This window comes from Oreochromis niloticus, linkage group LG19 (assembly GCF_001858045.2).
Source record: "Oreochromis niloticus isolate F11D_XX linkage group LG19, O_niloticus_UMD_NMBU, whole genome shotgun sequence".
Taxonomy (NCBI): domain Eukaryota; kingdom Metazoa; phylum Chordata; class Actinopteri; order Cichliformes; family Cichlidae; genus Oreochromis; species Oreochromis niloticus.
In genome coordinates, this window is record NC_031983.2 from 4195053 (window position 1) to 4339231 (window position 144179).

The window sequence follows — 144179 nt, forward strand, 5'->3', positions numbered from 1 at the left end:
CTGAGAATAAAAATCAAGTGCTGTTTTAGTTCTAGTTAAGCGTAGTTAGTTTCTTTTGTGCTACAGCAACCTTACTCCTTGTCGAAGCAGTCACCTGCTATCAATAAGCAGATACAAATTGTATTAAACAATTTAAAATCACATTGTTCCAGGAAACCAATCCTTTTGTCAGAAATTTGCTGTGGATAATGTGGATCCCTACATGGTAATTTCACATTAGTACACTTGTTTGGATGTCAGCACAACATCAAAACAAGTGGGTTTAGCCTACATACAAAAAATTAATTTACATTGTGATGAAAGAACTGTACATGTAGTGTATGCACTTTATTGATCCATTTCCTTCCAATACTACCTTAAAATGTATGCAAAAATGGACATCTGCTCTGTGGCCACTTTATTATGATGCATATAATAACTAACTAAATATATTGTACCTACTACCTACTTTACTTTAGTGTTTTAAAGACTTTTTTAAGAGATCTGCAAGGAATGATTAAACATTTCAAATTTAAAATCCATCACAATATGAATGTAATTTTTCCCCCCACTTTTGGGGAAAAACAAGTTTAAGTTTCCTTTAAAATTAATCTTTGTATCTTAGTCTAAATATATGAATTTTAGTCACTTGTGTTGTTAATTTCTTAACCAGAAGAATCAGTTCTTTAGCCTCATATTTCTCCCCATGTATATGTCAAGTTGAGAGCAGTCGAAAAGGCTAGTATTAGCTCCTGTTTTAATTATATCTGTGAATGCATAAATATATTTTGCTGGATTAATTTGATGCTGCAAAAAGTAAAAATAAAATATAATTATTGTCAGTGAACTTGTTAACAGTGAAAACACCATGTTTATTGATGTTACCTTGACTTGTTCCACTGAATTTCAAAGGACCCCAGGGAATATTCCATCCAGCACTTCCCTGTAATATAAAGACCATCTGAATGGGCATGTAGTTACAGTAACTAATGGTGAAAGGGTTTTGGCTCAAGATGTGAGAGCCACTTCCACATTAAAGTTGCTTTAATTTGATTTGTTTTAATTCCAGTGAACTTAACATAAAATGTTTTCTACAGTTAGTATTTTTAGAAATGGAGAAAGTCAAATCACCTCATCAGCATGTTTACTGTTTAGACCAAAGCAGTCCAGTGAGGACGAGTGGAGGCCCAGTCTGAACCTGCCTCAGTCAGCTCCAATCAGCTGCTGCCTGATGGTTGTCAAAGCAGCTGGTTCAAAAGGTGTTTGAAGTGGGGAAACATGACAGTAAAGCTGCCCTGGCTTACTGCACTGACCAATCAGCTGCTGCTCCCACCACTGACATGTGACAGCGCTTATAGCTCCACCTGCTGCAACCAGAGGCCTATCTAAGTGTCACAAGACTGTTTAATCTGACCAAGAGGGAAAAAAACAGAGAGAGAGAAAGACTGGAAAGAAGCAGACAGCATGAGACGGGAAAAGGAATGTTTCATGTGAACAGGGCGGAGAAGAAGTAGAGGTCAGGTCTAGTCCCAGAGTTCTGTGTTTAGCTTTTCATTTTGTTTACATTTCCTTCCCCCTTCCCTTCCCAAAAATGTTCTTACCTTACAGAGGAAGCTAGTGAATCTTAATCATTCTAAATTACATGTCTCAACTCACTATTGGCAGTCTGCAGACCTCCAGACCTCCATATAAGGAAACACAATTGTCTTGAGGTGTTGTAAAAAAGTGGTGAAGCTGACTGAGAAGCCTGCATCACTAAACCACAAAAGTAGAACCAAATCCAAGAAACTGAAACAATTGCTCAAGGTGTTCAAAGAGGAAGTTTAAAAGCCTTTAGAAAACTGTTTCCTCAGGAGTGAAAATGGCTTAAAAGAAATAAATACAGCAAAAAACTGAGGCTCAGGCTGGAACAAAACTAGCTTCAAGCTCATGGTCAAGGTTCAGTTTCTGTTTGTCTGTATAGGCATCCCAGCAGACTCTTGGGGAGAAGTGGGTACACCCTGCATGAGTCACCAGTACATCACAGGCTTAACACAGAGAGACAGAAAAACCTTCAGACTCAGATAACTAAGATTCACCAACTAATGCAGCACTCATGCCTCTGGACTGTGGGAGTACCCACATGAAAACTCCACACAGAAAGACTGCAGCTGACCAAAAGGTTCAAACTCAGAGCAATAGTTTAAACCACTGCACCACCATGCTACACCTCATTTGGCACTAAATGACAAAAAAAAAAAATACTACTACTAATTCTATTACTAATATTGTGAATACTAATACTCAAATGTGGCTGGAACACTGCTATATTTAGTTTTAGACTTTTATTGGTTCTTTTGTACCAAATACAGAAAATGTGTGTGTGTGTGTGTGTGTGTTTTCTTTAAGCTTCTGGCTAACTGTTAAACTGCCAGTCAAAATATGAATAAATTAACGTAATTTGTTGTTCTGTATTGATGCTTCATCTTTACTGACAGGAGCCAGACACTAAACAGCCATTGATTTGAAGCATAAATGGCATTTAAGCTCATTTGCATTCATTTTCATGTATGATTTGTCTATGATTTGTTTATTTATATATAGATAGATACAGCCAAATAACGTAAAACGCATTGCCAACTTCATGTTTAATTATTTTCAGAATGACTGATAATCCGTAGTACCTACAAATGGTAACAAATAAATGTATACTATTGCTTCTGGGATTTAGAAAATATTGATGGCAGCAGGCTCTTGGTGTAATTACGTTCTTATTTCCACCAAACACATTCTAATTGAGTGAGAATAGGAGGCTGGTGGAGTTTTAATGACTTGTTTTTCTTCAGACACTTTTCAAAGTCTAAATTTGCTGCTGAAATTACTTTTTCTAACATAACTTTCAATTAAACTGAGAAACACTGAAACACCCTGACATCAGCTTTGATTCCAGCTCCCCCAGAGATCATTGTCTCATCAACTTGTCCCTAAAATAGAACAAAAACCTGAAAAACATCTCGACAACACATTTTCACTGAACTCAGTGCATATGCATTTAAATTATTCTCAGAGGGAAGAGATTTGGCACTTTAAACCTCTGTGTTTTTGTTTTTTTTCTGTTGCAACCGTACAACAGTGTGTTTTTCTAAATTACAACTGCAGGAACCAAACTAAATAAAAACAGATATATTGGCTACGTGTAACAATATTGACACATTATACGCCCTCATTTTGTTTGTTCTGCATCTGTTTGCTTTGTTCAGACTTTAGACTTTGTTCAGATTTTACCCTGCTGTCACATGGCTGTAAAGTTTACTGTTATTTGTAATGTGAAAACAAAAACAAAGTACCACAAGATAGCATACACAATGTGCAGTTTCCTGAGTGAAGTAGCGGCATGGAAGGCACAAGAAGCTGGTCACATTCTCTAAGAACTAAGACAATGGGCTTTAGTGTTTCCTTTTTTAGCTCCTGCAGTAGAGGATACACTAAACCATCAGCATATTTAAAATAATTTAAAAGTGGTCCATCTTATGCCATAAATTGATAAAAAAAAACCCCAACAACAACAAACAAAGAAAAACATGTTATAAACATTCATCAAATTCAAAACATTATGCCTATACTTGCCAGGAAGTTGTTGCCATGTGTAAAGCACATCGTAATGTAGTTTTAATTTTGAGGACTATGCAGTTACATTAATATCAGATCTACTCACACTTCAATGATGGAGCAGTGATGTTAATAAAATGATTATCTTCTCAGAATCATACTTTTTTTGCCAACTTTCTTCCCAGGCTTTCGATGCAACATATCTGATGCCTTTCGCCTAGTTTATGTTTTACCTTTATATTATGTGTTATATATAGATTGCATTGTATTTCTGTTGGGAAAATAATTATTTGATCCCCTGCTGAAATTCTAAGTTTGCTAAATTATAAAGAAATGATGAAATGAAATGAAAATGTTGCAAATTTTTATTGTAGTTTTAATGAAGTTGACAAAAACAATAAAAATACATTTAATTTCCATGCGTCTTTTAGGACACTCAAAGACATTTACAAGTGATTAAATACCAAAACTGCTATATGCCTAAAATTAATAACAGTTGAAAAATTGTACAATTAAAAGTTAATATATCATCAGAATCAAACAGCTTAAAAAGATGTGTTTTATGACCGGCTTTAAGGATAGGGAGAGTCCCAAAGTTGAGGGTTCAGCTCAGGTTTTAGGCTGAAAGCTCTAAAACCTATGAGGCAGAGAAGGAGGATCTCTGGGTATGGGAAGATTAAAGGCATACGGAAGTCTGAGACTATGGAGAGACTTGAATTAAGAAGTATAACAAGGAAGAAGCAGGACTTTTAAATTAATGCAGTTTTTTACTGGATGCCAAAGAAGCTGTTGAAGAACAGGAGTAACATGTTCTCTGTAAGGAGTTCTGGTAATGACACAGTCAGCTGCATTTAGTATATAGAACTAGTTGAAGTCTATGGAGAAGTTTGTGTGGTAATCCAGAAAAGACAGAGTTACAATAATCAATCCAAGATGTATCTACAGCATGTAAGAGAATAGCAGAACTATTATCTGCAAGGAAAACCATTTTGCCACAGAGGGTCAATCAAGTATCAACTAAACACACACACACACACACACACACACACACACACACACACACACACACACACACACACACACACACACACACACACACACACACATTGGATTGGAAAGCTATAAATTTATTTGCATGCTACTAAGTGAAGTGAGTATTCGATCCCCTAAAACTCAGCAATAATTCTAGCTCCCACAGATTGGCTGTATGACCATAGGGCAGATTACAATCTTAATTATAGATACTTCCGATCTCAACTCGTATTTAAAGCACACCTGTATATAGAATTAATTTCTTTCATTCCAACCTTTCCACCACCATGGGCAAGACCAAAGAGCTGTCAAAGGATGTCAGGGACAAGGCTGGAATGGGCTTCAAATCTGTAAGCAAGAAGCCCCAAAAGGTTGATTCTGTTCATCCTTTTGGGATTTACATACCTGCACAATTGAGCATGCATCAAAACATATGCAAGAAGCCTGATGAGAAGGAGAAAGTGAAAAATGTGGTCAGACAAACCAAAACAGAGTTCACCTGCATCAACTTGTATTCCTCTGCTGTGTCTGGAGGAAGAGAAATGGTGAGTATAACCCAAAGGACAGCATCTCTATAGCTGAGCACGGAGGTGGAAACATTGTGTTTTGGAGCTGTTTTTCCTAATGATACAGGAGGACTTCACTGCATTGAAGGGCCAATGGATGGGGCCAAGTATCCTAAAATCTTGGTTGAGACCTTCCTCCCCTTTGCCAGAATGCTAAAGATGGATCGTGGATGGGTCTTCTTAGATGACAATAACCCAAAACATACTGCCAAGACAACTAAGGAGTGGCTAAAGAAAAATACATTACGGTTATGGAGTGGCCAACCCAGTCTGCAGACCTAAAGCATATAAAAAATATGTGGAGTGAGATGAAGCTACTAGTTGCCAAGCAGCAGCAAGAAACGTAAAGGATTTAGAGTTTCTGTAAAGAGAAGAGGGTAAAAATCACTCCTGAGACATGTGGAAACCTGGTGACTAACTACAAAAAGCGCCTTACCGCTGTGCCTACCAAACTGGGTTTCTCCACGATGACTAAGTCATGCTTTGCTTATGGAACAAATAATTATGTCACTTTATGACATGCAAATCAATTTAAAACTTTTGTATAATTTTTTGGGTTGATATTCTCCATTAAAATGAGTTTACCATAAAAATAGAGACTGTTCATTTCTTTGTAAAGGATCAAATAATTATTTCCTCCACCGTATATATTGCTCAGTAGCTTGATCATTAATAATACAATTAATTTGCGTGGTAGCTCAAAAAACAAAAACAAACAAACGAAAAACGAGGTGTCAAATATAAGACCACATGATAAGTACCACACACTTATTTGTGGTCCCTTTTCTCATCATTGCTATATATAACATACCCAGGGCCTATAGTCTCACAGTATGTTGATGTGTGAAGGTATGTATTGAGGTAGGAGATCTTACTAACTCATCTCAGAAAAGTGACCAGAAAGTTCAGGTCTTTATCGTCCCGCAATCTCTCCATGAGTTGAGTCATTAGATGAGGATCTAAAGTGCATTCTTGAGAAACCATTTATATGAATCTCAATATTTCAATGCCACAAACACAGTGGTATTTAAATGTCAACATTTAGTGCTACGTAGGTTTATAAGATTCTTTCCCTCCACATTCCAGATAGCTATAGAAACTAGATATGAGCTGACCCTGCATGATATCTTCCTGGCAAAAAAATCACTGCTCTATATACAGCTGGGATCAAATACTCTGCAGTCATTTTCAACACACACACTATGATGTATACAAAAGAGCAGTCAAATGCGCCGTGGCTGTAGACAGATGACCTTGTTTATTCTTCTCCACTCGGTTGGCAGTTCTCTCAGATAGGGATGGGTATTGATAAGATTTTAACGATTCCAATTCCATTTTCGATTCTGTTTAACGATTCGATTCTTTATCGATTCTCTTATCGATTCTTGTTTTTAAAAAGGAGAACACTAAGGTCGATTAGCTTAGAACTGTTTTATATCTTCTCTTTCAACAAGATAGAAATTTAGGAGTAACATGGCCTTACAAACCCAACAGTGAGATCTTAAGAGATCCACAGCCTACGGCTCTTCAATGGGGTGTCACAGGGTCCCCGGGGAAAATTATAAACGTAAAATAATAAAATAAATATTCTTCTGTAGCAATAACAAAGTATAACATAAATTATTCTGTAGCAATTACACAAGAATATCCAGTAATGTCCCTGCCTACAATTAAACACATTCACTTACCATCTGCTGTGGCAAATGGCTGCAAGGTTTTGACCACAAACTAGTCACTGCTCGGTGACATTCGGGCCTGAAAAGAGACGCTACCGGTGGACTGCAGACAACTGCCAGCGAGCGCCAGCCAGACTCTGTCTGTCTGTCTCATCATGGTCACCTAAATGCACAGTAATGGCAGGTTTGTAATAAGGCAGATCGCGCTAACATAATATGCACTGTTAGTTGATTATTTACCTGCCGCATTAACGGGAGATGACGTGCAAACGTTACCGCTGCTGCTGCTGGGTTGAGATTCACGAGTCCGGAGCGGTTTTGTGAGCGAATGCTTTTGCATATTCGTAGTGTTTCCTCCCTTAATGAAATATCTACTTTGCAAGTATTGCAAGTTGCCCTGTTGTCATTCGTTCTCGTAAAGTATAAACAAACTTTTAAGCGTTTGAGCCGCAGTGTTTCCTGCCAGGTACCCCCTGACGCTCCGCAACGTGGTGACGTCATTTGGGGCGACTGGAATCGATAAGGGAATCGTTTGCAAAAATGGCAAACGATTCCAAGGAATTGAAACAGTGGGAACCGGTTCTCAACAAGAACCGGTTTTCGATACCCATCCCTACTCTCAGATCACATTCTCATCTCCATTTTCTGATTGTCTCTGCAAAGGTCACATCCAGAAGTTTCACTCTCTTCTAAATTATTATTTTTATTTTTTTACACAAGCTCCTTAAGAAGTACATGCGTGCTTTAAACAATCTCCATATTTTACTCCTTTTCTATCCAAATAATGAATACATTCCATTGATATAATGAATAAATCTATACATACAATTTTGCACAAGTGAAACAAAAATCAACACAAAGTTGATATTGTTCTATGGAAAAAGTATTGACTTTTCCTCACAAGGTCATCATCATCTTAGCTGAGATTCTTGACCACTGTTCAATGTCAATTTTCTTCAGCAGGAAGATGTTTGAAGGTTTTCTTTCAAAGCCTCTCATCACATAGTCCCTCATTTCCTAATGCATTTTTCATTTTTTATTATGTTTAGGATGATTGTCCTCTTCACAGGTTCACATTCAGTTATGATAAATTACTTCATGTCATCTTCAAGTATTTTAACATTATAGAACAGAGAGTTGATTTAATGCGTGATTTTTTCCAACATAAGTTGTTAATAGAATGACTCCAAGTTAACATATTGTAGCCAATAAAGTTGCCAATAAAGTAACATTTTAATGCCGGTGAAATCTGGTTGCAGTACAATGGCAAAAACTGGTAACATTCTTTATATGTACCTCAGTGGTCCAGTCAGTGAATGGACCTTAAAATAAAGTAAGCAAATGATACATAATTTGATTTTTCATTAGCAAATGATATAAGTTATCAGCCACATAATATATAAAACTAGCATCACCGTATGCTTTAAAAAACACACACATTCACAACAATTATTAGTTATGGTAAATGGCCTGTATTTGTACAGCGCTTTTCTAGTCCCTAAAGACCTCAAAGCGCTTTACACAACCTGTCATCCACCCATTCACACACTGGTGATGGCAAGCTACATTGTAACCACAGCCGCCCTGGGGCGCACTGACAGAGGCGAAGCTGCCAGACACTGGCGCCACCGGCCCCTCTGACCATCACCAGTAGGCTACGGGTGAAGTGTCTTGCCCAAGGACACAACGACAGAGACTGTCCAAGTCGGGGCTCGAACCGGCAACCTTCCGATTACAAGGCGAACTCCCAACGCTTGAGCCACGATCGCCCTTATTTATTAGTTATGAGTATTATCAATGATCACACTGTTGATCTGTTAACTTAGTAGAAGTCAGTATCTGCAGAGTAAGTGGTCATGAGTTTGTGTCTCTGTCACAGCAAATTTTTTATCCTTCAGTTTCATTTCTAATTGATAAGAGGATAAGAGCTGTACACAAACATTACCTTGCTAGAAAGTCCATGAAGGATACCCATCTGCCATTTAAGGTGAGCAGACAGCAACAGTAACTTTATAGACACAACACTGAAAATTATTTTTCAACCAAAGTGACAGAATACAAAGTCAGCATATACAAACCTACAATCTGTGTGAGGCAGGGATAACAGAAAGTGAAGCATTAGTACTGTTGTAGTATGTACCTGCAGGCTGACACTGTATATTTCACTCGTTTCACTCGTACATCACTCGTCGAGTGATGTAAATTGAACAGAACTGTACTTCAGGAGTTCTGAAGATAACAGAAGCCTGTCAGCCAAAGTCAGAAATAACTATTTTCTGCAGCCATAGGTACAAGTTGAAAAAAATAATCCACAAAAATTATTTAGCTAATGAAAACTAGTTGCATATGAAGGTAATTCTCGGGAGAAAAGGTTACATTAGCTTTCTAATTCACCAGCCGACATCTGATTGGTAGGGGGAGCGGAGTCACCCTGAGAGCCAGAGAGACAAAGAGTGGTTTAATTCCCTTAGTGAACGCCGGAGCTGCATGAGAAACCAATCTGAGAGCTATTATCTTCCCTTCTCTCATCAAATTGGAAGCAGGTCTGATTTGGCCTTAATCGAGCTAATCTCCCCTGCTGCTCTTTCACAAAACTGGCTGCAGCTCAAATCATTTCCCTGCCTGACGAAGAGTATTGGTCATTTTCTTTTAGCACCAGGATCCTTATTAAGAGCCATCTCTAATTTTCTTTCTGTCTCACTGAGGGGTTCATGTGAGGAGGAGGAGGAGGAGGAGGGGACCGGGCGTCGGCACGGTGATTACAGTTACCTAGACGACAGTCCACCAGTGCTCCTGGGATCATGGCAGGGCAGGGTGATAGAGAGCAGAGGGAGAACTGAAATTGCATTCCATTAGTGCTAATACAAAGACATTAAGAGTCTGTCTGAAGCATGGCCGCTTACGATTACGGTCACTAATTCATCCAATCAGCTCGTGAGCAGACGCCTCATGAAGTCATAACGACCTTGCTGCCTCTCCTTGCTGGCTATTACCATGTGATTGACAGCAGCCAATGCTTTGTTTTAAACTGAGCGAGAGAGAAGAGAAAAGGCCAAGATCGGAAACATTATTCTCCCACTGAACAAGACTTTTTCTATTTGATTTCTCCCCTATATGGACATTTCCTTAAGAATAAACAAAATTGACATTTTAATTCATAAAACACAAATTTTGCATTCTGCTTTTCCTGCTGGTCATCTCCTCAAATCAGTCTCGGATGCAGTTCCTGTTGGCTTTAATAAATGACTATTTCTGATTCAATTCAATATTTATTTATACAAGGCCAAATCACAAAAACAGTCACATCAAGGTGCTTTATATTGTAAGGTTTAAAGGAAGTTGAAAGTGTTCAGTGAACAAGTTTATGGAGTTACCTTTCAACAACACATAATAGACAGATAGAGATGTTGCTCCATTTTTTAATATATCAGCCAATTCTGCATCAAATTTGTACTTTATACACTTTATGTCAATTTTGTGATCTCTATGGAAAATTTGAGCTACTATTGTGTTAAACTCATATTTATTTGTTCAGTTCAATATGTGTTTTATCCTTTTTCATCTAAGATAATTTTGGATGACTGAAATTTGTACTTACCTTTCAAGCTATTCATTGGTTATGGGTTATGCCTAGATAAACTAAATGTGTGGGGCAAAATTTACCTGCTAGCCTTTTTAATCAGTAATTATAAATAGATTAGACAAGGTAGTGCATCTTTGATATACTGCCTGTTATTTTGGAGCTGACCCTTTCTGAGTTGTAAGTGGAAAAAAAGTAAACAGCTGACATCCATGCTAACTAGCATCGGTCTTATACACTTTATTAAAAAATGAGTGGCTATATGTCAGCTGTGTCATAAAAATAACTGGAAAACCACTTTATGCACTGAGGTGTGAATGCTAACACTGAAGAAACAAGGCAACTGCGGTTAGTGCTGCTAAGGTTAGCCAAGCATGTAAACATTACACAAAATGCTGCATATTTAAAACATTCATTTACAAGGTTAACAAGGTTTGTGAGGTACAGTTCAATATAACTCCTAAAAGTATTTGTTTGGTCTTTAAGGTGGTCATGAGTTTGTGTCTCTGTCTATCCTTTCATTTTTATCCATTGCTTGATTATATTTAGGCATCTTCATTTAACTAGTCTAATACTGATGATGCTAAACAAACAACACATTTTGTGATGAGTTCACAAATTAAGTTGTAAAAAGCAGGTGACAGTTATGTGACATTTGTTTTTTCAAGCCAAACGTGTTTGTGATAATGCAATTAAAATAGAGTTGGTCAAAATCTACTTACATTAACATTACAAGCAGTGAATCTGAGAGAGTGAAGAGTTAGTTAATGTCTGCAAATCCAATGTAGAACAATGAAAAGCTTCACTTTGAACTCAAACTATAAACAAAACATAACAATGGCAACAGTAACCCAGCTTCTTAGATAGAGTGCAACTCTGTGCAATAATTCATGTCAGTCGCTGTAATTTTTTATCCAGAAACACTTGAGGTTGTTGTGATTGAGTTGAGCCACATTCATCCTTAACCACTAACGATTTAGCTCATTTTATTACTTTATCAGGCTGTTGTTTTGCCATCATTGTTGAATTTTGCTGTCTTCCCTCTCTCTATCTCTATCACACACACATTCTTACAAACACAGATCTTTAGGTTTGCAGTTGTTGTGGCCAGCAAACACTGTAAACGGTCAGCTGGTGTGTATTCAAAACTAGCAAACTCCTTTCTAAACCTCCCCTGGGAGCATAACAGCAGCACTGACACAAAATCGATCCGGCTGACAGAACATGAAAGAGTCTGGCTGAGAGTGAGAGGCCACATGTCAGTCTGACTCAGGAATTTTTTGTAGAAAGCACAAATAATGTGCTGAGGGATAGCTTGGACTGAAGAAAAAACGTGAAGCGAAAAAGAAGTGTTCTAACATCCACTGGATCACACAGAGAGGATGTTAAGGCCACTTTAGGCTTCATTTTTAGCCACAGTCATAAACAAACAGCTGCAGTGCATACTGGTCTCGGTCTAGTGTTGCTCCTATATTTAATGCTGCGTGTAGCTAATTGTAGAGTGGGGCATTATTATTTGGTCATGAAATGCAAAAAAACCCCATAAAGATGTTTTAGGTGGTTGCTTTTTAGTTTTTGTTAGGATTTAGAAGTATATTTGAAGTATTTATTATTAACTTTATTCCAACAAGTTATTTTGTGGATCCTGTGTTTCCCTGGGGTGTGTTATTTAGAGGTTCTTGGCTCAGTCACAGAAGTATTTTTATATTTCTTTTGTGTATTTCTTCAGGGTAGTGAAATGCAGAAGTACTCTGTAATTTATACCAAAACTTTCCTCGTGCTGTTAAAAGGACTTTGTCTAATCAGGACTGGAAATCTATGCTCCTCATGCTTGGTGTTTTTTCACTGACTCCTGATTCCTGTATTCAGTGGAGGACATCTCCTTCCATAAGGTCTATCTCGGGGTATTTATTTGGAGGAAGATATTCTAGGCATGATCAGGATGCTCCTGACATTCCACTGGATTTAAATCATGGTTGTATATCCTCTAGTTTGATTAAACTGGCGTAATAGGGGTGTCTATTCTTCATTTTTTGTCTTCAGTAGGTATTTTTTGACACATTTGGTTTTTAGTGCATATGTTGTGTTTTTCTAATATCTTAATTGTTTTTTTAATTTCACATAGTTGGTGTCAAGGAGATCTGGAAACTAAGTTTGAAATCTTAGGCTTTTCTATGGGCATTTATGTAAATGCCTTGACCAACAGTTGGACGATCCTTGCTAGTGACGAGATTCATAACTAAACTATCTAGAAATAAAAAGACTGTGTAAGGTAGACTTAATTTAATTCATCTCCATTCCCCATCAATTAGACAGTTGAACTGAGAAGCTAATGGCAGTGCACTGGCCAGTCAGTGTAATCGTCTCTCCAGTCCCAGCTTGCCTTCTTGTAGAACTGTCCCAGTATGCTTAACCCCAAGGAATCTAAACCAAGGAGATTCCATAGGTTCCGCCCACAGTCCAAAGACAGACTGATTAGTTTAACTGGTGAATCTAAATTTCCCATAGGTGTGAATGTGAGTACAAATGGTTGTCTGTGTGTGTTAGCCCTGCGTCAAGATGGCGATCTGTTTAGAGTGTACCCCACGTCTCGCCCTATGGCAGCTGGGATAGGCTCCAGCTCCGCCGCGCACCTGACAAGGATAAGCGGAAGAGAATGGATGGATAGATGGATAACATGGTGGTGATGCATTGTTGCCTCATAGCAAGAAGGTCCTAAGTTTGCACCCTACACACACCTTAAGTTTCAAAGGTAGAAGAAAATGGAGGGATGAGATTCAGTATTGTGGTGCTTAATGTCTCTACATTTGAAACTGACCATATGAATTATGTTTCTATCTTCGGATTTAGTATACATCATTCTAATCATACAAATGGAAGTGATTCTTTATGGAAGATTAGCAGCCCTCAGAAGCAAAAGCCAGGAGTTTTGCCTATACATGAGAAATGTATGCAGGTTGTTGGTTACATTTCTAAAAAGCCAGTTGTAGACAAAGGTAGCCAGGAAGGAAAAAGGGAATGAGGGAAATGTTTTTCGGGGCAACGTTTTGAGTCTTTCTGTTGCCACATCTGGATCCAAGACATTTGTGAAGAAATCTTTAATATATCACATACATTAATGTTTATAAAATGGGGCACATAACCTTGATAGTCTCAGAAAAATATCATAAACTCAGGTCAAAATTGTGACATGTTGCCATTACCTTAACAGAGATATATAGTGTTGGATTTCTCATGTTTCTGTATTTTTTTTAATTGTTTGAAATTTGAATGCTGTTTAAATGTACAAAGAAAACGGCTGGATGGATAGATAGATGAAATAAATAAGAAAGATTATCATGCAGCCATCATCTCAAAATATTATCTATTGTGTACTTGTGCTGAAGATTGTCTGGAAACATTAACAGGAAATGAAAACATATATGGAAAAAAAATCAGCAGTGTCTCACTTTATTATGTGTCCATGTGTTGGGGGAAGAGTTTGCCTTTCAGCATGTCGTATCATGCCTTGTTCCTGTTTATTTTCTGTATGTGCATCAGGTAATTTTCTTTGTCACTGCGTATCAGTCAATAATGGCTCATCTCATCTTGATGAAACAATAAACATCTGAGTGGAGAAGCAGGCACTCTGAGAGGAAAAATGAGTCGATGGTGGGGTGATAATTGTGAGGCTCAGTTCATTTGTTTTTATTCTTCTGTTGTCTTTGCTTGCGCTGTGTGTAATCAACATGTGAGCGAGTATAGCGGACAGATGGATGGATGAGGGAAGGATGGAGGGATGGATAGAGTGAGGGAGGGGTTTCATGTTGTCTAGTCTCATTTTGTTTCCTAACAGACACAACTAAATCAATTTGACGTGGGAAAACTGTTGTATTTGTATGTCGTCACTGGGTGATGCTGCTGGTGCCAACAGAGAGAGGCTGAATGAAGGAGTTACTACGGCAACAAACCCATCATCCCTCTGTCTGCCAGATTGAGAGAGAGAGAGAGAGACAGAGAGAGAATAGACAAATGCAAGGAGCTGGAGAGTCAGAGAGAGAGAGAAAGAAAAGTGAAAGACGGTGATCAGATGAAGAGGAGGGAGTGAATAAAAGAGTGAAAGATGAAGACAAAGAGACAGTGGAAGAGAAAAATTGTGTGAGACAGTAGCAGAATAAAAAACAGAGAAATGAAGAGGCTGAAAGGTGCTGAAAACTGAGATAAAGAGCCAGAGAGAGAACAGTTCTCTCCTGTTTTTCTCTTCCTTTGTATTGCAAATGTTTGTTACATATTTTGCAAGGAAAAAAGAGGCAAGAAAACAATAAAAGTGCTATTGCAGCTACATTAAAAAAGTGTTTTAATTCATGGATTATTCATGCTTTACAAAACACACAGATCTATTGAAGATACTGAGATTTTATAATTCTATTTTTTTTTTTTAAATAACATGTCTTGGATCTAAGTAGCATAATTTAGTGACCTCCACATAGCTTTGAGTCAGAGTGACCAGCCAGGTAAACTCTGACAATAAACAATCAAGCCTTGAGTTTACTATTGCAGATCTAACTGAAACAAATGAAACATTCAAAGTATTTCAGTATTTAACTATGCTATATGAGGCCACCCTGAAGCATCTAAAGTATTTGGAAGCACAATTCATAACTTGAAATCTGTAAATCTAAAAAAGGGAATAATCAATAACGAATTGTAAAGGTAAATGCATTTTTCTACAGTTTGATATTTGTGGGAATTACTTTAGTAGGAGTGATTTTGTGTATATGTGTAAGTGATTGAAAAAATTATGCACCCTTTCCATTGCACAGTTTCTTTTTTGGACACGTTGCATTGTTTTTTGGGGGGATTTTTTTGACGTGAGGTGGAATTTTGCCAGTGCTCAGACAACTGGTGGAGTAAGTCTCAAGAGATGAGTGTGTGGTTTTCAAACATACACATAAATAAAAAGTATACTGTACAGGTGACCATTCTCTGTGTTTGAGATTGGTAAGTGTACACTAGGCATTGTTGAGATTTGGGAGGTGTGCACCTTTTGCTTCCCATTAGATTCAAATGTTTGTTTGTTTTTTAAACAAAAGAGAGCTATTACATAATGAAACAAGATTGTAAATTATCCACAATATGGCTAACATTTAACCACAAATAATCTGCAGTCAACAGTCACCTTGTGTTTTAAAAATGAAAATGTGGACAAATTGTCTCGTGTGTGCACTTTTTCATCACATTAGATGTGTTTACAACATCCAAGTGCTCAACTCAAGATGTTTAATAGGAGGTTGTCATTTATTTATTTATTTAAATTATTTTTTTAATTTAAAGTCACACCAAGGCATGGTTGTGTATACAGAGCCTGATATTAAACAAAGTGGGCAACTGTGTAAGACTCCCTGGGGTCCTAGAAGCTCTGGGTTCACTGCTTGTCAGTTAGTTTTGGTAATTTGATTAATTGCAAACTTACTGGGGAATTTGCATCTCCTAAGTATTATATTAACTAGGGGGGTCCTGCATTATTAGTTCACCTAGTGACCTTGCATAAGAATCAGATTTGAAGAGCTTTATTAGTTTAGTTTATATTTTTCTTGATAAATATGTGCAGTGCAAATTATCATAAAGTAATGACTGAATAGTTCTAGATTTCAGGGGACTATTTTGAGCAGCGGACCGATCCACAGTTGTTGTTTTAGTGAGGTGTATGCAGAAACAGCAGATACAGCCATGCTGACAGTCAGTCGGGTTTATATCTCTGAATAGCTGACAAGAAAAAAATAAAACCACAGCAGAATAATTAATATTCATGTATTGTTTTAGTGCATTTAAATGTACAGCAAAACTGTTTGTCTTGTTCTGTTTGTCTGCTTGTTCTATGAAGAGAGATCTAAAATAATATATAATAAAGAGGTAAGAGCATGAACGATTGAAGGGAAGGAAAAGAGAGTAATGAAGCGAGAAAACGACAGAGAGCGAGGAAGAGACATATGGTGGCTTGTGGTTTGCAGACTTTTCTGCCTGGCGGCGTTGAGCTGACAGCTCGCCTCGCCGCTCCGAATAACATGAGAACACAACATGTAAAAATAGAAAGAAAAGGTAGAGACAATAGAACGAGGCAGGAGCGCCAAACTAAAAGCAGCAGCAGCAGCAGCAAATGGAGATGAAAGAGCAGAAAGCGAATGTACGTGCAAGGCTGTGTGTGCAGAATGTAATGTCAGGTAAATGAAAAGGAAAATATAAGAAAACATACGAATTAGATTAAATTATGAATAAAGGCTAGAATAAAATTAAAATGTACAAAACACTTGGACAGAGTGCAAGGTTATTTTTACTCAGAAATGTACTCTGAAGTATAAATTTTAAATAATTTACAGGAAAAAAAGAATTTACAGAACATTTTAAATAGCTCACTGTAGAGAAAATTAAATAAATACAGTTCAGTTCAATTCAGTGGTTTACAATATTATCACTTTAAATACTTCAAGTAATAATTTATTAAATATTTATTATTATTATTATTATTATTATTATTAGCATCATTAAATAATGTGCTGCATTTCTTCCCAAATGTAAAGATTAACCTTGTAAGTAGCTTTGCAACAAAATCTTAAAATAAAGACAAAAAGAAAAGTAACCTAAAAAAAAAAAATCTGTTAAATAATAATCTAAGAAATAATTATCTATTAAAAAATGTTGATATGTTGCAAATAAATACAGATATATGTTATTTATGTATGCGATTTATTAAAAAGAAGCAAGTATTTTATTATTTTTATATATTTATATACATATATATTTTGCAAATGAATTATAAATGTGGTGTGTAACAGTCTCTACTAAATTAAATACAATATTAATAAAATAAGATTTAAGAAAACACACACACACACACACATACACAAATAAACTCTTACACAGGTCATAAAAATAATAATTATTCCTAAAATTTATTTTCTATTTCACTAATGTAAATAATTGAAGCATTTCTTTCATAATAAAACAATAATAAATAATAACCATGCATTTTTCTTTTGATTAACAAAATTTTATTCCTTGTTTAAACCTTCCTGAGTTTTTGAATTCCCTGTAATGGACTGTACATATAGAATCATCGATGACGTGCTACATGTAGGTTTCTTTCTGATTTGGTTGCCATCTCACCAGGCAAGTATTTAACACAGAGAGCAACAGCACAAAGAATAAGGAGAACGGACTGAAGGTTCTTTCTGCTGCAAGAAACAAATGACTCGGCAGACAGAAAACAGAAGCAGAAAGGACTGAATGAGCAAGAGAACGACAGAGAAATTCAGTTCAGTGTAAAGAATATTTCATTGAATTTAGTAACACTTATAATACACCGTGTGATCATACAGGTCCAGTTGATTTCCCAATGTAATTGGTCTATTAACGGGTTGGGTGTTATTATTTTTTCAACTGAGGTTTTTCATAGTTTTTCATCATTCAGTTTTTATTTATTTACTTTGAGATTTAAGAAGAACCAAGCCTACAACACTGTGTGACTAAGGTGGATAGAGATTCTGATACCTTGATTTCTTTTTTATTTAAATGAAATGAACAAACTAAACAAACTTAAAAAGTACTACAAAATCAAATTAGTCCCTAAAAAACAACATGTGAAAATAGAATGATACAAACCACTTATTTTAACATCATTATATGATTACACTTATTCTTTGACATTTTTTAGAATAGAAAACATTATCATTGTTTAACAGTTTACATATATAGAGAGATAAATTTATATAAGTTTAGTAGTTATAAATATATATAATATGAATCTTTTAAGAAAAAACACTTAATAGATATAAACCTAGAAGCAGACAACATAACAAACATAATCAGGAAAAAAAGAATTTTAAGTAAATTCACTAATGCAAGGCAGTTTGAATCATCTCAAACCAAACAATCAATAAACAAAGTTTACACACACACACACACACACACACACACACACACACACACACACACACACACACAGACACACACATTTATACATTTATATAAACAAAGTGAACTGAAGTTCAACCTGACTGACTTGTTTGACTTAGGAAATCTATGTTTATTACACAAGATGTGATTTAATATGGTTCAGTTTTGGAAATTAATACTAACTACTACTGGACTTTACTTTGAGATTTTGAGAATGAAATCCAAACACAGACACACACGCGCGCGCACACACACACACACACACACACACTGTCTGAAGACAAAGAGGATTCAGACATCAAGTAAGGAATTCAGTTCTGTTTTTCTGCAGCTGCTTTTACTCGCCTCATTGACACACATGTGACAGCTTTCAGTGTGTGTGTGTGTGTGTGTGTGTGTGTGTGTGTGTGTGTGTGTGTACACAGGGAGAGAGAGCGAGAGAGTAGAAACATGAAGCCTAGCTATCAACGGGTGTTTTGCTGTATTAAAAAAAAAAAACAAAGTCACAAAACCCCCAAAACCCAAAAACCAAGCTGAACCACCTGTGTGCTGTTTGGACTTCACTCTCAAGCTAAAATCCACAAGTCTCAAGGTTTGTTTGTTGGTCATTTTCAAGTAAACTTTCAGAGTTGGTGGATTTCAGCCTGATGACTGTCGTTTTTCTTTAATCGCTCACAGACTCTCAAAAATAATTCAGTTTTTTGTCTTAAACACGCCTCCCTCTCTCCCACTCTCTCTCTCTGTCCCTGTGTTTTTTTAATTGGCATATAGGGAGGCTTGTTTGTTTTTGTTGTCTGCTGTTTCTTAAATGTGTGTGTTCGTGTTCATGTGGCCCCCAGTGTCCCAACAAGCACCGCGGTAGGTGTTGGGAGGCGCTTTCGGCGGCAACAACAAAACAACACAGAAAACACACGCAGGAATACACACAGCAAAATACATAACAAACACACAGACGCAGACAGACACACACCACTCAGACACAAAAACCTGTTAAAACACACGAAAGCATAAAAAAAAACACACACACACACACAAATGTGCACATCCTCACAGAAACACTGAAAAACACATAAACAGTAAATGGAGACAGTGACACGCACACACACACAAAAACGCACACACTTCTGTTGCCTCTCATGGGGCGCCATCTTGTGGCGATAGAAGAATCAACAGACACTTGTAGAAAGGCTTTTTGAGAAAATGCAAATGTGCCACTTTGAAAACACAAAAAGGAGAAGAAATTCAAACTTTAATCGTTAGAAGGATTCGGATGCATTTTGTAACACATAAAGATTATTAAATACAACACACTATTGGACAAACCTTTATATATGAGAATAATTTTTATTTTTGTTTGAAAAAGATTTGACATTTAAAAAACCCCAAATTAAACACTTTATGAATATATTTGACAAAGAAAAAAAAAATTTCATATTTTTGAAGATGCAAACTAAATTAATTCATGATATCACTGCTGTCTCAGAAAAATATCTTGGTTTTATTTATTTATGACATGTGTTACTAGTTAGTTTTTTTATGTGTTTTTGCATTTATGTATTGCTTTTTTCAGAGTATTGCAGCATAGCTAAGGTAAGACAGGGAGTTGTGTGATTTGTCTGTTTGTAAGACAGTTTTAAACTGAGTAAGATTCAAGTTTCATTTGTAACAGTAAAATAACATATTTTTCACATTTTCACTGTAAAACATGAGCAAACTTTGTGTACATAAAGATAGACACACTACTTCTCATATATATACATTCAGCTGGTAGACAAAGGATTGAAAGTCATATATCCATTAATCAGTGTTTAACATGTATCTATATTCACATCTTTAAGCTGCTCCTTCTGTGAGATAAGGCTTTATGTTTGTGGGTTGTTCATTGTCCCATTCCTCTGAAGACAGTAACTCAGTAGCACCATAAGCAAATTTTCTCCAAATAGCAAAAATGCTCCCTTGGACTTGTGGATAAACAAATCAGAATTTGGTGTTCACAAGGGACAGTAATTTCATTGCAGATAACTCAATAATTCATATATAAATTGTGGCAAAAATCCATGGAAATGTGTAATAGGATTAAATTATAATGACCTATTATTTCCCAAAGTTCAAAGATCACACAGTTTGTATCATAAAGAGCACGCACTTCACATTTTATATCATGTTCACATTTATGCAAATATCCTTCTTATATGCTCAGATACTGAATATGTTCCCACTATGAAACTATTGTGTGCTTCTGTGCTGCTGGATTGAAGTTGTGTCTAAGCATCTTTAAAACACGTTTAAGCTTATTTACTTGGTTCTTTGCAGCAACATACATGCATTTGAGTCACTCAAATTGTTATATCAAAATCAGCTTTAATTGTAAAGCGTGTGAATCCATCTAAGGAATGTGTTTATTTCTTGTGTATCTGTCTGAGAATTTACACAAAGACATAGAGCATCAGAAGAAAAAAGGCTTCACAAAGTCAGGTCCGACCACAAATCAAACGGGTGCTTCACAGTCTGGGCACCAAATGCGACCTTCTGCCCCTTGACCTTCACATCAGATGATTGTCTTACTGCATTCAGCAATAGCATCCACAAAAATAAGAAATACTGTGTTTTAATTTAATAAATTACTGGCATTTGAAGAAGTACATATAGTACTAATACTAGCATTTAGAGTATTTTATTACACCGGGAATTGCAATGGCAGTGCCTGTTACTACTAATAGATGTTGCAGTAAGGGTGTCAACAGCATGTACAGTACAGTGTATTTACACCATGGTAGTTACAATAGCTGTAATGGGACAATATTAACAGGACCCTTTTGAAATCACTTTTAAAGTACAGTAACTTTAGAAATGTAATAGGTACTGGGTTACCTTGTTATATTATTATTTGTCTCTGCCATATTAGCAATAGCATCATTTGACTGGTTTGGCACCATCAGCAGTCGAAATAAAACAGTTCCTAACAGCAGCAGTGGCAGCAGCAGGACTACTCTTGCTGCTGCTCTATTCTACATTTCCACCGTGTTTCTACTTCAGGCAGGATAAAATAGACTTAATGTTTTTTATTCCTATTTGAAAATGTACATCACAAAGTAAAATGGATTTTCAATCCTGTCAGTACTCCTGACTTCTGGTTTCTCCTCTCTGTGTCAGATGGAGGGATTACTTGGTGTCAGTGTTGTTGACCCTATCAACTTGTCTCTCTAAAAAGCCGTTTCCTCCTCGTACCCCTTATGCCTCCCTGAGGCCTCATTTCTGCCACCGGCCATTACCATCAAACTCAGAAAACAGGGAAAAAACTGGGAGGCTGCAAAGCGTCTGCTGATAGGGCACTCTAGTTCGGCAGCCTCTTATGCTTCGTCCAGCATAAGAGTGTGGAAAAGGCAAAATAAGGAAAATCTGAGCACTGTCTAATCATAATCAAAAATAAAAACAATGTTGTGAAATGTTATATAAAGAGTAATTAGTACTTAGCATCTATATGCTTAGCAGGACAGCTGGAAGTAGGAGGAAGCTCCTAGCTTTGGAAATTATTTCTGCAACTCTACAAGTTTATTGCTACACAACTATGACTGATTAACCATTTATTTTCCAGTCAGTCTAATCCCATACTGCATCTCTGTTACCTAGAAAATCATATTTAGATTTTTATCAATGTGTTTTATCAAATACTTTCAGAGGAGCCACAGTATCCAGGAGGATGTAATATTTTTAACAACTCTCTGTGTGAGTAGAGTTTAAGTAGCTGCCCTCCACTGTGATTAAACAGTCGATGAATCACTTCCTTAAACCTAGCAGCAGCGGTCTATACAACATGCCACATTCACACAAGCATTAACTTCTATGCTTTTAACTGCTTACCATTTATACTCTGATGGATGCATCAGAGTATGAATGATCCATCTGCATCTGCAGCAGCAGTAGATGACCTGCTCTACCTCCTGAGCTATGTAAGTCTTCTGGGAACATCACATCTCCCAAAACTGTGGTTTTCTGCTTGATGACAACCACTATGTCTGGTTGGTTGGTAAATCCCTCAGGGCCATAGCCCTGTTGTTCTCAGCCATATTTGGCTGTATCTCCCATCAAGAACTGGGGACTTCTAACTCATATGTGGCAAAGATGTTCTCATACAGTATCCTAACCACTTGGTTGTAACTCTCAGTTTATGCTTTTACAGCTTGGAACTGAGATCCTGCTACCATGTGCCGGACCTTGGGTTCATTGGACAATGTAGTAGAAACCACTAATGATGATGAAATATAAGATTTAGATAATCCTAGAAACTGATTGCAACCTAATATACACATAAAATCCAATTGTCTTTGTATTTTACCTTAAATTTTCATTTGTACAAACTCATAGATTATGGCATTTACCATCCTTATGTACTGGTCATAAAAATCTCATCCAGTGATTGACTTGTAGAAATGTTAGTTGGCTATCTGAAGCAGAATATATTTGGATTTGAGTGAAAAAAAAAAAAAACTCAACACACTATCAAGAAGATTTTAAAATATCTTTATTTGAACATGGTCCGAAAAAATACATCTTTAAAGTTTCTGTAGATAGCAAATGCTTTGTGAGCACTTCAGGCAGGCTGTTCAGAGCGCAGACAGCAAAGGGATGAAGCCATACAGCATCAGGAAACAGCTGAACGTTCTGCACATTGACAGACACTTCAACAGCTCAAAGCGAAACACATTCAGAGAAAACGTTTAGACCTCATTCTTCTTCTACTAATACATTTCATGTTTTCTGACCAACAGGCCAGGCAATAGTTCTTCATTATATTTTAAAATAACTACATTTCATCCAATATCCACTGCTGGTGAATATCAAAACCTTCAGTGATTGTTCATAAAATAGAAATAAGCTAGTTAAGTAGATTGTACTAAAAGTAGACAGTTTATGTAAAGTCAGGTAAAGTATATACTTGTGTTTGTTCTCACTGAGTTAGATAATGATGGCTAGGGATCTTATTTCTGTCTGTAATACAAAGCTGAAGGATGGCAATGACTAACTTAGCTTAGCAGAACTCAGGAGCAAACAGTTAGCATATCTTTGTGGAATGGTTGAAAAAAACAAAACAATGAATTCTCACATCATATACATTTTTTAAAATCCCCAAAAAATAGTACAGTGTAAAAACATGAATTTGTGTTATTTTTTTCAAGCCATATATGTGGTAATATTTCTTCATTCATTCAAATTCATTTTAACTACAGATATATCAGTCTGTCCAATTAGGAAGCATAAACTGGTTTCACCTGATTTGGTGCAAATGAAAGTGTTAACAGGTGCTCTGGAGAGCCAACAACAAGACGACCCCCAAAAGGGGAATTGTATTGCAGATGGCGGCCGCACACCATTCGCATCATCTTATCCCTCCTGACTGATTTGTCTCCTGTTTTGCTTTTTTCTAGTGTCCTTGTCACTGCTGGTACCATGAGACCGTACCTGCAGCACATACAAGTATTTCTGTGTCTCCCAGCATAGTCTTAAGTGTGTGAAATGGCACATCTACTACAACACTATTAAGCCATATTACAAGGCAAGTTGGATCAGTTGGATTTTTGGTGTTATTTTATATCCAGCCCTAAATGCGTTGATGATTTTGGTTTCCTATGACAACTGTTACTTTGTTCTCAACAAATTACAGTGTATATCTGTAAGAATTACTTACTGATAGTAATCAGTAATTAAGATCCATGTGATCACTGATTTAAGTTTTCTTTAATTTGTTCAAGCACTGTAAAACACTAGCAATAAAAGACTTTTGGATTCTGTAACATGAAAACTAACAGTTTTATTTTTTTAACTAAGTTAAACTTCTGAAATTCCCAGAGACACAAGTACAAATCTATCTAATTTCTGAGAAAGGCTTAATACCTGTAAGAAAATTATCAGGTTTAACAGTCTTTGCTTTCTGTATCAAACTTTCGCTTAGTTAAAAGGTGTACATAATCTAGAGTTCTACTTCTGTTTGCAGTCATCTACAGATTCTTCACAATAAAACATGTACAATGGTTTAAGCACGTTATAAAAAAAATACTTAATTGAATGCTTTATAACTCAAACCTTTACAGAGAAACGTACAAGACACTCAACATTTCAATTCCAGTTGAAGCTGGAATGCCAATTTTGGAGTGTACAGAAGTTTGATCTGTGACAAAGAGGCACAAAGAAGATGATGCCATGAAGTCTTGAGAGAAACAGCCCTTATGTTTAAGATCAATGGCAGTATCATGATATAAAAAAACCCCCAGTGCATACTGTTCTCCTTTGTTTCTGTATGGGACAGGTTAAAATAACCGGTGTTCAACTTTGCCTTGCTTATCAGTAGACAAGTGTCTTGCAGAGCCTGGTAGGAGCCATCTCCTAAACTATTATTTATTGTCTGGGCAGAACTCAGGCCAATAAACTATAACCTTCTAAAATCAACATGCAGTAATTGCTGGCCACCATTTTTTTCTGCTGAGGAGAAAAACAAAAAAAACATCAAAACAAAACAAAGCAAAACAACACCAAGCTTAAAAAAAGGAATTGTCAAAATTAATTATCAATTATGGAAAAAATTGCCAAGGGTGTATGTGTGGACCTGAGAGCTGTGCTTAACTCCTACAACCTCTCTATCATATGCTCTGCAAACAGTCTTCTGACTGCAGTGATGCATGTCCTGCAGAAGGTTAGCTGGTATCCACCATAACCCAGTTAAAAAAAAGGTTCAAGTTAGCCACAGCAGCTAATTTTACCATGGGCAACAACAGCAACACATGTTAGCAGGATCACACCTTTTATTTGACTTTGACCACATGTTCAACCGCCTTACAGAACTGCAGGGTCAACAAACACTCTGTCTGTCTCCCCCAAACACACATATACTTGGAAATAAATTCTCATTAATACATATCCTGGTGTAATTAATGTTGTATAGGAGGAAATATTGCCAGCAGTTGGTATACACAATTTTCAAATCCCTGATTGTTACTGACTATTCAGATATAACTTTAAATGTTATTTTAAATTTAATTATTAACCAGTTTCAAATCAGTCATTTAGTGTATTTCGTGAGTCCGATAAATTAATAACTTTTCTTGATTTGATTATTTTACTCATTCATTAAAGTCCCAAAATTAATTGCTAATCAATTGAGAAGAGGTAGTTATTTTATCAATGTATGTTCATTTGAAGGTAGTGTCTCAGAAAAGTAAATACTTATTCAAGGGACATATTCTGAGATACAGCGATAACGATGGTTGCTACTAACCTCTACACTACAATAACAATAGATACTGCTACCAGTTATTTCAGTAAAGTGGCACAAACCATTAACCTTGTACACAAAGGGCTTGTTCTGTAAACAGGTGGTAGTAACGATAGTACCCATGTACCACAGTTGCTCTCTCCTGAAGGCTGAAAGCTGAAAGATGTCCAACATGTAACACGATCAGTGAGAAGAAATCCTTCCAGACTGAGCTTATCACAAGCGACTGGTCCCTCATCGAATATGTGAGTACGGAAATACCTTTTCGAAGTGACTGAATGGCAAGATTGAGTATTTAAACCCAGGAAGAGTGGTCGATGTAAAAACAACAAGTTAAGGTAATTTTCTTTACTTGCTGGTGTGAATATTAATAAGCTGGATAAATGCAAACTTGTCCTAATTTTAATCAGTATTTATTTAGTACGGGATCAAGAGAACAGCAGTATTGTCACCTAACAAATATCCAGATGTTTTGGCTGGATGACATTCTGCTGTTTCAACTAAATAAGTTATTGCCAGATGACCCAGAGCGACATGCACTGATGAAGATGATAAGGATCATAATGGATCTGAAGAAATGCTTCAAAAAGTAGAAGGAAACATTTATGCTAGTGCACAAAGGTTGCTTTTTGATTTCTTTGGCTTGGCTTTCTACTAGGAAGAACTGAAATGGGAATTGGAGGTGGCTAGGAGAGGAGATACGAGGATTGAGGTCAAGCTGGGTGCCCGAGTTAAGGAAACTGGTTACAAAACTGCTATAATGACTGTGGAGGGTCCGTTGACAGACATTTTGAATGATAAGTACAACACACTGGTACTTCAAAAAGGTCGTTGTATGAACAGGATCTCTGACACACTGTCAACAAAATCTTGTCCTGTGGTGGAAAACCTTGGCCTCTGGAAGATACACAATATCTTAGGCACCTGATCCAAAGTATGTTCCCCACATGTCTTATCCTCTGCTAGTAATTTAGAACAGAGATGGAATCTTAACACGGGGATTGGCTTGTGTTTTGTCCAAAAGATGGTATAAGCCTTTAATCCTCAGGCTTGAAAACAGTTCTACATACAAGCATTTTTGTATAAATTGGTATTCACTAAGTATTAACATACAGCATATTACCAGGGATGCATCAGCTCCAGTCTCTCAACTGTATAGAAAGAAGACATGAAACCTGCTGATTAAAGCTTCATTCAAATTCCAAAATTTTAAAGATTATTTTATTTTCATATGTTTAATAGTAAGCAAGGCAGAGGTGCACAGTCAAGACCATAAACAGGGAGATGAAAACTAGCTTGTGTGTTATGTTACATGAATGTTTCAAAAACATTCAGAAGGTTAACTAAATGTTGAGCTAAAGATGGAGCATTTCCTGAAAAGCCTATGGTGAAAACATGGCCTTGATGTTGTCCCATACAAAATCAAAAGAGCATGTATTTGGGTCCTAGATTGTGCTGAGACACTAACATTTATACTGGTTACAGAAGGTAAAACATAGCATTCAACTGAACTTCCTGTCAAACTAAACCAGACACATCATCCTGTATCTCATCTTATAGGAAAAGAAAGAAAACCACAGCAATGCAAATGTATCAAAGTAATCATATATTCCCATTTGAATTAGATATTTGTGGCTTAACTGTTAAAAAAAAAAGAGGAACAAAGATACTGACACATTAAAACATTTATCTTGTTGTTTTTTGGTATGTCACTGGCAGTGTGTTTTTAGCAACTGAGGATTTTCATTCCAAAATGCTACATATCCATTTTCAGAAAACATGGGGAAAGTAAAAACGTCTAAAATCATAGTAAATTACTTTTCACTGAGCGGTCACTTTATCTGTAAATGACTTAATGACAGTACCTTGGATATCTCTTTTTGGAATGAAACCCGAACTCGTGACTTTTCATTGCTACGAAGGAAAATTCGGAATTATGTTTCAGTTGTGAAGATCAACTGTCCTTCTACTTTGTTTTTATCAAACAGAAGACACGCGTTACCTTAAATAATTTTACGTAACGAGCAAAAGAAAAGACTTTTGTCAAGGTTGAAGAAAAATGCTGTTTCCATTTTTTTAAATCAAGTTTAGAACTTTTTTTTAATAATGAATAATGTATATACATTTTTAAACAATTCTAAGTATTTAATCTACACAAGATCCAAAGTGAATACTGCTTTACTTTAATCTGACGATATGAGTGTAAACACTTAGTAAGTTTTGATAGTGAATGAGCTCTGTGTTTTGCTTTGGATTTGTTTTGAAGGAAGCCATGGCTTATTTCCACATCTGCAAAATCTTGTACAAGCTGCAGGAAACTCGTGAATATGTGACAAGCCCTAAATAGCAAGTTTCATGTTTTTACAGTGTAAATTAAAAATTAGTTTATCATCGCCACTTTTTCTGATGTGTCATTTTCAGTGATTTACGGTGTAAAAAATGTAGTGATTCTTAACAATTCAGATTCACCTTTTTATTTTATAAGTATACCTCTGAATTTCTCATATACACTATTGTGCAAATTTCCTGAGCCACCCCTCATTTCTTTATATATTGCTTCCAAGGACCCAAACTTGAGTGTAATTGGTCTTTTGTATTTCTCCAGGATTTCTGAAGGCCTTTCAAAGTTTTTCTTTGGACAATGGCTGCTTGTTCACTCATTTTCAGTCCAGTCCAGATCATTTTCAGAAGAATATTCTTTTGTTTGATGAGCCATTTAACAATGACCCACGAATCATAGAAAAGGCTCAGACCGTAACAGATGAACCGGTGTTGTAGCTACACATTAAACACAACTTAGCATAGAACCAATTTTACACTTTATCCTTAGCACTTTGTTGTCATTTTCCCCATTTCATTAGTTTGTTCTATGAAAATGGCAAAGATCGCACAGGTTTGCAGGCATAAAACAGTACTTTTGCACCAACGAGGCAATTCGGAAAGAAAAATTGACAGAAAACTTGGCAAATCTTGGCATAGTGTACAGTGTTCCCTTAAGAAGTCGGAGGAAACAGGACATTTGGAGTACAAAAGAAGAAGTGGCAGACCTAAAAACTATCTACAGCAGATGAACAGTATATGAAAGTAATGTCATTAAGAAATAGGAAAAGATCAGTCATTCAGATGACCCCCTATGAGAAAGCACTTGGCAACAGTGGGAAGCAAAATCCCAATTTGAATGTTTTGGTTCAAATCGTAGTCAAGAGAGAGGTCATCTGTAAAACAAGCTGATTTTGGGCTGTTGTGCATCCTGTGGCTTTCGGGATCTTACCAAAATTTATGGAAATATGGTTGCATCAGATTTTGACACATCATGCATTACATTTGCCAGTGGCCTCATCATTCAGGATGAAAATGATCCTAAACACATTGTCAGTATACTAAAGCATACTTTGGTAGAAAGGGCACCACCTGCCATGAATTGGCCTAGCCACAACCCAGACCTCAACATTACTGAAGCAGTGTGGGTATAGGTGTTTTTGCCTTATATTCTGTTCCCATTCTGTTTATAATGGGAACAGAATTCTGCTCTATAAATCCCTGTACCGATCTGCCATTTTCCAAGCAAAACATAAAGAAATGAGAGATGTCCCAAGATTTTTGTCCAGTACTGTAATTTGTAGCTCTTCATGGAGAAATGACATTCTTGTTTCATAGTTACAAAGTAAGGATGGAATGATTATGTTGTTTTAAATTTATTTTACTACATTTAATAAGGATAAAGATAACTAAGGGAAAAGTTTTCGCATTAAATAGTGATCCAGTAATTACAACAATGGATCATATATGACCCTACTGTATATTTCGTAATTATACTATCTTGTATGACGTTAACTTTTTTAAAGTCAAAATTAAGAAGTCATTTGAAAAATTAACATCTCTTAATCAAAAATCAATATTGCCTTAACATAGGATTCTTGTTTTGGTATTCTGGGATAGGGTGAGTTTATCAAGGCAGTTATTTATCTAAGAGATTTAAAATAAGCAAATGTTGCATTTGTAAATTGTGAGAATAATTCTTTGAAATTAGGAAACATAAAACTCTGGTAATTACATAAAAATAATTACAAGATCCTTACATCCAACAATAATCTCAAATATATTTGAAAGTTCTGTACCTTGTAAAGGTAATAAATTGTTTGAGCTTTACAACCCTATTGAAAACTATGGGATAAATAACACAAGGACCTTCTAATTAAATACAAAATTGTTAACTCCTAATTATGCAGTGACTCTTGCATTACAGATGTAACCAGTTCTAAGAGTCTTATCTTGCAAATACGAAACAAGTACTTGTTAATTAGATCAATTAGAATAAGATTCGTTATGATTTACGGAGTAAAATAAGGATTTCATTTTTTGTAAGTTTTCATTTTGTGCTTTTTTTTTGTGATAGTCATTGTTTCTTATGTTGTTTGGAAAATAAGTCTTCTTACTGCCTCATAGTTCACTCACCCTCTCACTGAGGGTCTCCAGTTCTTCCTCCTTTTCCTTGTAACGCTCCATCCCCTGTCCAACTTCACCACAGGGGCTGTTGGTTAGGTGCATGGGGTAGTCTAGGCCGCTGAGCTGGGCGTGATGATGCCATCGCAGGTCATCGCTCTCATGGGTGATATAGCGCTCGTTTATCCGAGACTCAAGGTTTCTTAGATCCAGCCACATCTGGTAGTCCTGGTGGAGAAAATGAACACACACAAAGCCTTATTAATTTAATAACACCATTATCTTGTCTTTTGTAGAGCTAGTACATTCACACCAGTGTTTGTTTTAGATTTCAATGAAGAACTGTTCTGAATTCTTACAAAAAATGTAAATAGCAAATATTTTTGAAATCAGATAACGGGTGGCTGGTGATATTTTCTCATGGTCTGCTTTTGTCTGAAAACTTGTTGAAGGTTGTGGTGAAAAGACATAATATATAGATAATTGTGTTCCATTTACTTCTGGTTGGTGTCATTCAAAACACTATCATTTATAAGTGTACAAAGCAAGCGTACTTTCTGTTGGGACAGTGGTTTGTGCTGTTGCCTTACAGCACGAAGGGCTTTGGTTCAAACCCACCCTCTAATCAGGGACTTTCTCTATAGAGCTTCTATGTTCTCCTAATGGTTGCCCAAATTTTCTCCAGGTACTTCAGCTTCCTCCAACAGTCCATAAGCAGTTAGTAAGGTTAGGTTAACTGGTTGTTCTAAAATACCTGTAGTGTATTTGGATTTGCATGTGAAAAGTTGTCTGTTTCTCTGTGTTAGCCCTGCAACAGCCTGGCAACCTGTTCAGGGTCCTGTGATCCTGAATTGGATAATTGGAAGAGAATGAATGGATGTTATCTAGTGACCTCCTCAATTCCCTACTGAAATCCTTAATGAGTTTATAAATCTCTTTGCATGCCACTAGATTTCTTAATACTGCAAAATTGTTTCATTAGGTTCATTATGGTTAATGGTTCAACTCATAATGTTGGACACATCCTGAATCTTGTTTTTGCTCTTGTCTTACCCTTAAACTCGCTCTGCATGTCAGATTTACCGTCTGACCACAACTGTATATTTTTTTGACAAAGTTCTAGTGTTATATTCATCATCACAGAACAGACTGCAGAACGAAAATGAAATACAACCTTCCATGTGCACTACCAGCAAATAAAGGACCTACTAACCACATTCACTCAACTTGTAAAAGATGCAAGAACATCATACTTCTTTGGTTTGACTAACACTAGTAAGCGCAATGCAAGCTTCCTCTTTAGCACTATCAACAGACTTTTTACGCCTGGTCTGTGCAGTTTTCCTGCCACGTCATCTGATGATTGTGGAAAATTTCTTAATTGTTTTCCTGGCAAAATCAGTGGAATCAGATCACAGTTCAAGCCTGGAACCTGTCACTCTGTGCAAGTGTGTCAGCCTATCCCATTTTCTAATGTTTCTTCAATTTCAATGACGGATCTGCTGGATATATTTTCTCATATGCACACTTAATGGATTTTATTCCTCACAATTGTCTTAATGATGTTTTACCTCTCATCTTGTTATTACTTGGCTTCTATCATCTGGGTGCATGGCTGATGGTAATAATATATTTAATATCAATATATTTGATAAATTCTAATATTTTTTTCAACAAAATCACTGCACTGAAACAGCATTACTAAAAATTAATAGTGATATTCGGTTTGTCGTGGTGAAGAGAGAGCTGAGTGTAAAAGCGAAGCTCTCAATTTACCGGTCGATCTACATCCCTACATCCTCGCCTCTGTCAGTGCACCCCAGGGCAGCTGTGGCTACAATGTAGCTTGCCATCACTGGTGTGTGAATGGGTGGATGACTGAATGTAGTGTAAAGCGCTTTGGGGTCCATGGGGACTAAGTAAAGCGCTATACAAATACAGGCCATTTACCATTTACCCTCATCTATAGTCACAAGCTGTCAGTGTTGGGAAGGTTACTTTTAAAATGTATTCCACTACAGATTACAGAATACATGCCCCAAAATGTATTTTGCAACGTATTCCATTACGTTACTCAATGAGTAAAGTAATCCAAAGTATTATTCTGAATACTTTGGATTACTTAATATATTATCAAGCTTTTTACAACTACATGAATGTGCTATGGCTGTAGGCGGTAGGGTAAAGTGTCTTACCCAAGGACACAACGACCAGGACAGGGAGAGCAGGGGGATCAAACGGCAACCTTCCGGTTACAGATGAGCTTCCCAATCCCCTGAGCCACGGTGGACATTAGGTAAGGCTGCACTTTTTGCAGCGATCTCATATAGCAAACTATTCCGCAAGTATATAAAACAGGTCCGCGGCTCCGAACCATAGTAAAGGGATCTCTGGCTAATACGTCGGGTTTCGTGTTGGGCTCATAGCCGAAAACTAGCTTTACTTTGTTGTCTGGGTCAACTTTGCTAGCGAGAGACAGAGAGAGGCATTGAAAGGCTGCTCCAACGGAACTTATTGTTTCGGAGGAAAACACGAACACACTGTACAGTCGAGTCTTAATAGCTTACTTCCAACTGGGCTACACTGCCCACGAGGCTACATTCTTTAGGGCTATGGCTGTAACACTCAGCCTATTGCCATCATATTAAATAATTTAAAAAAATATTTCTTCACGTCATTATGCGGGCCGCAAGTAGAGGTGACATGGGCCGCGAGATTGAGTCACAGGCATTAGAGCCTCTTAATGCGTGTTTTGTTTGGGTTTCCACCGGCGTGGAATTACCAAAAATAGGGAGGGCATAACCTAACATATGAAACAGGAAAAGACCGCCGTGTAATCCCTTTATTTCAACAAAGTAACTGTATTCTGAATACTGTGGAGGTAAACACAGACGACACGAGAGCTCTCGATTAACACTCCTCGTTTATTCCTCATCACCACACAACTGAACACTTTTCCCTCCAAAACATAGCAACAACACTTCCTGAGAACTGGGTGTGAGTGGAGCCCTCCAGTGGTCCACCACACATGCCCCCCCCGAACACCCAGTAGGGTCATCCCCTAGTCCAGAACCCTTGCTTTAATCAAACGTCTAGAACGGCTGAACCGGGGAGGTGGAGAGCTGGCTGAGGGGAAACGAGCCTGAGGACCAGGCTGGCATGGGCGGCCAGGAGAAGCTGGAGATAGCTCGGGCCCCGCCAGGTGGGGGGTGCTCCCAGAGGAAGAAGCAGGGTTGTCCAGTCCAGTGGACGGCGGGGGGCCTGAGCCGGCACCAACTGATCATCCTGCAGCACATGGCTTAAGTCTGTCAATAGAAACAGTCTCCTGACGACCCCCAAAGTCCAAAAGGAAATGCTTCCGGCCCGGTTGAATAACCCTAAAGGGGCCGTAATATAGTGGACGCAGTGGAGGCCTATGAGCGCCAAAGTCCATGCCAACATAAACGGGAGAAACCAGCGCGCGGGATAGACAGTCAGCCACGCAGTTGGACTTACCAGCCACGTGCTGAATGTCAGTTGTGAACTCGGAAATGGCTGCCAGCTGGCACTGCTGGCGCCTGCTCCACGGGTCAGAGACCTTGGACATCGCGAATGTCAAGGGTTTATGATCGACGTACGCGGTGAAACTCCGACCCTCCAGAAAAAAACGAAAATGCCGGGTCGCGAGGTGCAGGGCCAGCAACTCCCTGTCAAAAACGCTATATTTGCGCTCACTGTCCCTAAGGGTGCGACTGAAAAAGGCAAGCGGTTGCCAGACACCGGAGACCCGCTGCTCCAACACTGCGCCCACCGCCACGTCCGACGCGTCGGTGGTCAACGCAATCTCCGCCGACGGAAACGGGTGGGCCAGCAGGGCGGCGTTTGCCAGCGCGGCCTTGGCCTCAGAAAATGCCTGGACGCGTTCAGGGAGCCAATCAATCGGGTCCTTAGCAGTTTTACCCTTCAAAGCAGCATAGAGAGGCTGCAGCAGGTGCGCAGCTCTGGGGAGAAAGCGGTTGTAGAAATTGACCATCCCCAAGAACTCCTGCAGCGCTTTAACGGACGCGGGACGCGGAAAAGCCAAAACGGCCCGGACCTTGTCCGGCAACGGAACCACACCGTCAGCGGAAATGCGGTGGCCCAAGAAATCCAGAACCAGCAAGCCGAACTGGCACTTGGAGGGGTTGACGATCAGGCCGTGTGCCGCCAAGCGCTGTAAAACCTGACGCAAATGTGACGCGTGCTGACTCTCAGAACAGCTGGCCACCAATATATCGTCAAGGTACACGAAGACGAAAGGCAGCCCGCGCAAGACAGAGTCCATCAACCGCTGAAAAGTCTGGGCGGCGCCTTTCAGGCCGAATGGCATGCGCAAAAATTCAAACAGGCAGAAAGGGGTAATAACGGCAGTTTTTGGGACGTCTTCGGCGCGCACGGGAACCTGGTGATACCCCCGCACCAAGTCAATTTTAGAAAAAATCGAGGTGCCGGCGAGGTGGGCGGAAAAATCCTGTATGTGGGGAATGGGGTAACGGTCGTTCTCCGTGACATTATTCAAACGGCGAAAATCCCCACACGGCCGCCACCGACCGTCGGACTTGGGCACCATGTGTAGCGGAGAGGCCCAGGCACTATTCGAGCGCTGCACAATGCCGAGGCGCTCCATAGCGGCAAACTCTTCCCGAGCGACGGAGAGTTTCGCGGGGTCGAGGCGGCGCGCGCATGCGAACACCGGGGGACCGACTGTCGGAATATAATGTTCAACCCCGTGCTTCGTTGCCGTGTTTGAGAAATTAGGAACAGTCAGTGAAGGGAACTCAGAGAGCAAACGCTGAAAAACATTCCCAGAAGTCACCAAATTAGTCCGATTCAGGGGCTCGATGGTGCGAGTGAAACAGGGTACTGAAGAAAAAGACTGGGCGTCGATTAAGCGTCTGTTAGCGACATCGACCAGCAGTCCGTGGGCACGAGGAAAATCAGCGCCCAAAATAGGTACAGAGCTAGCGGCAACAACAAAGGTCCATTGGAAATCCCGACCATGAAAACAAACAGTCACGAACCTTTCCCCGAACGTTGCGATGGGAGAGCCATTAGCCGCAATAAGCTGCGGTCCGCAGCCCGCTGCTAAACTGTCGGCGCCGGACGGGGAAAGGACGCTCTTCTGGGAGCCGGAGTCGACCAGGAAACGTCTCCCGGAGCTCGAGTCTTCTATGAAGAGCAGTTTCTCTTTGTCGCCAGCGGTCGCGGCCGCTACAGCGCGGTGTCGGGGCCCGTGTCCCAGGGTCGGAAAAGCACAAGGCAGCAAGCAGCGGCGCGCTCTGGGGCCAAAACGCTGATGGTAGAAACAGAGGTCCCGTCCGCGGTGTCGCTGTGCCGCGACCTTTGCCGCCAGCGAAGGAGCGGACACGTCGGGGCAGGTCAGCGGGGAAGTAGAAGGCGCCGCCGGCGAGGCTGGAACTAGGTCGTGATCGTGGAAAGCGCGGGTAGCCAAGAGAATACGATCCGCGTCCTCAGCCAGGGAGCGATAATCCTTCGTGCCCAGAAGCGGAGAGTTGGCGAGGCCGGCTCTCACGGCCACCGGCAGCTGTCGGAGGAAGATGTGGGCGAACAGGAATCCCCCGTCGTCCGGACCGAGAAAGGACAGCATGCGCTCCATCAGTTCGAGAGCCGTACCGCCACCCAGGCCTGAGAGGGAGAGGAGCTTCTCGGCTCGCTCTGCGTCGGAGAGGGCATAGCGCCGAAGAAGCAGCTCCTTAAGGGCGGCGTACTTCCCTCGGGCGGGTGGGTCCCGGAGGAGAGTCAACGCACGACGGGTGGCTAGCGGGTCGAGAGAGGCCACCACCTGGTGATATTTCGTGTCGTCAGCCGAGATGCCACGAAGGGCGAACTGAGCCTCCACGTGCACGAACCACGACGGGGGATCGTGAAGCCAAAAGTCCGGCAGCTCGAGCGGCACAGCAAACGCAGCCGCAGCCGGAGGCAGAGGGCTGGCGGCTGCTGATGCATCCAGAGCGGAGTCGGTGCCACCATCGGACTGCAGCATGTTCGAGTCAGGGGTCACCAATGTGGAGGTAAACACAGACGACACAAGAGCTCTCGATTAACACTCCTCGTTTATTCCTCATCACCACACAACTGAACACTTTTCCCTCCAAAACATAGCAACAACACTTCCTGAGAACTGGGTGTGAGTGGAGCCCTCCAGTGGTCCACCACAATACCACCTTTTTGAACAGTAACTGTAACGGAATACTCATATTTTGTATTTTAAATATGTATTTTAAGTACATGTATTCCATTACTCCCCAACACTGCGAGCTGTATGTGGGTATTGATCGAAAGAACAAGATCGCGGATACAAGCAGCGCAAATGAGCTTCCTCTGAAGGGTGGCTGGCCTCTTCCTTTGAGATAGGGTGAGGAGTTTGGCCATTTGGGAGGGGCTCAGAGTAGGCCTGCTGATCCTCCACATCCTCCATCCTCCACTAGGTGGCTGGGGGGAGGCGTGTCTGGGCTTCTCTGCTTAGGCTGCTGCCTCCACGACTCAACCCCGGAAAAGAGGAAGAAGATGGATGAATGGATGGATTCTTATGTGCTTAGATGAAGTGCATAAGAATATTATTAGATGTTTTTGAATTTAGTACTACTTGACTTAAATGCGGTCTTCAACACCACTAATCATACCATTTTCACTGACGGATTATGGAAATAGGTTGGTATCTCTGGCACTCATTTAAAATAGTTTTTATCAGACTTATCAGATAGACATTTCAGTAGTAATATTAGTAATTGCATATCCTCATCAGCACCCCCGATACAATATATGGAATCCCTCAGGGCTCGATTCTTGGAACAGTTCTCTTTTGTTAAATAAATATTACTCCTGGGTCATTTATTAATCTGTTTCAAAGACATTTCCTATCATTGCTGTGCATACGATACAAGCATTTGCTATGGCAAAGAACCTCAACAGCCTCCCAGATCTTGATAAATACTTCACTGACATTAATAAGTATATGTTTTCAAATTTTCTCCTTCTTACGCTTGGTATAACTAAAGTTCTTGTATATGGCCCTAAGAGCCTCGCCCAGGAGGTCTGTCATTATCAGAACACTCGCCAGCAATATCACATCATCTGCTTAGAACCTTGGTGTTATTTTTTTTTTACCAAATATTTAGTTTTGAATCTCACAAACAAAAGCTCATCCAGACTTTTTTCCTTCATTTAGGAAAAATTGCAAAAAATCCGACCTTTATTGAAACCCAATAATGTGGAACTTCTAGTCTCCAGTTTTAATAGTTCTTTTAACATGCATGCCTCAGTCCTCCTTAGCCTATTTTTTTTAATGTTCAGAACACAGCAGTTTGTTTGCCAACAAGAACTAGCTGGTGTGCACACATCACGCCCGCTCTTGTTTCCCTTCACTGGCTTCCAGTGAAAATTAGAGTTTATTTTATGTTTTTATAACTAATATATAAAGCTCTACATGTACAGGCTCCTGCATAGATTGCAGAGCTACAGAGACCTTATTAATGCAGCAAGCCTCTGCAATCATCAGATCAGGATCTCCTAACTGTTCCACACTCTAAACCAGAGGTGACCACGCTTCTGAGGTTGTAGCACCTAAACTTTCGAACAGTTTAGGCACTACAACTTCACGCCTTAGCTGGTCCATAGCTACATGAACAGATTTTCTGGCTCAGTGGGGGGGGGGGGGGGGGGGGGGGGGGGGGAGATATAAGATATAAATCGAATAGATAGCCAATAAAATGCAACATTAGCATTATTGTGGAATTGTGCCTCTGGTTTTTACCCCATACCAAAGTGAAATGCATTGCTATTCAACAATTAGATGCTCAATTCTTATTCACTACATATCATTCAAAGAATGTGAGATTACATGTTCCCGACTCATTTAGTTCATTCAGTTTGGAACTTCCTGTGTGTCAGAAGTCCAATCGGGTTGCTATACCAGAATGAAATCCTTTTCAGTTCCACCTGTTAGCAGTGTTACATGTAATAGCTGCTAAACTGCATTTCCTGATCACTGCAGAAGCTGTGCCCTTATTCTTAGCCCCACTTACTTTGCCCGCAGACAATAAAGTTTATTTAAACAAGCTGGCTGAACTTGCTAATGTAAAAAAAAACAAAAAGAAAAAAATTCCCAAAACTCCAAAATGGTTTAAATGCTACACATATGGGTTAATGAAAGCTCTAAATGTTAACTGAAACAGTAAAGTAATGTGAGATTAATGGAAAGAAGCTAAGTGAGGTGTTTAAGTGAACCCTTTATATGATTTGGATCCATTATTGACTGATTCTTGATTGTTATGTTACAGATTTGTATTAAACTTGAAAAATGCTCCCAAACTGATTTTAATGGAGTTATTCAAATGACTGATTTCCTACCTGCAACCAGGGATGGCTTAGTGTCTTGTCAACACTGTATCTCTTCCTCATCTTCACTTGCAGCAAGTTGTTGATCAGGTCAATCGCTGCATGGAGGAATACAAGAATGTAAGAAAGGAAGAACATAGGGAACACAGGGGGAGAATGGAAGGGCAGAGTATTAGTAGGAGGAGAATTTGGGGTTGAGGCCCACCCATGGTCAGGGGCCAGTCAGGGCTAATGAGCAGAGCTAACATGATGTTAACCTCTCTTTAGGGGTCAGTGGTCTGAACAGCTCTGGGACCCCAAGGCCCCTCAGGTCTACAGAGGCCTCCATCACTTGGTATTATGCACATGAATGGACTACCGTATGAACCCACCCCCCCTACAAACCTAAGATCCTCATTCCACAAACTGACAGGACTCTCCTAGTTCTTCAAGTTTCTTTACCACATACATTCACGTCTCCTTAACTGCTCAGCAGCACTGGCTCGCTCCTGTTTCCCAGATCTGTCTCATGACCTCATAATCCAAACCAAAGGCCAAAGAATGACAATGTTAGTTTACAGTCATTCTAAACAGTTTTTGAACTGCAGTGTTTAGTCATGCATTGTTTTTTCTCACAAGAAACCTGATTAAAGACATACACACAACTGTGAAGAAATAATGAGAAATAGTTTATTGCTATTACTTGACCAGATCGACATCCCAGGGGTATAAAAGTAAAATTTTGTACCCTTTATACCCTATTTATACCCTATTTTGGAAAGTAGTTGTTTCCTGACTTTTAAGCCAAATCCACCTAAAGTATAGATTTCAGAAAATTCTGCCGTGTAGATACAGAATATTTGATTCCTGTGTGGACAAGGGGTTCAGAGAAGAGTGGAGAGGGCAGTGGGGAAGAGAAGGGCATGGATGTGTGAATATCTTGGTGACATTTGGAAAAACATCTATAAAGTTCTCAGTCATCCAGGTCATGGTTATATCTAAGGAGGTTGGAAAGAAAGCAACTGGACTTCTTTCACAAAATTTAAAGAAGTCAGAAGGGCATTATTAGCTGGAAAACACCCCCAAAACAAACAAACAAAAACAAGTCATATTAAAGAGATGGAAATTTTTGAAACTAAGATGAACCAGAATGATATAAAGAGAAAAGTATGGAGAAGAAAAGAAACTTCTCATGCCATCAAGCATACCAGATCATCTGTCAAACATGGTGGAGCCAACGCTATGTCATGGTCATGTATGACTGCCTGTGGAACTAGGTCACTAGTATTTGTTAATCCTATTACTGCTGATAAAAGTAGCAGAATGAATTCTGAAGTGTTAAGGGCAATACTATGCTCAGATTCAGCCAAAAAAAACCCTGACAGACCTGGTAGAGCATTTCAAGAGAGGAGAAGCAACAACATTTGTTGATATCTATGGGTTCTAGACTTCAATCAGTCACTGACTGCAAAGGCTTTTTATCAAAGTATTAAAAACAATTCTCATGTTTAAAGCTAGTTCGTCATTTTGAGCCCTATAAAATAGCTAAAATAAAAATAACTATAATTCCTGAAATAATATCTGCAATATTTTGTTAAATGCCTTAACTTAAATATTTAAACGCTGCACTCTATGGTGGTGTACAGAGAATAACAAAATCTGTGTCAAATATTTATGGTCCTAAATAAACTTAAATATGAAGTAGTGCAATCCCAGTGACAGAGAGGATATGGACTGTATATAACTGTAAATTATAAATTATACAACATGTATCTCTCATGTAGTGTGATATGTATATGTAGGAATTAAACCGTTTTTAAAACAAATTAATGAATTGTAAAATACAAACAATTTAAATAATATTTTTCAACTTTAATTAATATTTTGGGTTTTCTTTTTTTTTTCCTGTTGTTGCCTCTCCAATGAGTCCATTATCACTTTTATTTGGATCAAAGGAAGTGAACTGGGTTCACAATAGATTATGCCTTCTAACTGGGTAGATGGATATATCTGAAGTTTACCAGACTTTGTGCTATATTGTAATTCTCAAGTGTTCCCTTAACTTTTTTTGAGCAGTGTACAAAATATCCTTACACCAGTGTGTGAACAGAGTCCTCTGTCTTTGGTCTTTCTTTTCTGTTTATCACAAATAGGCCTGCTACTAGAAAGCTTGGTCTTTTCGTTTTGCAATTTACCATTTAGAAAGTAGGATTGCATCGTCATTAAAAGCTACAGATATTAAAAAGGTAATTAGTGTATACCTCTGTTAATTTTGGCTGCTTCTTTGTCAGAATGCAGTGTAAAATTTTTATATCAATTATATTTTATAAATGCACTAGTATAATATCATCTGAAGCCCCCGCATGCTTTAAAAACAACTTGTATTATTTGGGATGTGCAAGAAGTCTTTGTCAGGTTGGCTAATGCAATCTTATTGAGTCTCAGGTCATGGCAGCTAAAGAGTAGCACCTTCATCAATGAATGGGTACCCTGTGTCCCCTTTATTAAGGTGCAGAATTGTAGTTAGAGTTTCATGACTGCTCCACCAGCTACGAAAAAGAAGGATACAAAGTTTTTTGCCCCGTAAAGGGCTCAATGGCAATACCTTAGAGGATACCACTACAGTGATGTGCCATTATACCTTTAAAGGTAAAACTAAATACTTTTTTTCCTGGGGGAGGAAGACTGCCTCTGCGTGATCATAAATGCGGTAGACTTTCAAAACTTTATTTCATCTCCATTTAAAAACTTGAATTGTGTTTGCTTGTGGGCAAAAGGGTCTTATTTAAAACTGATCTTTGCAAACGCACATTTCTTGGCGCACTTAGAGTTTATTCTCTGACATTTAATCCTCCTGTGGCCAACAGAAATGGCTTGTATTTATTTTGAAGCACAGCTCAAGTCATTCTGGCAGCATGAGGAGGTGGAGGGAAGGTTAAGAGCACTTCGGGGATCCGGTTTAGGAGTGAGTGAGTCAGGCGAATTTAAATCTGTCTCATAGTCAACAGGACAATTCCAGCCAACACACACGGCAGACACATTTAGAGACAATGACGGCAACAACATGAGTCATACAGCAGCAGAGAATGGCTTGAACTGATTTCAAGGAAATGTTGGAGTTATTATACTGCAACATAAAACATAATTACCTGTGCTTGTGTGCTGTCATACATGGTGTCATACAGAAAGATGAAACAAGCAATTTATCTTTAATCACACATTCAACATTTCAGTCAGTCTCGCAGACATGAATCTGCCTGTTCAGTCTATTCTAATTTAAAAATCCAGACATAGAAATAAACAGGTATTGGTCTCTAAATTTTGAAGCTTCGGTATTAATGCTTTGGCTGCTGTTTTGTTAGTTTTAGTTACAGAAGTGACTGTATTTGGATAAGACTCCAGAGTGCCAAGTCGTAAGCTAAGGCTAGCAAGCTCTGTTAGCAACTAGTGTCCATAACATACAAGCTAATGACAGGCTAATAAAATACCAAAACTAGACCACTGATTTCTTTGACAGTCTGAACCTTGCAATTATTTTTCTCAGACAATTCCAGTAAAAATGCTTTAGAAGAAACTGACACCATCAATGTCCAGCTCATCTTTGAAACCAGGGGAGCTATCCTCTGCTGGCTAAAAGAATGTAGGTTGAAGGCTTTACTTTTTTATTATGTATTATGCATGTATTAACCTAGCTTGTTACGCCCCTCTGCAGCCCCTATTCTCTTTGCAGTGGCAGTGAAGGAGTGTTGAGCTGTTGCTAATTCACCACACCTTGTCAGGCATACCTGAAGCAGGCTTTCATGGAGGCACAGTAGTCTCTGTCTTAGTAGTACCAGCTATTTTAGCTAATGTGTTATATAAATAATAAAAGGTGCTACATATAATAATAAAACCTCTTCTCATTTAAATTCTGGTGTTAGTCTCCATATTTGTCTGCGGCAACAGACATTTGGAATTATAGAAGAATGAGGACCCAAATGCAGACACGGATGCAGGAGGATGTTTTGAACGGACAGCGAGCCTTTGGCTGAACAATACTGCAAACCGGTGGAACAGAGAAAACTAACAAAACCTAAACTGGGGAAAACTAAGCATAACACTTCCCTCAGGTGTGGACCTCAGGTGTGGACCAGAACCGAGGGATGAGGAACCGGGAAACACAGGGAAAGCTGACAGAGATAACGCATAGGGAAGACACGCAGAGGTAACACAGACACACCAGTAACAAGCAGAAGAAAACACAAGGCTTGAGCCAGGTCGTAAAACATAAATGGGGGCTCGTCCAGGATAGTTTGGACATTTTTGTGGAGAGATATATTTACCAATTAATATATGTCACAAATAGATGTTACTCATCATGTCAGATCTTTTTTGAATGAAGCAGGTTTTCTGTGGGTTAGCTTTAAGTCTCGTAGACTTCTGGTTGAGAGGCTCAGCAACATACCATACCTTCTTGGGAGATTTTTTTCCAGGGGTGAGGAGGGTACATGAAGGCTGCATTCTGGATCTGATCATTGATATCTTCATCTTCATTGAAAGGGAACGTCCCACTGAGACTGCAAAAACATGAATACTTTTAGTTTTTGCACATTCATCAGTAATCATTTCATAATAATAGAAATTCACTAAAGTACAGATAGTATCCTATAGATCACGGCTATTCAACTAAAAAGTTAGTTGGGCCAGATTTTCAAACCGAGGAATTTATCTGGGCCAGATATTTTTTTGCAGGCAGTAAGCAGCAGCTCATGATAAATTTCAAACCCACACAAGCGTATTGAAAAACAAGTCATGTTTATTCTTTTTTTCCCTGTAAATCTGGGGACCTCTCACAAATGCACACCAAAAGGTCCATTAAAAAAAGGGAGCTATGACTAAACTTTTTTTTTTTGCACATTTCTAAGATTGTAGGTTTGGCATTTGGATTTGGCGGTAAAATGAATAAGTACTTGTCAGTCCAGGCAGGGTTAAACTGACGGTTTTCATTGTCAATTTTGGACTGAGAAAGACATGCTGTTGTTGCATCATACATTACGATGATAGTTTAATATGTTTACATCACGGTGCATTGTGGGTTAAATATTGGTAGGCTACTAGGAGTTTTGCATTCACAGTCTACGCTACGCTGTAGGAATTTCAATTTTTAATTTTTTTAAATTAATTAATCTATTTATTTTTTGCGTTTTCTCTGCGTTTCCGCCAGGACCAAAGGCAGGGCCACTCGCAGGTTGCTTCTGGGCCGCATGTGGCCCCTGGGCCGCCATTTGAATAGGCTTGCTATAGATGTTACAACTAAAAAAGGAGAAGGATGAGATAAAGGAAAAAACTCGGACAGAGACAGGCAGAAAGAAGAATAAGATTTTAAACCAAAATCTACTCAGACTATTATGTTTATCAGTAAAGGTCTCATCCTACCTGACATAGATGATGACTCCAACTGACCACATGTCCAGTGAGCGGTTGTAGCCTTTATTTCTCAAGACTTCAGGAGCAAGATATGCTGGTGTTCCGACCACTGAACGCCTGAATGACTTCTCACCAATGATTCGAGCAAACCCAAAATCACACAGCTTCACCTGCAGCAGAAGTAATATAAATTACTAAAGCTGTTAGTAGTGGATGTAAAAGTAAAAGAATGCAAAAGTTGAAGTGATGTGGCTGGTCATTTCACAGCATTATATCTATGGTCTTAACTTACACAATTGTCAGACTGAAAATACTAGAGTATAGCAGTGATATGTAACAAAAACATGGGGTTTGTGACAAACAGTCAATTTTTCTGTGTAGTGTGACACATTCGACATTCATTTTTCTTTATAATGTGAGGCTTATCAGTGTCTTGGACAGGGATTTATTACTCTTTAACCACCTGATCTAACATAGTAACCATCTAGCCAGACAGAAATAGCATGTGGCCAGAACCTGGTGTTAGTATTTAAATGGACGTGTGGATTGATTCTAAGTGTAATGAAGCTACTAAAAGTAAAAAACTGAAAAGAGCCAACATATCCATAATAACTTCTATCTTCCTCCTGAGTGTGAGTGAATCATCCAGCAAAGCTAGCAGCCAACAAAGTTGCGATGAATCATTTCTCTTATGCAGACCTAAACATGCAATCTCACATCGTTGTCTAAATGTATTTCAAATTGTTTCATGGGCAGTCTCTCCATTCTGATACTCAAATATAGAGACTTCGTTTTGGAGTCTTAATGTAGGAAAAATCAATAACCCTTTATTGAGCAATGAACCATACAAGGTGATCTCAATTGATATCAAAATTGTCTCTCTGTAAGGTTGTAAACCACGTGGATTTATCAGGTTACGTGACATTGTTGCATCTCATGAATCAGCATCTGGGCAGAGCATTTTCAAACTTTCGTGTTCTTCCAGAATTCAGGAAATTCAGTTTTTCACCCTAACCTATTCCCACACCTGTGGTCATAACTAAAAATGGTAGGCTGATGAAACTTGCACATTATATGGGTGAATAGTTATACTAAATGTTGACATATGCATTGCTTGGTTTTGATTTCTAAAAATGAAATTTGATGCCTGAAAATTTGAGGTGCCCTATTCACCTGAAACTATTTCAAGTGATGCAGTCAGATGCATATATCAGATGCATCAACTAAGTCATACTTTTGTTTTTAATTTATTTTTATTGAATATAACACATTATAAATTAACTTATAACTTTTAGCATAGTAGAGCTCAGTAGTCACAGTGCCACAGTGATCTAGCAGATCTTCTAGTAGTAATAAGAATGATGCATTACATAAAACTGCCTTATATTGTTAGCTATATTGTGTACATTAGTTATATAGACTAAATAGAACTGTAACTGACCGTTTTGTTCAGCTATGCCTACAATATCTCTCTTGCTCCCAGGCGTGTTAAACTAGTTTAACATACTTTCTCTTTACTGACACAGACATAAATCTGATGCCAATTACCTCAACTGATTCTGAGAAAGATAAAAAAGAGGATTTTGATAAATGTCATATTATTTTTTAACATGTATTCATTTGTTTATGGCAACCGGCTGACACGCAAACGTTAATGCATCTCTTCCAAAGGGAGCTAGATATTTGCATTTTGTTTGTTCCCTGATATTTCAGAGGAGCAGGCTGTGCAGTTGATACACAGTAAGTATCATGTGAGGAATTATGAGCCAAACAGCTAAATGATGCATCACTAGAGTTAACAGTTAGTCTGTCTGACACTAACAGCTATTTCTAAAGACCGAACACTGAAGGAAGCTGCTAATAGTTACACTGACAGCTAATGGAGTGTCTATGTCCAACTTTCTTTGCTCGCATCCACAAATACTAATACGTGTGCGTGTTTTGTATTTTCTGTTTCTATCACTGCATAACTTCACTCTTTCTGCAGCTCGGAACTCAACACACATCATTTTTTTACTACTGTTGTTTGCCAGTGTTGTCAAGACATGCAAAAGTTTTCTGTAGATAATTCAGATAAAATTAGAAATCAGAAGAATTCTGACAGAACATTTAAACAGCTGTACGAAAAGTTGCAAGATATTAATAACTGAGACTTTGAAGCCTTTAACAGATTATTTGCATAAGACTGAATAAAGGTAGTCAATATTATCTAAACAGTGGAGGACCTGGGTGGAAACACAACATCTATTTACAGTTTTTTCTGATGGCTTGAGCACATTTTTTGTAACTATTGGCTAGTTTTGCAAAACTCTACACACAAATAAGAAAACTCTTCACCCAATCAGCAAAACATTGTAGTTTTCTTGTAAAAGCGAATAACCTTTGCTTAACTCACCACACCTTTGTAAAAATGGTATTTTTGTATCAGACAGTAAACATAAGCCATCAAATTAATAAGCACACAATGCACCAACTACACACTGATGGTATGAATAAAAAACACATCTGGCTTTTGCTTTCTCTGTGCACAAGGTAGGCTATGTCAGATTGAGGTCTGTCATAGGTCCATAAACATAGACGGATCCAAACTTCAAGTACTGGTGTTTATTCACACACATCAAAACAAACACAAGTGTTTATTTCCAAGTATAGGATTATTTGCAATCACCATATTGACTATATGGGTTTCTTGGTCTGCAGTGAACATGCTTCCTCTGCCCCCAGCATCTGGTCGTCTAGCAATTCTGTAAAGTAACAATTTCAGTATTTTTACATCTATGGTATTGTTGTTTGTCATTAGCATAGGGCAGTGCTACAAATCTTAGTGCAAAGTGACTGTACTAACCGATTCTCATTTCAAAATGTCCTTATGATGCTTGCTACAGTGTAGCGGCTCGAGTTAGGCTGAACCCGTTGGCCAGCTTCCCTCAGGGTCACTCCATGGTTGATTACATGGTCCACTATTGTAGCTCTGATGTCATCAGCAATTCTATTTCTTACTCTTCTTACCCTTCCTCTCCCCCCTCCTCGTACTCCTCTCCCCCCTCCTCGTCCTCCTCTTGCTCCTCCTCGTCCTCCTCTTGCTCCTCCTCGTCCTCCTCTTGCTCCTCCTTGTCCTTGTCGTCCTCTTCATCCTACTTCTTCACCTCCACATCCTCTTCCTCGACCTCCTCTACTTCTCACTCTTCCTGCTCCCTCCATTGTACTCCACACACAGAGCTTACCTGTATTATAGTGCATAGGCTGATTGCAAAGTGAACTAATTATCTAAGGAAGTTTTCACATGTGACAGTGTGCCAGACAGTTGGCAAAATAGTGTAAATAATGGCCGTAAATGTGTATAGTTTTGCTAGGAGTGCGTTGATCATTTGGAAATTGAGTGTCAAGCAGTGAGTTGTGTTTACAGTTCTGCAAAAAGAGTGCTGTGCAGTGGATTGTAGCTACAGGTTTGCAAAGTGTGTGTTACAAAATGGCAAACTGAGTGCAAAGCAGTGTTTGTGCTTTTAGTTTTGCAAACTCGGTGAGTGGTTTTGCTATAAGTATTAATAGTTTTAGAATTTGTGCTATAAGAATCACAGTTAGGGTTTAAGCATTCAGAAAAAACTATAACAGTCTCACAAATATCCTCTTCAGCCTTAGCAAAAACATCTACTTGACAGATCAGTTCTATTACTATTACATATTGTCATGAATAATATGCAGAACCAAGGCTGAATCATGATAGAGCACCTGCAGCAACACACCAGCAGCTGAATTGAGAAAAACAGTGAGTACTGATGAGGATACAGGGTTTAATGTTTAAAACATTATCTAAGTAATACTCTCCATTTCAGTCCACCATACAATGCCCGAAAGATCAGTTTTGTGCCTTGCTTTCCCAACTGTCTTCAGCAAGATCAGGTTCAGAACATGCTTGCTCTGTTGATCTGATTGTAGGATTATAATTGACAGATAGCCCATCCAATCAACTGACTTCTTTTGCAAGTGCCTGCCTTTTTCGACTGAAAACTTTCCAGGTTCTTTGTCACAAACGCTTCAATCAACTGGCTCCTTTCAATGTGGAGGAGTAGTGAGTCTACTCTAACCCCATCACTGATTGCAGAGCTCTTTACGGGAGAGGCCGCTTGTATCCGTGATCTCGTTGTTCTGGTCATTACCCAGAGTTCGTAGATGCAGAACCACATGGATTTCGTAGATACCAGATGCACTGGTACAACACCCACATCACTGCAGCCGCAGCCCCAATCTGTCTGCTGATCTCCCACTCCCCTCACTCATGAACAAGACCCCGAGATACTTAAACTCCTCCACTTAGGGTGGAAACACATCTCCATTTGAAAAACAGGTACTGTCCAAGCGTAACAAATAAACACATAAACATACTACCTGGGGGAAAGAGTCTGCAGAAGCCAGCAGGACATTTTCAGGTTTCAGATCACAGTGGACAATGTTCTTGAAGTGGAGATGACGCAAAGCCACCAAGATCTGACAGTGAGACAGAAAAACACAGATTGCATTTGCTATAATGATATTGGATCTCTTGTCAAAAACTCAATGCTAATGGCACAAGTCAGGCAGTAAATCTATGCTAGGGGAACACTAAAATACTATGATCAGGCCATAATTCAATTCAATTCAATTCAATTCAGTTTTAATTTCAATTTTAGTCCCCAATCAAAAGTACAAACATAATTACAAAAACATAATACAACATAACACAAATGAGACTCATTTACTGTCTGAAGTTTACAACCCATTGATGTGTTTCTCCCCTTAAGAAGCTCTGCCAGGCCTTTACTGAATCCATCTTTAGTTACTGCTGGTTTGCGAGTCTCTGCCTTCAGTTTTGTTCTATTCATTGTCTTTCCCATTGTCCATGTGCACAGTGAAGTGTCTGATCAGTTTTGTATCATTTGGCTGAATGTGAGCAGAGATTATAGACCTATACAATCAGAATTTATCCAGTAATTCCTAGCAGCAGTAACATGATTATTAAACACTAGTGCTATTTGTCCTGGATGTTGTCACTGGGTTTTTCTTAACATAGGCAACATTTATGGACCCAAACCTTTGTGACTTTGTTTTTACAGTTAGGGTCAGACAGTGTGATGTTATAATTGAGGGAAAGTATCACCTGTGTCACCAGGAACTTTGTGATCCTCTCAGGAAGTCTGCCTTTCTCACTGGAGAGGATCATCTCCAACATGTCTCCGTGAAGCTTCTCCATGACCACAAACACTCGCTCTGGTGTCTCAAACATACAGTCCAGGTTGACCACCCCTGGATGGTGCAGGCTCTGAAAGGACAAGAGAGATCAGTTTAGACAGTTTAAGAACAGTTTACAATCTGTATGAAATGATTTTCATACAGATTGTAATCTGTATGAAATGACGGTTTAATTAAACTGGAGTACAGATTAAGATTAATTGTGAATAGAGTAATGCCCACACCTAAATTTAACGACACAAGCGCCTTCTTCATTTTAACCCTTGCATGCTTTTTGGGTCAAATTGGACCTGTTTTGTTTTTTGACAGCAGAAGAACTAAGTGTCATTCTTTTAGTCTGAAATTTGATGGCTTAAAACTCAAATATGATATTAATAAAACATTTTATACTGTTTTAAAGGTGGTAAAAATATTTGTACACTGAGGCTGTTTCAGTTTGACTGAACGAAAATCAACAAATTTGAGGATTCTTGAAACTCTAAAAATGTACACACCATGTCTTTGTAACATTTTTAAGGGACAGTGATAAGTTCAACAGTTACCTTGACACTGTCACAAGAACTGTCTGTGTTCTCACTGCATGTGTCTAGGTTTCAATGACAGGCACCTAAAGGTCTTTGAAGTGTAATGGGGGAGTCTCAAGACAGTGAAATAGTAAAACAGCACAGGACTGATCACATATGATGCACATGAGGAACAGAAGCCAGACCTCAGAGACTGCCATGACACAAACACAAGATGTACCAAAATAATCTAACATGTTACAGTCTTTTATCCTAATCTGAGATTAAAACAGAGATCTAATAAGGGGTTTTACATATAAGTAAATATTAGTATAAAACAAATTCATCTGAGCTGTGAATTTAAGTGTGAGGACATCATAACATCAAGATTTTCTGTTCAAGAAATGCCTCACCTAATCTTCCAAGATGAAACATGAAGAGAGCTCTGAGGCAGCAAGGGACTCTTTGCATGCAAAAGTGACACCATCTTCCCTGCGTGGGAGCTTCAGCAGCAGTGGCAATAGCAGCACAGCAATCTGAGCCTAACCCCGATCAACACGTCACACAAGAAGCCAACACAAGGAGACAGAAGGGAAAGACATGCAACTTCTGCTCTGCAAAAGACGACTGCGAAACAACGACAGCGTGCTTCAAACGTGGGAAATACATGTCGAATCTTGAATCCCACAGATGCAAGGTTTCCCACCATTGCTTTGAATGCACTGACTGGTTTGCAATAAGCCATTGATATGGAATACTAATAATCACGATGGCACTTGTGAGTATTTTTTTTTTTTTTTTTTGCTATTTTCACTTTCAATAAACTAATATTTAAATTATTATGGCTATTATGTTGTCATTTTTGGGAAACAGAGAGCATAATATTGTGTTATCATACATGTATTTGATCAAGAACAAGTGCTCCTGCTTCTCTCCCTGGGAGGTATGGTGGGAAATATATTACTTCTTTACTTGTACTTCCTGTCCTGGCTCACATTATAATTTATATTTAGCAAACCAAAGCAAAAACATGATGCTCATAAGATGAAGACGAGAGAGCAGGATGGGTATAGCGCCAGGATGTTGAACTTAAGCAGTGCCGGCATGACTTTGCTAAGTGAAAGGGATGAAACACACAGTTCTGATAGATGAGTAGTGTGTTTATATAAAGGAATGCCACAGCATATATTTTGAAAAAAACGCTGTCATACTGTAATATGTGTGGGTGGTTTATGTAGACACTGCAGTTGTATAAATGAGTGTGCTTGTTTGGTTCAATGATCCCATCCAGCCAGTCTGTGAGGAGCTCTGGTTGTTCCAAGCTCATAGACATTACTTTATGTCACTTCAGAGAGGATAAATCTGTTTTGGGTGAACATGATATGACTTTATACAATAAGCTTAAGTAAATGTGCCAGTATACACTGAGCACAGCTCTCTCTCTAAAATGAAGAATGTTAAATTGTATCCACTGTACTTTGCCTCTTATAGAAATAACGTTAATGATTAAAGATTCAAAGATCCGAAAGCATCCTCACCCACCTCCCTTAATGGCTACAACAAGCAATCAAATAAAATGCCAAAAAAGCTGATATGGACCCCAAACGTAGCAGGAAGCCATTTCCCAAACAGCTCCAGTCTGCTGAGCAGCCAAGCAGAACAGATATCAGCTGAGGTGAACTCAAGTGTGTTTTATGTGCAGGTGTGTGTAGCAGCAGCGGCGGCAGAGCAGGAATATTTTCAGATGTCACACCCCTACAGTGTTGCCACGGTAATGAAGTCGTTCACAACAGGAAATTTCACTCCCTGCCAACAGTATCCTGAGCAGCATGGATGTGTGTGTGTGTGTGTTTACCTGCAGGATGGCCACCTCATTGCGCAGCTGACTCTCCTGTTTGGTGGGGAAGCGGAGTTTGTCGATGATTTTGATGGCAACATCTCGGCCGGACTTCCTGTGCTTACCTGCGTGGAATAAAACCCCAATCTGCATCACAAACACACTCAGCTGTTCCAGAATGTAATTAAAGCAACAATTTGAAGAACCTGAATGTGAGATGGGTTTCATGAGTTTAAATACTGTAAATGTAATATTCTTCAGTATTCTCGACTTCTGGAGTGTTGGTCAGATAAACTTCGACATCTGACGAATGTTTCAAAAGTTTATCTTACCGTATATCCTCCAGGATCCTCTTTTAGTGGGAGCTTTTCTTTACCAACATAATCATTATTAATATATGTGTTCAAGCACTACTGTGAATACATAAAGTTCTACATCCTTATGGTCTTACTTTTAGTATCTTCAAAATGTAACCACATATCTGTGATATGGGTATGGTGTTGGGAAACACACCGCCAGCCAAGCCTCAGCTAAGGAGGGGTGTTGCTGGTTCCCTGAGATAAAACTGCAGTGATTTCTATTACAGAATCGTGTCTTTTTGTAATCCAGAGTTGCATGTGGACCTGGTGGTCACAATTACTCCCTGATCTTATCCTTTGCTTAAAGATATTTCTCAGGATTAGTTAACTTTTTAAACATCAGGCACCACAGATGAAATTCCAAAATTCTTTGCAGTTTTACGTCAACAAACAAAATCACTGAACTTTTTCCCTGCACTGTGTTTCACAGAGGTTACATTTCATCTTAATGAATCGGGCTCTTTGTGGCACGTTTTACCTTTAACCTTTTCCTGAATCGTGTTACCTGGCATCAGTTTCAAAATGTGCTGATATTTTTCACAGTTTCAACCACGTAAATGAATTACGCACATGGTTTTGAAATGACTGAATTTCATTTCTATTTACATTTCCTCGCTTTTGTGAAAATAGGAATGTAATTTTTTTTTGTTATTTTTGTTTGTTACTTATTAATCACAAACAACAGAAATGAATTGTGGTTAAGTTTCATGTCAGTAATTGCCCAACTGATTTTTTGTCTCACTCTCTAAATTAAAACCAAGTAACATTTCTTGTCTTTTTAGCTGTGCAGAGTCTCATAGACGAAGAATGTGTTCCACAGGAGAATAAAGTCACAGAAAAAAATACATTTACATATATTGGAAATAGAAGATTCATTTTTTTATGCTGAAAAAGAAAACATAATGCATTTGGTGCAATGTCTCAAATTCAGGTTTTACCTCCATACACAATGCCAAACTGTCCTGAGCCAAGAACCTCGTCTGGGAAGATTTGATACACTGAGTTGATGTCCTGGAAAACACAAAACACAGTCTGAGTAGCAATTCATAAATCATCAAATGGGGTCAAAGAAAAGGGTCAAATGAAAATGAAATAAATGACTGAGACCAGTGTAGCGAAGCCTAAACCCCCTGCCAAAGGATAATGGATGCAGGGAGAGGCTGAAGTTCAAGGTGTCCAAATCCATCAGCCCATGGAGATAAAAGAGCTGGTTGCAGGGGCATGCCACCCTGAGGATGGAACTTAAGTTTAATGTTTTGTTCTCAGTCTTTTTACAAATGGATGCATTAGGAAATGCTTGTTGGGCAATGGCAGAAGTTTTGAAACCAAACATAACATATGCAGATCCGAAATGAGAGGCAGGGAACTAAAAAAAATCCTTTAGTCTAGTTAGCAGGGCAAACACCGCCACTATGACGTCACCCATTGGTGCTTTTACTGAGGGCTCTGGTGTTAACATCACATGTGACTTTTGCCAATTGGAATACAGAATAGGTCCATCCTGAAGCATGACCTTCTTTGGGATTCTGTTTGACTATAACGGGGACTGAAACCTACAAAAGAATAGTAATAGAAGTCAAACGAGTTTGCAAAGAAAAGCGTCTGGACTTCTTTAAGTTGCTTGAAGACGTTTCACCTCTCATCCGAGAAGCTTCTTCAGTTCTAAGGTCAAATGGCCGAGAGTCCCAGATTTAAACCCAGTGGGAGTATCCCCCCAATGAGGGACAAAGGACCCCCTGGTGATCCTCTAATCACATGCGCCAAGGTGTGAAAGCGGGTGTGGGACCTAATCAGCCAGGGTTTCGGGTGAGCCCATTGTGAAACCTGGCCCCACCTTGTCATGTGAATTCCTGAGGTCAGATGGCCCAGGATGTGAGTGGGCGTTAAGGCGTCTGGGGAGGGAACTCAAAAGGAGTGAAAGAGGCCATCTATGTCCACTGTGAGCGACCATCTTTGAACAGAGGCGGTGGTTTACGACACCAACTGTCTGCCATCTATAATCCAGTTTTGAGTTCCCTCCCCAGACGCCTTAACGCCCACTCACATCCTGGGTCTTCTGACCTCAGGAATTCACATGACAAGGTGGGGCCAGGTTTCACAATGGGCTCACCCGAAACCCTGGCTGATTAGGTCCCACACCCGCTTTCACACCTTGGCGCATGTGATTAGAGGATCACCAGGGGGTCCTTTGTCCCTCATTGGGGGGATACTCCCACTGGGTTTAAATCTGGGACTCTCGGCCATTTGACCTTAGAACTGAAGAAGCTTCTCGGATGAGAGGTGAAACGTCTTCAAGCAACTTAAAGAAGTCCAGACGCTTTTCTTTGCAAACTCCTTTGACTACGATGACCTGGATGACTGAGAACCTTCACAGACAATAGTAATAAAAAAGATAATAAATAAGAAAAAACTTGAAACTACTGATTGAGACCATAAACTCATTGTCCTCATTGTATCCTGGGGTCATAGATCAAATTAAGTGCCAATACAACTCATTTTAAAATCGAGAAGTTTCCCCACCACCTACTGGGAAAGAAACAATGTCTCAGTCTCAATGAACTGGTCCCACCCTTCTTAACTAAACATTTACAGTCCGACCACAGCACTTAGGTCTACAAACCAACTATACTGGATGTTCACTGAGCCAGCCTTAAAATAGAAGTGACAGAGCGTCTTTGGTGTCAGCCTCTAATCTTTGGAACCACCTACCATTGCACGTAAGAGCTAACCCACTCTGTGATTTGTAAATTGTGATTAAAAACCTACTTATTCTCTCTGGCTTTCAGCGCTAGCTGAGCCGGGTATCCTAGCTTTACTTTGTAAACCCTGTTTGTTGTTTTGATTATGTCATACTGAGGCTGTGTATTTTAGCAGATATTCGTTGTTAATTTGGTCATAATTTGTATAGCTTGTATAGTAGTTTGCTCTATTGAGTTTTTTGTTTTACATGTGCTACAGAAGTAAACATTAACTTGACTTACATTTTCACACACAGGAGATACTGTAGGTCCTTTTTTATATAAAGTCTATGACAACAAGTTGTAAAGCATTCTCATGCACTCGGGGCAATAAAACATACATTTCTTAGGTTTAAAATAGACTGAAACTGCAAGTTTATGCAATTAAAGTTTCAGGTCATGGTTAAGTTCCTTGAATGGAAAACTGCAATGAAGGAAGGCAAGGGAGGCTCACAGAAAGTGGGTTCAACAAAAAAAAGTGAATGCATCAATTCATCACCTGTCAGAGGAGATTTCTGGAAGAATTTTTGGTACAGAAAGCCTACTGTGCACCTCTCTCAGTGTAACTACACAACGTCAGTGATCCTCCACAGCTTTGACACCAAAGCTGCAAAATATTTTCTCCTTCATTTGTCTGTAATTACGTCTCCTTTTTCTCCCCTGTTAGCTGACAGCCTAATATCACACCTCAAGCAAAGAGAACAGAAATACAATATTATAAACTTCCTCCCCCTTCCCCGAGCTCACTGCCTAATTACCATCGTCACCATGGAAACCGTTTGGCTGAGTGAGTAATCACAGTAATCTCCATTTGAGGTGTTTGAAGACGTGCTCACCTTGGAGACGGCGAGGTGCACGTCTGCACAGAAATGGGACTTGATGTTCTCTGCAGTTGCATTTACATGCAATGCAATGAATAGAAAAATGAATAGAATTTGCAGATATTGGAGCCTCATGTAAATCTTTTTGATGTAAATGTAGTGTTTCAAGCATAGTGACACGCTCTGGGAATCTCTGCAACATGACCCAGAAGTCTTCAAATGCAAATTAAGCAGAAAGTGACAGAAAGCAGAAAAAAAGAACTGGATGGAGGTGATTTGAGTATGAACAGGATGCTGTGTTGTCTGTCAGAGGTTGAAGATGGGGACTCTGTTTATAAGTGTGGGTATACAAACAACATGTCCTGATGCTGGTTTGAGTGCAGTGTCAGTTGGAGTGCCAGGAAACAAAGTGTGAATGAAAGCATGGTCCTGATGTAACATCTAATCCAGGTTTGGGTCATCCATGTAAAATATTAACTGTCCAATATCGTCATGTCCAGGGGAACACACGTACTACCACATGACTTAACTGACTGACTATTAGTGGAAGCTCAAGTGAAACCTCGGTGCAAAAATGTCTACCTGAAAATCTCAAATGTTCAGTCAAAGAAAGTCAGTGTCTCATTTAAAATTAGACAAAAACACAATATGCACTCTCGCCTGATGAAGATTGTGACATGCTTTGTTTGCCCTGTGAACTCGTAGATCTTGAACGAAAACTGTTGCTTTCTTTAACTCTTATATACAGATCAGGAATCTGCAAGGAAGTTTATTTGCCAGTGACATTCTGCACTTCAGTGTTTGTCAGCTTTATTAATTTGATCTTAAATAAAAATTGGTTGGTTCCCTCACTTTGTGACATCACTTTTCTGACGGCTTTATAGGCTAGTTTGAGGTTAGTTAAGGAATCCTCATTGGTTAAGAAATCGACAGACAAAAGTCATTAGTCTCAAGTCTGAAAACACCAAGACAGCAAAGGTGAAAATGCTCACCACAAGGCATCATGATGTAACTTAAGGACTTTACTAACCAGCGGGTGACATAGAGATAGGCGGCCATGTCAGTAGTTTTACAGGCTCTTGGAATTCTGATGTAGTCGACGTTGTCATGGGTGCATAAATGTCTGAACCAAATTTTAAGAAATTCCACTGAACAGTTTTTATTCACGTAGAGATTTTATTTTGCCCTCAAATGCCAGAAAACACTTTACAACTGAATTAAACCTTGTAATTTGGTGCAAGAAGAAGAAGCTTCTTTAAGCTACACCCTTGTTACAAGGGGTCACCACTGCAATGGATGGCCTTACTTCCTGTGTGTGTGTGTGTGTGTGTGTGTGTGTGTGTGTGTGTGTGTGTGTGTGTGTGTGTGTGTAGGTGTGTGTGTGTCTGTGTCTGTGTGTTTGTATTTTTTCTCTTACCACATTCTCCTGGATCTGGCAGTTGGAAACTGAAATACTGATTGAAATCTCCTCTGTTAATGAGAGACACAACCAAGATTAGAATTAAAAAAACAGGATGACAATTGTCCAAAAAAGTGAATTAGCATCCTCCTGTTATTCTGGGCTCTTTACCTATCAATGTGAAGTTGACTGCTGTTTTGATTTTGCACTGCATGAGTAAAAAATCGTCTAAGAGAATATACATTCTGAAACTCATTCTTTCAGTTGTAATGAGATTTTTTTTCATCAACATCAAAAGTACATATTTCAGCAGATGCACATCTTTCTGTGAAGCAAAAACAATAAAAACAGGGCATCTGTAAAAGGATATTAACTTGTTTGCTCTAAGCCACAATATTTGTGTGTATTAGAAATAAATGTGATAAATGTGAACCAGTTAGCGATCTGCTAGTTGAGACACATTTCTTTAGTCATAAAAGGTACTACGACCACACTGAAGTGTTAGTCATGATGGTTTGACGTCAGTGAAGTGCCTGAAATATCTGTGATGGGTTTTGTGTGGGTGTTGTTGGCCCTGAATGGATCTGAGACTCTCTGGGAGAATTCAGTAGCAACATGGATACAAATACCTGAGTTGAAAGAAAACATACATTGAATTTGTGATTTATCTGTTCCAAATAGTCTCTGGCTGGAGACAAAATGAAAACTGTGCTGGAATTACTTTAATGTGGTTGAGATGCGGAATAGTAGGTGTGACCCTGTACATGTATACAGCTTTGAGACTTCAACTCATTTTTTCAATGAGTGGCTAAGATTGTCTGCTACTAGTTCATCACTTAATTTGTTGAAATCAAGTGGTTGTAACAGCTATGCAAGCAAATTTTTATTTGAACTCCCTTTAGTTTTTTTGTTAAAAAGGCACAAAGAAAAAATCTTCAAAAAATGCAAACTTAGACATGTAATATTACAACAACGTACTGTGTCCACTGCGGTGGGAACTGTGGCAAATTCCTGTAGAAACCGCTGGCATCAGAGCATGCTGGATGGCCATTTCCCACATTCGAGCCACATCCTGCCCAACACCGCTGACCTGAAATCACAATTCTGGTACTCACAATTTGATTCAGTAAAATGACTAGATGTTACAATCCCTGATAATACATTGCTTCAAATGGAGAAAATCTTGAGGGATGGGTGTTATGAGGAAAGGCAGCCCAGAAACTTTACCAGCAGCACACATCGTTGTGTGCCTCAACTTTCGGTCTTTTACCCAAGCTAATCTGCCATCTTTTCTTCCTTGGTTAGGTTTAGGGATTAGAGATCTGATCTAGATTATCATATTAAAATTTGGGACACATCGTCAGTAGTGGACCTTGGATTCATCGGGTGTTTCAGCCATTATCACTAGACACCCTCATCCAAGGAGGCCCTGCCAGGGTTGATCAGGCCCCAGAATGTGTCACTGGTTTATGTTAAATTGTTATTTCTCTTCTTCTTTCTTCTGTTTAGTTTTCTATGGTTTATTTTCTTCTATCTATTCACTGCAACAGACATTTGATAAACTGTGAATTTAAATCTTACATGTAAATGTGAGTTTTCCAAAATTTGGAAAAACTCACATTGGTGTCAGCACAAAATTTTGATCCTTACATGATGTGAATGTATGCTTTTTCAACTTGAACGTGAAGTTACCAGGCAGTTTAGTGTATGCTAAAAAGAAGTTTACTGGATGGTGGAGTAGTGTAGAGTAGCTGTGGTATTCGTGGTCACTGTTAGGTTGCATTCATGGTAGAAGAAATCAGTTTGAATTTAAGCTGATGATACTTTATACTATTGTCTAGAGTAGCACATATAAGCTAATCACACCTGCCAAATCCCACTTTAACCCCTGACTACACTCGTTCTTCTGCATCGATATGAAGGGAAAGTCACCCATCAACAATGTAGGCAATAGTGCATGTTTTCTCTTTTTTCTTCGCTTGTGCTCTACATAACAGATGTTCAACCTGAGTAAATTATATATGATTAAAATTTAAGTCGAAATAAAGTTTATATTCTTGTATGTTAATATGTCACAAGGTTCAATTTCCGTTGCATAAAAAAGATATAAATGCCTTCCTTTTTACTTTTGTACTTTGAATACTTTAAAAATAAGTACTTCAACTTTTACTAAAATGCTTTTAAATTGAAGTATCCATACTTCTGCTTAAGTGACAAATGTCTTTATTTTGCCAACTCTGACGTATCTGATTTAAGACTTTGTTGAAAAACATTTCTCCTTAATGTGTTTGTATGATATCATGCAAGCACATTAAGGATGATATCAAATCTATCAATAATATCAAATCTAATTATGAGCTTAGAGATGCTATTTTGCATCATATCATATCTGCATCTCACCAGAATGCTGCTGCCTGTCACAGATGATTCAGGTCTCTGCAGGTTCTCTCCAACATAATAAACCAGTGATGCCGTGGCGATCTCAAAGCAATGAGGATTGGCTCCATCAGGAAGCAGAGAATAATTCTGAGCAGGCTCCAGAGACAAGATTTCAGACAGAGGGATTTCCTGCAGAGAGGATGAAGTAAAGGGGTCTGGGTGGAATACAGTTTACAGTATCAGCACCAGTACACCATACATGATGTACCTCCTGAATCAGTAGTTGAGGGGTGTGCTGTGTTGCAAGTAATTTACATTCATGGCTCTGGTTGGAGAGATGCTTTCTATCTGTCGTGCAAACCAATAAGACTGTCACTTTGTTATTTTATGTCTTTTAAGATAATAAAAACTCTCAGACACTAGAGCTGGGTAGGGAAATATGAATTAACATACATCTCATACCAGTAGAGCACATTGCTTTCAGACTGCTGAATTTAGAAAGTAGAATAGGAATATCAGGCCTGTCTCAGCAGACTAAAGGCTTGAATTCAAAAAAGACTACTACTGTAAACTTAGCAGTTAGTCTTTAAAAGACAGGCACACCTGCAGTGATGAATTAGGAGCAACAAAGAAATGGCTGGAAGGTAGTGGTCTTACCTTGTAATATTTACTTCCTGTGTCGTTCTGAAACAGCGTAATGCATTTACTGTCTAGCCTCCAGTAATGTCTTTTCCTCTGAAACATTGCAAGAGAGAAGAGGAAGAAAAATAAGGGAATACCACAACGAAAAAGAGTGACATTAAAGAGCAAAACAACTGAGGAAAGAAAACAGAGCGAATAAGTATGAAGCAGACAAACAATGACAACCTGTAAATACCTCTCAACTTGTTTTAACACTCACACAGCTGAAAAATTTCAGAGCAGCAACACATCCTCAAACCACAAGTGGCAGTTTTCTCAGAAATAACTCTAATAATTTCATCTTGCTTCTATTAGGAGTGAGCTTAACATTTATTATTTCTCACTATTTGTTTCTTCAATACTTCCTACAAGTAAAACTATCTCCGTTATTTAAATAGGAAGAAGCACAAACACTTAAGACAATCTTTGCACAATTCAAAGTGTATATTTGTAGTAATGTGTCAAAGAAAGTTGGAAACAGCACTTTGATTACAAAGTAGTGAAATATCTGCAATGTGTTTTGTCCTGTTTCTGAGTCCTCTTATCCTTCACTCAAAGACTCCAGAAACAGCATCACAACTGGAATGCTTGTTCTTGAAATGTAATGAGAATAAACGGTGGTTTTCCACATGGTTCAGGTCTTTTTTTAAATAATTTATTTATGAATTAAATTATAATTCTAAAGTGTACCCTGTTTAAATAATTAGGAAAAATTTAACAATTACACGAATGCTCCCCAGGGTGCTGATTGACTAATCATTAGACTGATTATATTTTAACTGAGAAGCCACTGTTTCATGTCACAAAGACAGAGGAATCGGTGGAATTTAAGGAGTAGATGGCAAAGCTAAGACTGAGGCAAAGCCTGATAACTTCCAACCAGTGAAAAGAATGACAACAAAACAAACTAATGTGGTGAGGTAAATAGATTGTTAAACATAAAAAGAAAGATGTACCAGAGTGTCCTTGCTGGTGTAGTGGACCATCCAGCCCTCTTTCATCACATTGCTGCTCTTCCTCTTTGTGTGTTTGACAGACTGGACAACTCGCATCAAAGGAATGTTGTTGCTGGTGGAGGGGCTTTAAGGGGCACGAAAAAACACAGCCTCAGAAACATCTCAGTGCTATATATTTTTCTTTATGTGTAATTGTTATTTGCATACCTGATGGCTCGGTTGGACTCATCTAGGTCAGGGTCGTGCATGTCACAGAGATCGCTGGGTCCTGCCTCTAGTAGCAGGCCACTCTCTGAGGCCAGTGCTTCATCCATGTCATCCAAGAGGCTACCCCCTCTGTCAATATCATGATCATCAAGGCAACCCTCCACCATGAGGGCATCCGATTCTGCACCTGGGCTCAGAAGTTCTATGCAACCATAAAATAGATTAAAAAAATAAATACATACATAATGTATTATGTATGTATTATTAGAGTTTTGAAATTATATTTTCATTTATTAGAGGAAAAAAGCTACCCAAGCCTACAGTGCCCTATGTGGAAAAGTAATTAAACCTCTAAACCTAAACACTAGTGGTGTGACCCTTGGCAGCAACAACTATTTTTTGCATGAATGGCCTGTTTAAAGTCCAGAACCTTCATTTTGTGTTTCTAAACCATTCAGAGGTGGACTTGCTAATGTGTTTCAAATCCTTGTCTTGCTACATAATCCAAGTGTGCTTAGCTTCAGGACAGGAAATGATGGCCAGAAATTCTCCTTCAGGATTTTAGGTTGAGAGCAGAATTCAGGATTTCATCAATTGAAAGTCATTCAGATCCTCACTCTACTTCCACCACGTTTAACTGTTGGTCTTGCTGTTTGAGTTTCATGCCAGAAGTAATGGGACACAAACTTTCCAAAAAGTTCAGCTGTCTTGTCAGTCCACAGAATGTTTTCCCAAAAGTCCTGGGGAATTATTAAGATGTTTTTTGTGGCATATATGAGAAAAACCCAAGTTCTTCCGGAAGAAGAATGGGCTAGGAGTAATCTAGTTCAAGAGCACATGCATAGTGTTGTGGAGGTCAAGAGTGTCAGACACTATCATGAGTTTAAAACTAGATTGAAGGAGTGACGTTGACTGTTATGATTGAAATTTTAGAGTATATTCAGCGACATGTAGAGAGTGTCCCAGAGGTGAGAGATAGAAATGTATATGAGGAGTAAAGGGCTGATGAGGTGTTGGGAAGGTATGATGTAAGGAACTGCAGAAGAGCAGGTAGCAGTGGTGAACACATACTTTAAGAAGAGAAACAAAAGGTGACGTATAAGAATAGAGGAAGGTGCACAGAGGTGGACTTTTTGTAGAAGGTGTCATATACTAAACTGGCAATACAGTCTTAGAAGAATTTTGGTAGGCCAGCCACTTTTGGGAAAGTTCACGACTGTTCCAAGTTTTCATCAGATTTGACATGACTTTAAACCATTCATGCTCAAAACCTTCCAACATGGCTGATTTAGAACAATTCTACAAAGATGTATGGGCTAAAATCTTTCCACAGCAATTAATGACTCATTGCGAGTTATTGTAAATACTTGATTGCAGTTTTTTGACCAAGGGAGGCTTAGGTTGAGAGGCAATTACTTATTCATATAGGGCCATGTAGGTTTAGCTTTTTTTGTTTAATAAATGAAAAAACAATTTAAAGCATCATTTGAAAACTACATTTTGCATTTACTCATTCCCATGTTTTTTTAATTCAGTCTCAAGCCTGATTTTTTGATTGGGTTTGCGCATGTTGTAGCGGTGGCTAAAGTAACGCTCTGTGTTCATACAGTACAAAAACAAAGAAATATGTTTGTGTGTTGGTAAGTACCTCCATTTTTGGAAACTTCTCCCAGGCAGTTGTTTGGCACTTTTTGCGCACATCGTTTATGACAATTAAATTTACAGTCTGAGAGAGAAACAAGAAAGAGGAACATTAGGCTCAGGAAGAGGCTTTGACATCAGCTCCATAGTAACTGCTCAAAATCTTAATACAGATGAAGATCACATGATGCAGTTAAAACTCCAAAACGGCTAAGTTACAGTATATTGCTAAAAGCATTTCCTCATATGCCTTTATGAACTTGGGAGACATCCTATTCTTAATCCATAGGGTTTGATGTTTGATGAACCTTTGCATTCTTACACCTTGGCTCCCGATCCCCACACATTCATACCAAAGGTGTTCTATCAGAATGAGGTCAGGACTGTGTAAGCCAGCCAAGTTCCTCCACACAAAACTCACTCATCCATGTCTTTATGGTACTTGATTTGCGCACTGGTGTGCAATCATGTCGGAACAGGGAGATACAGAACTGCATCAACAGAGGTCTCGAATGAAAAAGAGGTACAACATAATTTCTATAACTGAGGCTCTAGAAACTGTCAAACAAAGCTCTGGTGACTAGGATGGTGGGCGATATCAAAGAAGCAGAAACCAAGACAACAAATCACCAGTTCTCCAAAGATCCATCCAGGGTGTACTCTAAGCTACAAGAGAAAAATGGCACAGGAGCAGACCTACCCAGAGCTGAAACTGAACAATATTGGAAGAACATCTGGGAAAAAGTTGTGTCACACAACACAAATGCTAAGCAACCTCCCAGCAAGAGCCAGTCAACATCACAAAGGCAGACATCCAACAATGAGTCTCCAGAATGAAGAGCTGGATCACAAAAGTGACTTTTGGCAGTGCCATCATCAGCAGCCATTGTTGAATATTTCTACTATTCCTCCTCTGCATATCCAAACTGTGCCAACTTTATCTACAAACCACTCAACCTGAGCTGACCCCCCCCATTTGCTAATTTCTAATCTTGTCTGTCCTGGTCAGTCCCAATGAAAATCTTAACATCTTCATTACTCTACCACCACCAGCTTGGCCTCCTGTCTGTTTGTCAGTGTCACCGTCTCTTAACCATACATAGCAAGTCTCATAAACATCTCATAAACTTCCCATTCACTATCCTTCTGTCACAAATCAGCCCTGACATTTGTCTCTAACAGCTCCTCCCACTTGCACACTCTTCTTCACCTCTCCTCAACACTGCTTTTGCTGCCTGGGATTTATCCCAGGTACTTAAACTAATCTACCTACATTATCTATACTCTATATTTTAATAGTACAATCAGTGGAGTCTTTATTTAACCAGGTAATGTTTGCACACATTCAGTATTCAGTCTATCTGCTAGTCCTTTTACAGCAATATTACATGCAGGACCATGGTGAATCATGGATCCCATTATTCTGTATTACACTGTATTACAGTATCTAATGGTTACATTAACAAGTAAACAGTAAACCTACTGGTACTTTTTACATGGTTGAGGTAAAGAAATGTCTCAATGATTCTGAAAGTACAAGGTTTCTTTAAGCATCTTAATGCAAAATGTTTTGGCCACAAGCTGTGCTACAAGCAGAGACCATTTTGAGTTTAACATCTAGAGCTTTGAAAAACATCTACAGCAGGTTTTCAGAACAACGGCTCACCTTTGCACTGCAGGCCCTGCCTGAAGAGGCCTTTGAGCAGCTTCTTGCAGTGCTGGCAGACAGTAGGCCGGGTGTAAGAGTGAATCAGGAATGTGTGGGGAACTTTGACTTTTGACAGTAAGATCTTGTCAAGCTCAATGGGACGGCCAATATATGATTGTGAACTGGATCGCCGCTCTCTACCAGGAAAGTAATCTAACTGGTTCTTCTGCTGTCAGGAGAAACAAACAAAACATTTTAAAGTTTTTCAGGATTTTCTAGTTTTTGCCTGTAGACCTATTTTCCATGATAAGTCACACTTAAAATGATTCATTATGGAAGCAGATTTAGTTAGAGTTTGGTTTCTTAGCTCTGGGGTTACCGTTGCCTGCAAGAACTATATGATAAATAGACTAACAGATGGGAGAATGAATTGCACAGTATAATTGAACTTGGCTGCCTGTTCACTATATGCAATAAGTAAAAGTGACCCTAGAGAAGTATTTCTATGTAAAAAGATGGGAGGACTTACCTCCATGCTAGGACTGACTGGAGACTGGACAATAAAAAAAAGAACAAAAAAAGTTACTTTAACATTTCTGAAAAACTGTGTTCCACAGGTCTGTGCTTTTGTACTGACCAATAAAGCATCATCACTGTAGTGGGGAGGTGAAGGCTCAGCAGAGAGCGGACGGCCGATGTTGATTATCCCGCCTGTCAATGAGACATTGGAGGGACGACGCCTCCTCACCCCGCTGCAGTTGTTGGGGATCTTAAAGGCACAGCGCTTGTGGTAATTCAGACCACAACCTGGAGAAAAGGATAGTGTCTCTTTTTAAAATTTTACCTCAGCCATAATATTCTCATGATTTCATCTTATGGGAGTAATGTTTGCACCTCATGAGTGCTATGATATTTTACCTTCACATTTAAGTCCTTGGCGTACAAGTCCCCACAGCATTTCCCCACAGTGGTCACAGAAGGCTGGTGCTCGGTACGAATGGACAAACAGGCAGTGTGGACGAATCTGGAAGTCCTCTACTGTGGCTGAAGCTGTAGAAAATTATAAGATATAAATGAATTCCAACTACAAGTTTTTGTGTTTGTCAAGTAAGCTTATATTTTTCCAAGGGGTTGATGCATGTAACAGAGTTGTAGTTGCATTTATTGAAAACTGAAAAAAGTTTAAGTGTAAGTAATAACATAGCAGTATAGAAGAGTCAGCTGAAATGTAAATCTAAAATAAAAGCAGTGGCTTGAGCTTAAATTTCAGGTAAGGTGTAAACACGACAAAAACAACAGCTGTTGCTCAGGAGGTGGCAAAAGTTTTTCACTATTAAGAAGATCGGTGGTTTTAGTCCCTGACACTTACAGTGCACACATAAAATTGTCCTCAGGCAAGTAGAACCTCAAATTGCACTTGTTGAGGGGAACACATTACACACTAATGAATGGCTGTACTTCTGCTTCAGAAATCATATTACAAAAGTTTTTCAAATATTTGCAAAACAAAAAAATTACGTGAAATGTATGCGCTTGAGAAACTGAAATGTCAGTACACACTGTACTTTCATATTTGTGTTGAACTGTTTCAGTTTAAAACAAAGGTTAAAAGGAAGAATAAATATATTCTTTCTTAAACATTGTTTACTTCTTTGTGTATTAACCAAGGAAGTAAAAGTGGCAGTTAAAAAAAGAACTGCAGATAAACCTGGAGATTGAGTAAAACATGGGTTAAGAGTTACTTGAAAACATATAACATAACATAAAATGTAAAACTTAAAGTAGACGTGGAATAGTGAAGACATATAGTCTGTGAATACACTGAAATTAATGGGGTTTAATCATAAGAAGCTGAAATGTGAGCTGGACTGTATGCTGTTACATCACCTGAAATCCATTTTCATATGTCAGCTATGAAGTTTTCAGCTGAAGAGAAAGTGTCACTTCAAATGAAGGATAGCATAATTTTTTAAAGGGGTTTTTAAGATAACGACCTGAGATGTACCTGAGTCAGTGTAAGCAGTGAGAAGAGTTGAAATGTTAAAATGGACATTATACATTATACACACAGTAAATGTGATGTTGTCTGCTGAAGTGTCATTATACATGTCAGCAGTGAAAGCAGCTGAAGTGTTGCACGAAATGAAAAAATTTACTGTTCTTTAACAAACGTGTTGCAGTATTTAGTGATGAACTCTAGCGATGAACTTACTACTATTGTACCATAACTATCAATACTCATGGTACGTAGTAAAATTATGTTCAGTGGTTTAGTGTAAGGACTGGAACCAGTTACATTTTGAAACTCCATTTCTGACATTATACATATGAGTCATTCCACATTTCAATAAACAGATGAAACCCTTTGCTCTATGGTGTCCCTGAGAGTTCAAATGCACTGCAACTTAGGAAAACACCAGCAAATAGAAAAATGCTGCGAAAGCACACAAAACACAACAAAAGTTAAATCAAAAAGTTGGATCAATAAAAGTAACTATAGGCAAAATCTCACAAAACAAAACAAAACACAAAGTGACGAAAGGATTGCACTGATACACGGTTAAGAAAAGCAGAAGCTTCATCAGTGTTGTAAGAAGCTGTTTAGTATTAGCTTGTGTATATCTGTTGTCTTTTTTTTCAGCTTCCATAGTGTTTTTTTTCTCTTATTTCCAATGATTTTGTTCAACTTCCATTTTCTTTTGTGTCCTTCTACAGCATTTCTATTTGATGGTGTTGCAGTGCATCTGAGCTCTCACCAACATTAGTTTTTCTGACTTAAGAACACTCCATACAGTTATGAGCAATTTTCCCACTTAAAGGATAGCAAAATTCAAATCAAGGAAAACTGAAAGTGAAAAATAAGAACATTCCAACATAATAGCAATCCAGAATGTTAGACGTTTAATCACTGCTGACAAACCAGTCTGCGGCATATTTTCCTCCACATTTTCCAGTGTTTCTCCACGCTTTTAATTTTATTTCAGAGATGAGCAGCTGCTGATCTGGGGTGATTGGGCTGTTGGCCACAGCAGCCATCTGAGCCCAAATATCCTCCAGCTGTTTTGACAAAAACCCAGTTGGGTGTACAGGCAGTGCCGGGAACCCCTGCTGTGAAACTCGTAATGTCAAACAAAGAATCAGTTTTTGCTGTTTTTATAATATCACAAAAAAAAAAAAGACAATGAAAACAGGGGCAAAGTGAATGGCATTTCTGGTAGAAACAGCTACTGACTCTGCAGCTTTACATTTAAAGTTTTTAAATAGAAAGTGTAAATGCTCACTTTGTACTACAGTCACTGGCACCAAACTACTGATTCAGACTTAGAACTGCCATACGTAACTCCAAAGGAGTTTGGTAGTAATTCAAAAATAGAAATTAAAAGAGAGGACAATTTAAGGAATTCAAACTTTGGTCAGTAACTGGCAACTCTGGCCAATCAGCTCAACATAAGAACTAGAAAAATATGATTGTAATATTTACAACTTGTTTTTGCCTATTTATTGGGTTAAATATGTGGGTGAAAAAACTGTCTTAGAAATAAAGAAAAAAGAAATACTGAAAAATCGATAAACCAGATAAACCCGAAACATTTACCACTCAGATTTTATTTTATTTTATTTTTGTACTTCTGTCAAACTGTTTACTGTAAGTAAGCTTCATGGGTAACTCAAAAATCTGGGATTAATAGTTACTTATAGTTTAGACTCCAGTAAATTTCTCATTTCTTTGATTTCTTTTGACAGCTGATATTTATTGATTTTGGAGCATATACAAAGTTTTACTTTTAGCGTTCTTATACATTTGAGAAAAAGAGAAGCCAAATTTCTAAAGTTTGTTTTATGCTAGACCTTATTCACATATCTTCACATCAAACCTTTTTTTAAGGACTGAGTGGGTGTGTAAAGCCTGTGCTTGATTGACATTTCCCATTACACCTGTTAGGGTGGGAAAATGTTCATCGTTATTTAGATTATTAACGCCTGTTGGCTCAAAGAGTATAGGAACTTTGTAAAGACAAGTCTAATAGGAAAATGTCAAAAAGTCAACACATATATTTGAAACTTGTTATACAAGTCAGATTCCCAACTAAGAAAACAGATGAAACATTTTCCTGTATTACTATGATAATAATAGCGTTGCATTTGCCACACTGACTGGAAAAAAATGAATACCATTTAAACCTAGAAACATTGGAGCAGTCATTTTGCCCCTGATACAAATCCATGTAAAATGCTGGGTTTAACATGCACCCCTGATAGTCTAGCAAAACATGCTATAACAGGAGCCATAAGTAAATATATAGGGGGCTGTAGTGAAAGATGATGAAATGTAGACAACTTAATTGTGTCTTCTTGCTTGGCTTTCTCAATGTTTGTACAAACCAAATTCAACAAATTCCTACTTGAAATTGATGAGATAATAGGTATTATAGTGTTACCATAGTAAACTCCAATAATCTATTTTCTCTTTTCTGTTGTCTATTAGTTGTAATATTATCAGTCTAAATTGGCAGCAAATCAGAACCAATTATGAAATTATCTTTTTTCTACATTATTAGCACATGACAACACTGCATACAAATTTTCAATACTGCCACTGCATGGGTTTGGATACATCATGTATTCTGTCAGCTGAGACTGTTTCACTCAGATGTGATTCTGTAAGAAAATTATTGTTAAAATGTGCCACATACATGTTATATGTTTTTGTTTTTCTGCCTGAATTCTTTTTAAAAATGTTGTGAATTTGAGAAACAAGTAAACACAGAGGCTGCTTGTAAAGATGAAGTGCATCAAACACACCTATTTGAGAGAAAGAAGAGAAAGAACATAGAGAAAGAAGGCACATTTTGTGGAGCATTGGATGCTTCTCCTCTATAGAGGTGTGGGTTGATGTAGCTTTGGAGGCCAGGGTGTTGGGATCCTGACTTGAATAGCTTGACTGAAGCTGATTTTGTTCGAAATTCCAAAATATGACAGGACACTTAACCACATACATCTGTCAGCACATCCTCAAAGGACTTTCAGTCTGCCAAGGTGATCCATCTCCCAGAGAAAGTGTGCAGGAACTGAACTGGCTTGTAATGGCTGGCGACAGGTGCTGATTATACAGATATAGGTGGAGTAGCATTATTTCCGATGTGACTGTTCAACCTGTTTGTGCTGCAAGAAAGTCAGATCTGTCAGACCTAAGACTACTGATGGAAGTGAACCAAATCTAAATGGAAAAGGTGACTTGTGGTTTTCACACGGTTTTCTAACACATTTTGACTTAAGCCACCTTTGCCTGCAGTCTGATCAAGAAGTGAGCGGTCAATTGACAGTTTCACCAAAGATCTGTTCTCTGATCACTTCCTTTTCCCCATGCTGTTAAATGCACATCGTTCAACATTTCAGTGTCACTACAATTGTCCAATAATCAACCTTCCTGGGTTCCCAGAGCCAGCTGGTTTCCACTCCATGCTGTTTCGAATTCATTGTGATCTGTCGTTCCTTTACACCAGCTCCTCCTCATCCATGTTGTCTAGAACATCTCATCCAAACTCTCCATGAACCATCTGCTTACTCTGCTACACTGCCACCAACGTTTAGTGTCGGGGGAGGGGGTCCACTTACTATGGTGTCTCCATAATGTTGCTTCTCATTGGCATAGCTGCCAAAAATACTTGGATGTCAGAGTTTACTCTTTTCTCCCAAATTATTTCACCTTGATGAAAATCATACCTGCTGTAATGCAAACTTGTGCTAGTAGGAGTTAGTTAAAGGAACTGTGTGGCTTACTGAGATTTTTCGGGATAACAGTGGAGCTAAAAGGAATAGTCAGTATCAGGTTCTGATACACACACACATTTGTTAGTAGATACTTGGAGAGCCACATGGGATTTGTTGGAAAAAAAGGAAAACTACAGAATAAATTCAACTAGCTGGAGATAGAGGAAGAGAGAAGAAGGGAGGGAGATAAACAGAACAACAGAGACAAAGACTAATGAATGGGTTGTTAGTGGGTATTTTGTAAATGTTTTGGAGGTAGGAGAGGCTCTTAGCGGGCACAGATGGACTGAATGTTTTTTAAGTTGGCCAGCAGGCTTGGCAAGGCAGGATGGGTAGTTTATGGGACACAGTTTTCGGTCATTTTCTTTCTTTTTCTATCTCTCTCTCTCTCTGCATGTATTTCCGATTCTCTATCGCCTTTTCGTTTTCGTTTACATGCACACACATAAACACACACACACAACCCCGCACACACACACACACACATGCACTCGGCCTGTGTCGCGGTCCTCCAGTAGAATACAGCTCTGATTAGACATTCTGCTGTAGGAAATTACCTCCATTTATTCAAATTATTGTTTATGGCTTTTGTTTGGAGGGCCAACATACGTTTGGATGTGTGAACAAGCTCCCAAACTGTTATTATATGCTTCAGAAAATGACTTATGTGCATGTGTGTGCATGTATTTGTGTGTTTGAGTGAGGTTTCCTAGGTAGCCCTTGTTTGGATATAAATGCCTGTGTTTATGGCTGTGTGGTAGAATTAGGAGCGCTCGTTGCTAACTTGTTATCCTACAACTAGAAAACAAACACTGCAGGGGAAGAAAGTGTAGACCAGCGGCGGTGGCATAAGCAGGTGTGGTGTGTTAAGCTTACTTTTATGTGTTGCTTTCATATGTCAAAAGATGCTGTATGTACAATAAAATATGTTTTTGATGACATAAAAAGAAGCTTTGTCTTTAGAAAGCTTTTAGAAAAACATTTCAGCACCCTGCAAAAAAAGCAAATAAATTTAAAAAAAGATGTGGAGACATTTCATTCAATTACTTTTGCTGGTGCTGTGTTCTACTTTTGATGCTGTTACTGCTCACATAAGAAATATGTCATGAAAATGACCCAGGAATGTTTTGCCTGCTAAGAGTCAACATGACAAGATATTAATTAGCAAGCAGCTAGAAAAACTGCTCTTATCTGTAGCAATAAGAGCTGCTTTTCACTTCTGAATAACCAGTTTCAAAACCTGAAAGGCCAGCAGGCTCCAGGTAAGACAGAAAACCGGGCTCATGTTTGTTGCAACTGTCCAAGGATTTGAGACTGAAAATGCCGGCTCCTACAGGTCAGCAGAAATGTCTGAACTGTTGTACGTGCCAGCATGTGCCAGCACAGTGAGCATTTTCATTCATTTTCTTTCCACACTTGGCTCCATGCAACTTTGTAAACATACCAAAAATTAATCAAGTGGAAAGATTACAGTTTTCACACACTGGAAAAGATCCAGCACATATTACAGAGGCGCAATTACAAGGGTACATAACAGGACTTCCATGAAGTGATCTAATAATAGCAGCTATACTGAAAATGGTCCAGATGTCCATGAGAAGCTGATCTGGAATGAAAGATGAGCCAAATTGAAATCAGAAAAAATGTAATGGCTTACAGTATTATAGATCCTTGAATGTACCCTGATTTGGCAAGTTAAGAAAAATGTGAAACATCTTTAAAACAAATGCAGCTAAATGCTGGAAGATAAGCATAAGTGTCTGGGTGCACATCTATGAAGATCTTGCTCACCAAGGTTTAGAGCTTTTGTTTACTGTAGATTAATATTATGGACAAACATAATGGTACCATTATATTAAAAGAACAGTTACTCCCTGTTCTGTGACCTGGTATGAAACACAGTTCCTTAGGCTTAAACTATGGCACGACTGGTGGCTAATTTTGAGTTAGATGTGAGGTCATTTAAGGTTTTTTGCTTAGCTTCGTGTACCACCCGAGCCTTTATTATTGTTTTAGTCCATCCTGCTGGTTATATGACAGGACATGCATTATGTTGGAGTTTGCATCTCTGTTTTGTGTTAATTTCCTGTTTGTTTCCACCACATTTTCAGCTGTTGCTGAGACTGGCACGGAGCTGTTAACAAATGTGTTTTTAACTGAGTGGCAGCATCCTGATGGAGGAGGAGAGAGAGAGACAAGTTAAAGAGGACTGAGTCAGAGAACGGGAAGGTACGAAGGATTAGTCAAACATGTAGGGTGTTGTAAACAAGATGGAAAATACCAGGCGTGAATGCAAAAAGATGCAAAAAGAAAATTATTTCACATCATTAGTGCTTACTTCAGCTGGCACCACACCAATGAGCACAACTTTCAATGCTTCCACGTCTTTAAATGATGTCATCTGTTGCTTGTATGTATTTGTTACACTTTAGGACCTTTTCCTGTTCCAATTTATTATCTTCAGCTGAACTGCATGTCACCAAGCTTTAGAGGTTTTGTTGTAACTGACACTTTTAGCACCTAAATTTCTTTCATAGCTTCTGTTTCAGCAAGCTAGTCTTTTGTGTGTCAGTCCTTTAAATCCTTTAAATAACGCAATAATTTACCATTGAAATGGACATTACACTACACTACATGGATTAAAGCTAATTTACACCATAAAGCCCTACTCTAAAAAACTGTCACAGAGTTAACACTGTCTGTGAAGCTGGATTTAAAAAGTAAATGTTTAAAGTTCCCATTTTGTAGTGGCATCTTGTGTGAGTACAAAGTGTGATTTCCCTGGTTGGTTGGCTGGTTGCTGCTAATAGACTTACTTTCTTTTATGCTAGCTAAGTAGTGACAGAACTGATAATTCAATATTGTTGCCGGGCTAGGATATTATCCTTGGAAGCATGTTTGATTTCCTTCTTGTCCATGTTCCTTTAAAGACTGACCTAAATGACACAATTGTTGCCTGCAGGTGATTTATACTGTAAGGTAAAGGCCCTACAATAATACAGAGAAAACAGTAAACAATCATATGACCCCCTATAAGCAAGCTTTGGTGACAGTAGGAAGGAAAAACTCCAGGAGGAGAACAAGAAGAAGCTCCAGCAGAACCAGGCCATTTGGGGCAATCTGCTGCCAAAAGTTGGGGATCTTGGAAGGAAGACAGAACAAAGACAGTGTGGAAGAGAGCCAGAGATGAATAATAATTAATGATTAAATGTAGAGTGGTTTAAAAACACATATTGAGTGAAAAAGATGAGAGAGAGGGATAGCTCAGTAGGTAGAGTGGTTACCCCATAATCGGAAGGTCGGCAGTTCGACTCCACTGAGCGGCTACCCTGAGGTACCCCTGAGCAAGGTACTGTCCCTATACACTCCTCCCCGGTGGCTGCCTGCTGCTTCACTAGGTGAATGGGTTAAATGCAGAGGAGTAATTTCCCTACAGGGATTAACACACTATCATTAGAGGAAACACTCTTGGGAAGCCCCCACAGCCTACAACGTAACTTAGTAATGTATCTTTATCAAAAAGGAAACTTAAAACCTAATCTTAAAATACTCAGAATACTGATCCTAACACTGATGGGGAATGCTTTTCCACAGTATAAGTACTTATACTCTTGATAATTCAAGTAAAATGTGCCAGCAGTTTTTTTTTAAATTTCCATCCATTTCTTTTTTTTCGCAGTTACCAGTCATGACAACAGCAGGCTAACCAGAGAAGCTGAGACTTCCCTCCTCCTAGCCACACCCCTCCAGGTTATCCGGGGAAATAGTGTCACATTCCCAGCCCAGCTAAGAGATGTCTCTCCAGTGTATCCTGGGACTACCTCAGGGTTTCCTTCCGGGAGGATACCTAAACCCTCAACCAGGATGTCCCCAGGAGGAATAACATGCAGACTCCCACCTAAAAACCAGCATTTTCCAACTTTGATCGATAATATATGAAAAAAACAAACAAACTATGTGACAGTTGAGAGCATATTTAATTACTTATTGCATTTTTTTTTTTTTGACAGATGTTCCTTCAAGATGAATCACAACCATGGATGAAAAACGGGAAAGGGGGCAAACACTTCCAGCAGGTAGCTGGTCGTCAATCTTTCCCTGATAACCAAAAACTATATGAACCTGCTCCCAACTGTTAACAGATGGTGGTGCCAGTCGTAGATTTGCATTCATTTTTTACAGTGTACATTTGATTTTTTTTTCATTCCTTTTCTTTCTCTGTTACTTTCTCTGTGTTTGTCTTGTTTAACTTTGGATGCCATTTTTTTTCAGTGCATACATTTCCTATATTAATTTCAACAATGTTGCTATCACCTGTTTTGCACTTCTTTGGCTTTTTGGGGTTTTTTTTATCTTCAAAAGTTTGTGCACATATAGTATGCTAAGTACAGTTTTATAGTACAGAATATATAACTTATTACTACCATTAAAATTGTATTCAAATGTTAAAGAGAAGATAAAATTGTAGACAAAGAGAAAAATGTAAACATATTAATTAAAACAAACACACACAAATGTAGACAAACGATATACAAATTTTCACACATACTTCAGTTGATGGTGAAAGAAAGGCAGGAAATTAGGGAGTAGCAGCTGTCAGGCCATTAGCATAGCATCGTGTGAACACCTGAGTCCTGAGCTGGATGACAGCCAGAAAGACAAGCCTAATAAAGAATTCTCCAAAATGAGATCATCATTACACACATCTGGACATTTTTCAATTCATTTCAGGCAACCAGATTACACTAACAGTACATGCTGTTGACCAATGAACATGGAACTTGCTTTTTTTAAATCACACATCTGTGTCTAGATTTTAGTTAGTATTTTTAATTTTTTTTTTGCTGTTGTTGTTTTTAATAAGGCAAATATGTGTGTGTGTGTTACGGCCCTAGCTGGGCCTCCTGAAACTGCCCTTGTGTGGGCGTGGTGTTTTTTTCCGCCTCCTCCTCTCTTGCCACTCCTACCCCCTCTGTCTCTCTCACTCTCCTCTCTCCCCAGGACACAGCTGCTCTTGGTTAGCCTCGTTTGCCACCTGAATCCAGTCAGCAATCACCTCTGAGGCTATTTAAGCTGGGGATGAGCTGTGAGCAGGGGTGGTGTTCTCTGGTGTCTTTGCTTGGTGTGTGGTTATCCTGCTCGAAGCGTGGAGTTGTGGAAGCAGTATAGCTGCTTTACGTGAGTAGTGTGGGCTTGTGGGCCTCGGCAGCAGTAAAGCTAGCCGCTGCTAGTGACAGGGTGAGCTTGTGGGCCCCTGGAAGTGCCTCCTCGTGGTGTGGAGTTTGTGTTTGGTTGTGTTCTTTGTTGTTGCAACCTTTTCCTTTTTCTAAGTGTTATTGGTCAAACGGCGTTGCCGGCTCTTTATGTTAAGATTATTTATAATAAAGACTATTTTATTTACTAAAAGCACCTGTCTGTTCTCCTTTCATTCTGTTCTGGACTCATTCGTTACTGGTCCCCTCACTCGCACGCCTAGACCCCTTCGGGGGGAACGTAACAGTGTGTGTGAGAGAGATTATTTTGGAGACATAGTACAGTACATATGTTTCCCTAGTACACTATGGGATGTCAGTTTCCCTGTGGGGAACACAAACATCTCCCCAAAGAGAGATTAAGTTACACAGTCTGAGTAAGAGAAGTTGGGAAAACTTTAGGTTATGGGCAGGTTAGAATAGCTTTCAGTTAAGATTACAGTTACAGTATGGTTACATTTAGGTTAGAAGAGAATGATCGATGCCAAGGCAGCTTTAATATGACATGAGTTATTGTAAATCTCTGGCTCTTTTCCACAGTGTGTCTTTTGTTCCAGCTTCCTCCCCTCACCCCCAGCAGTAGATGGCTGCCCCTCCCTGGGCCTGGTTGTGTCAGAGGTTTCTTATTGTTAAAGGGGAGTTTTTTCTTCCCACTGTCACCAAGTGCTTGCTCAGAAGGGGTCATTTGATTGTTGGAGTCTCTTCTGTAGTATATAAATAGAGGCTATGTCCACACTAATATATTTTCTTTTGAAAACGCATCTTTTCTCTCCGTTTTGACCTTCCGTCTATGCTGAGATGGCGTTTTCGGTCAAGGAAAATGCAGTGCTTTGAAAACGCTCTCCAAAGCTAATACATTTGAAAACGCCGTTTTCACGTCGCAGGATGGACAGCAAACCTGGAACCTTTTCGAAAAAGATTACGCATTTTAGTCATGTGATGCACTCATGTGACCAATTAAACTAAGATAGCGGAGGGCATTATACAGCAGTTGTTTTGTTTGCCCTCAATTTTGACAGCCCTATTAAAGATTAATATCAGTCTGTACATGCTCCAGATAGCTTTTCTTCAAATTCTTTAATTCTCACTCGCTTTTGCAAATTTGTACTTTTGTGTTACTCGCAGCAACAACTCCACCTCATTGTTAGTCCATTTAAAAAAACTCGGTGCTTTTCCTCAAAGTTTTGCCACGACTTTTCAAAGAGCCAGAAAGTAAATGAACGGCAGACAGAAATGAGGTAGGTCTAATCGTCTTGCGTTTCACGCATGCACAGTACTGGAATATAAGCGTTTTTGGCTGTTTCAATGTGGACGCACAACTCTGTGAAATTGACTGAAAACGATAGCGTGGACGCGGAGCGTTTTCAGACGAAAATGCCGTTTTCCAGGCTAGTGTAGACGTAGCCTGAATTGAACTGGATTCTCCTACTCTGGTTTGATGGTAGAAGCACTGTGTTACATAAATTCTAAAAACATTTCATTATAGCATAAAGCTGATTAGAATTTTGTTGATTTGTGGTAACCCTTCAAGGTTTGGGCCATGAGCTTCTAGTTGGATGTGCTCAGAAAACAACCAGTGATCTTGTTCCTTCCCTCATGACCTAAATATTGCCATCATATAATACAGAGTGACTGTTACATGGGACAAAATTCCCCTGGTAAACTACGGGGGTACAATAATTTATCTGTCAGTCCTAAGCTCATTGTTATCATGCCCACAAGACTCTCAAGCTCCTTCACACTCATAATTTTATAATTATAAAAAACATGGAACAATAACAGAAGACTTTAAGGCTGGAGAAAACTGAAGCTACAAAGGAAACAAGTACAGAGCACGGATTCAGTTTTTGTTTTATACATCAATGGTCTGACATGGATACCCCTCCCTGCTTTTACCTGACAGTATGGCTTCCACCAAGTCACCCTCCTGGATCTGAGAAGCAGAGCGTAGTAGCTGCAGCACGTTGTCTGATGTAGGATCATGACGGAATAGGAGGATCTTCTCATACATCCCATAGAAGCCGCACTCTGGTAACTAACAGAGACAGAAAAGCATATTATCTCAGCAAAATCTGTATTTCAAAAAAAAGTTATGTTAGTGTAACAATGTCTTTTTTATAATTGATAATATGGGGATTTGTTGATTGTATTCTTTATCACAGTCTTTATCACAGTTTTGAGTAACTTTGTAGTGATTGCATATCTGCATTTGGTCTAATATGTCCACTTTTTCTTTTTATGACAGTTTTCTGTTATTTTCCAGTCTCCTTATGGTCATTTCATGTGGGTATTTTGTGTCTCTGTAAGAGCCTTTTTATCTGTGCACAACCGGTTCCATTCTGCTGCACAAACCTGTGAATGAGGACAATGTCATCAGTTGACTGCTCTGAAAATAAAAACATTTTGCACACCATAGTTCATGTGCTTGATGGTTATTTTTTTGGTCCTCTTTTTAGTGAAACTCTATCAAAGCAGACTTTTAAAATAGCATGAGCCTGCCTTTCTACTGCGGTCACGTCAAAGTAAATTCAAATTTGAGAGAGCTGATGAAAAGAGACAAAAAAATGAAGAGTAGTGACGCAAAGAACGAGGTGAGCTTTGATCTCTATCAACAGATTAATAATAGACTGAGATTATCATCAGAAGGAGATGGACAGACTGATCTCAACAAATAAATTAACACAAATACAATGATGTTGTAAATTTGCAGAGACAGAACTCTATCAAAGATATTCATGTTCCTAATTGTGTTATGATGATATAATAACAAACAGCAGCCTGATAGTCCTCCTACTATCTGACAGTAAATTTGATTCAAATCTACTACTTTCAATTCAAACTGCTACATTTTTGACACAGTTCTATTTCAGGAATACAAAAACTGTATTAAAGTTCCATATATTATATTATATTATATTATATTATATTATATTATATTATATTATATCAACATCATCTATTACTGGACAACAATGTTACTTTTATTTTGAAAGTTTAGTTGCTGCTAACCATTGTCTCTTTTACATATCGTGTGATGTTGTGGTAGTGATGGATGGCATTTGGCTGTTTCCATTGTCAGATCAAATTCCAACTGTACTGCCTTAAAGTGCTATTCCCACTAACTGTACTGCTACCAATTCTGCTGGAAACTATGCAGGCCAACAAAAATGAAATTGAAAAAATAAAATAAAATAAATAAAAAAGTTTATGAGATGGAAACCAAATCAAAGAAATACCAAATGAACAAAATTATAAGAAAAACCAAAGCAAAGAGAGACTAGGGGCACAAAGGTATGAGTAAGAGATGCAAAGTAACCACAGAGAAACACACAACAAATGGAATAGATATGAAACCCAACTCTAGCATCTGTAGCTGTTCTGTCTATTTCAGTCTGTAGTTCCTCTCTGGTGGGTGGGGGGCAATTCACAGGTCTGTGCCCAGGGACTATCTGTCTCATAATCACTGGATACAGAAGATGATAACACTGCAGGAGAAGTTTCAGATGTTTCAGTTAAATCGCTAAAAGTGTTGGAGTTGCCAAAGTGCTAAAAGGTGTTAAATTCAGTAAGACTTCAAGCCTTGACTCTACATGGAGTTGTCACTTTAAAAACACAAACAGAAGATTAATTGCTCAAACTAGTCCCCACAAAGACAGGTGTATGTGAGCAAACGCACAAACGCAGCCGAGTGTAACCACAGGAAGTTAAAGGTGCAGTTCGCTCTTATGTTGAAGATCGATGAGGCACCACTGAAAGGAACAACACATTGACCAACTGTAGAACACCACTGAGATTGTTATCGACCACAAAAACACACAAACACTCTTCCACAGCAGAAGAAGACACACACACCATAACATACATGAAAACAAAGATTTATATCAAAGTTCTATTTTTCTTACATACGTCACGTCCATTGCTACATATATGTGGCCAGACCAAATCACATTTTTTTAAGATACCACAGCACTGAAATGTGATTGAAAGCACCCATTTTTCCAGTTATGTGGTTAGGAAGTCACTGTTGTCTTTCTCTTTTTCTTTCTTTCTCCTTATAAATTATAAAATTATGAATATGTATAAGAGTATGTATAAGAATTCCCCACAAGTGTCATGCACCTTGTAGTATTCATTCTCTTCTACTCTTGGATCTGTCTGATAGTCAGAAAACTGAATATTTGATGTACGACATGGAAGTTCTATTGGTGTGTCACTGCAGCTACAGCTATTTTTCTGCCTTTTCTTTCTGGCTCCTTCATGATCAGAAACTTTGTGTGAGCAAATATCAGGAAAGTACAGACACTGTATTTTTGTGTGTTTTTTGTGTCTGAGTAGCAGTGACAATTAGGATTTGGCAATGGTATGAACTCATTATCCATATTTACATTTTGGGTGTGAAAATAAAGTCACACAGTGGCACTATTGCCTTGGTAAGTAATGTTCGTTTTTATTTTTTCTAAATAAGCTCTATGCTTGGGACAAATACAGTTATTACTGGAAGTTTGTGTCCCCCTGATTTTACTCTGAAATTTCCACCTATGGTGGAGGCTACAGGAGTACAGAGAAGTTACTCTCATTCCCAGAAAAACGCTCTGATATGGACATGGTCATGCGCTCAAGCGATGCTGTTTACTTGAGGCTCAGTCTATAGAGTGACTCAGAGTGTGTTAAAACAATATCGGCGCACCATTACAGCAGCAGCAGCAGTCAGAATTGATAAAGGTGGGGATGGTTCCATGCATTCATATCATTTACAACAAATTATCAGGTTTGGTGAGCCACCGCCCTCAGTATCTTCTTCGTGGCCGAGTGTGTTCTTCTTCTACAGTAGTCCATCTTTAGTGTCCCTTGTACCTGAATTACTGTTAACATTCTAGTCATTATTGTTTGACTTCTGCCATCAACAAGATATTTTGCCCACATTAGCATCCCTCCTTGAAATGATGAAATGATGAATTTCAAGGACAGCTAGAGGAGAGACAAGGGTGAGGAGAGGAAACAGAGAGAAAAGAAGTTGAAAATGAGGTACATAAAACAAGAACATAATAGAACAAAAAAGTGGAGAAGCTTTATCATACTGCCCTGAACCTGCCTTTCGATCACCACGCTCGCATCATTATGTGTGTGTGGTGTCACCATAGCAGCGGTGTCGCTCTTGTTGTCATGGCAACAGGAATTCAGGGCCGATTCCTTTCCATCTCCTCTGTCTCTCTTTATCCAACTCAGCTCAGTTCAAGACTTCCTGTGCTGAACATGTTGAACTACAGCATCGTGGATACTGGAGCCTGACTGACCGTTCTCTTAACATCTTGTTGCCCAACAAATATCTCTAAAGCAAAATGAAATTTCTTAATTACACCTCATAAATCCAAGGTCCTGATGTCACTTCCTCTATAATTTTCCCCATGAGCTTATTTTATTCTCATTTTTCTAATCTCTTTACTCCAGACCATTCCCTGAATCATTGTTCCAATTTTTAGGACTACTGATGTATTGGGGTTAAAGTACCCCTCACTATCAGATTGTGAAGTAGAAGTTAGTGCTTGTATATACTGAAAAATGCTCATTTGACAGTGGATTAAACTTAGCAGAGAAACTATATTTTTATGAATGAAAACATGATTCAATATTTTGGTTTTACATGATATGGGCTCAACACCTGCAGGAGGCATCATAAGGGTTGGGTGCAGTGTTTGTTTGCAGCAATCAAGGGTCAAACCATCCCCAGCTGAGAAGGAAGGAGTCTTCGGTAGTGTGTGAGATTGAGAGTTGGATTTACCTCAACACACAGCATGGGTTTCAGAACCAGTCTCCTAGAGGAGGGGCTGAACTTTGTTCTAGTCTGAATTTTCCCTCAGTGAAAGACTGCAGACATTCTTGTTGGCGCCCATGTAGTAATCGTCAAACCAGTATCCAGACAACAGAAGTGAAGGTAGCCGTCAAGCTAAATGAGTCTTTGGTGTGGTACTCAACAAAAAGATATCCAACCAAGCAGTGTGCAGCTCTTACAGTAGCCGAATCACAAGCTCAAAAATAGTAGGGGTTCAGTGAGGCCACGGAACAAGACTTTCGGTCAATCTTGAAGCACCCATCCATCCATTCTCTTTTACTTATCAAATTCAGAGTTGTTGGGGGTCTGGAACCTATCGCAGATGCCATTGGGTGAAAAGCAGGGTACACCCTGGACAGGTCGCTAGTCTGTCACAGGGCTAACACAGAGAGACAGACAACCATTTCCACTCACATTCACACCTATGGGGTATTTAGAATCACCAATTAACCTATGCCATATGATGAAGCCAGAGTACCAAGAGGAAACAGCAAAGCCCAGCAGAATGATAAATTTAAAACCAGGGCCTTCTTTGTGTGAGGCAACAGTGCTAACCACCACAGCAGCGTGTTCCCTTGGTCTCGAAGCAATTCAGGGAAATTATCAGGTGACTCCGAAGGGGAATACAGTTCTCTAATCACACAGTATATAATGAGTGCAAGGTGCTGTTAACTTCAACTAAGGAAGGTCAAAGGGATACTTTGAGGATCTCCTCAATTCTTCTGTAGCAGAGGCAGAGTCTGGAGATGAGGTGGGTGATTTGCCCATCACTGGAGGTGAGGTCACTGAAATAGTTAACTCCTTGGTAGCAGAACCCCTTGGGTGGATAAAGCTCACCCTAAAGAGTTCATAAAGGCCCTGGATGTTTTAGGGTTTTCTTGGTTGATACCCCTCACATGGAGATCTGGGGCAGTGCCTCTGGATTGGCAGACTGGGGTCATGGTTCCCATTTTTAAGAAGAGGGACTGGAGGGTGTGCTCTGCCAAACCACACTATTCAGCCTCAAGAAGGTGTATGTCATAGTACCGGAAAGGAGAGTCCATCTCTTAGCTGAAACTTGAACTCAGGAAGAGCTATACAACTTTTATTCTGGCCATCAAATGCTGATCCAGCTTTGTGTCCTCTCAAGTGTTTGTGGGCTTTTGCCCAACCAAACCACATGTGTTTTGTGGACATGTGACTGCATCTCTCAGGGGATCCTGTGAGAGATACTTCAGGACAATCAGATGTCTCGGTTGTTGTTACAATCCATTCAGTCCCTATACAACCCCATAGCTTGGTCCATATTGACAGCACTAACCCTGAATAGCCCAACTGCATTCATAACTTTATAAACAAAGGCTGAACGTGTTTGAGGAACAAACACTGCAGTGTGCAACCTGTTCTTTTTCAGCAACTGACGTGTTTTTCACAGCCGTTGTCAGTTTACCTGTTTAAACAAAAAAGGAAAAATAAAATAAAACCCCAAAATTTTATCAATCAATAGGCCAAAATTTGTCACCAAGCGCTCAAGTGCTTGGCACTTCATTATTCTTTGTATTCTTTATATATGTTGTTCATATACCTTGATAACATTTCTTTAACTAGAGAGATCCAATCTCACCAGACCTTTCCTTGAAACATTAATTTTTAATTTGCTTTACCTTAAACACTGATCCTCTTAACATCTTACTTCATCATCTACAGTTTGTTGTGAAACAAGCACAGGTTTTAGAGTTGTCAAAGATTAATTTACAAATACTGAATTTAGTACTTTAGTAAGTTAGGTTCAGCTATGCCCCATGATAAGCTGGTTACCTATCCAGGACATACCCCACCTTTTCCCCTATGACAGCAGAAAAAGGGCCCAGGACCCTCATGACTACATTGGATAAGTGGTTAAAAAAACAATAACTCTGATCCATGGACTCATGGATAGATCTTTTTTTTTTAATGGAAACTGTGCGCATCTTGTTTAATCAATATATCAATATATGTTTACTTAAGAATAACAGTTATATATTTTAACTGAGGTCAGTTAACCCATCCATTCTCTTCAGTTTATCCTCATCAGGGTTTACCATGGAGGCCTTAGGCCTTATGGTAATCCATAAACAGGTAACCAGTCTGACCCAGGGATAACACAGACAACCACTCACACTCACAATCACACCTATGGGCAATTTAGAATCACCAATTACCTATCCACACTAACTGCATGTCTTTGGACTGTGGGAGGAAGACAGAGTATGGGAAGAACATGCACACTCCACAGAGAAAGATCCCAGTCACATGCTGGAGTCAAACTCAGGACTTACTTGCTGTGAGGCAACAATGCCAACCACTGTGCCTCTGTGCTGTAAAGATTTTACAATTAGGCAGACTTGGGCTTAAAAAGGTGTACCAGAAAGGGGTAAACCCTTTCGTCCAGCAGGACTTAATTAATTATAGAAATACGTATATATTTCTATCTCAGCACAAAAAAAGCACAACAATGATCAGTGACATTAGTACCAACTGAATTCTGTTAGATTAGCTAATTTAAAGGACCTGCTGTCACTGAGCCATCACTGATATTATTTAGTTATATTATTTGTGATGGTGCTGCTAGGGAACAAGGGGGTGTTAAAAGAGCCCATGGATGCTGGTACATTTTAACATAAACACAGCAATCCATCCTTATAACATAATGAGGACAAGAGTAGGCTGTCACTATAAAAACAGGACATGAAATAATCTTCAAATGTGCATGCACTTGTTTTATTTGTAGGAACTTGAATCCATATGTAGAACTCGACTTCAAAGTCAACCCAATGCAGAAAACTACATGTGTGGTATTTGTAAAAATTAATGTCCCTGCAGGTGAGTAAAATCTACAATCAGCTCCTTAACAAGACAACAAGACTGCTATCAAAAATGATTTAAAGTCTCGGTCCAAATGCATTACTATTTGTAAATTTTGTAAACAATTTCAAAGTGAAACTTTATAGCCATTAAGTATAAGACATCTGAATAGTCTAACGTGTAATTTGTTTCCTTATGTGCCTATAAATAATCTGATGTGCATATGCACATCATCAGGCTAAACTTTGTCCAACAGCTTTTTAAAAAATTCTAACTTGACAGTGAAAATTAAATTTCAGAAACCACAAGAAGGATCGGTTACAAATGTGAAAAAAAGACATTTTTTAAAATAATGGGAGAGAAAATGAGATGAAGAGAAGAAGGAAGAATAAAGAGGCATGAATGGATAAATAAAAAGTAAGGAGATGAAAGAGAGAGCAAGAGCGAGGACAATGATATGGACAGAAAACACACATACATCTGTTCATCTTCTGTCTCATTCAAAGTGTGTGTGTCTCATAATGGCCCTCAGAAGGACACTTCACAGCTGCAATCATCATCAGTTGCCAGGCAACAAGGAGAAACCACTACCGACAGAAACACAGCACACTCGGCTTCATTATTATTGTTACAGAGTGGCAGAGGCGTGCGTGTGTGCATGTTTGTGTGTGTGTGTGTGTGTGTGTGTGTGTGTGCGTGTGCCTGTGGCACATGGTAAGAAAACCAATCCTTCGTGAAACCCAAAGTCTTTTCTGACATCCCATATCATAATGTTCATAGAGCTGTTCATTACATTACCATTGACCACAGTGCATGGCATATTTTTGAACAAGACTGGAAAAAACGTTTATACCAACATCACTTTTAAACTGTGCAGACTGTGGAGCCATTCTGATGCTAATATAACAACTTATGTCATCAACAGACTTTCCCATTTAGGAATGTTTCATCTTAGCCGTCACAATCAGGTGTCCCATTTCATTTGGTACCTTCCAATATATTGGGATGATATCCCACATTTTTGCAGGGGACAGATTGTCTTTAAATCAGGCTTTTATCTAGTGGAAGTCAACTACTGACTAATCCATCTTTTGCTACCAGTGCTTTGGCCATTGACGAAATTTGCCAGAAAGAAAACATCACAAACTACACAGATTTTGTATAGTTGAGACTATACAGTATAGCTGATACACATAAAAGGTTCAACATTGTTACAATTGTCAAGTGTGACTCAAAATAAATGTGCAAATCTATAGCTGCATCCCTACTGAAATCTAAAGCTGATGACTGAAATACCATTTTCGAGTAGTTTGACAATTATTGTGAAAAAAGAAGAGATTATGATAATGTAATAAAGCTGAGAAGGTAAGAATGTCCCATATGACTAAAAGAAATGCCTTATACTATTATTATTATCTATTGTATTATTATTTATATATCTTAGTGAGACATTTGGGACAAATGTGTTCAGATAAAACACATTTTTCATCTACATGTTCAATGGCAGAATGATGAGCGTATATTGCGTGTTTTTACTTGTATCATGTAAAAGGAAGGGTGTTTGTATCAAGGAATGCGAAAAAAGATTAATGTAGCTCTGATCAACCTTCAGAGTCTGGAACATGTAGAATAGCATTCTTCTTACTCACTGAATAGAGCAAAATGTAGTTGCTAGTTAGTGATTTATATAATGAAACCAAGCAGCAACAACCGGGGCAGAAAATTAAAGCCGATGCAGAAGTGACAAAAAACAAATCCAGTTCTTTTTATTAATTACACACTTTTCAGCCAAGAAATAAAATGCTGGCAGCTTTGATCACTATAGCTATAACTCCAAATCCAAACCAGTTAGGATGCTGTATAAAATGTAAAATGAAAAAATGCATCCATTCTCTTCCACTTATCTTTATCAGGGTTGCGGCAGAGCTGGTGCCTATCCCACCTGTCATAGGGCGGGAATGACAGGACACCAAGGACAGGTTGCCAGTCTATCACAGGCACGCAATAATTGCAGTGATTTTCAAATTTCATAAATCAATATTTTATTCATAATAAACATAGAAAATATATATTTAAAGTGATGGCAGGAACACATCAAAAGTTGGGACAGGGTAAGTGAGTTTCATTTATCTCTGTGTAGCATCCTCTCTTCTTTAAAGAACAGCACATAGACGTCTGGGATATGACACCAGTTGCTGGACTTTTGAGAGAGGAGTGCTGCCCCACTCTTGTATGAAGCTAAGATTCTAGCTGCTCAACAGTCCTAGGTGTTTTTCTCATATTTTTCATTTCATGATAAACCAAATGTTTTCAGTTGGTGAAAGCTCTGTCTTAGTCCATTTTAAAATAGATTTTTGTGGATAGCAAAATGAACTGTGAGTGCATGCAGTGATTTCCATGACAGAATTATGCCTGTTTTTTAATGCAGTGGCCCAAAGATCACAGGCATTAAATCTTGATTTTCTTTCTTTATGGCTTGCACACAAAGATTTTTCCAGATTCTTAGAATCTTTTGATGATATTATACACTTTGCTTACAAGATTATCAAAGTCTTTGCAGTTTTACATTGAGAAACATTACAGTATTCTGTGTACATTTCTGCATATCTATTGTCCCACATTTTTGATCCCGATCCTAGTTCTAGCAACATTCTCTTTCCCTTTCTGAACTCATTTAAATAAGTGCTGACTGACAAATCAGATCTTCACTGTCAATTATTACTGAATTTTCCCTATTTAACATAGCCAGAACATATAATGTAATGAAATTATAAGGCATAAGTACATTCTAAGACACCTGGAAGGTAACATCTACTACACTCCAAAACTATGGCAAAATGCAACCTAACTTTTGTTGCACATCTTAACAAAAGTTAAAAGTTAAGTTGCTAGTTAAAACTTAAAAACATGCATTCAACAAGCTTAAAAATAGAGAAAAGCAATCGTTTGACCTGATCTGAGCCACCACAAATATTATTTACTCTAACATCAAGCTAAGACAGAAAAAGATCATTATTGTATTCCACTTTAACATTATTCCTGGTAAATATTGAATTGATAAACTGACTCTGTTGCTGAAATGATGAAATGCACCATAGAAATAAAACACAAAATTCAACTGGTTCCTCTATCACAAGTCATATTTTTATCACAAAAGAATGTCATTGTGCATGGCATATCACTCTCATATTATGGACGTGTACTACTAATGATCAGAGTGTTGGGGTCTCACTGGTGAAAGTAAGTCATTACTGTTACATTACTTCCACAGTACTCCATAAAATGACCTGCAACCCATTGTCACATGAGTAATAATGAGGACATATTTATGATCTTTCCTTTAGTTTTTTTTTTTTTATCTATGATCACAAAACTGACAACAAAATGCACAGTTAAAAATCAGCCCACAGTGATCCTACTGGCAGAAATGGAGGCTACAATGCTGCAAGCCTGACTGCTCATCACTGCCTTTATTACTCGACTTGCCTCAGGCTCTGACTGCTGTGCTGGAGCCAGCATACATTCAGGTATAACATCCCTGTAGGTTCTTCACTAGCTTTTTTGCAGATGTTTGCATTGTGTTAGGAACGCAATGCAATTGTTTTTGTTCTAGAGGCAGTTTGCACTTTACCATTGCATTCCTGTTCTTTTGTGCAATAAAAATAAAGGTACTGTCCATATCTCTACTCCCCAAAAACTGTAGCTCAGCTCATACAACCCAGTGTGCAGGATGAAAAAACTTTGTAACTTTCTGTCAAGAGTTACAATTAACTGTAATGTAATTACTTAACTTAGTGTAGTAACATGTTACATTGCTGCATTACTGAAAAATGTGATGTGATTATAATACATGACACTTTGGAATGCATTACATCCACCACTGCTAAGGTGGTGGATGTAATGGTATATATTACCCATTCCCATTTATAAAATGAAAATGAAGACAAATTAATAGACATTAATTGCAATTACATTGATACTTAAGGGCTTGATGTTTTACACTGTAGCTTTTGGAGTGGACGTTGGTTTGATTAGGTGTTGGAGAAAGAGAAAAACTCATCTACAACAACATCATTGTTATTTGTGGAAATAAGAGAATAAAAACAAGCCTGCATTCATAAAGTCCTCTGAAATTTCTCTCTGCTTGTCTATGTGAGAAATAGGACATCTATCACATTCATAAGGACATCGACACTGTCTGTGTGTGTGTCAGCGTGGTTTAATTATGAGTGCTCGGTAACAGCTTTGCAGTTCAATTCAGTTCATAAAGCAAAAGCCAGGAAAACAGAAAAACCCCTGCAGAGCGAGTGAACAAAGGCAGAATTAATCATGTTTCCAATGAGAAACAAGACTCAGAGTGAGTCACCAACTGACTAACACTCCTTTCCAGACTCACATACTGTAGGCTTTACACATAGAGCGAAAAACTGCTAAACACACTGCATGCCATCAGAGAAATGTTGTGTGTTCATGTGTTAGTCTGTTCAGCAGCAAACGCTTGCTGCTGCACCTCAAATCTCCTGCTGCATGCAACAAATAAAGAACACTGTATCGAAAGTCTAAAAATGCAGCCATGTTTGAGAGGGTGGATACATTTGAATACATTATTTGAACATCTGATACATTGTAATTACAGTTATTTTAAAACAATCAATTAATGAAACTGTTTGGCAACAATAAATCTTTTTTTAACAGCAATTAACTTAAACAAATTACCCTCGTGATATACCAAATTCTTGGTATATCACGTGCTGGTGAAAAAATCAAATGGAAAGCACCATCCTTATTATTGTTGGCATATATCATAATATAAGATTTGTCACAACTAGTCAGCATTCCTGAGGTTAAAGTGCTGGAAACAAACCTGTATAGTGTATAAAAACTGATTAGTGAGGGTGTGGAAAGGGACATGGCAACAGTATTCCCCTTTCTACTATTCTAAGCCTATGCATTAGTTCAGTATTAAACTCTGCAATCATCTGCCCACTTCCCTGGGTGTTCAGCTTCTTTACATCACTACCGCTCTCGCACACTGTCAAACTCAACACTCAACACTCAACACATCATTGTTCCAGTCCAATCATCTTCTTCCTCGACTGAGCCAATCAGACTCACTTCTGTGTGGTTTAAATCACAAATGACTTCTGTCATTCTGCCTTTCAGACATTCGTGGAATGGTGTTTATGATGTTTCTTTTGTCATGCTATCACTAACATTTTTAATCATGTGTCCCTCTGTTAGTGACATCCTTGAACCTATTCCTGATCAGTATCAGCCAGAGCCGTTTGAATCCTTGTCTGTGAGAAATTCTAGTAGAGGGAGCTCCTGTATTGTGTCCCATCAGCAGCAGTCCTCTCTGCATCTTCTTGCCTGATCTTAGTGCATGAGAAAATATGAGAGCTTGCCGCTGCATTAGACATGACTCAGTCTGGACTGCAATTCAGTCCACCTCCTCAGCAAGCCCCCATTCCTGCTGTTTCTGCTTCTTCTAAAACAATTATGTGCAAGAAAAATAGAACCAGGAAGTCTGCTGCATCACCTCCCCTTCCACAGGAAAAGCATAAAATTCCGTGAAGCTAGGGTCCTTGGCCATCTACCAGCAACACGGATGTGATGCAGTTCTGTCTTCTCTAAATGCCGTCGACTTTCACCTTCAAGTGATAGAGAACCCAAACTGCGTACACTCAACTTTGATCCCTTCCACTCAGCCAGTTTTGCTCCTTGGGCTCAGTGGCATCTTTTCAGCATAAACTGGAATTCAGAATGTTACTTTGCTGTTACTTTAATGTTCAGGCGTAAAAGACGTCATTTTCAACCTAGTCTCTGAAGCTGTCTGATGGATTGTGTTGAATAAAGTTAAGCTTCCAGCTATGTGTCACCTCTTGGATGAGTTCTTCTCGTTGATCCTCAGTTCAAGAATTCCAGCTTACCTCTATTCTCAAAGTAAAATCCTTGTTCTGTCATTTAGATGTTGCCTTTTCAATATTCAGTCTTTTGGTATTTGATTGATTCAGTCTCATTAGGTAAGGGTTGTGGCTCAGATTTAAAATTCTGGTCTATGCTGCTGAATAACTGGTACAGAGTAAGTTTTTTTATGATGACATTGTACTTTTTCTGACTCTCTCAAGCTCTTCACAGATGCACTATCATCTATAGGTTTTGAATGAATTTTCAAAGGGTAAAACTGATTTCTCAGTTTCAAAATGTTACTTTACAAAAAGTTCAAAACCATTGAGGTAAAAAACACCTGCATATGAACATTACTTTTATTTTTATTGCACAAAAGGATGAGAGCTCGACGGTAAAGTAATAACCTCATCCAGGACAGAAATAATTGCATTATGCTGCTAACATAACTTTGGCTCTTTGCAAGCATAGACAGCATGCTACTGCAACGTTAAACTAGCCAAGAGCTATGTTAAAGCTGAGTGAATGCCAACTCAGCAGCCAGACCCTGAACTTCTACAGGAAAAAAACAAAGAAGAAGAAGTGATGAGCGGTCAGCAGCCTCCATTTCTACCTGTTCTTGTTTCTAATATAGAATCACCATGGCAATTGTTTTAAAGTATCTTCGTGCTGGTTTTCATGTTTGCTTTGTGCTGCTGGCTTTGTTTTCATATCTAAATACTAAGAGAAAAATTATGTATGTGTGTCCTTGTTAGGATAGAGATTTGTGTTGATATGTGGGACTGTAGACTATATTAAATTGTAATTATGAGACAATGTGTTTTAATTCATTTCAATGTAACCAGTAGTGTAACAAGTTACTTTCTCCTGGAATTAGTTAATGTTTTGCATTACTTTTAAGACATTTCTTCTGTGTCAACACGTTTTCATCCCAACACATTACATAGAGACGCTATGTGACAAATCATGTAGGCATGAGAGCGGGTTCGAATGAATCTATAAATTTAAGGTTATGGTTAAGGTTAGGGTTAGGGCTGCAATAGAATGCTGGCAAGCGAATAAAAAGGGAAGCAAATAGAAAGCCATGAAGCAGCTTTCTATTCACTTCAATTAGGAGCGTTTCAAAAGGACACGGAGGGGTAGCTTTTGCATTACTATGACACGCCTCGGGCCGTGACAAATCGTCGGTATGTTACTCGTTGGGAATGTGAATGCTTGGTCGGTGTAATGTGTAACACATTACTTTTTTGAATAATGAGCCCAACACTGATCACAACAAAGATGAGAAATACCTCCAATATGCAAAAACATTTGACTACACAGCACACAATTAGTCTGCATGACTGCAATGCCTTTGATATGCTGCTTAGTGATGGTGGTGACTCTAAAAGCCAAATAGAACCCAATGAGAATCAATAAAAGAATTAAATCAATAAGTGATATCTATAACGGAATCGGAATTGGTAAATTCTTATTAATGCCCTTCCATACTCATCTCACTCACTTTTTAATCCTTTTTCTTGATACAGGCTCGATGGGTAAATGTTTCCCTTGTTCTACCCTTGGCCATGACTCTCTCTGCCTTCTACACTTGTTCTGAATTTCCTTATCGTCCAGGAAGGACAGCAGATTGTTACACCGCCCACAGTCTCACTCTGTGGATGTGATTGCTGACTTACCTGTATTCCCAGTGAGTTCCACTCAAGCCTCCAACCCCACTGGCCTGCCTTCCCACTCTCCACCACCACTTGTCTCTTCTTGCTGGATACTTGCCTGTAACTTATAACCTCCTCTATGATTTGTGTCCGGATAATCCACAAGTAAGGCAATTCCATTGCTTCACGTTGCTTCATAACATTCTTCAGATATTAAGATTGGCCAGAAATAATGCTCTCTTTCCTCTTACAGATTCTCCACTTGTATTCTGATAACCAGTATCCTTTTCTGAACTACTCTCCAGTTCCCAGAACTATCCAACAACTTGTTCAATAATCCTTTTAAATCTGACACATGTGAGATAAATCTCTCTTTTGAGTCTGACCTCTAGTTAATTCTGAAACCTGGCACCACTGTTCCAAGAATAGCAATGCATTTTTTTTTAAGAAAACGGATGTCTTCCCACTATTGATGGCTGACTACTCATTATTGGTCACTTCCTATTTTGGAAAGTAATTCAGTGGCTGGTTTGTACCCACTTGCAGGTCAGTTTGATTAATATATGTCTGACACCCCCGATTACAAAATAAACTAAAACAAACAATAACGTACAACATTAACCTTCACATTTTTTGTTTGTTTGTTTGTTTTTTTGTTGTTTTTTTGTTTGCTTTTTTGAAGGAAGAAAACAAAACCAGAACCTGTTTAAACATTCAAGAAAAAAATATGATCTGTAGATCACATTCGTTTCAAATACTCTAGTGCAGTGTCCACTTCCCTTTTTTTTAAACTAAAATATATACTGGGTCAGAGAGGACTGTGACATCATCTGTGAGGTCACGAAACCCCCAAATAAGAAACCCACTGAAAAATCCAAACTCCTTATTGCACTTCCTTTGGTCCTCAACAAAACACTTTGCAAGTTTTAAGTAGATCGGAGAGACGAAAGGCGTGAAATGAAAATATCTGTGTTTATGGTCTGTATTTAATGAATTTTAAACCGGTGAAAGATTTATGTCGCCAATGTAACTTCTTTACATTATGATTACTCTGTCAGGACTCAGAGAATTTTAGAACTTGATTTTAGAACTTGGTTTAAACTCTTTAGTTACCTTTTGGTCCACGATGGAGCACGCCACCTCCCGGACCTGACTGAGGCTGAACTCCGCGGCATCCAGCAGCACGGGCTCCCGGCTCAGACCGATCTGGATGTGGAAGGAGATCACACCACCACCACCACCTCCTCCTCCTCCTACACCACCACCACCCCTCCCCGGCGCCGGTGTTGGTGTTGTTTGTGCCCCCTGAGAACGGGAGAGGGCTGGGCGCACGGATCAGCGGAGGCGCACTCATATGAGCCTTTTCACCACCGGTTTCTAACTCTGCCAAGAAACAATTAGGAGTCACGACGACGTGAAATGACCGCACGGGTGAATGAATAGGGAAATTAGCGACACGTCCAGGTGGAGCAGCCAGAGGAGGGATTTAAACCGTGGAGAGGTGCGAGAGGCTCGGACGCACGGAACTCCCCAAAGCGTCAGAAAAGTGCAAGAGGATAAAAAGAGTTTCCGACAGAAAAGACGACTGATTAACTAAAATAAAACTAACTGAAAAAGGAAAGGGAGCCGCGAGAAGACAAACAGCGCGGGTGTGAACACAGAGGCAATTAGAAGAACCATAATGACTACATGACTGGACCAGAGAGCAGCGTGGAAACCGGTGATGCGGGTGACAGAGCCATGGACGTCAACAGTGGCTGGAGAGGAGGAGGAGGGGAGTAAAGGAAAGGAGAGGAGAGAGGGAAATGTCCTGGACTGAGGGATGGTGGATAAATGATGGATGGATGGAGAGGTTTAGACTTCAGAAGCTGATGAGACTGTGTGTTCTGTTCACATATGTAAATCCAGATATTTGCAGATTTTCAAAATCCTAAATTCTGTCTCTAATCTGTCTATCCTCTCTTCATCTACTGTCCCAGTAATTTTTACTCTACTGAACTACTAATTTCTTAACAACATATGGAGTTATGGTTGAGAAATTGATTTTTTAAATTTATGTTTGCATATACTAATCTAAAACTAGTGAAATATTACCTTTTGAGTTTGTCTTTTGCTGACACCAGTGGCATTTGTTACCTTAATATGGATATAGGGGGGGAGGGGGAAGGGGGTTAGGGTGACTTTAGTAAAGTGCAGAGGAGGCAAAACACAGGTTGAAACTGTCCCCACTTTGGTTTGATTCGGGTAAATGTCGGGCAATCAGGTTATGGTCTGGGCTTGCTATTTTGCAGACCCATTAATTCCCAGTAATGTTTAGATGGCTTTTTACAATTAGATTAATCATGTAGGATGTTTAATGTGGTTGCAAACTTGGGACAAGCAGTTAACTCAGGAGCAGATTCTTTTTTTAAATTTAATTTTGTTTTGTTCTTGTATGCAGCCTCTTTTTTGGTTTGCAGTGCAGAAAGCATAGACAGACTGTACCAGAACTGGAATTTGTAATAAAGTTAGTCTGTTTTCATGTTAACATAATTTTGTCTGTGATTTTCTTTAATCAAGACAGAGATTATTGCCGCTGGAAAAACTTTAATTTTGTTCACCTAAATCTAATGGATTGTAGTCTCCACAGACAGAAGGGAATAAATAGAATACAATTTAAAAAATAGACTTGGTGAAGAACAAAGTAAGGATGCATTCATTTTCTTTGTATTATTGTGGGGTCTTTACCTTACAATATAAAGTGTGATGGTTAGTGTGATTTCATGCTATATAAATAAAACTGAATTCAACTGACTAAAAGCCCTGTGACAGACTGGCGACCTGTCCAGGGTGTATCCCGCCTCTCGCCTTAAGACAGCTGGGATAGGCTTCAGCCCCCCGCAACCCTGAAAAGGATAAGTGGAAGAGAATGGATCGATGGATGGATTGACTAAAAAAAAAATTTTTTAAATCGAATTTTGACTCTTACTTCTCTATTTATTAAAAATAAAAATGCAAATCCTGCTTAAAAATCTAAAATATTAACATAAAAACATGGTATTTAATAGGAATTTGTAAAATGCTAACTGAACCTAAGAAAATGAGGTGAAAAATGAATGTGATCATATTAGTCACTTTTTCCCCCTGTTTTTATTTTATGAGCTATAGAAAGTAGGACTCACAGTAGTTGAATAAACAATAGGTCTGAGAAGAGACTGGGGACAGAACCACAGTAGTGTTCATGCTTGTTAGACTATGAATAATATTGTAATTGTCCTACTGTGGAGTTACGTACCTCAACCATGACAGAGAGGTCGGAGTTGTAGGGTGGTGTGTGGGTCTTACTTAGGCATCAAAATCACTTGTTCAGGGTTAAACAAACATCACAGTTTGAGGTAAATTACAATAGGATGAGGTGGTGAGTAGTAGCTGGTCTACTAAATATGCATATGCTAGAATACAGAGGTGGGACGTAAGGAAGTACAAATACTTTAGTACTGTACTGAAATAAAATTTTCAGATATCTGCACTTTACTCCAGTATTTATTTTTATTTTAAAATATCAGTGCTTTCAACTCCTTACATTTCCCAAACATGCTCTTTATTTCAGGTTTAATACATCTGAAGTAAGTTTTTATTTCAGAGCGCTGCATGTCTTCAAACATCAAACTGAACTGAGCCTAAATGGTGGGATGGCATACCCATCATGGTGGCTTATCACATGCAAAGTGATGAAAGAGGCAAAACCATATAATTTTTTCTTCATAGCTCTATGCTCAGGGATTTAACTGGGCTGGAATGAGCTGGAACAGTATTTTTGGTGCAGATGTCCATAGGCTGTGGTTGCGGTACTTCAGCATCTAGCTAGCATTACAGAAGAAAATTGAGCATAAAGTTCAGCTCAGTACTGCTCACCACAGAACAAAGTTAAGTATACTAACTTTCTGTTATTCAAGCTCTCAACATATTAGTGCAGAACAAACAGGTGAGCTTGTTGCACTGGGGCACTTTACAGTAAAGCACTGTGTTGGACTGGTGGGCAGAGGATGTGATGCAGCATGACACCTTAACTTTGCCAGATATCATTGGGAATTTTACTGGAGTTTAACTATAGTATGGGCCCTTCAGTATTTGTAGCAAATCCAGGTAATGATGCTCTTAACAGCTCAATTACTTAATCACATTCAGTAACTGATCCAGTAGGAATTCTTTTGTGACATTTTGAAAATAGATGACAGGGACTGACTGGTTCAGAGAAAATAGGCAGATATGCTAATTTTAATTTAAAAACTAAAGGATTCAGTTTGTATTAACTTAATTTCAATCATGACAATAAATAAAGTCTTCTTTGCCTTATTCCAGCAGTATGTTTTACAGTGCACCTGTTGCATCTGCAGCGTGATAATGTTCTGTCGGCTCACTGCAGACTGAGAGTGAAGGGTACTGGTTGCTAGGAGACATGCACATATATATACACAAAGACACACTTCAGCCAGCCCTCCTACGCTTCAACCTTGCCTCCGTTTAGTCCCGTTTATTACCAAGGATGATGCCAGAATTGTGGCATATGGTATGTGTGTGTACTTGTGTGTCCATCTTTGTGAGGACCGATTTGAGTTTTTGAGCATGAGGCGGAGGATATTTTTGGAAAACGAGAACATCCCGGTCCTTCCTTGCGGACAGAGGTTCAAAAAGCTGGGTGAGAGTTCAAATTGAGTCTAAGGATCAGGTTTAGGTTAAGGCTAGAGTTTTAAAGTTGAGCTTTGCGTAAGAGGCATTGTGCCAAAAAGGGAAGTGCAAATGTGTGACTCCAGAGAGAGGAAGAGTCATAGCAAACAACCAACAGGGTCAAAGCAACTAAATATAATTAATATTAACTTGTAAAAGATTCAGTGGATACAGTAATGTAATTAAATAAAACTGCGAGACCACATTCATGCAAGAAATTTGGCTATAGGGGATTATGTGGTGTGATTTCAAGATTACCTACCTGCTCAATGATTTTGAATCCCCTGAACAATAATAATAAATCTGCCTACTTATCTTCATCTGTGAAGGTTCTGCCTCTTTCCATGCACTTTATCAGCAAAGTGTGAAATTCAGCACATTTATGTGTTGGATGCAGACATTTTAACAAAAACATATACATAGACCTGTTTTATTTAAATCAATATGAAACTGGAAAGACAATAAAGCCATGTAGACAGCTGCTCATTAACATGCTGTTTGGGTATCTTTAGGCAGGTACTGCTGTTTTTTCTGAGCCCCGTTTGAGCCCTTCTGATGTCAAATTGCTGTTAAAAGTAGAACATTTTGTTTTTAGCAACTCCAATGTAATGAATGTTACATGTAATGAATCCATATGATTGGATTACTGTTACTCTTACAAAAACTAAAGGACTTCCCTGTATTTTTTGTGTATTTTTTTTCCAGGTATTTCCTTTTACTTTTGGTTTGGTTACAGATAACATCCTTTAAATTATCAGGAAGCACATAATTACAAACCGTAAGAAATAAAGGTAAATGAAAATTCCCTCTGTATATAGTGAGCCTGTAGAGCCATTAGGGTCTGTGCAGTAGCACTGAACATTAGCTTATTATTCTACAATATCATTTTAATTGTAATAATATAATCAGACAAGAGATGTCGGAAGGATTTCCTAAAACTGATTGAAAAATTAGGATAGGTCTTAGTTTTATGACCCTGTGCCAATGCAGTCAAAGTGATTTTGAAAAGTATTTGCCCCCTTCCTGATTTATTTATTTATTTGGATATTTGTCACATTTACATGTTTCAGATCATCAAACAAATGTTCATATTAGACAAGATATTCATGTAAATGCAAAATGCAGTTCTTTAAATTATCATTTCATTTATTAAAGGGGAAAAAAGCTTTTCAGTTCTATCTTGGCCTTTGTAAAACCTTCCTCCTCAGTCCATAGACTATTGTCCCATAATTCTTGGGGATCATCAAGCTGTCAAGAGCCTTTGTGTTCTTTTTGGTTAGAAGTGTTTGGAACTTTATATCCAGGCATCCATAGATTCCTCTGGATCCCATGTTTGCACAGTCACTTTCTTATTCTTGAATCATAAACTCTGAGCTTAACTGTGGAAAGTGAGGCCTGCAGTTCTTTAGAGTCATCCATGAGGGTTTTTTGCGACCTCCTGGACTAGACTAATTTGGTAGGTTCCTGGGAAGGTTCACTTCTCTTCCAGATTTTAGCCTTTGAAATACTTTGATTAACCCTTTCCAGAATTTTTCCAGACACGCTTTATTTAAGTGATGTCTTCAACAGCTCTGGGAGTAATCAGGCCTGGGTGTGGCTATTGAAATGAACTCAACTTTCAAAACCCAGAGGTTAATCAGAGTTAATTCATTATTAAGAAAGGCAATTACTTTTTCAGATAGGGCCAGGATGGTTTGTATAGCCTTTCCCTTTGTAAATTCTTTCCCTTTATTTTGTACTTATTTTTGTACTTAGATTATCTTTGTCTAATATTGAAATTTCAATTTAAATGAAAAATATGCAAAAAACAAAGAAAATCTGGAAGGGTGTGTTTCTTCAGCCTTCAGCCTGAAGGCTCTGCCTCCGATTCTATTTTTAAATGCCTTTGGAACCACAAGTAGCCAGGGGTCTGAAAGTGCTCTATTGGGGTGATACTGTACTGTAATTTGATGCGTTGGCATAATTTTTTCATTTCTGTTGTTTATCCTTTTTCTGCTCTGACTTGTCAGAATGTGTGCTGTAATAAGAGTCTGGTATGCACCCAGTATTTTTACTGAATATGTTTGCAGTCCTTAACAGTGTTTTATAACCCAATTACAAAATCAAGCTAAAAACTGTCATGTTTTGAGAGTTGAAAGTATGGTCTAATGCATGCACAGCCAGGAGGCAGGAAAAGTCATGCTAAATTCAGGCTGAGAGGCAGGCAGAAAGAAAACAGCAACCACTAGGAACATGACAACATGAGGAAAACAACAATAGGAGACAAAATAAGTCAAACAAAACTGAGGCAAGTGTCATTTATGAATTCAGTAGGCCTGAATGGATAATTGGTAGCAGTTGAGTATGACAGTTACAACCAGAAGTCTAAATGTATGTAAGGGCTTAAGAGAAAAAATACACTCACTGTAAGCAATATCAAAAGATGGAGGTAGCCACAGTGATGTAACCTGCTGTAATGTTCCACTGTGGGCCTTAACCCGAGCGTTTTCATCTCTCCCATGAAAACCATTTAAAGGTTTTTAAATGATGTAAAATGACAAGCTTGGAACTAAACTGAAAGTCACAGCACATTTACTGTTTTTTTCTCAATCACAAAGTAACTTTTACCCTCATTGTTTGTCCTAAAAGGGACCACAATTAAAAAAATAGGTATCACGTTGCATCCTGTAGCACTAAAAACTAGTGTCTGAGCCTATAAAAACAGGAAAGTATTAAGTAAGTTCTTAGAGCAAGGGGGTGTTGGAGTTCCCTCGGAGTTTCCAAGGACATCCCCGAGCAGTTCAATGCTTTGGTGAAGCTGGCATGACAAGGGCTCAGGCTCACTGAGGTACGTGCCCATACAGGAGCAACTTCCCAGACGGTTTTGGAATTTCAGCCAAACTTTACTCTGTGCACAATAAAGAACACTGACACTCACACAGTAGTGTATTCAAATTCACAGAAGCAAACGGTTTGTTTCAGAACGGGGTATTTGTTATAAATCATTTTTAAAAGTAAACGGATCTAGGTACACTGTGTCCCTTATGAAGGACAAATGAACTAAGAGGGAATGATTAGATTACATTTTCAGTCTCGCAGAGAGGACATGCTGTCCAGCTATGATTATATCACAAGTTCTGCTAAGAATGCTTGTGACATCCAACAACATTTCATCTTTAACAGTCATAAATACAAATCTCTAAAATCACACTCAGCTCTGGCATGTTGTTTTCCACTCTGCGTTTACTTGCAAGCGATTCACCGTGCCAGAGTTCATCTCCCCGTGGATCCATCCAGGCTGAAAATGCACAGTGTAGTAAGAATCCGTATTTTTAGAAACATTTGCTAAAGCAGGACAATGTTGATGACTCGCAGCAGATGACGCTTTGGCAGAAAACTTCATGATGGGAGAAGTTGGTAACATTTTATAATAACTACAATGATTAATAAGGTATTACTAATACTTAATCATTTATAAAGCTTGACTCCTTCTTAGTATGTCAGTTATAAACATGGATATAAATGGATATAAACATAGTTTGGTATTGCTTTGTATATTACATTTTAATGTCAGTATTTGAATACTTTAGCAATTTCTTAATAAAATATTACATAAATTGCAAAAAATGTTATTCATGAGCTGTTAATGGTTCAACAATGTCTTTAGATGCACATTTATACCTATCCAGATTACAAAATCAGCTTTTATTTGCGAGTGTGTTAGTGGAGGTTTTATAACGACTTATTAGCTGGCTTTAGTTAAACAAGTCAGTGTTCAGTCTGGTTTAGTTCCAAAGTGCTCCTGAATTAAACTCGGCTGAAATGAACAAAGTAGGGATGGTCTCCTTGTCCAGCACAATGAAAACTCAGAGCAGCTCCTCATAGTAAGGAGGTGCCCAACTTTAAGGGTGGCTGTAGCTCAGGCGGTAGAGCAGGTCATCCACTGATTGGAAGTTTGGTGGTTCCATTCCTGGCTTCCCCCTTGTCTGCATGCCAAATATCCTTGGGCAAGATACTAACCCTGATGCATCCATCAGAGTATGAGTGTATGTATGAGTGTTAGATAGCCTATTTCTAAGTGCCTTAGAAAAAGTGATTGGGTGAATGAATTAGTTGTATAAAGCGCTTTGATTGCTCAGATAGAGTAGAAAAGCGCTTTATAAGAACCAGTCCATTTACCATTCCTTTGTCGTGGCATTTCCATTGAAACTTAATTTCTTATCTAAATTGCTTTGCGATTTTCCATGACGAAGCAGGTGGCTAACCACCCCAGAGCCTGGTCACCTCCTTACCCGAGGAGCTGCTCTGAGTTTTCACTGTGCTAGAGGAAGAGACTATGCCTAACTAACTTAATTGGAATTTAAACTGACTTGACGCTGACTTGCCTGACAGCTGAGATCAAAGGAATGTTGAACTTTAGGAACAAACTGAAAAAATTCCAGACTTTTAAACATCTTGGAGCAATTTTCCTCTTTCCGTGTCAGGTGACCCTTTATCAATAGGGGAAAGCCTAAAGTAGCTTTTATCAGTGAATGTGTGGATACGTTGTTTGCAGTGGTTGCCCTTGTTTGTGAAGCAGTGTGGCTTAGGGTGTACTTGTATCTGCATTGATTTCATTATTTGAAACTTCAGCCTTATTAATTACGAGCGTTAACCAATGTATTTATATTTGACAGAATATAAGAAAAAGGATTGGCTCACTTTAAAGAATTCTTTTTGGTTTAAAATCTCCCCCAAATAAAGTGTGATTAGTTTAAAAATGCAACACTTTTTTGTTAGACCACTGGATTTCCTATTTTCCATATTCTATTTAAGTTGGCTGCTGAAATTGCTTGTCTCTAACATTCGTTATAAGGTGGTAGAAACTGTGTAACTGTAGCTTCCCTTCTCTGAGTTAGTTTCATTAAAATTCCTCTCTGTGTGCTGTGTGCTTGCCTTTCTATCTGCCCCCACTCCCACAGTATGTTTTACCTTTAAAGGTATTTATTTTGTTTAAAGGTAATATTCTGTATTTCAGACAACAATTGGATCATTTTCTATATTTTGGTTGAGTATATAAATAAAATGTATATGCAATAAGTTGATTACAATATGAAAATAGCTAATTAAAAGTTGTGCATTCAAAAATGTAGGCTACTTATATAAAAGTTAGAAACATTGTTTCTTTATGGCCTTTTTGAACATTTCTATGGTGATTTTCTGTTAATATACAGTTATTTCTTAATGTTTTATAGTATGCTTTTGGTAGAGCTACTGATCTACCTACTCCTCAAAGGGTAATAAGGAGAAGACTCTGGCGTAGCGGGTAACCTCTTCATGAATGATGTGAAATAGGTACATTAATAATGTGAGGTTCTGTCTTGGACCATCCAGCTCTCTTTTGAGGCAGTTCATTTATGTCCAGCAGTACAAATATACATTTTGCATTTTACCAAGGGTGAACTCGAAATTAGATACTCACAGAAAATAAACCATATGATCCAAATTTGTTCCATAATTTCCATCTCCTAAGCCCTACCAACTGTCTTTAACTGTAAAGCCATAGATTTTATTCCCTGAACTCGACAACACATTTGTTTTCTGAGTTAGAGACAAATGAAAGAATCTTTCTAAATGAATCATAATACGAGGTGAGTCAGCAGCTTGACAGTCTGCTTTTAGGAAATCCTCCCACTCCAAGCCTGACAGCTCTTCCTGAATACTTGCCTTCAGTGACCCACTCACTTTTGCGTGTGTTATAAAAATAGCTTAATACTTGCATGCCCACAACAGAATGTGTCTTCCCCATCAGCAAAGCTATCTACTTCCAGTTACCTTCATATGCTAATAATTTGTTTGCCATTTTCTCAACAGCTTATAAATTAGTTTCATATACAAAACTGCTCAAGAAAAACTCAGTCAGTCAATTAAAACCAATCAACCAATAAATCAGTTACACTAGTATCTCAGATTTGTCCACTGTTTCCATAGTAAAGTGAGATCAACACTGTAGCAGCTCTGGACACTGAACTGTCTCCTCCATAGTAACTATCATATAATGTGTGAAGCACACTGTGACAGCTCGGAGCAGATATGTTTGTTTGAGTTCTCTCGGTCCATCTGGGGGTCCAAAAAGTTGACAGGACCTGAAATCAGCAGCTGAGGCCCACGGTGTGAAAACATGTCGGCTGAGAGTCACAACTTAGAGCCACCAGGGTGAAACTGGACCACATGGAGTGATACAAGAATCCCGCTGCAAGTTCCATTTAATGTGGAGCAGAATGTGACACAAGGGGGTCTTACCTTATTGAATGAAAAACCAGAGAGATGTGCATGTTTGAGCGAAATGTGTTTCTGAAGGTGTTTTTATAGTGCATCAAACAAACTGAACAAAAGGCTGGAAAGAGGACAAGAAGAGCAGCAGGGGATGGGAATTTCCCTGATTCTGCACAGAGGACCAAATAAAGCCTGTTATGGGAGAATTCTGGTTTAGTTGGTGCACTTTCTTTGGAACTAGCTTTGCATTCAATTACATCCCCAAAAAAGTGATGTGATTTTTAGATGCAACATTCTGAATGTTTGTTAGAATTTAGAAAAAGAAACATGGAACTTGACATGGATTCGACATTTGGTAACTACACTGGGAATTTCATTTCAGGGGCTTTCATTGCTAACACTCACCTTTTTTCTTCAAGTAAGGCTTGTGCTAAGCTAATTATATCCCATTATGTAACACACAAAATTGCATACAGTTATAGATGAAATTAAGGTAACCTTCCTATCATGGAAGACATGCGCAGATTAAAAAAAAATACTTGGCAGAAGTTGTCATACTATTGCAACTGTGCACTTTCTTATTTCACTGCTAAAATAGTGGAAGCTCATATTAAACATGGACAAACTTTTACATTATGAGGTCCGCATACATGAAAGCAATTTTTATAATGTCGATGAAAACATTATTCTCAGTTATGTACCTCTGGCACATAACTGGAATAGTTGGCTTAAAGAGAGTCTGCAGTATGGTTCAGAAGTCCATGAACTGAGGAGCTATACCAAGAGGCTGAAACAAACCAAACTAACTTGAGTCTGATGTGTAAAAATGTGCAGAATATGGACAAAACAAATAAGACAACCATGTTGCATCATCACAAACAGCAGTTGCTTGTTTTTTAAGTCCCTCTGACTCTACAAGCAATAATCTTGGAAAAACAAAAGACTAAGGAAGTACACCAATGTGTGAAACCCCAAACAAATACTCAGCAGGAGGTGCTCCCGACGATAAGAAATTGTCAAAAACAAAAGGTAGCAGGGTGTAAAAGTTGTTGAACAAATAAAATGAAATGTAAATGTCTTTGCTTTTACATGACAGGGACTCCTTTCTGTTGCTCCTTCAAAGTTGTAGATGTCTGCCTCGCTCCACTGAGCAAACTCAGGATGATTGGACTTCCCGCAACACCTCAAAACACACTCACGCACCACTTGGTTACTCTCAGTTATTCACACACCATTGTGGCAAAATGAACACAAACCACTTATTCACACGCGTACACACATATACACTTGTGTCAGAATGAACACACTCCACTTCGGCAGATTTGACACCCACCACCCGTCGTTACATTTTTGCAGCCCCCTCCTCCCTCCATGGGTGCTATTCCCGTCACCGTGGGGTGTGTGAGATGCGGAAAAAGTGCTAAAAAGCTGTCGTCTCTTCCCAGTAAACTTGGTGTCATTGTTGTATGTTGTTGTGCAAATGTTTTGAGAGGAAGTTTGCTGATGCCGACGCATGGCGAGGCACAACAGTAGTCAAAGGGCAGCAGTAGGAGGGGATTGGAGCGCTCCGCAGGAAGTCCACACGTGTCAGTGTGCAGGTCACAGGGCACGCCTCCTGAATGTTACAGTTTGTCTTAATTATTTTCACATTTTCTGAAATCATACCTCACTTTCACAAAACATTCAAAACACAGACGCAAACATAAGACCCTGTTTGTGTGTGTGCGTGTGTGTTTTCTTACACCCAGTAATATTCTGTTCCTCCCAAAGTACTCGCATTCTTTATTCAGCATTGTGCAAAACTTAAGCCACAATGTCCCAAAAGTTTTTGTGCATGCATCCTTCAACATTAAATTTTAGATACCTCAGTCCTATACCACAGTTAACATTTAATATCTGCCATAGCTGCTGACCTGTTTAAAGTTAGGAATGTGAAGGTTGTTACCTTAAAATGCTTACTTACATATCCCTTTGTAAGGGAACATCACCCATTTTCTTCTCCTGTTTCTCAAATTGTGCTTAATAAATACTCCTGGTAAATCTGGGGAATTTGTTTTCTTTTGTTTCCTTTTGGTAGTATAATTGTTTATTTTTGCAACATTTTTACTTGTTATTTTGGATATGACCCCTATGATATTGATTGGCTCTCTTCAAAGAGCAAATTCTGATACGGCACTGGTCCTTTGCTGGGAGAGGGGAGTTATGCTTATATGTCCATCCTCTCTCGCTAAACCTCAAGGGGTCACCAGTAACCTGCTGAATGCTAATTGCTAAATTAACCTAAATATTAAACATTAGGAATCAAATTTGGTTAGTGCTAAGCCACAATTGTGGCATAAATGTGTAAAAATGTAAATGATCTGTGAGTAGAAAATGGCTCAGGTATAAGTTTTTTTGTGTGTTTTCATCTTCTGTCATCCTCTGAAGAGCAACTAACATCCATAACATCTATATCTTGAGGACTGTCAAAGGACAAGTTAAAGCTGACTTTCTTTCTTTCGTGCCAGCGAGCATGAGGCAGCAACATGTAAAGAGAAGCTGATGAGGTGAGATTAAAGGTTGAGGTGACGTTAGCAAACAGTTTCTATCCTAAAGCAATAATATCACTTAATATTGAATAAATGCACTTAGATTGCTTTTTCGAGAGGAATACGAGGGGAATGTGTTTATTTGTGTTATTTTACTTATTTATTATGGATTCATTTTATTTTTCTTGCTCTGTTCTTTTACTTGCTACCTGCATACCAATACCAACTAGATTTTTAAATCTTAATATAAAATGAGTAACAGTAGGGTGGACATTAGGTAAGGCTGCACTTTTTGCAGTGGACTCGTAAAAAATATTTCTGTATCAGTAATATGATTATTTGCAGCTAGCAGGTTGTTAATGCTATCCATCAAGTCTAACAGTCTGCAGTCTATGAACTAACCTCAGCTAACACCAGCTAACAGTGTTAGCTCGGTGGCGAGTAGCCTTCAGTAATAGTAATAAATCACACAGCAATAGTACATCGACGATAATGAAGTGGCACATAAATGGTAAATGGCCTGTATTTGTATAGCGCTTTGCTTAGTCCCTATGGACCCCCCCACCCCCAGCAACCACTGGTCGCTATGGGAAATGTGTATTCCCAAACCAAATCTTGTGATTGCTTTGGTTGCTGCCATATTACTGCAGCCTTGGTTTGAATGGAAGTAATGGTAAGAGCACCTTTTTAAGTTTTTAGTGTTTTCAGTTTTTTTCACCAAACAGCATCTTCCAGGAATTATTGCCAACCAGTCAGGTGTACACATTTGTTTCCTAGCAACCAATGGTTGTATCACATCCAATACAGCGTACGACTCTTGGAACGATGTGTACATGACCTTGTGAGAAACCTTAGTATTTAGTATTTCTTGTTGCAAACATTTATGAACGTTATTATTTTAGAGGTACAGTAAAAGTAGCAATACACTTAGTTGTGTACTTTAAGTCAAGTATCCTTTATACATTTCTATATTTAAAAGCATAACCACCCAGACACACATCCACATACAAAAAAAGAAAAACAAAAGTGCAGTGCAATAGAAAAAAAAAAGCTATTAATAGTCCTATAAGAAGAAAAATTCAAAACCATATCACATGCATTTCATGGCAAAATTGATATTGATATGAACATAGCATTCATCTTACAAAGTCCATTCAATAGCAACAAGAAAAAGACTCATTTTAAACTGTTACAGTGATGGAAGTAGGCCCATTTTTGAGTGTTTAAAACAAATCAGGTTTCTGCTACAGATTGGGCAATCAAGGAAACACATCAGAGAAAAAAGATGTTTACTGTGACGATGCAACTGTTGCCTAGCAACTGTGTCATCAAATGCCCTTAGAATGTTTTAAAAAGGAATGATGACACGAGCGTGAGATTATGAGCTACATATTAGAATGAAATCAGATTTTATTGACTGATAGTAGATGTCTGTGTGTGCTTTGAATGCCTAACAGTAGATTAAACCTCTCTATTCTGTACATAGGTGCTGGATGCTTTCGGTAAATGTTTCACAGTAAATCACAATGTTTGCAGTAAATAACTGATAGTAGATCACAACAGGTGTATTTCTATGACTGTTTATGGACATTTTTCGTTAATGACTCATAGTAGATCACAACAGGTGATTATTCTTTATTTATACATTAGATACTTCCTGTGAAGGACTGACAGTAAATCATCTTTAATGACTAGTGGTAGATCCCAATTCTAGTATCAGTGAATAACCAATTTCTTGTTTATGGGTTATAAATGAGAGATAGTAGATCACAATATGTGCTGTGAATAGCTCTTAGTAGATTGTAGTAGGTGTTTCTTCCTTGTTTATGTCCTAGATCATTTCTGTGAAGGACTGACAGTAAATCACAGTCCATGGTAGGAATGCCAAATACAAGATCACAACAAGTGTGTACTACGTTAATACATGGTAAATGGTAAATAGACGTGTTCTTATAAAGCACTTGGGAGACACATCCTGTGAATGACTGACAGTTGATCACATCTGTTTTCTGTAGATTTTCAGTTTTATTTATGTAGCACCAATTTGCAATGGCAGTCACCTCAAGGCTCATTATATTATTATGTAGAAACCTCACAATAATACAGAGAAAACCCCAACAATCAAAGAAGCCCTTTGAGCAAGCACCTGGTGACAATAGAAGGGAAAAAAATCCCTTTTAACAGGAAGAAACCTCCGGCAGAACCAGGCTCAGAAAGGAGCGACCATCTGCTATGACCGATTGGGCGTGATGTTAGAGACAAGGCATCCTATGAATGAGTGATAGAAGATCGTAATGCTTGCTGGAAATGAGTAATAGTAGATTATAATACTTATTTTGAATGACTTCACTTATTTTGAATGAGTGGATCACAATGACTGATGCACAATAGCTATATGGCAACATGTAACAAGACATAAGTTCTTGTTGCAAGACAAGAACTGTCACATTTCAGGGGCCCGGGAGAGATGTGGGGAAACTCATCGTTTTGCAAAAGATGCATGTGTGAAAAGTATATCGGATAGTATGCCACAGTGCTTCCTGGGAATGACTGATGCAGGATTGCAAGGTGTTCTGTAAATGACTATAATCATCAATTGTATCACAAATTTTAAAAGACAATGAAAATGTAAATGATAATAATATCTGGTCTAATTAAGAAATGTTTAACAGAATGGTGAAGGCAGTTTCCCAGATGAACACATTAAACTCGTATGTGTTTATGTAACTGAAAAGTCTGCTACATAAACAAACCAACTGACATCAGAAATAAAAACAACTATTATAAAATATGTGACAGCTGAAGAAACACACAAAAAAGACAAACAAAAGACACAAAATGACTAAAGTGAGAGTGAAAATTACCACATTGAAAAGCAAGATGACTACAAAGGGCCCCAAAAGGCTGTGCTTACTGTAGAGGCACAAATCAAATATACATAAAATGGCTGCAAAGAGAATAAGAAACCCAGAAGAAATAACCATGAAAAACTGCAAACGACCAGGAAAAAAACAATTTCAAAGAAAAGCAAAACAACTGTAAATATACATGAATAAATTACATGAATATAACACACATTTATGAGAACAGATTGAACAGATTCAAAGGCCTCATAAATAACTCTTTATGGTTCACCGTAGTCAGATTTCTTTAATTGGACTTCTGACATCTTGATCAGACTTGCATAATTTTGTTTTACATTTCATGATTTTATGTTCTTATTATTGCTAAGCATTTTCCCATGCTGAGTATTTTCACTATAAATGAGCCCAGCAATATCTGCAATGTGTCATTTTTTTATATTTTCACAACTCCATTCAATCAATCAGCCCCATAGTGTAAATGATCATACTTTACTTTATCTGCAAGTGGAAATGATCTGCTGTTAATTTCATTCCCTGTCATTTTAATTATCCATCCATATGCAGAAAATGAAAGGGTAATTAATTGTGTTCAGGAGACATTTTCATGATCACGTGTTTGCATGAACAGCTTCATTATTTTTTTCCCTAAAGGCAGCAACAATAGCAAGTCCTGAAGTTTCACCAAACACAATTTGCAACCTTAACACAGGGGCATGCAAATACACACAGACACTCATCATTGTGAATATCAAGGTGACAGTGACGCCCACTCTTCCATGCTAGCTGTTTCCCCTGTGAGTTTTATGTAAATACTGATGAGTGCCTATGCCTGCAGCTGAACTGCTGTGCAGGAGCCATCAGCTTTCATGTTTCATTTCCTTTGACATATGTTGATGAACAACTGGGTAGAAGTGGCACTGCAAAAAGTGACAATGCCTGCAATTTATTTGATCTAATCTTCAGTCATTGTTGATAACAAAAAGTCAAGTGCCTTTGATTATTTCTGTTCTTCATCTTGTTTCTCTTTTATAGAGCCTGCAAGTCTCCTCAACCTGATGTCACATGTAAATGTTTGAAGAGATCACAATTCCAATATTCTAGCATGAAGTGAGGAAAGAACTGGTAGCCATGTTTGACCACAAACCACTGTTAATATTTTTTGGTTTGGGACTATAAGAGAAAGAAAATAAAACATTAGAATACTATATTCTGCGGAAAATTGGGGAAAAACAGCAGGCCTTAAAGCAATGTACTTAAATAGACTTCAAGTAAATAAGGCCCATAATTCATTCAAGTAACAGTTTTAAATTACGTTACATAAAATAATACAAAGTAACCAGAGTCAGAAGTTCATATGGCTAGCTCACATAGGCTAAGATGAGACAAACCTTTATTAGTCCCACACATGGGAAATTTTTTGGTCACTGCAGAAAGTACAAGTTAAGAGCAGTAAGGATTAAGAAACAAAACAATAGAATAGAATAAGATAAAAAAAAAAAAAAAGAACAACATACTATACAAAATAGAACAAAATGCTATATACAATAGAATAAAATACACTATTGGGAAGATTGGCACTTGGTACTATTGCACATCAGGGAGACAGGGTGAAAAGTTACCATTGTGTATGGGATGTGTGTGTGGTCATCTGCAGAGACCGTGTTGTGGAGTCTGACAGAAGTTTGAAGGACAGACCTGCGAAATCTCTCCGTCCCACAACGTGGGTGCAGCAGCCTGCCACGGAAAGAGCTGCTCAGTGCTGTCAAAGACCTATTTTTAGGTGTCCAACTACTTGGTTAGACTTAAAGCCCCAAAATATCAAGGTTAAAATTAGCATTTGCAACCTGTTTCAAGGTTTGTATTTCTAGGATTCCTGACTGAAAATATACATGTCCAAGTAAATTATCTCCATAGGCACAAGCATAAAGTAAAAACTGATGTCAATTTACACAAATGTATGTTTCATGAATATTTCATGCTTTCATGCTCAAGTTATTATGAATTATTATTATTCGTTCAGAACAGATTTTATTGTCAGTGTGGGGGCTGGACAATCTGAAGACTGGACTGTAATTTTCATTCTGTGGTCAGAGTGAAAATACAGTTCATTTTGACAGTATAGACCATTACCAGTGGATTGTAATATCCTCCTGAAGCTTTCAAAAATTATAAAAATAAAAAGTACTATGTATACTGAGTTGATTTATGAACATGTAGTTGAATCTCAGCTAAATGAAACTTAACTACATTGGGTCTGGCTATACTGGGGCCCTCAAATGTTGGGCATGAGTTGTTGCTCAGTGATTCTTTTATTATTTTCCAAGGCAACAGCAAGATTTCATTTTTATCCTGATGTAAAATATTTAGATGGACTTACGGTCTGTACTCCATGACATTTTAGAGTGTGGATCAGGAATGAGCTGCTGCGACCTACAGCACACAGAGGCGACAGTCTCAGGGATGATTAAATAAAGACGGTTTGGTAATTTATTCCAAAGTGTTGCTGCTGAACATATGCTGTGAGAAAAAGTGCTGTTTCTCCTGGGGAGGCCTATTGTTACAGACTCTTAATATACTTTAAATATAACAAGTGGGGGCAAACTTCTAGGCACAAATCACATGTATTCAGTCTTCTACTGCCTTTGTGTTTGATTTATATCAATTATTTTTTCTGCTCATAAAATGTGAAAAGAACTAAGATGCACTGCAATAGTTTTTTCTTAGTTATTGTAAAATGTATGTTCACTCTTGATCTCAATTGAAATAACTGTGACGAATTACATTACCAAAGTGTAATTAATCTGTTGTTTGTAAATAAAGCATTTGTTGTTAGCTTTCTAAAACTAATTGACACTAAAAAATAATTATTCTTATAGTTATACTTAACAGTATAATGAACAAGCAGAGGTGTAGTGCTGGTGGAATGTACAGGATCACTGCACCTCTTTCATTAAATTGTGACAGCTGCCTTTTGAAGCCAAAATAAGTTTTTTTTTTCTTTTATTTGTCTTTCTGGTTTTTCCACTCCTTTGTTTCAGCAATCTCCATCCAGGATTTTGCTGTCATTTTTGAGTCCTTATATTGATGCTATGATTATTATATTGATCACTGTTATTATCTCACTGATAAATTCAAAACCTGCAGCAAAATGTAGCCAGAAATGTACACTAGGATACTGAGCAGGCTTGTCACAACAGAATGCTGCAGTGACCCAACGTGTATTTACATTTCTGACTAGGTGCACATCAGGTTATGTCATAAGTTATGGAGTAGATTTCCCACAGAAGTTTAATTCAGGCATTAGCTTTATTGCAAAGAGGCTGCCTGGTCAACCCAGTGAGCTAAACCAGCACTCCCATCACATGATTAACATTTTAACACTGACTTACACAACACAACAGTTCTGAAGCATGCTCATCCACTGACACTAGACACAGTTAGATGTGTATGCTGCAGACTGGGGAACTTTTTGTTGGTGTATATGCCTCTAATTGGCTGTAACCCAAAACTAGATCCTGATGGACGCTTCATTTTTTGATCCCCATTAGGAATTTCTTTCCTCATGCGCCGTGCTAATGTGTCTGGAGTTTATGCTGTTTGTGTGGGAGGATTTCCAGGGTCCATCCTCTGGGGAGGAGTTTCCAGCATCTCACCTGCTCCTAATTCCAGAGCGATCAGCAGGAAGGTTTTTAAACCAGTGCTGCCTTCCACTCTCTGCCAGTTCGTCCTGCTACTTTTGATGGTAACTAGGCCGCCTTCTGGTTTGGTGGTAACTAAGCCTCCGTGTCTAACGTTGCCTTTCGGTGTCTCTACTCCAGTTTGCAGTTCCATTAAATTCTCTCCCTGCTGTGTTTACTCTCCAGCACTGGTCCTGTTTGTTTCCGCTTCTACAGCCAATCTACAATCCAAGGGTTCCAAACTCACCTTGCTTACCTGCCTGCCCTCCTGCCCGTTGTGACTCTCATGTACCCCCTCTGGACTCTCTGGAACAGTACCTTTACCTTTCACTGTGCTCTCTCCCACAGGACTCCCATGGACAGCCTTCCCATGGAGGACTAATCGATACTGCTCTGCAAAGTTCCCGTTCTGTCCATCTCCTTGTGTTCCCCGTGTTTAAACATTGTCCGGTTACAACTGATTGTTAATTTGGTCAACTTTATTTTCAAAATTGTGAACCAATATGGTGTTGAACTGGTCTTATGTTGCTGCAATGGTGTATGGGTTAGATTAGTGAGTTTAACACAGTGGACTGAACCCGTGAGCTATATAGTTATACTGCTATGCCACAACCTAAATATTATTTGTAAAAAAGCTTGTGAAAGTGCTACTACTGAAAGAAAGAGAATATAAAATGAGATTCATCTAAATTCTTCTTTTGAGCTTCTGTTAATCTGCTTTAAGGAGTTTGTGAACTTTAGAGAAGCCAGAGGCTCCAGTGTCATATGCACTGAGGCTCAAGCATCATTAACAAGATAGTCAGCCTGCAGGTACCTGACGTAATGTGTTTGTTTTTTGCTGTTTGTTTTTTTAACCCGTCCTGTCCCTCAGTTTTAGCACGCTGCCAAGCCAAATTTATTACAGTTAATACGGACATAAACTCAGTTATTATTGCAGATGACGTCATTAAATATGTATTCAGATTCCTTTTCAAAGCCCACAAGGGAGCCACAATTCAAGACTCGCAGACAATCAGTGTATTTTTTAAAGTGGGGTTGGTTATAGGTGAGGAGGTAGAGTAGGTCATAACGTAATTGGAAAGTTGGTGGTTCGATCCCTGGCTGTTCCAGTCTGCATGACAAATATCTGTAATGGTAAATGGACTGATTCTCTAAAAAGCACTTTTCTACTCTCCCAGAGTACTCAAAGCGCTCTATACAACATGCCACATTCACACCCATTCTCACAAGCACCATCGCTAAACCGAGTGCTTTCTATCGACATTCACACACATTCACAGTCCGATGGATGTATCGGAGAGAAACTTGCCCAAGGATACTTGGCATGCAGACTGGAGGAGCCAGGGATCGAACCACCAACCTTCTGATGAGTAGGTGACCTGCTCTACCTCCGGAGCAACAGCCACCCTGTGAGCAAGATATGGAACCCCAAGCTGTTCTACAATTTATCCATTGGAGTGTGAATGTTAGATAAAATGCACTTAAGTGTGGAAAAAAAGTGCTTAAGTGAATGACCCATGGTTTATAAAGTGCTCATGTAGAGTCGAAAAGCACTATATAAGAACAAGTCCAAAGCAAGCCATCAGATTTGTAGTGTTTTTAATCTTCTTCTCTCAGATCTATAATAAAAAAATACTGAAATTTCTGTTAAAAATGTGTAATTAATGGTACACAGAACGAGTGTCTTAGCTGTAACATAGATTTCATTCTGACATGGTGGAATAGTTTGGCAATTCTGAATGAATTGTGCCTCCACCTGAACTGTCAGATATATCTATAACTCTGACATTAATGCTGGTAGAACTTAAAAATTCTCCAGAGATTAAGTGAGAAAGTGAGATGGCATTAAAGTTAGAGAAAGCAGGCAATTATCCCACAGCAAAGAACAAAAAAAGAGAGATAAGACACATCTAGGGAGGCGAGCGCTATGAGCAACATTTAAGAACAGATGAAGCTGGTCAGGGAGATGACTTTATGTTCTCAGATTCATTTTCACATTTGATCGCTTTTGTTCAGTTATGGTTAAATAATGTATGCTCGTCACTGCTGAAAATACCTTAGACACAAATGGCTTGAATGTGCATGGGCTGATTCTCTCTGCTCTACACCTCCGTCAACAAGTTAATGTGTTCTGTGGAAATCAGAGACAGCACATCAAGTTGACATAGTAAATTTATAACCAAAGTATGTATGTTTTCGCTACATTTTTGGTCTCTGTATATATTGCTCTCGCTCTCTCTCTCTCTCTCTGAGAGAGAGAGAGAGAGAGAGCAATATATATTAGAGATGGACCAATCCGATATTACGTATCGGTATCGGTCCGATACTGACCTAAATTACTGGATCGGATATCGGTGAGAAATAAAAAATGTAATCCATCCATTAAATATCAAAAAAGCACCTCACAAAACTTGCTACAGGCGTAACTCGGCTCATAACCGTAGCACATCGGAGCAGTATGTTAGTAAAGCATTCCCACCTTAAGCTTAACAACCGATATATGGAGCGACTGCCTCTTCTCTCTCTCTCCCTCTCCTGCTGCTATTTCAATCATGAAACTGCTTAATGATCAGCTGATCGGCTTTTCTGTCGTGAGTCCATCTCACTTCTTTGTTTTTGTCCCACTTCTCACCAGAAAGAGGAAACCAGCAGCTGAACAACAGCAGAACGTTTAACCTTGATAAGCTGTTGTTAGAATTTATGTAATATTACTTTCTACACCAGGAGCGTTTTCTATGTAGCTGACGGCTGGTAACTGTGCAGGGGCGGATCTAGCAAAGTTTAGCCAGGGGGGCCGATAGGGCATGAACAGCAAAAAGGGGGCCCAAAGACATACTTTTCTTTCTTATTCTCATTTAAAATGTCTAGCTTTTAATAAATAATTATCTGAATCTTACACCTAAAGTTTTAATCTGATGTAAAATGTATTAAGTCCATTACTGTATATAGTAACTGTTAAGTCTAATATACCCTAGTAAGCTATAGTACTTTTTCCTTTGGGAAGATACCATCTGTGAATTCTGCAATTCTGTTGAAGAAGGATGTTGAATCTATTTAATTATTCTTGAAAAATAATTTATTTCTGTGCATTTTTTTCACCCTGCATCAAATTAAAGTTGATTACGTCACAACACGATCTGACAGCTTGATCTGCCAAGGAGATGATGCTCTGTCCCCACTGCTGTTCTGCATAGGCCTCAGTGAGATCATTGACAAGACTGGCTATGAATACCGACTACGGAATGGAGCAGTTGTCAGCCACCTCCTGTACACAGATGACATCAAGCTGTATGCCAAGAGTGAACAAGACATTGATTCACTGATCCACACCACCAGGATATACAGCAATGATATTGGAATGTCATTCAAACTGGAGAAGTGTACTTGGATGATAACAAAGACAGGGAAGGTAGTCAGAACTGAGGGAGGAGGAACTACCAGAAGGCAACATTGCAAACATCGAGGACAGCTACAAGTACCTGGGGATCCCACAGGCAAATGGGAACCATGAAGAGGCTGCTAGGCAAGCTGCAACCACCAAGTCCCTGCAGAGGGTCAGGCAAGTCCTAAGGAGTCAGCTGAATGGTAAGAACAAGATCCGGGCTATCAACAACTACGCCCTGCTGGGATAAGCAGAAGCAGGGTATGGAAGGGTGAGTGTTAGTACCACAGTTCAGGATGAGACAAAAACACATCCACGAATACATCAGAAAGATGGCCCCAACTGACCGTGTGCTCAGTGAATTCATCAGGCAGCAGAACCCAAGAAAGAGGAGAAAGAGGAGGAACCATCATGGAAGAACAACCCCCTGCATGGTATGTACCACCAGCAGATAGAGGAGGTGGCTGAGATCCAGAAATCCTACCAGTGGCTGGACAAAGCTAGACTGAAAGACAGCACAGATGCACTAATCATGTCAGCACAGGAACAAACTCTGAGCACAAGATCCATAGAGGCTGGGGTCTACCACACCAGACAAGACCCCAGGTGCAGGCTGTGTAAAGATGCCCCTGAGACAATCCAGCACAGCAGGGTGCAAGATGCTAGCAGGCAGGGCATACATGGAACGCCATAACCAGGATTATACAAAAAGGCCTTTTTCAAGGAACACAAAATTGGTTAACAATTTAAAGTTGTTCTGCCGCAGTGGAGGTTCATCAAGCCTTGAAAATAGTGTATTTCTACAAAAATGGTGAGAAAAAGGCAATTAGCAATGGAAGAGACAGACCATCATAATACTTAAAAATGTAGGTCTTTGCTACAGAGAAAAGTCAAGGTGCACAGTACACAGTTTCCTTCACCATCAAACAGCACTCACAAATTGGGGCAAACACTGACAGACCTAAAGCCACAAGTGAATCAGAGGACAAGTTAAAAGCTTGCGTGATAGGCAGCTCACGGGACACAGCTTCATAGTGGTCGTAGTAAGCAAGTCTCAGTTTATATAGAAATGAACTCAAGACCAAATGAACTTAACCAGAAACCATAATACAAAAATGACACGAAAATACAAGAACACAAAACACTGGGTCAAATGACCCCAGGACCATGACAAAATGCAATAAAACTAGCAAGTACCACACATTTATGGGAACTTCTGCAAAAGATATAGGAATAACTTCTATTGTAGAAACAATTCCATGGGTGTGTTCAGCTGTTATATCTGCCAAAGGTGGCTACTTAAATGAGTCAAAACTTTAGAATACATTTGATTCCATGAGTTCTTTTATTTAATTATTTTAACTGCAGTTGCTTATTTGCATTATGATTTCATTTCAGAGTGCAATGAGATATTAAACTACATAGTTTTCAATAAAAAAATCTAGAAACATTGGGGTGTTCTAAAACTTTTGACCTGTAGTGTTTTTCATATGCTGATTCTGCATTTTGGCTCAATTTTATTCACTTCCTGTTGTCAAAATTACATCCTTGGTGTTTATAAGTAGGTATAACCCTCTATATTCTGAATGAACCTATTTTAGTAAAAGATGGCATGATGGCATTTGATTTCAGTACACTAGAACTGCCAAGGGGATTATTTTGATAGGTGAAAAATAGGTTCCGATGCTGGGTGTGCAGAGCAATGAGGGGACCATAGCTGAATTATGCAGAAGTGTGGAGAACTAAACTTAGGAAATAAAGAGTAAAGTCTGGAGCACAACAGCCAAATCGGATGGGTTTCAGTCCTAAACAAGAGAGAAGAGGAGCTGAGGGCTGCAAACTGAGGCAGAGCAGTGTGTACAGTGGACGAGAGAGAGGGTGCAGGTCTGGTGCAAATTTGGATGATGTTGTACTTTTAGACTAATCAATTTTTTAAAATATGTTTTCAATTTTGTTGTCACTAAGGTCAATTTTAAAATGCGGGGAATAAACAGTTCAGTGTGTTTCACAATGAGCACTCTGTTTTTATAGCTTATTTATTTTACGAAAACTAATACTACACTTAACCAAAATAAATTTTTAAATCCACAATCCATCCATAATGTTCGATAATAATTACTAAATGTAATCCTATTTGCAGCTGCATTAGGTATTGCATTATTTCTTGTTACATTATTTATTTATAAGTAAATTCTGATAAATATTTTACATTTACCATCTATAATGAAATAATAATATAATGAACTAATATAAAAACAAATTAAAATTACAACTTAATTTCAAATATGTATGTTGTCCAACTGCCATCACTTTGAAACTGATGCACGTCTAGGGACCAGTCAGTGACCACTTCATAACCATTAGCAGTTAGCTAGGTAAAAGCGTTTATTCTGCAACTGGCTGGCTAGTGGTTGCTGGCGGTTGCTAGCTCTCACTATTGTGAGGCATGCAAAGAGTTATCCATTGCTGGACCAAAAACCTCCTTGTAACTGCTTTAGTCAGGCTCCTGTGGTTGATTTTCCACAAAAGATGCCAATTTATCTGCAAACACTTGGAGACTACTCCAACACCTCACCTTCAAAGTAAAATTGAAACCTTTTGAAATGTGTCAGAGCAGTAGGCACAGCTTTTATTCTGAAGACAAATATTCTCTGTTTCTCCATTTTCTCCTCTGGGGAAAATTAAAATTCATAACTACAATATTCAGACATCATGAGCAAAACTTTTCTTTAAAAACCTATAAAGGAACTCAAAATAACCCCCTTTCTCAAACCCAGCCTGCTCTCTTGACTTTAATGCAACTAAAATTATATTAATTTTTTATTTTATTTCATTTCATTTCTCTTTTTCTCATTTACTCTGAAAATAATAAGGTACATAAGGAGAAAGCCAGGTGTCAGTTCATAAATTTTCACTTGTACAATGTAAACATGTCAATATTATCACAACAGCGCTGCAGCTTGTTGTGAAAGTGCTGACATATGAACCGTAAGGCTTCTGTGAAAAGTCTGCAGATGCTCTTTGCTTCTTATGCATTTTACTTGCCGACCACAAGTCTGTGGCAAATCCTGCTGTGGCTGCTTCTGAGTGTGACCCATCCTGCTGTGAATCAATTATCAATTTACAAATGACAACACGCATTTTATGTCACAGATACACACAAACCAAAGGGCACAAAGATCCAACAAAAAGAAGCATTTATTCAGAGTAAAATTAAATAATGCACTGGAAAAAAAATCTGACATAAGGTGAGAAGAATGTATGCTTCCTGCTGTGATTAGAGCACAGTTAAATTAGGCTTTTTGTCTATATAATGAATATTTAACATTTAAATGCTACATCAATAAAGAAGAAAATGCAGGCAGAGTGGAGGTGAGGCTTTAATCAGCCTGTTAGTGATTGTGTTGTGTTTAAGAAACAGACCTCCCACTGGAAACACACACGCCGTTGTGTTTCCCTCACTTCAGAGGACATTACTTAGGGTTACATTAATTTCCTGGAGACTTGACCTAAGCCTAACCTTACATCCCTTTTGCCTTACCTTAAACAATGCCTTGACCTTGAAGATGCGACCTCATATGGTAATTCAAACTCTACGGTTTAACTATGTAAACAGATCTGTGTCCTCACAAGATGAACAATACCACTATGCACACACACTTTGCTTGTTTACAGACAAACATTTGAGGAAAACATGATGTGAAATAATCATCTGGAGAAAAACAACAGTTGATATTCATCAAAACAATTCATCAACGCAAGATTTATGAATTTATTTGAATGTTACTGTTACTCTTACTGTGGATCCACAAAGTATTTCTTCACTTTATTTTGTTGGTAATTATACAAAAAGAAAACATGTTCTTTTATTTATATTCAAAACCCTTCTCAGAAATTACTTCTTTGGCAGTGGTTAAAGGTACTATTTCTTTGAGTTTACTCACCAAGTTTGAACAGTTTATCCCATTCACCTGACTAATCAGCCAAATCAGCTCTAGCAGTGCTGGACTGGGACAAAAAATCGGCCTGGGCATTTTGACTAGAGACCGGCCCACCAGGTATTAAAGACATAAAGCCTTTGATTGAAAACAGTGATGTACACTGTCTTGTTGGTATATGTATGATTTCTATACTTTTTACGTCAGATAAAAACTTTGGTTGTAAGATTCAGATAATTATTTGTTAAAAGCGAGATATTTTAAATGAGAATAAGAAAGAAAAGTATTTCTTTGTGCCCCCCTTTTCCTGTTAATGCCCTACCTGGTCCCCTGGCAACACTTTGCTAGATCCGCCCCTGCACAGTTACCAGCTGTCAGCTACTTAGAAAAGGATCCTGGTGTTATTTGTCTCTCAGAAACAGTTCATAACTTCCCTTCAACTCATTCATGTCACCTAAAAGGTAAACCTGTTTCTCCATCACCTGTTCAGCTCTGATGATTCAGTAAGGACATCTCCTGGTTTCATCTTCATGTTTCCCTCTCACCAGATATCCAAACCAATATCATGACCAGCAGCTTTTACAGCTGTGGCTCCAGCAAACATCGGCTGATACTAGAAAGTAATATTAAATAAATTCTAACAACAGCTGATCAAGCTTAAACGTGCTGCTGTTGTTTAGCGCGACATCCGCTGGTTTCCTCTTTCTGGTGCAAAGTGGGCGATAAACAAGCAAGAGAGACGGGACTTGCGTCAGAAATGCCAATCAGCTGATCATTGATCAGTTTCATAATTGAAGTAGCAACAGGAGAGGGAGGGGGAGAGAATGAGAGAAGAAGAAACAGCTGTGCAGCGTAAAGACGCAGAAAAACACCAGCTTTGTGTCTTTTTCATTCTAGCTGAAGTACGGGACAAACTGTGTTCCTTTTCAGCTCAATATGAAACGCGTCATATTTTCTCTGAATACGGGACGATTTGATTTTTTACAGGACGGTTGGCAACTCTACTAACTAACCTTATGAATAAAGTTCACTATCAGTAACATCACAGCACCCACCCAGATGTATAGAAACTCCGTCATGCTAGCTAGTACGCAGTACGAGTTATTGTAACTGACTGTAAAAAGTCAGCACAACGAAAATAGACTACACCTAAACTTTATATCTGACCCAGATAGACTGCAGGTCATAACTTCTTACCCTAAGTTCAGTTCACCTGACACTTCGCCTCAGGTCTCTCCTCCTCCTGCCTCCCCTTTCCCTTATCCACCTGCTGGCCTCTGTGGAAGCTCCACCATAGCCACCACCAAACAACTGAGTTATTTTTACACATCGACCAGCATCTGGCCAATCCACCACGTTTCATTGTTTATACCGTTACAAAAAAAAAAAAAAAAAAAATCATCGGCCCATAAAAACGAAAAATCACGATCGGCCCACCGGGTATACCGGTATGCCCAATGGCCAGTCCAGCTATGAGCTCTAGGCTCATTCGCGGACGCTCTTTGGCGTTGTCTGGGCTTTGGCTAGACCAGTCTTTCTCAAAGTGTGTTAGAGAGAGAGAGAGAGTCCTGTCACACTGACGGTAAAAACACAGCCCTTTGGTGGCTGGGATCAGTGCCGTGATCCCAGCCACCATCGATGAGTTGGAGGCCCCGGGAGATTCGGTGGGGGCGCGGGAGATGCCGTCGGTGAGTCGGGAACTATCGCCCGGATGCCGAAGCTCCTGGTAGCCAGAATGCGATCCGCTTCTTCTGCAAGTGAGTGGTAATCCTTCGCAGCCAGCAGGGGGAAGTTGGCGAGGCCAGCTCACACCTGCAACTGTCGGAGGAAGAGCTGAGTGAAGAGGAATCCGCCGTCATCTGTTCCTAGCAAGGACAGCATGCTATCCATGAGCTTGAGAGCGGCACCATCACCCAGGCCTGAGAGAGAGAGAGGAGTTTCTCGGCCCGCTCTTCATCAGAGAGGGAGTTGCACCGCAGCAGCAGTGACTTGAGAGCAGTGTATTTCCCGGAGGAGGGTCATCACACAGCGGGTGGATCCAGCAAGGCCACTACATGGTGATATTTCGTGTCATTGGCTGAAACGCCACAAAGAGCAGACTGAGCTTCGACGTGCATGAACTGTCGAAGGAAGGTCGTGAAGCCAAAAATCCGGCAGCTTAATCGCCACAGCAAAAATTAAAACGTATAGCTCTGCTGTCACTTCTGACATAAATGAAAACAGAAAACTAAACAGCAGTGGCGTTTGTAGGGTTACTGAAGTTTGGCTAGCTGGTATATAATGATGTGCTAACGTGGTAGCTGGCTACACAGCTATGGTTAGCATAATATAAACACAGTGAAGCTGGAGGATGAAGGCTAACTTTTTTTCCACTCAGTGAAGGTTCCCAATGGTTAGGAACAAATGTAACTGCATGGCAGGATGTTGTTAACGGACCAAACTTCAGTCAGGAGAACAACTGAGATAATCCATCCACAATACGGGGTTAGTCATTAATATACTTACATTGTTACATTGTAAGGTTTTAAAAACTGAGCTTTAAAATGAATAGTGATGATCAAAACCGAGAGAGGCCGACAGTAATCACTGACTTTTTTAGGGACTTGTTCAGATTAAATAGAACAAGATACAAAACATTAAAACATGTTAAAAACACAACAGCCTTAATAAATGCAGAGTAGTTTGGACCCGGAACCAGGTTTCATCAGGTCATCACTTAAAGATTGGATATTCCACCTGTTGTGAATATTTTAATGGAGTACAGTTGTTATTGTTATCACTTGTCACATCCTGTTTATGACAGTTAAAATAAATAACTTTCATATAAGAAATAAAATTGTCTCGTGTAAAATGTATGTGGTGTAGGGTGGTACTTCAAGAGCCATATATTTTATGAGGTGGTACTCATTGTGAAAAGTTTGAGAACCACTGGGCTAGACCATTCAAGGACTTCTCCTTCAGAGACTTGTCCCCATCATATGCTGTTTTTAACTACATTTATTAAGGCATTTGTAGTTACGTTTTTTTCTTTGTGAGATGTGAACTATTACATCCATATTATACAACAGTATTCCGGTTCTTCCTGTCTTGGTGGGGACCAAAATCTGAAATTTACTATACTGGTTGGAACCAACAGCCCTAGTGCGGAACAAATCCAGGTCCCCACGGAGTTGAAGGCATTTTTCACACTCAAAATGTGGTTTTAGTGTCAGGGTTACAATTGGGTTATGGTTAGGTTTAGGGTAAGTGTCAGGGTCCTGGGTCTCCTGACCCAGCGTGTTTAGTTCTTTGTGATTTTTGTATTGTCATACTTGTGAGTTATTCTATGGTTTCTAGTTTTGATCCCTTGCCCTTCATGTTTCTGTGTCCCCCCGGTTCTGTGTAAGTCTGTGTCTTTGCATGGTTGAGTTTCTTGTTTTCTGTCATTCTGTATTGTGAATTATGTTCTCATAGTTGGTCTTTTGTTACTCCCTCGAGTTTAGTTTCTTGTGTTCCAAGCTTAGTATTTCCCTCTGTGTATTTTGGTTCTTAGACCTCTGCCTTATGGTTTATGTCTCTGTGTTTCTTAGTTGCTGTCTCCACTGTGCCAAGTTCGTGTCTTTGTGTCATACTTCCTGTTTTACTTTGAAGGTCCGTGTCTTATGTGTATGTGTCCTGCTTTGCTTCCTTGTCTCGTCAGTCCTGATTTCTCCCAGCTGTGCTCTCCTTCTGTGTCTCATTCCCCTCGTTACTTCCCAGTGTATTTAAACCCTGTGTTTCTCTGAGTCAGTGTCGTGTTGTCCCTCAAGCTGTGTGTTTCCTCGCGTGCCTCGCCGTCAAGTGTAAGTTTATATTTCCCAGTTTAGTCTTTTGTGCTTTCCCCTGTCAGCAAATAAAGCTGAGTTTTTGAGTTCATCCCTCGAGTCTGAGTGCCTGCATCTTAGGTCCAACTTCTGCCTGCCACACAGCGTTTCATGACAGTAAGGGTTAGGGTTTGGCATTCATTTTTGATGGTTAGGTTTAGGGTAAGCAGCTAGGGAAAGCATTATGTCAATGAGATGTCCCCATGAGGATAGCAACACCTACCTCAGGTGGGACTGGGCCACCAGTCTGTCGCAGGGTTTGAATTTATAGCTTTTACTGCATTCATTCATTAAGATAATTGTTTGTTAGTATTGTGGCGAGCTCAGACACGGAGGAGACAGAGGTTTCTTGGGAGCACCCGTTTATTCCTCTCTGCACGAGAACACTGCCGCTACCTCCCTGCTCAGCGCGGCAACAACACAACAACAACAAAAGAGGCGCTCTCTCACCGGAAACACAGTCGCCGAGAGAGCGTGTCACTCATCACCATAACAACATGACAACAGAAACATAACTATAATAACAGAACCCCAAAACAGCCCTGACCCGCTACAGTATACTACCACCATGTTTCACTGTTGGGAGGACATTTAGCAGAAACAGCGCTTGGAGTTCTACTCCAGGTAGAGGTTCATTTTAGTCATAAAGCTGTTCTTCCAGCAGGTTCTCTAATATTCACAAAGTTATTTTAGAGGGATTATTGTATTTTGGGTTACCACCTTAACCTGTGAATAATTAAATCTTCTGAAAGGTCTATAGCATTGCCTTAATGTGTCCCAAATTTTAACGTGTCTCACTGGAAAGAATTCTCAGACAGCACTTTAATAAACCAATCAAAGAAATTGTTTGTAAAATGCTCACATGAGAAGCAGTTGTCTTTTCCTTAAGCAACATTTTCACTTCACTTCTACGAAAACATTATGAATAGTTTTTTTTTAATTCATGCATTTCTTAGGTAAAGTCACAGAACAATGCCACCTTGGAAGTGCCTAGCACACAAGGCATTTGACAAGAAATATAAATAAAGCAGAAAGCTCATTGTCATTTTCACTTCTAAGAAGCACAAACCAAATTTACTGATTTGGATTATTGTTTTATTCATGTAATGGATCGGATGTGTGATTTTTAAAGACCAGGTGTGTCCCCGAGCTTAAAAACGAATGAAGAAAAGGTAGAATTACTCACACACTGACACAGTTCTGTAAACACACAGCGACATCAACAGGACCAACAAGAAATGTTTAATTTTTTTCCCACTCTGACAAACAACTTTAATTGGCTCTCTCTCTGTATGTGTGTGTGTGTGTGTGTGTGTGTGAGAGAGAGAGAGAGAGAGAGAGAGAGAGAGAGAGAGAGAATCCAACAATGATCATTAGCAAGCTGTGAATAAGGTGACTGTCCATTATCTACAATGTATAAGCCAAACATGTTTAATATCAGTGAATGCTGATGCTGACTGAAAAGAGAATGGAAACACAATTTCATTTATTACATAATAACGTTTATGAAAAAAAAAGTAAATAACTGATGGTTTTGGAGGCCTGTTTCAATTATAATGCAGGATGCTGATTTAACCTCTAAAATGTTTATGCATGAAGAAACCAACTGTAATAGTTGTAAGCGTGTAACCTGTTTTTATGGTGCTCGCAGCAGCTCTGAAAACCTGAGGTGCTGTTCAAACAAGCCTTTCCATCAACGTAATTGAATGAATTCACCAACCATGCAACATGATGCCTTCACCATATATTTCTGTACTTTTCTTCCAGTTATTCACACTTGCCTGTTCTAACCTGTGGTTCCCTTTCAGACTTGCCATTTCATTGTCCAGCAGTTGTCCCTACTGTCTTCCCACCTTTCCACATCCCCAGACATTCAACTGCCAACACACCTGCACCTTATTCGTTCTCATCAGGTACAGTTCTTATCCAGCCCATACACTCTCCTACTCTATGATGAGTATGCCTCTGTGGAGTTGCATTTGCAACCGATGAAGGGTGTCTTAATTAAGGATTCAGGTATGAACACAGCAGCACGTTTTGGGATGCCCTCACCTTTCTCATAGGGGAACCTTTCATCAATTTCTCTGATTTATGCTACTATCAGATCCCTCTTTTTTCTAGTTCTTTGTCATCAACTTTTAAAACATCAAATATATAAAACAATAATAATATCAGTAATAATAATTTAAAAGAGGATCCTAATTCCTTAATTTTGTGTGCTTAGACGTGCACCTTTGCAAGCTCAGTTTAGAGGCCTTTATGACTCATTTCATCTTAAGGTAAGTTAGCTTGGAACAGCGTTTAACTGTAGAAGATTCTTCATGCGACCTTGCAAACAAATATGTCAAGACTTTCAAATTAAATAGTTGTAGTCACTCACAGCTAAATGAAGCACCTTTTATCAGGATGTAGCAGCATATTCAGCAGCTTTGGGAAAAACCTACGTCTTTCAAGGACAGAAATGGAGCATCATCTTTGGTGGCATTTTAATAACTGGCTGATTGGATTTGCAGATCATTTGCCCGATCATTGACCTGTCCATCTATATCCAAGTTTTAAATATTTTGTCCTGTCTTCCTCCCATCACCCCAACTGGTTGCCACTCCCTGAACTTGGTTCTGCTGGAGGTTTCTTCCTGTTAAAAGGGAGTTGTTCCTTCCCTATGTTGCCAAGTGGTGGTCCTTTGATTTTTGGATCTTTTTTCTCTCTATTATTGTAAGCTCTCTACCTTATAATACAAGAGATGATTCCTGTTGTGATTTGCCACTTCCAGGTGTTAGTTAATCACATGCATTTGGATTTCTTTAACCGCTACATCTTCATCTATGTGGATGAAGATGTAGCGGTCTCCTTGTCTTTTCCAAAACTCTTTTGGACCACCAGAACCTCGTTTTTCAGGTATTCTATAGATTACTTGACAGATACTGCAGATTACTTACCAATTACTCACCAAGCCTTTAGTGCCATGAAACATTTTTCTCAGTTTTGATTCAGCCAAATTCTCCAAGCAGTTCATTGTGGATGTCAATGCTTCATGTGGGTTCACTGAGAACAACTTACTGTTTTTAAGTTAAGGAGTTGAGGTGCTGAATGGAGTTGGTAGAGCAACCTTTCGGTGTGTGTGCAGACCATAAGAAGCTGAGCTTAATGTCCAAGGTTCTTAAGACATTAAACTGGATCCATTTTCACAACAATACTTTTTATTCTGCCACCATTCTGCTATGTTCCTGTGTGGTTGAGCCCTCACCTGGGAGACTGAGGCGACGTCCACACTAATGCGTTTTTGTTTGAAAACGCATCGTTTTCTCTCCATTTTGGCCTCCCGTCCACACTGAGACGGTGTTTACCCCAAGGAAAAACACAGCATTTTGGAAACGCTCTAGAAAACGCATACATTTCAAAACGGAGCTGTCCCGTCGCAGTGTGGACACTCGAAAACGCAGACTTTCTAAAATGATGACGCACTTTAGTCATGTGATGCAGTCATGTGACCAATTAAACAAAGATAGCGGAGTGCATTATACAGCAGTTGTTTTGATTGCTCTCAATTTTGACAGCCCTAAAAAAGATTAATATCAGTTTGTACCTGCTCCAGGTAGCTTTTCTTCAAATTCTTTAATTCTCACTCTTTTGCGCATGCGCAGGACTGGAACGTAAGCGTTTTCGGCTGTTTCAATGTGGACGCACAACTCTGTGAAAACGACTGAAAACACTAGTGTGGAAGTGGAGCGTTTTCAGACGAAAATGCCGTTTTCAAATCTATCCAGGCTAGTGTGGACGTAGCCTGAATCATTCTTCTGTGCTGTCCAACAAAATAAACTTTACCCAGTCGGCCTTCTCTAGTAAGGCATGTGTGAGAATATGTGTCTGCCTTCACAGGCTCTGCTCTGTGCTCAAAAGAGGAACTGCTCTAAGGAACTGCTCTTTTCCAGTTCCTTATGTGGCGGTTCGTTTAGACCCATACAGACATACTTGATCCCATTGTATTAGACTTCGTCATCAGTCTGCCTCCATCAGGAGGTAACACAACAATCTTAATATTAATTGATCGTTTCCACACAAGGCTTCGCCTCTGGAAATCGTCCAGCAAATCAACAACTATGTTTTTCGATCATCCATGGCATTCTATGGATACAGTCTCTGATCAGTCTGTCTTCTACCAATCATACTGCAGAATTCTTTTCCGAGTTTGGAAAAGAATTCTGTAACACCATCAGTACTCATTGGTTAGTCTTCTGGCTTCAACAGATTAATGGGCAGACTGAAAGGACCCATTTTGGTCTGTCCGTCATGTATTTGTTCCTTGACAAATACAGTGTAAGGAAGAGGACTCCCTTACTACATTTATTTATATTATATTATCTGTATAGCACTTTAGAGCACACCTTTCACTTTATTAAAAACACCTTTTCAAGCACTTTATTTAGCATTGCACTTTAAGCATGGATTTGCACAGTAAAACATTTGCACACAAGAAGTTTAATTATTTATTGACTATTTATTGGGAATTTTAAAATCAGTTGGTAGCCTTGTTTCAGGTCCTGCACAGCTGCTCCTCATCAAGGAATGTGGTGGTTGTCTGTGAGGAAAAAAGAATGGTGATTGAGATTAAGTTTTGCCAGTAAGGAAAACTAATTCAAATGTGGGAAATCTAGGAATAAAAGTGGTGCAAATAAGTGTTTGTAAGATATGATTACTCACCTTTCTTGCCTGTGTCCTCATCAGGGTGTTTGGGCGGATGTTTCCCCGGGGGTCCAGACACCATTTAAAGGTTCCGGGAGAGACCATGGGTTGAGAGAGTGTGGTGAATCTTTTTGTCCTTGGGTTTTGGGGGTTTTATTATATTGGGTTTGGTGTAAAATTAAAGTGTGAAATATTTATTAATATAAAAATGTGAAATGTATTTATGTATTTATTTATTCTAATTGCTATATTGTATACTGTGGTGGAAGGTTGGGATTTAAGAATTTACCTGAGAGTGGAAGAATGGTTTAGTCTGTGAGAGCTAAACATATTTAAGGCTGCCGGTTGTCATTAGAGAGTGTTGATTGTGTTGTGAAGAAGCTCGACAAGTGAATTGTTGTAAGGAGAGCTGTATAGCAAATAAATACTTTTTGTTCCACTACACTTGCCTTGGTCCATCTCACTGTGTCTCCATCCGCTAAGGGCTGCCCTGTTACATACAGTCATGGTCTAATTCAAGATTCATATTGCTGTTACCACTCTAGATTATGGCATTGACAACAACAAACTCAATGAATATTTTTGATCATGACTGTATATTTTAGAAATCTTGTGCCAGTTACTGTAACTTCTCTTAGAGTGACCCCTAAAACACCCAAATCATTCAGCACAGTAATGACTAATCATAGTCAAGCACTCATGGTTATAAGAAGCACCATTATACCACTCCACTGTTCGGTCAGTGTCAACTATAGATGGACAAATAAGGCATTTTTTCTCTTTTTTTTCTGCTAGTTTGATCAGTTTTAATTCTGGCCAAACCGATGATTTATGGCTCATCTTTCTGTCTGGCAGATGAAGGCCAATGTTTTCCAGCTTGTAAGATCTTCTGGATTCAGATATTGATTATTTTCCAGAAAAAACTATTCATGTGGGGTATAGAAAGGCTAAAAAACAACAATATAACAGATTCACCAGTAATCCAACATATTTGGACATTTTTGTGATTTTATACTGTGACTCTGCTTTTATATGAACTGAATATGAATGTCACAACACACAATAGCTCATCAACAACAGCCTAATTTTCAGGAGTGTAACCCAGAAACTGTCCTTCAGGGAAAGCTGATAAAACAGGCTTGTTGTATAATCCAGTGTCAGTGTGTATTCATTAAAACCCAAAGATTATCACTAGAGGCAAATGATTTGAGGTTTTATTGAATCAAATGTTTTATTGCCTCAGTAATCAAACCTTACAGTATCTACTTTCTGTGTAGTGTTTTAAAGCTCATTCACCTTGTTATTATTTGTTTGTTTATTAAAGCCTTTCTCATTTTCCATCTTCACACAAAAACCTTGATGAAAATGCTGCTCACGTTTTCCACACTTGTCACGTTGTTTTGAAAATAAACCTTCACCCGACACTGCTTTTCCCTGAAAGCAACATGGAGTGATTGAACAAATCAGCGAGGAGGCAGGTGAATGGTGAGGTTGAGCAGCATCCCATGATGCTGAGCGGCGTGATAAGAAAACATGTTTGTTATGTGCAAGGCGGTGTGAATAAAGAACAGTCTCATTTACAGTTTACAGCGGTGTGTATGTGTTCATTTCACTGGTTTACATGCATTTAATTTTGTGCATTTGTGTGTGAGTGTTTTATGACTGTTTACTCACCTCTGCACCTTCACACACACACACACAAATTGTTTGTCATAGTGTGTACACAAATTACAGCATGTTTGTATGAGAGTCTGCATGTTTTTGTGCTTGGCAGCATGCATGTTTTTGCATACTGTTTACACACCTCTGTACCCACAATGCCCATGTTGTTTTTGTGCATATATGTGTGTGGGCCATCAGTCCATGGCTCAACACACACAGTAATAGAGCCCACTGGGACGCAAGTAAGTCTACAGTTACTAGCTGTAAATTGACCCATGTGTGTGTGGAGGGGGTTGTCCACAGAGAGCTATAATAACTGTTATCTCTCCCACAGGCCCTTATTGTTTCTCACACACACAGACACGCACACACATACTCATACACACACACCGACCTAAGAGAGTCACACTGCTGCACTAATAATTAGAGCTTTCAGCCCTCCTCAGGTCAGAGGGACAGTCATTGATGTAGACAGACAGATAATCAGTCTGTACTCTGTGTTCACAGAAGACAGGACAATAAATAAAAACACATAATAAAATAAATAAAAGAAAATACAATGGAAAAGGTAAATATTAAATATTCAAGCTAATTGATAGAATAACATTTTTTATTAAGAGTTGTGGGTCGAGTTGATGAAGAGGGGAATCAGCAGGATCAGTGAAACATGATTTAGAATTTAATGGTCTGTTTTGTTTTTTCAGTGCGAGATGCTTTTTGCTGTTTTACACTAATTATGAATTGAAGTTATATATATGTTTAATGCAATATTTTTATTGAGATAAGAGTTTCTGCGTTTTTTATTGATATATTGTTTTGGGAATGAATTAATAATTTGCATGCAATTATGTGTAGCTCCTTTTTGTCTGGTTCATGGGCTTGATGCATGCTCTGACCCAGGCTGGTGGTCTCCCAAAGCCAAGAAGGAGACCATCAGCCTGGTCGTGGTATGGTGACCCCAAAGCTGAAACAGACACAAAAGTGAAACATATTTTAAAAATAAAGCAAATATCCTAATGCAAGGGTAGAGCTACATTAGGTTTAATCAAAGTAAGATTATGCTCTTATATCAGCAAAAGTAACAGCATTAAAAGGTTCAGAATAAAGTTGTACACAAAAAAAGGCGTGAAGCTAGTACTGAATGGTGGCGATCTCCAGGGTTGCAGAAAGCACTGTGTGAAAAACAAAAAAACCCCAAAAAGTCAGCAACAACATCTGATATTTTGCTTGTTTATATTTAATTAAATAAGGAGTTTTAGATGATTTGCCTTGTTAAACATTACAAAAACAAAACATATGCCGAAAGAAAAAACTGAGTTTGCTGTACTTGCTGTTACAGTAGGTCTTTTGGTAGGATCCCTAATTAGGTTATGATATTTTTCAGGGTAGAATTTTATCATTCACATTTTAAATATGTGGGTGGCAACTGCACCCAAATATGCCTAATTTTGAAATCGGTGCTGACATTTTTGGAGCTGTGGGGACTCATCTGCCGGGTGATGCCAAGCCGTCTAAACAGGACTTGCACTGTTCAACAACTATTGTTGTGCCGGGAAAAAACGACTGTTTGCGTTCCTCTTAATGTTTGTGCTTTAGCTCGTGTTCCTGTAAAATGAACACGATATGAGTGGGTGGAGCCATTCTTACAAAAAATTAAACTGTAAATATGATAATCTTTTTCTTACACGTGCTCCCTTTGGACATGACCACAGCAAATCATTTATATCCTTCCAGTATGGAATGAAGCAACTGATTTGGATGCTTGATTTGCAAAACTGTGATTATAATAATAAAAACCTAACATATATCTAACGAGGTATAATGTCTGTGACAGAATCAATTAAGACCAAATGTTATTCTTGTCTGTTTTCTGCCAAAGTTATCATAAGGGTAACACATTTTTCCTGCTCCTTCGGCAGGTGTTTTGGTTTTTTTATTCTCATTTTTATTCTAGTTATATTAGTGACATGCTAACCATCTGACCATCTGAAAAACAGATTCTTCTTTCTCACACCTCACCTTAAATTGTGAGTGTGTGTTTAATTGCAACAGCTCTGTTCTGTTCATGTTTGCAGGTTGTTGGTTAATTGGTGCTGGAGGCTCAGCTCGTTAACTCGACCCTCATCTGCCTCCAAAACAGCCTCACACCAATTACTGCTGCTCACTCATCCTCTCCTCTCTTCTCCTTGTTTATGTCTCTCACTCTCTTGCGCGTTTTTCTAAAATTCAAATTTGCTTTACTGCCTTGACCATAATTAGTAACAGTACTGACAAAGCAGGTTTGCTTCATAGCATAGAAATTTAAAATGTTGTAATACAAATGATGTCCACATTAGCTGTGTTCTGTGGTATTGCTGGTATTTTTACAAAACCTTTTGAAAATAATAAGGGGTTATTTGCCATAACGACATGATTATTAAAACATAAATTAAAACATAAATTATTAAAACATAAATGGTGTATCTGTATTTTTGTACTAAATTAAAGTCAGGTTTTTCCAATATTTAAATATTGTGATATGCAAAAAAAAAAAATCTAAATCCATTTGTTCCATGGACAGCTTTTCACATTATGTTTCTCATGTGAAAGACGGCCCACTGTAACACCAAGGCTTCTTGAGCATGTATTTGTATATGATCAGTTAGAGGTAAAACGCAGTGTAATAGAAACTTATTCTTTTCCTTTCTTCTGAAATATAGCTCACACTTACTGTTATGCATAAAAGACAGACTGCAAGGTGCAACTTCATTTAAAAAAATGGGAAAACAAGCTATTCATAGCAGTTTTTATACCCTGAACGTAGCTTACCTTCTATACATGCAAACATAAAGACGTATGTATGGATGTATATATAAACAAATAATGAAAGGTACATTTAAATCTCTCTATTTCTGCTTTCATCACACTCTTTTTGACTGACATCCAAACAACCAATTACTACGTAGTTACCATGACGACCCCCCTCTGTTTTTCCCTCCCCACTCATTCTCTCTTTCGTTCCTTTTGCAGCCTCTCTGTCTCTTCTCTGATTGACATCTTAACAACCAATTACAGCCCTCTCTCCCTTCAAACACCCCCATACCCTCCCCCACCTCATCCTCATGTCTCTTTCATTAAACCCATCTTGTTGTTGTTTGTCAGTCCGCTGCTGTGTTCTTAAATGCAGCATCACTCCCACTCAAAAAATCTATTGAGCGAACAGAGCACTGCTGTTTACCAATAAAGGATGAGCGTGGGAGTTTGGGCGAGACCCCGCCCTATTTGTGCTAAAAGCACAGCTCAGGTGTTTGTCGCTCCATTATAAACCTGCCAGCCAATCACATCCTGGTATTGTTCCTGAAGTTTTTGTTTTGTTTTTTTTCTTTTTGAAGATTCAACCGGTAGCTATAACACTCAGTATAGAGTGTATAGATAATCATTGCTTGTGTCCAGCTGGTTAACATTATTTGACCCAAACATAAGCGGTGAAGTCTAACAATTGTGAACCATTAAAAAGCAATGATTCATGATTTTGCAGAAAATCCTGGTTGTCGGTCTGTCATTTGTGCGTTTATGCTCTTCTTTGTTGATGCTGTTGTTGATGTTCTTATTTTTGTTCCAAAATCTGATAATTCTTCTACTGGATGTGTATGGGGACCATAATCTCTGAACAGCCAAGTGCTGTAGACTTCAGGATCTCTGATTATGTTTATTTGCTGGAAGAAAAGAGCAACAATATGCAGCAGGACAGCCAAAACTGTCACACACTCACAAACACCTATACCCTTTGTGTGTGTGTGTGTGCGTGTGTGTGTGTGTGTGTGTGTGTCTTTGCTACAGCTGACTTGCAAAATCATCACACATCTCTTATTCCTCCCTCCTCTTATCCCTCGCTCACTTTCTCCTCCAAAAATAATATAATCTGGGCTGCTGTTGAGTTTTTTGCCCAATCAAGAACCCATTAATACTCTCTCTCTCTGTAGTTTTGACCCCTTGCTCACTCATGGTTAACTACACAATAACACAACAACATACAAATGCAAAAAAAGAATCCTCGTGGTTTAGCTCTTTTGCAGAGGTAACCTAATGATTGATATTTCACCATATCAAATAGTAAAATATGGTAAATTCAGGTATAGTATATATTCTTGCATTCATTATCTGCTAAACCAAAGCAGATACAAATATATATTTTTTCTTTCTTTTTTCATTGTTTTCTTATTTATTATAACTGATATGGAAAATATAATGAATTATGACTATACTAAAGACACCCCACACATTATTAGCATTTTGACAGCCATTAATATGTTAATAGAGTCCTAAACTTGACAGACAGAGGAGATTGTCTTTAGATGGATCAAGAAAACCTTTTAGGTCAAATTTAAAGGCCAATCATTGATTCTGTTGAAAACTGATATATAAATGCTTTTGCTACAGTAAAAAAAAAAAAAAAAAGAACAACACAGGTGTTAAAAGGCCATATTTATTTGGATTTATAAACCTATTTATAAATTCTTTGTCTGTATAAATTTTTTTTATTGTTTATACAGTTAATTAAAAAACACTCTTTGACAACTTTTCTGGTGCTCTACATTTGGCAAGGGGGCCCCTAGTTGCACTGACCTTCATGGATGCCTTAAAATGCAGTCTACTAGTAATTATTTCATTTACATTATAGGAATAAATGAATACCTCTGAAACAGGACTTTTAGTTAGTAGCTAACTTCACTTAAGTTAATATAGAAACTACTCGAAGTTGGGGGAGAAACAGTAAGTTATAGTGCAAACTGTCAGGGGTCGTGTGTGGATGCGAGGAAGAGATGACCCAAACGCAGGACTCACGGTGCAGGATACAGAAGTTTATTATAGTGAGTGGATGAACAGAATATGAATGAACGCTGACTGGCTGGATGACTGAATGGATGGCTGAACTGAAAACACACACGGGTACGATGGCAGTGACAACATCAATGACAAGATGCTGAACAGAGAGAAGCTGAGGGTTTAAATACAGGCTGGATGATGAGTGATTAGAGACCAGTGAGTGAGCAGCTGAACTTAATCTGAATAAAGACACATGGAGATAACTGGAACACAATACACAGGCAATGAGAATGAGTGGGAACCCTGACACAAACATATGCCTACCAACACCCCCAAGGCTTGAGGAATAAAAAGCTGAGTACAAACAGATGAAAAATTGATAATTTCACGTGTGATTTAACAGTGCTGGGTTTGACGGCATGTAAAGTGTCATTCAACAACTACATTTTTTTGCTCCGTTTTCTCTTCATAATGCAGTCATGGACTGAATGAAATGTCCTGGGTTTGTATTTTATTAGTTATTATTTAGTTTTTCTTTGCTATACATTTTATGTCTTTGTCCTGATTTTTTTTTTTCTCTCCATAATGTCTTGATGCATGCTCAATCATCCAGGTAAGTAAATCTCCAAAAATTGATTCTGTTCATCTGGACGTAGCGTTTTCAGTGGGAGAAACGTTTCATCACTCATCCAAGTGACTTCTTCAGTCTCAGCTGACTGCAGGTTTCAGTCATTATGCAAATGTACTGTTTATAAGATTGGTGAAACCTGCAGTCAGCTGAGACTGAAGAAGTCACTTGGATGAGTGACGAAACGAATCACTGAAAACGCTATGTCCAGATGAACAGAATCAACTTTTGGAGATGCTCTCCATAATGTTTGGGACAGTGGCACAATTTTTAAAATTTTGGATCCGTACACCATCAAAGTGAATTGCAAATAAAAAACAATCAATATGTGAATTACAGCAATTTTTATACACCATCACCACTTTTAGAGGTACAAAATTGATGGGACAACTAACTGACAAGCAGTTTCACTGCCAGGTAAGGCCTGGTCGCTTGTTATTTCATGCTGAATGAAGCAAATATGTTATCTGAAGTTGGTTCAAAGTGTTGAATGTGTATCTTATAGCTTGTAGTTTTATTGTAATTTTAAATATGAGGCCAAAAGAGTTGTTAAAGCAAGTGGGGGAGGCCATCATTAGGCTGAAAAACAGAGAGATAGTAAAAACTTTAGAAGCGGCAAAATCAGCAGTCTGGTTCATTGTTAAAAAGAATGAATGCACTGGCCAGCTCAGCAAAACCAAAAGGCATGAAAGACCACAGAAGACAAAATTGTTTCTAACTTCAAAATATATTGAAATCAGGAACAGTCTTGAGGAGGCAGCTGTATGATTGTCAAAGTCTAGATTTAGTTTACAGCAAGGTTCAACCACTGATTACACTCAAAACCAGGAAGTTCAAAATTAATCAAGTGCAATTGCATAATGACCCAAAGCATACATGAAAAGAAAATTTAACAGGGTAAAGAAGTTGGACTTTTTTCGATGGCCAAATCAATCACCTAATCTTAATTCGATTCTTTATAATGTAAGGTAGACCCTACAATAATACACACAGAGAAATACCCAACAATCAAGTACTTTGGCGACAGTGGGAAGGAAAAACTCCCTTTTAACAGGAAGAAACCTCTGGCAGAACCAGGGTCGGGAGGGGCGACCATCTGCCGCGACCAGAAGGAAGACAGGATAAAAGACATGCAGTGGAAGAGAGCCAGAGATTAATAACAGTGCAGATTCAGTGCAGAGAGGTCTATCAACAGTGACTGAGAAAGGTGAGAAAGGTGACAGAAGAAGAAATACTCAATGCATCACGGATCACTGAAGAAGCTAATATAGGAGAAATACGCTCTCTTTTTCTAGTCCCGCTAGGACTTTGGATTAACTGAAGACTTTTCAGGGAGTTTTTCAGGATCAGGATGTTCTGATAATTATGAATTACAGTAGTCCAGCCTAGAAGTAATAAATGCATTGACTAGTTTTTCAGTGTCACTCTGAGATAGGATATTTCTCATTTTAGAGATATTGCGCAAATGGAAGAAAGCAGTCTCACATATTTGTTCAATATGTGCATTGAAGGACATATCCTTGTCAAAAATGACTCCAAGGTTACTCACAGTGTTACTGGAGGCCAAGGTAATGCCATCCAGAGTAAGAATCTAGTTAGATATCATGTTTCTAAGATTTTCAGGGCTGAGTAAAATAACCTCAGTTTTATCTGAATTTAGAAGGAGAAAATTAGAGGCCATCTAGGTCTTTATGTCTTTAAGACATTCCTGCAGTTTAACTAATTGGTGTGTGTTATCTGGATTCATGGATAGATAGAGCTGGGTGTCATCTGAATAGCAGTGAAAATGTATGCTATGTCATCTGATGATACTGCCTAAGAGAAGCATGTATAACGTAAACAGAACTGGTCCTAGCACTGAACCCTGTGGAACTCCATAATTACCGTAGTGTGTGAAGAGGACTCTCCATTTACATGTACAAATTGGAGTCTATTAGATAGATATGATACAAACCACTGCAGTGCAGTACCTGTAATACCTACAGCATGTTCTAATCGCTCTAATAGGATATTATGGTTAACAGTATCGAACGCAGCACTGAGGTCTAGCAGGACAAGCACAGAGATGAGTCCACTGTCAGAAGCCATAAGAAGATCATTTGTAACCTTCACTAAAGCTGTTTCTGTGCTGTGATGAGCTCTGAAACCTGACTGAAACTTTTCAAAAAAGCCATTCCTCTGCAGATGATCTGTTAGCTGTTTTACATCTACTCTTTCAAGGATTTTTGATATGAAAGGAAGGTTGGAGATTGGCCTATAATTAGCTAAATAACAGTGTAACTACTGCCACCTTGAAGGCCTGTGGTACATAGCTGATTTTTAAAGATAGGTTGACCATATTTAAGATTGAAGAATTAATTAATGGCAGGACTTCTTTGAGCAGTCTTGTAGGAATGGGGTCTAAAAGATAAGGATTTGGATGACGTAATTATTGAAGTTAACTCAGAAACATTAATTGGAGAAAAAGAAATGAATATCAGTGGTACTGAAAGTAGCTAAAATGATAACAGTGGGTGGATTATATTCTTAAACTTAGTTACAGCGCTTTCAGAAAGACATCTACTGTGATGAAGTCTACTCCCCACTGCTGTGTAATCAATTATTGTAAATGTAAATGTTATCAGGAAATGATCAGACAGCAGAGGGTTTTCAGGAAACACTGTTAAATGTTCAGTTTCTATGCCATATGTTAAAACAAGATCTAGAGTGTGATTAAAGTGGTGGGTGGGTTCTTTTACATTTTGAGAAAAGCCAATTGAGTCTAATAACAGATTAAATGCCATGTTGAGGCTGTCATTTTTAGCATCTACATGAATGTTAAAATCACCCACAATAATTATTTTATCTGAGCTGAGCACTAAATCAGATAAAACATCTGACAAATCAGACAGAAATTCTCTGTAAGGCCCGGGTGGATGATTCATGATAACAAATAAGACTGGTTTTTGAGTTTTTGCAGCTGGGGTGGACGAGGCTAAGCATCAGGCTTTCAAATGAATTAAAAGTCTGTCTTGGTCTTTGGTTGATTAATAGGCTGGTGTGGAAAATTGTTGCACTTTGAGGATTCTGATATGAAGAGAGAGATCTCATGTTTAATAATCCACATTTCACTGTTTTACTCTTTGGTCCTGTTGAGGATACTGTATTGTTCTTTCTTTGTGATTTTTTTATAATTAAGTTGCTTTTTGCTGGTTTTTAGTTTGCTTTTTGTCTGTTTGGGGGCTGACACAGTCTATAAGGGGATGGGGGTTTTGGGGGCATAATGGGAGGAGAGAAACTGCAAAGAGGCGTGTAAGACTGCAACTCTGCTTCCTGGTCCCATTTCTGGATAGTCATGTTTTGGGGGGTTTAATAAATTTGGCCAGATTTCTAGGAATGACAGTTGCTCCATCCAAAGTGGGCTGGATGCTGTCTCTCCTAACAAGAACAGGTTTCCTCCAGAAAGTTCCCCAATTATCTATAAAGCCCACATCATTTTTGGACACCACTCAGTGCGGCTAAACATGTCCTGGTCCAATTGGGGAGGGGACCAGAGAAAACTACAGAGTACGACATTGTTTTGGCAAAGTTACACACACCTTCAGTATTGATTGTAATGACCTCCGACTGATGAAACAGTCGGAGGCCACTCAGTGTTGCCTGCTCTGGCCCCTGGAAGACAATTGACTATGATTGCTGGTGTCTCTAGCTTCACATGTACCAGAACAAAATCACCACTTACCAGAGTTTGATCCCCGGCGGGTGTGTCGTCGAGTGGGGAAAATCGGTTAGACACATGAACTGGCTGGTTCTGGGGCTTCTGTTTAATACTATGCTTCCTCCCCACCGTCACCCAGCCATCCTGTTTCCCCGGCCGCTCGGGGCCTGCCAGGAGACTGCAGCAACTGAAATTGTCTGCTGTAAAGGTCTAGTCTAGCTAGCAGCTAGCAATCTAGCAACTCAAAGGAGGAAACACGCAGAGCTTTGTAAAACCCCTTGAATTAAAGCTGAAAGTCTGCACTTCAATCACATATTAATTGCTTGATTTACAATCCACTGTGGTGATGCACAGAGGCAAAACTACAAAAAATGTGACTTTGGCCCAAACAGTAAGGAGGGCTCTGTATCTCTGTATATACATGTCTTCATTTTATGTGACTATTTTGTTAAAATGCATCCTCCCTGTCTCTCTTATTATCCTGCTGACTGAGAGTCTGTGTGGGCAGATTACAGCCTTTTCAATGAAATCCCTTTCAATAGGAAGGTACAGCTGTGAGTGTACGTGTGTATTTGTGTGTTACTAAGTGTTTGCACGTGTTTCACTAAGTGTGTGTGTGTGTGTGTGTGTGTGTGTGCATGTGTAGAGCGCCATTAGTAAGCTCTTGACTGACAGACTAAAGGACGGACTGTGCTGCAGCTCAGCTTCATTAGCACAGGTGTTTGACTGTATGTGTGTGTGTGTGTCTGTGGAAGAGTGGGACTGTGTGAAGGGTGTTTCGTACAGGAGACATAAGCAGTTCTTCATCCATCGATCTATCTATGTAATTGATCTTTTCTATAGACAAATGGCGCTATCAGTCATAACCATGCATTAACAGTAAAATTGTACCTTGACTTACGAATGTCCCAACTAACAAATTTTTCAGGATACGAGCCATCTCTCAGCCAAATTTTTTGCTTTGAGTTGAGAGCTAAAATTTGGGTTACAAGCCAGGTTTAGATACCCCACCACTAATTTTTGCAGTGAACGCCGCTATATCCACCCAGTGTCTCACTCATTCACTTTAAGCTGTTAGCTCGCAGTGGAACCATCAGTGTTGCATTCGCATTTGTGCTCACAGTAATTATGCAAAACTTAATTTTACAAAACTTAATTTTTAAAGCCATGGGTCAAAAGAAAGTGAGTGCAAAGGACAGTGCTGAAGAAGTAGTGAATGATGATCATTATGATCTCCCAGTCTTGAAAGGGTTACAAAGCTTTGGTGGACTCTACTTGTGATAGTGATTATTCACAAATGGAGCAAACTTGGAATAGTTGTGACCCTTTCCAGGAGCGTCCTGCATACCAAATTTACTCCAAGAGATCATTGACAACTCATCCAGAAAGTCACAACAGAATCAAGAACAACATCTAAAGAACTGAAGGCTTCCGTTGTCTCAGTAAAAGTCAGTGTTCATGATTCAGCAACAAAAAAGACTACAAGTTCCAAGGGAACAACCACTGCTGCCCAAAAACAATCCAAAGCCTTGCCTCTCATTTGGAAGGTTTGTACTCCATTACATCTTATGAAAAACTAATATTATTTCATAAAAACAACATGCCAACAATTCAACATGGTGATGGTAGTGTGATCGTTTTCTGGCTTCTTTGCAGTTGAAGGATCTGGACAACTTGCCATAATTGATAGAACTATGAATTCCGCTATACCAGGAAATCCTAAAGGAGAATCAGTTAATGCCCAGGAGCTCAAGTGAATTTGGGTTATGCAGCAGATCAATGATCTGAAACACACCAATAAGTTCATGTTTAATTGGCTCAAGAAAAAAAAAAAAAAAAAAGAACATTTTGGAATAGTCTAATCAAAGTCTGGGTCAAAACAGGCCATTTATGCTCAGCTTGTGGACGCCACAGTCTTGGCCCGTCATCCTATCCAATCCTCCTGCACTGTTCCACTGAATTACTTTTTATGTATGTGGCTAGAGACTGATCACATATTTAGTACACCAACAGCACAGGAGCAAAGAACATGTAACATCAGCAAAAAGAGTAACACAACTGAAAGAAAAGTTCAAGATATCCTCAACAACTCACCTTAGTATCGCTGTGAGCTTCACTGACTCATTGACTTGTATTGGACTCCTTTCACCAAGTTCTATAGCCTCCTCTAAAGTAAATAGACAATGACACCAGCTAAAATAAACAGTGGACTGAAAGCCTTCACTCACGATAGATGAATGGCAGTCAGAGTTGTTTGTCCCACCGCAGTCACTGTAGCTAGGATTATGCACTTGAATTGGGAGGGGTGCAAAAACAAATAGTTATGTCTATAACTTCTGTTCCCTTTCAGTCGATTCACTTGGTACAACACATAAGTATGGGATATCACGCCCTCGCGTGTCCTGACTGAAGAAACCTTTATTCACGCCTTTAAGGCAGATGACGTGTGATGACACGCGCACGGCCCCACCTGCACATATAGCCGCTGTCATCACAGTTATCCCTCAGTTCGATAGCCACTCTTCACCGAGCCAAACTGCTCAGTGGGACCACCTTGTGTTGTACCAAGTGAATCGACTGAAAGGGAACAGAAGTTATAGACATAACTATTCGTTCCCTTTCAGTCGATTCACTCGGTACAACACATAAGTATGGGACATATATACACGCCCCGCAGAGCAACCACCGAACCGGAATCGGACCACCACCACCTTAGTGAGCGGTAGACCCAGCAGAAAGGACGGTATGACCCACCGAAGGGGCTGTAACGTCCAACTGATAAAACCGCACAAAAGTGTACGGTGATGCCCAACTAGCTGCCGCACAAATATCAGCTACAGGCACCCCTTTAAAAAGAGCCCATGAGGTTGCCATCCCCCTGGTGGAATGAGCTCTAACCCCCTGAGGCAAAGCAAGACCTCTGGTGCCGTATGCCAGTGAGATAGCTTCTATAATCCAATGGGGCAGCCTCTGTTTATACAGAGCTCTACCTCTAGTTGGATTAGCGAAGCAGACAAACAGCTGGTCACATAAACGCACATTCTGAGTGCACTCAATGTAGGTGCGTAGCACACGCACTGGACAAAGAGAATGCATCCTCCTCTGCTCCTCAGATGCAAAAGGAGGGGAGCAAAAGCTCAGCAACTCAAACTCCATTGAGCTATAAGATGCAGGCATGATCTTGGGAAAATAGGCAGCATTTGGACACAATACGACCTTGTGGCCATCAGGAGAGAGAACTGTGTGCAGGAGGGATACACAGACAGCACATTAAGGTCACCCACACTCTTATATGAAGGAAATGTCATATCCAAAGACTCAATGGGTTCAAATGGGGGTCTACAAAGGGCCTCCAGCACCAAAGACAAGTCCCAAGCAGGGACACTGGGCTTAAGCACGGGTGTCAGCCGGCGAACCCCTTTCAGAAATGTACGGCAAGGGGATGTGCACCTGGTGTCACCCCGTCAAAGCCAATATGACAAGCAGATATAGCTGTTAAATAAACCTTAACTGTCGAAAATGAAAGGCCCTTATCCAGCAGCTCCTGCAGGAATGTCAAAACATCCACAATAGAGCACTGAAATGGGAGAGTGTGGCGGTCCTGGTACCATTGCTCGAAGGCTCGCCATTTGTAAGCGTACAAGCCTCTAGTAGATGAGGCCCTAGCGCTCTGAATTGTCGCTATCACACTAGGTGGCAAACCCTTAGCAATCAAGTTTAACCTCTCAGCAGGTAAGCATGAAGACGCCACAGATCTGGGCGTGGATGAACCACTTCTCCTCCTGCCTGAGAGAGGAGGTCCCTGCGGAGAGGAAGCTGCCAAGGACTCACTGCTAGCAGGCTGATTATCTCTACATACCACGACCTTGTGGGCCACCAAGGGGCCACTAGAATCAGAGAGAGAGACTGCCGATGCACTCTCTCTAGAACTGGAGATATCATTTCCACTGGGCGAAATGCATACAGGAACACGTCTGGCCATTGGTGCGCTAGCGCGTCCATGCCCAAGGGTGCATTGTGGTCGATTATGGAGAAGAACACGGGGCAGTGAGTATTTACCCTGGAAGCAAAAATTTGCGCCTTGCCAAATAAATCCCAAATCTGAGCCACTATTAAAGGGTGTAACCTCCATTCTCTCACCAGAGGACCCCCCCCTAGAGAGAAGGTCCGGCCCCAGGTTCAGGTGGCCCGGGACATGGGTGGCTCTTAGAGACAGAAAATGAACACTGCACCATAACAGCAGAGAGCGAGACAGCTTCAACAGGGGAAGAGAGCGTGTTCCTCCCTGCCCATTTATGTAAGACACCACTGTTGAATTGTCCGTCCTGACTAAGACATGCTGGCCCTCCAGGACTGGACGGAAATGTTTTAGAGCTAAAAACACTGCTAACAGCTCTAAGTGGTTGATGTGCAGCTCGCGCTGGGCTGCGGACCAGATCCCTCTCCCTGATGCACCCTCGCACAGCGCTCCCCACCCTCTTAGGGAAGCATCTGTGGACACCACCTTGCGAAACAACACCCTCCCAATCCGGAGCCCTGATGCAGCAGCCCAGGCTCCCTCCAAGGACATGGAGCTAGCATGCAAGACACGGTTACCGTCAGCCTCCTCCGGAGGTGACGCGATGCACACAGGCGGGGAGAGAGAGTCCAGCGTTTAAATGCTCTCATTTTTAACAGTCCAAGTGGCACTACAGCGATCATAGATGCCATCATGCCCAACAAATGTAATATCGTCTGGAAACGCAGTCTGCATCCCAGCTGAAACTGAGCAAGACAGCGATGAAACACGGCCACTCTGTGCTCCGACAAACGTGCGCAGCTGGAAACCGAGCATATTTCCAAACGGAGGAAAGAAATCTGCTGACTCGGGATTAGCGAGCTCTTTTGAAAGTTCACAGAGAACCCCAGTGTCTGAATGTGTGACCCGGAACTGCAACTGGTAACCCATGGAAACGATTCGCAGCACCCACGGAGAGGGGGCGCAAGCGCGCCACTGAGGGAAGTGAGCAGCCAGCCGGCTGACCTGCAGCACCGTCGGCGGGGCGTTGTCGCCCCCCAGTGTGTCTGCAGGGGAATCCATCACCTGCCTGACCAGACTCATTCTGCCTGCAGGCTGAGCATTTGTGATTGTTTGAGAATAAACAACACTCTTTATTGATTGTAACATGGGAACATGTACATTCATACATTTTGTTGGAGGTACCTTTCCTGGTGCACAACAATGAAAAACAGCGGGAACACTTGATGTGGTCACCTGAACATTTAACAAATCTGAACAGGGAGTTACAACCTGAGGCATTTTGTATGCAGGGGGTTTGTGCTTGGGAGACAGTGTTAGGAAAGTGCAGCGCCTTCTGGGGCTGACAACCTGAACAGAACTTAAGCGGCACCTCTTGGGCAGCAACAGAGGGTAAAAGCAGTGTCTCCCTGCCACTGGATCCCTTCTCCACTCGAAACCACAGCTGGGCTTCGCCTGACGTCTGGGGATGATGTCGCACAGAGCTTCCGTTTGCTTCTTCCTCAGATCGAATCTAGCCTGAATGGCTTCAAGTGAATGTCTGAATAACCCAGCTGCAGACACTGGTGCGTCCAGATATACACCTCTGTCCCTATCCGGGATGTCAGAAAGGGTCAGCCACAGATGTCTCTGCGCCACTACTGTCGAAGCCATCCCTCTGCCCAGGGAGAGCGCTGCACAGCAGGACGCACGGAAGATGTAATCTGTGGCGACTCTGACCTCGTTAAGAAGAGGTGAGAGTGGGCTGTCATCAGGAACCAGTAATCCGAGCTCCGCCAGGCACATCGCCTGGTACGTCTGGAGCATGGTGACGGAGCTCTTGGTGCAAGCAGTGCCAGCTGGAGCCCGATAAATCTTCTCCAGCTGCGAAGCAGAGAATCTGCATTGCTTGGATGGCAGAGTTGCGGGGCCGCCGACACCATTGTTAGGGGACGGGGCCAGATAAGCAGCCAGAGACGTCTCCATAGGCGGTGGGTTAGCTAAGCCAGCCTCCTAGGCGCCGTCCAATTCCATGTACTGTCCATAGCCGGGCACAGTGACACGGGTAGACAGGTT

At 39.1% G+C, this 144179-nt stretch overlaps 1 protein-coding gene and 3 long non-coding RNA genes across 5 annotated transcripts; 3 read left to right on the forward strand and 1 right to left on the reverse strand.

Annotated features, from left to right (window-relative positions):
• Nucleotides 1-22886: 22886 nt before the first annotated feature.
• prkd1 (protein kinase D1) lies at nt 22887-93007 on the reverse strand. 2 transcript variants are annotated; one of them, XM_025901120.1, is made up of 22 exons: nt 92572-93007; nt 77140-77278; nt 65138-65269; nt 64857-65026; nt 64749-64772; nt 64238-64445; nt 62579-62656; nt 60931-61132; nt 60724-60847; nt 59744-59821; nt 59108-59275; nt 57686-57797; nt 56726-56778; nt 52688-52760; nt 51409-51515; nt 48959-49120; nt 48211-48309; nt 43834-43994; nt 42868-42974; nt 38452-38537; nt 30076-30291; nt 22887-24519 (listed from the first exon to the last, which is right to left on the reverse strand). In XM_025901120.1, exons 2-22 carry the CDS (start codon nt 77252-77254, stop codon nt 24460-24462), a joined length of 2535 nt encoding a protein of 844 aa, XP_025756905.1. In that variant the 5' UTR covers nt 77255-77278; nt 92572-93007; the 3' UTR covers nt 22887-24459. The 2 variants fall into 2 exon arrangements, with proteins under 2 accessions (XP_025756905.1, XP_025756904.1); XM_025901119.1 differs by having other exon boundaries at nt 64238-64448.
• LOC112843151 (uncharacterized) lies at nt 42526-51551 on the forward strand. Its single transcript, XR_003215319.1, has 3 exons — nt 42526-42622; nt 51256-51324; nt 51415-51551. It is a non-coding gene; the product is annotated as an uncharacterized LOC112843151 (long non-coding RNA).
• LOC112843152 (uncharacterized) lies at nt 76372-77645 on the forward strand. Its single transcript, XR_003215320.1, has 3 exons — nt 76372-76481; nt 77147-77274; nt 77489-77645. It is a non-coding gene; the product is annotated as an uncharacterized LOC112843152 (long non-coding RNA).
• On the forward strand, nt 92356-93990 carry LOC112843153 (uncharacterized). Its single transcript, XR_003215321.1, has 2 exons — nt 92356-92436; nt 92568-93990. It is a non-coding gene; the product is annotated as an uncharacterized LOC112843153 (long non-coding RNA).
• Nucleotides 93991-144179: the final 50189 nt, after the last annotated feature.

Bases quoted from the DNA above. Each gene is read 5' to 3' on its own strand.
- prkd1 (XM_025901119.1), bottom strand. From the start codon at position 77,254: ATGTATGAGAAGATCCTCCTATTCCGTCATGATCCTACATCAGACAAC. The intron at 60,848-60,930 runs GTATGCAAATAA...TGCCCCTTAAAG, and splicing joins GAGTCCAACCGAGCCATCAG to CCCCTCCACCAGCAACAACA. The intron at 48,310-48,958 runs GTGATACTTTCC...TCTCACTGTCAG, and splicing joins CAAAGTTCCTGGTGACACAG to ATCTTGGTGGCTTTGCGTCA.